We start from the raw sequence: 140,508 nt of genomic DNA, 5'->3' as shown, positions 1-140,508 counted from the left end.
TCAAACCTAATCCCTTAGAGAAAGAGCCTAGGTGCGGATATTGAATATCAATCCCTTGAGTACCCAATATCTACACCTGCATTACGGGCTAGGATGTAAGACTACTAATGGGTCAAGCTCTATCCCTAGATACAATCACCACTAGGCATATGTTTCAGAACTAGTTTCAAAGGTTATTTTCCAATACCCATGGAACCTTAAATCATGCAAAGGGTGATCAATCCAAAGCAAGCATTAAGAATAGAAACAAACACAACAAAGAATAAAACAACATGTATATATATCATTAAAATCGTAAAGATTACAATAGAGTACGTTGGTTACATCTAACCCCACAAAATGGGTGAAACCACTCAACAAAGAGGGCAAATACAAAATAGAGATGGAAGAGGCAGTGAAGAACCGAAGGAAAGATCCGCACACGGACGATCCCAAGCCCTGGGAATCCCTTCCGCAGCTCCTGGAGGCGCCCAATGTGAGAATGGGGGAGAAGTCCCCGAAAATGCCTTCAAATACGAGCCAGGGAGATCAGATTAGGGTTCCGCACCCGGCGCACAATTCTTCACGCCCGGCGCAAGTTCTTCCAGAGAAGTCAAGCACTCTCTGTCTCAACACAAGCCCGGCGCAATGCCTTTTGTGCCCGACTTAATTCCTTTTGCGCCCGGCTCAATTCCTTTTGCGCCCGGCGCAATATAACTGGCAGAGATGAAATACTATGTTTTTGTCACGCCCAGCGCGGGTTATATTGAGCCCGGCGCAGAACCTCTTCTCTGCTCCTTAGCTTCTTAGGTTTCCAATCCTAAGAGTCTTCAACTTTCCACTCTTCCTCAATACCTGCACAAAAAATGAGGTGGATTAAGGTATTGTTAGATGAATTTGGGTTAGTTATATCTGCACACAAAATGAACCAAAAAGAGAACAATTATATTGCAATGGTTCAAAGGATGAGTGGAATTTGTTCAATAAGTCTCATCCAAAAAGAGGTAAAATTGAGACTTAACAACTCCCCCAAACTTAGAACCTTGCTTGTCCTCAAGCAAAAGGTCATTAATCTAGCAGATAACAAGCAGTGCAAGTGTGTCAAATTCTACATCCCAGTTCACTTGTATTTTCTTTTCGCAAGCATGAACCTAAGATGGATCTCCAGTCACAATTATTGCAAAAGAACATGACAAGGTGCAAACAAAGGTTTCAAAAGAGATCAAAGAGCTGAGAAGAGTAATGATTATCTATGTATACATCCTCACTAGGAAGGTGTTTCTCTCTATGCACACTAGTGTATCAGGGTGAGTGTTTCTCTCTAGTCTACTACTCACGCCACATGATTCAATTTTGCTCTTCGTTTCCAAATGAAACCAGTGGTAAAACAAATGCAGACACTTATCACAAGGTCTTTATTAGGGCAATTCTGGGTCAAGCAGGGTCAAGCAGTAGCAGTTTTATGGTTTTTCAAGGATTGAAGGTGCTATAGCTTAAGAGAGTAAATAAGATTTTACCATGATGTCCCTCTCCATACCCCATTACACATTTTTGGCACATGCCCTTTACCAGATCCAAGCCATTAGCCTTTTTGTTTTTGTTTTGTTTTTTTTTTGTTTTTTTTTTGTTTTTTTTTATTTTTTTATATTTTATTATTCTGTAATGGCTGACCACATACTTTCTTCTTCCCAAATTTCCTTATTCTTCAACTCTCCCAAACTTATTTGATGTCATCATTTTTGCTCTCTTAACCAAGACAAAGGTTATGGTTAATTTTTCTTGGTTTTGGACAAGTGGAAGGTATGGTGTTTAGGCTTAGGAAGGTATGGGTCAAGTGGAAAGTGGATATGGCTTTTTGGCTTAGATGGTTAACAAAATATGGAAATGTGAATGCCTTGATCATATAAGTGCATAACATAAGCAAACCACCAGGGAAACTCAAGCAAAGTCTATCATGAAACCTAAGCGTAGTTCACTCATCAGTGTTTAGGCTCAAACCTCACCCGGCTATGCATCTACAAACTATCAAACTCAGCTCAGTTCTATGATCAACATTGAAACCCGTATGCAACTAGTTATGAACTAAAGATCTAATGTGACTTGAAAATGTCTAAGGTACACACACCATAAACATCAAGCAAACTCTAATCTAGAATCGACCACAAGCAAAACAAGTATCAACAAGATTAAAAATCATGCTAAGGCAGACTATTCACAAAAGAACCAACAAAGTAATCACCAAAAAGACTATATATAAAAATAGTTAAATACTAAAAATAAAAGACAGAAAAATAAATTGCAATAGACAAAGGTAAACTAAGGTAGGCTTCATCTGCTTCCATCTATGGGGTCTGGTCATCATCATCTCCAAGAGCTGCTCCACCATCATCAACTCCATCAACCTCAGCAGCTCCACTCCCCCAAACTTAGGAGCATGGTCCCCAGGCCAACCAGTATACGCCTGAAAGTCCTGGTAACCAGAAGTGATTGCAGAGTGTACTCATGAAAGAACATGGTGAGCACAAAAATTATACACAGTGATGACCAAGCAAATATAGCAAAAGTGGAGAATATCCTTAGACCAAAATTAAGCACAACATGCATGCACACGAAAATGAACTATAACAATGCAACATAAAGCACACAAACATACAACATACAACAGAACATAAAGAAACATGATTGAAAACAGATAAATATGGGCTGTCAGGAATGTCCTACGTCGGGCACAACACAGATGCGCCGGGCTTCATATCAGTAAAATTCAACGAGGCTTCAAAATCTGATATCGCGCCGAGCGTGCGTTAAACGCGCCCGGCGTGGTGGTTCCAGAGACCAAAAATTGAGTACTAGGCCGGGCGCAAAAGAGTCACGCCCGGCGCGTAGTCACTTTAAAAGGTCAATTTGCCCAGGTTTTAAATTAGGATCAGGCCTTATTTCCACCTAGACACAGAATTGCCTCATTCCTCACATTCCAAACAAAATGTACCCTATATTTACCCATTCAAACATGATTCTAACAACTAACACATAACACAAACAACATATACCACAAAACATATAACACAAAACACAACACATAATACAAAACAACACTTATAACACAGAACAACATGCAACAAAAATCTAAAACACAGTTCAGATCTCTGGGTTGCCTCCCAGGAAGCGCTTGTTTACTGTCCCGAGCCTGACGATGACCAACTTGAAGTGCTCTGATTCCCCTTCTCCTCCTGTTGCTCTTGTTCCCCTTTGCCCTGTGTTCAACCTCATGATTGCTCAACAACGGCTCAGAAGGATTGGTCAATTTAGTTCACAGTACCTTGCATACAAGAGAAAGCAGAAGACTAGAGTACACAAGTTAGTTCCAACACTTCATTGCTAACAAAAAATAACAAAAACAATAAAGGATTAAATCACAAATAGCTATAAATACTAAATCGCCATTCTAATCCCCGGCAACAGCGCCAAAAACTTGTTGAGATTTCCGTTGAAACACTTTTGTTAATATTTGTAAATTCGTTTAATTCTATCAACGGTCTCAAACACGGCAAGTATACCGGCCGTTCAAGTAGTAAAAATATCGTATCCACAGGGATTAGAAGGTAATATAAGCATTTATTGACTATTTGTGACTAAAGAATAATTCCAATTTCATAGTTTGTGCAGTGAATTCAAAGTTGTGACTATTGGAATGAAAGCTGTAAATAAATATTGTTTTGTGAGTGGAAAAGGTAAGGAATGGTATTGTGGTATTATGAGGTTGTGGGGGTCAGATTTCACCAAACGTAACACTAATGTATCCTTAATCTCTTGTTGAATTCATTGCTTAGTCAACCCAAGAGTTTACTCAAACCTAATCCCTTAGAGAAAGAGCCTAGGTGCGGATATTGAATATCAATCCCTTGAGTACCCAATATCTACACCCGCATTACGGGCTAGGGTTTAAGACTACTAATGGGTCAAGCTCTATCCCTAGATACAATCACCACTAGGCATATGTTTCAGAACTAGTTTCAAAGGTTATTTTCCAATACCCATGGAACCTTAAATCATGCAAAGGGTGATCAATCCAAAGCAAGCATTAAGAATAGAAACAAACACAACAAAGAATAAAACAACATGTATATATATCATTAAAATCGTAAAGATTACAATAGAGTACGTTGGTTACATCTAACCCCACAAAATGGGTGAAACCACTCAACAAAGAGGGCAAATACAAAATAGAGATGGAAGAGGAAGTGAAGAACCGAAGGAAAGATCCGCACACGGGCGATCCCAAGCCCTGGGAATCCCTTCCGCAGCTCCTGGAGGCGCCCAATGTGAGAATGGGGGAGAAGTCCCCGAAAATGCCTTCAAATACGAGCCAGGGAGATCAGATTAGGGTTCCGCGCCCGGCGCACAATTCTTCACGCCCGGCGCAAGTTCTTCCAGAGAAGTCAAGCACTCTCTGTCTCAACACAAGCCCGGCGCAATTCCTTTTGCGCCCGACTTAATTCCTTTTGCGCCCGGCTCAATTCCTTTTGCGCCCGGCGCAATATAACTGGCAGAGATGAAATACTCTGTTTTTGTCACGCCCAGCGCGGGTTATATTGAGCCCGGCGCAGAACCTCTTCTCTGCTCCTTAGCTTCTTAGGTTTCCAATCCTAAGAGTCTTCAACTTTCCACTCTTCCTCAATACCTGCACAAAAAATGAGGTGGATTAAGGTATTGTTAGATGAATTTGGGTTAGTTATATCTGCACACAAAATGAACCAAAAAGAGAACAATTATATTGCAATGGTTCAAAGGATGAGTGGAATTTGTTCAATAAGTCTCATCCAAAAAGAGGTAAAATTGAGACTTAACAGCGAGCCAAACCCATCCCCGTCCCCGTACCCGTACCCGTCGGGTATGTGATTTTCATCCTCATCCCCGTCCCTGTCGGGTATCGGGTATACCCGTACCCGTACCCGTCAAAATTTTTATTTTTTATTTTTATTTTTAAATATAATATTTATAAATTATTTTTTTATTATATTATAATTATAAGTAGGTTATTTCTCTATCTCATATTATAATAAATAATCACACATAAAAAAATATTAAAATTTTTTAATATAATTAAATTGAAAGTGAGTATTAAATTAAAAATGGGAACGGGGACGGGTACGGGGCGGGTAAGTACATACCCGTACCCATACCCGTACCCGATTTAATATATCAGGTTTTACCCATACCCGTACCCGTACCCGGTCAAACCGGGTATTCCCCGTCAAAGTCGGGACGGGTTCGGATATTACCCGCGTGTACGGGTATATTTGCCATCCCTACTAGGGATGGCACGGCCCCTGGGTAAGTGATGCTACAGGAAGGGCGTGACCCTGGTTTGGTGTGGGAGGCAATTAACCTGTATCACTTGTGCCAGATGTGGCGAGGTCTTGGCATAGTGTTAATTGTAAGATTGGTGTGAATTATGGGTGTGGAAATGATATTGTTAATTGTAAGATTGATGTAAATTATGGATGTGGAAATGATATTGTTAATTGTAAGATTGGTGTGAATTGTGGATTTGGAAATGATATTGTTAATTGTAAGATTGACATGAATTATGGATATGGAAATGATGTTGTAAATTGTATAATTGGTGTGGATTTTGATGGATTGAGATATGTATGTGAAATGAGATATGTTAAATATGAATTAAGATGTGAAGATGATGAATGATTGATATATATATATATATATATATATATATATATATATATATATATTTTATTATTAAATAATGAATTATGATGAGATTATATTGTGATGTGTTTGTATGTACTTTGCATATAGATATTTTCTTTTCTCACCATATAAACTGTGGATATTTTAGGTGAAGAAGATCCGGCTACGAGTGACATGTAGAATGTCAACAATTAAATTATGGGAATGCTCTGATAGTGTGACATCGGGGCAGAGAATTTCTAGGACAGAATATTTATATGGATTTGGTATTGTAATAAATGATTTTAAAATTGTAAACTCTTAAATTTTACCTTTCAAGTTTTATTTTTCAGTCATTTTCTTATATTGAAGAAAGAACAGTTTTGAAGTTTTATGTGAACACTTTTACGAACCCTTTGAAAGTTTATTCTTCTTAATTAAATTATATTATATATGTGTTGGGGTAGTAAGGGTGTCACATAAAAGATTAAAATAAAATTTTAAAAATTATAGAATTAAAAATAATTCTAAATTTTAAGGAATCAAAATAAATTTACTCTAAATTTAAAAAATCAATATATATATATATATATATATATATATATATATATATGGATTAAATATGTTTTTAGTCCCTCAAATTTAGGATAAATTTGTTTTTGGTTCCTCAAATTTAAAATTATTATTTTTAGTCCCTGTAGTTTCAAAAAATATTATTTTAGTCTTTATATTCAAATTTTGTTAAGAAATTTATCAAATATTATTGCATAAAAATCTACCTATTAGTGTCCTATTAGTGAAAATATCGCATTAAATCCGGTTGATATTGCATAATTGTCTTAATTAATTACTTTCAAATATGTTATTGGTGACGTAAGGGACTAAAACAAGATTTTTGAAAATTACAGGACTAAAAATAACAATTTTAAATTTGAGAGACTAAAAACAAGTTTATCTTAAATTTGAGGGACTAAAAACATATTTAAAATATATATATATATATATATATATATATTATTTTTATTTTTTTTTAACTTTTGAGAATGAGATGGAAACTTGTCGAGAAAGTTGTTTGGGGAGAGAGATGAAAAACTTGTCGAGGAAGTTGTTGTTTTGTGCCAACTCCAAAGTAGATGTGACACGTGTGATTAAGAAATTATTTGGATTTTTTAAAAGAAAAAAGTTTTTTTTATAAAATAAAATTAACGTTCAAATATATAATTTGAAAAGTTTTTTTTTTACAAAAATTTGAAAATGTTAATTTATACATAACTTAACATTGGTTTTTTGAAAACTTTATTTTATGTTTTTCTTATTTATTTTTTCTAAAAGTGTTTTTTAGAAAATTTTATTTAAACATACTCTAAAGAAAGAATTAATATATATTTTAACATACACAATCCACTTGATAATTTTTTTAATATAATTAAAATTTATAATAAGTAAATTACAAATTTAAATATATATTTAGTCTTTGCAAAATAATTGTATTTTGATTTTTGTTTTTGTAATTTTTTATTTTTCTAAAATTTGAGATATTGGTTTTGATTCATATAAAATGTAGAAATTTTAGTTGAGTTTTACAAAATATTTTTCATTAGTTTGTTCATTAAAATATAAAGTCAATATTTTTAACTTCTAACAATAATTATGGTATACTAATAAGAAAAAAACACTTTATACTTTTCTCTAGAAATAAAATAAAATAAGTGATTAATTAGAAACTTATTTAAAAACTTTTTTATTTTAAGTTTAAACAATCGGATTCAACATCACACAATGTTTTTACTTATGAATATAACTTATATTTAAGATAAAAAATTATTTATTTTTTATAAAGATTTTAAAAGTATAACTTTTAAAATAATTATTATAAAAGTTTTTTTACACCTAATTATTATAAAAGTTAAAAACTCATAAACATACATGTTTCCATTTTTTTTTCTCAAAAGTCTTCATTCAATTATTATTATTAGTACATTGTTTTTTACATTTGTTTTATCAATCAAAATTTATTAAAAATTAGATATATTAAATAAGAAGTAAGAAGTAAATATTTATTTCTAACAAATATGATTGAACTACATAATTATTATGACTTGTCATATTATTTCGACTTTTATTTATCTATAAATACTAAAGCAGATTAGCAAAGGTGTTGGGCTTCTCACTTCTCTCACACCCTGCCCAGTTCCAGGTATCAGGTATGTTTTCGTTCCTTTTGGTGTCACTCACTCCATTTCTATTTCTTTTCTTTGCTTTGCTTTGCTTCGCCACTGATTTGGCAATTTGCGTGACAAAACATCACACGAACTTCGTTCTTCCCTCACATTATCTTCTATCTTTTTGTCTTGCTCCACCTTGATTCCTAATTTTCTTATTTTACAATTCTTTGAGAAATAAATAAGAATAAGAATATGATGATTCTTTTATCATGTTTTCTTTGCCAAGAAGAAATGACACAAAGACTAAGCTTTTCTTTGGTACTTTGAGTGCTCCAGTCATTCCATTCCCAAGGCAACCCTTTCCCTTTCAGTGCCACACGCAGGTGCATTCTCTACCTTTCTTTCATGCTTAATCTTGGGATGTGATCAATTTTCCCCCTTTCGCATTCAATTTTTGGGATAATTAGATTAATTGTAGTAGCTTTATTGTGTCTCATTTCCCGTGACAGATTAAATTGGGATGGAAGTCTCTGGCCAGAACCTTGTGAAATGTGATGAAGAGAAAGCATTGAAGTGCTTGCTTGATGCATTTGGGTCAGTGTTTTCTCTTGAAGACATAGCTTCTGCATATTGCAAGGCGAGCAGGAATGCGGACTTAGCTGGGGAGATTTTGTATGGAATGCAGGGGAGCTCCTCAGCAGCATCTGCAACCCTTGATCCATCTAATGCAGATGTTAGTGCTGAAGGGTCCTCTGGATCATCAAGCGGATATTGTTCCCTAGAGAATTCTTTACAAGAGAGGAAAACCTTGAGGTCCAAAGTTCGCCCCGTTTCTGCAGGTAGTGTTTCTGGCCTTATTGGCAAGGGGTATGCTAGACCTGCCCCATCTGCAAATGGGTCTGTTGGTGTGACCAAACCAGCCAAGTTGGATGCAAGGTCGCTGCCCATGACCGGAATCTGGCGTGAAAAGGGCAAGCCGGATGTATCGAGTTCCAAGCATGATTTGCTTCACCAGGACATGGAAGATTTCTTATTTAAAATGCTTGGGGATGGCTTTCAGCTTGACAGAAATATGATTCGGCAGGTTCTTGGTATGGAAATTTTCAATTTTTTTTCTTTTTTTAATGTTTTGAAACAAATTATCACTTTATTTTCTTGTCTGTTGAAATTTTCTTGATGTATTTTAGATTTACGACCTCCTTATTAATATTGTATTTATATTGCATTTTATGTTGTGTCATCTGTTCTTTTTATCATTTCATTATTGTAGAAAACTCGAATTGTTCCTAACAACTGTAGTGTTGTTAAATAGCCACTATAGCAGTGCTATTGCGTAGTTCCTTGGATTCGTGATTGTGACTGTCCACTACTACTTCTGCTGTGGTTGTGGCATGCGTCAAGGGGTTTAGTTCAGTTGGTTGATAAGAGTGGGTGAATTTCCTGTTGTCATCTCCAGCAAGTCTCTGGCTAATTGAACTTTTGAGTTAATATTATGTCCATTTTTATGCATTTATATTTTATTTGCATACAACCTAATTTTTTATGCAATATAATTCATATTTTATCATATATTTCAATTTTCAACTGCTATGTGACTTGCACTATTTTGTCTGCTATCCAGTGCATGGTATAGTGGATTATTGACTTTACACCACTTGAAAAAAGCCAATTATTGCTGTAAAAAAAGGCAAATTTTTTAATAGCACATTTCTTTATATTATTAGGCAGTTATTATGATGGGCTTGCATATATGTATATGTTTTAATAGTTTAGCATTGTCCGGTATTTAACTATGACATGTCTAGAAAATAAAATAGTTTATAGGTTGATCTGACACAAGTCTTGGATACTCTCTACCTGCACTTGGCTCAATTGATTTCACACTCAAATTTGAACTATATTATTATTACCATTATTTCTTTAGTTTGTATTAACAGCTGACTGATTTTATTGCAAACATGCAGATACTTGTGGGTATGATATGCAGAAGGTACAAAAACATTCTTCTTATGCTGCCACTGTTGATATTTATTTCTTTCTTTTCCCACTTTTTCAGGGTTCATGTCAGAATATACAAAAAAAATAAAAATCGTATCCATAATTTCATGTATGGTGTAGACAATGTAAAGCTGACAAGGATATCACTCATTTATTTATTTTTTCTGCTCTATCCAGTAAAACGACATGGAGATTATTAATAATCATGGTTTTTCTATTCAGACTACCCAGATTTTGTCTGTTCTAGTATCATTTATAATTTTCTTGGCATCACTGTTGTGCATTTAGAAATAACACTTGTTACCTCTGCCTAATAAATATTTATTGCAATCATCCAGAGCTTGCAGAAATTACTAGATCGATCAAATATTACTTCGGGCAAAAGAACAGCTGTTGTTGGTGATTCAGCTGGGAGGGTAAGTATGATTGCTGATATTATTTATGGTTGAATCTATGCTTGGATTACTTATGCTACTTTCATTATGATTAGTTGTAGATATTATTACAATTCATAAATTTTGAAATTCCTCCGCAAAATGTGCAAGCGTTTGGGATTAAATTCACCTCAGGACAAAGGAGGGTTACCTAATACGTACTTACCTCTTGTTGTCAAAGTTGTTTGCGACATGCCGGCCTTCCTCTTGAGTCTTGAATGAATTTTAATGATATACATGAATTATTTTTGTAGCCAAATTGTTTGAAAGGAGTGTCGAATGTTTTGTGAAAAAAATGTTTGTGCTCCTTTTTTTTCTGACAATTCTTTCATTGTGCTTTTGCTATGTGTATTATAAGGTTGTTTTATCCTTTCACTAGATTATTATCAAAGAATAGAAGTAGCTTTTGGCTTCCTGTTCTGCTTTTTGGGTGATGGTTTTGTATTCTCCTAGCTTGACTTTTACCTTTTCAGAAAATTATATCTGTCTACATTAAAATTTTGATGGTCATCTAGATTCTTGATTGCTGTTCAAGCTAACTGTACTTCAACAGTTTACAGATATGAAACCAAAATCCGAAGCACCTTTATCTGAAAGAAAGTCTCAGGATTTAAATTATCCCAGAGGGTATATATATTTTGTTTCTTCATTTTTGTTTGTTAATATCTACTGCTTTTTTCATCATCGTATTTACCTTTGAAGATCAGAGACTTCTACTTTATCTTTTGTTTCAGTTAAAGTTATGCTCTAATGGCATAATCAACTTTAGGATATTTTGGGTTGTAATTTAGATTTTCTTTGTAATACAGTGATGGAAACATAGCTTCAATTAGAGGTACCGAATTACATCCGCAACAGAAACAAAAACATGACCTTCAGAAAGAAGTATTGTCTAGTTTGTTTAATTATCAAGGGCATTCTGAGGAGGCTCCTAAAAGAATTGTGAAGGATTTGAGTAAGAAATCACAGCATGGGCATGTGGTTTTTGAACCTCCCAAAGAATCCCCAGAAGAATTCAAGATTGACATCGACTTGATGGACTTATCACGACTAGAAAATATAGATGGTATTTCATGTTATTTTGGAAAATTGGATTCCAATTTTTTTATTGTTTAAAGTTCATTTATTGAGCTTTGTGTCTATATGATGTTACTATAACTTGCGTGTGTTTCCTAAGCCAGAGGATTATTGCATTGTAATTAGTTTATTCGTATGCTTCTCTCACTGTAGTCCAAGTATTAGAATTTTAGAAGAATTGGTGATACATTTCTTGAAGAAAATCCATTGACCATTTTTTTTCTTATTCTTGTTAAATAATATATAGATAGATATCTTATTTTATCTTTATTTTGAAGTTGAGTTTTACTTCATATGAAGATTGAGTGCTGTGTATGGCAGATCCAGAAGACGAGGAAGATTATCAGAATGCGCGTAGAGCTGTGAAGGAGTACCGAGTGGCAATGAATGAATATTATCAAGCAGTATGTTTCATTGTTAGGCTTATATTTTGTGCCACATTTGATCACTAGATAGTTTCTAGGTAGAATAACTTGTTGCGGGGTCTCTGCCATGGACACTATAAAGACTTAATGGTCTCTTGTCACTTCAGGCAGTTGATGCATTTGCAAAGGGAGATCAGAACAAAGCAGAAAAACTTCTAGAACAGGTAAGGTTTTGATAGAATTGTGCTAGCAATAAGTTTCTTTATATATGATTAATGTAGACTTTTTTCATGACTTCTAAATATTTGTTTCATTGGTATATTTATTATTGTGTTGTGCGCAGTGCGGCTTCTTGCATTCAGATTTTGTCTTCTTCTGATACTGTATAATAAAGGATGCTCCTTTGAGTTTCTACGATTAGTTGCCATTTTTCAGAAGATACTATTTGAAATGAAAAAAAAATATTATATTTGGTTTATTTTAACAATATCGGCAGCTTCCAATTGTTTTATTTGTTAATGATAATGGAAGCCTTAACTAGACACGTTTAGTTATAATTTATTACCCAAGTTACTCAAATTTTATCATTCACTTTTGCATGCTTTGGTAATGGCAGGGCCATTTTTTCCACAAAAAAGCTCAGGATGCTGACGAAGAATCTAACAAAATGATTCTTGAAAGCAGGTTAATCTCCTCTGCTCTTCAATTTGCATCGCTTCATTTCCTTTTTTCTATTTTGTTAAGGAGGTCTGTATGGAAATTTTGTATGTTAGGTAATACAATATTTATCATGTTATATTTGTTGGCAGAACTGCAGAAGAAGAAATGGTGCTTGACTTGCGTGACCATGGTTCAAAGGAGGCTATACGTCTATTGAAATGTCATCTTTCTTCTTTTTCTGGCATTCCAAGTAAGTTAAGGCATTGTACTGCTGAAGAGTATAACTTATCATTGGTATGATTATTAATGTGTGTTATTCTGAAATCTGATGTATTTTATATGGTGATTTGTTATTGGATGATGATGTAAAAATTGTTTACATTGTCAGTACATGCATATACTTTATTTACTTTTCAAATTTTCATGCCTGTTTATATGGTAATTTCAATATTTCCTTCTTCCCATCAGCATTCGAGTACCTCAAGGTCATCGTTGATGTAAATGATAAAGATAACAGTAAAGGATCTCGCAGACGACAACAGGTATTAAAACTATTAGAGCAGGAATCTATAACATGGGTTGAAGGAGAATCTGCGGGTACAATATTGATCAACTTGGCAAACATAGAGCCTAAACGATTGAGTTTTGTCAAGTCATAGAATGCTCCAGTTAGTTAACCAAATGAACTGTCCAATGTGCAATTGATTGATTGTTGGCAAAACTGGCATTAGTCTCGTGATTTGTGGAGGTGTTTTGGTTTTTTTGTCATAGTTTTGATCAAATTTTTTTAATATTATTTTGAAATATGGGGACCTAAATCATTAAATAAGCTAGTTTCACAGTCCAATATTATTTTGTTTGAGTAGTTTTACCCGTAGTATGTTTCTCTCCTTTCTGGCCTCACTTTTATTTTTTATTTTTGCTTTAAATAATGTTGTAATTGTATTGTGATTGAAATGAGGTTGGATTAAATATTTTTAAGAAAAAAGTGGTGCAATTTATTGTTATTAATTTTCTTATTTCATCATTTAATGAGTTTCGTTATAAATTTAAACTCGATCAAATTTAATTCAATTTAATACAATATGAATTGGATACCTTATCAAATAAATAAATGCATCAAATATTTTGCAAGTTTGAAATCAATATATTTCATTTCATATTCAGATAATATCTCATCTTATTGTAATTTTTTTTTTATCTAGTTTTCATTAAAACTTATTTTTTTAGCATATATTGTTTACTAGAAACTCATGCATACTTTGAGCTCCGACACAAGATCGAAAGAATATATCCGAACCTTCCCAAAGTCGGCAAATTTACAGCAGTAGTTGATCACGGTGGATGAAATGATGATTTACCTGCAGAAATATTATTATGCTCAACTAATGACTCATTAAACACGAAAAAGACTTGTACTTTGTTTAGGTAATAAAAAATATTTTGGAGAAGAAAAATATAAAATAGAAGTCAAATAAGTAAATTTTAAGTTGTTTAGACTGAGAAAGAGGTAAGAAAAAAAGAAAATGTGCATGTTTAAAAGATTTGTTTATCCCTATTAATATTTTTACACAATTCAAATTAAAAATAATAAATTCATCATTTTCGTTTAATTTAATCGGTTCTTTACAATTTTTACACCTTTTATTCTACAAAACTCATCACTTTTAAGGAGAATTCTTTTTTGACATAGTTTCAACCAATTTTATTCTCTCTTAGTTCACTTCTTTCCTTATTCAAACAGTCAGAAAATAAATTTCTATACCTTTGTTTTTTTCCACTTACTTTTCTCTTCAAAATCTTAAACAATGTAGTAAAGTGAATATATAACTTAGAATGCTGATAGCGTGATATCATATTGTTTGGTGGAAATATCGTAATAGATTTAATTGTAATGGATATCACTATCATCGCAGGGATAAAACTCTAATAATGTATTGTTGGGAGTTGAATTTGTTCTCATGTTAGAAATTACGGTAAATTTTATTTTCCTTTAAATATTTTTAAAGGTAAAATAAATAAAAAAAGACATATAATAGTGTGAGTGGTTATTTAGGATTAGTTAATGTAATTTTCAAAAATATTTTTTTAAAAAAATAAAGAGTATAATCATCCACAATTATAGAGACGAAAAATAGTTATAGAAATAAATATTTTCTTTATTTATTAGTACAAGTATATTAGTATAGATATTGTCAAAATAAAATTTTAATTTTAATTAAAAAAACAACTTAAACAATACGCATGGTAGTATATGTAAGTTTTATCTTCCCCTTGATTATCATTGGGTTGTTGGCAAGTTTTTAAGACGTGTGTTTAATAAATTAGTTTATAAATCGTCCGAAACTTATAAGTTATGAGTTGAAAATTTAAAAATTTTAATTAATTAAATTGAAATTATTTAGTATGACTAATTATTAAACTAGTTGATTAATAAAAAAAATGATATATTTATTTATTTGATAATGAGAATAACACAATAACATATTGATAAATTAATTATTAAATTAAAATGGATAAAAATAATTTTAAATAAATTAATAAAAATAAATATTCAAAACTTTATAAATTACTTTAATTAACTTATGAAATAAGTTGTAAATTTTTTATCGAACAAACTTATTTTGATTAAACTATAAATAAATTGGTTAAAAAAAATCTATAAACTTAACCATATCTTACCAATCATACTATTAATATAATTAAACAATCAAATTACTAACCTCTACTTCAGAAAAAATACGTATGGCCTAGATAATTTATCGATAGATAATTAATGTTATAATTTGTAATAATCTAGTATATTTTTTGTTTACTGCTTTTATTTATTGAGTATTTCGATTTGAATTTTAACATTTATTTTGACCTATTATTATTACCATTCCATTGTTTTTTTTATACTTAAATTCTTGTAAATATTGTAATTTTTCACATGATTATTTTGTTATATATTTTATTATTAATTTGAATATAAATTTTAACGTTTATTTTACATGTTATTATCCACTTTCCACTTTTTTTTAATTTAAATTCTTATATATAAGGTATATGGAGTTTATTTAACCCTACTTAATTAATTCTTATATAGTAATTTATTATTTATTTCTTAAAAATAATAAAACTCATTTATGTTTCCTCTTCATTCATTCTCTCTCCTCTTCATTACTTATTCATTTTTCTCTCCTATCAACTCATTATTTCTCACTCTTTCACTCACACTTAGGTTCCATTTGGTTCATTTCATCCAAATTTTTAGACTTTCTTTCCTTAGGCAATAAACATTAATTTTTCAATTTTTTTTTCAAACATTCAATATGTTTCTAGTATATAATTTTAAGAGTGACTAAACACTACATTACCATCTAAAAGAAACAATCTTCATGGAAAAAAAATGAGAAAAACTAACATACACCATTCAAGTAAACATGAGTTTCGTGTTGATGATCAATGAACAATAAGAAATTAATTTCTCTTACTTATTAAATCATTCTCTAATACTTTTATCCATAATTTTAAAAATCGGACCGGTCATCGAATCGGTTAAGGTATTGGGTCAGTGGGTCAAAGGTTGAACCGGTGGATCACTGGTTGAACCGCATGACTCGATTTTTATTTATTTTTATTAAAAAATATTCATATTAAATATATTTATACTTATAAATTTTAATAAATTCATATCTTATTTTAAATTTAAATTTTTCTATCTTATTTAAAATTATTTTTATTTTTATTTTGTAAAAAAATACATAAAAAAATTACATGTTAAACGGTATATTAATACAAATTAAAAATATAAATAATATGTACATATATAATATGCTTGCAATTAATATCACAAAATAATATATATAATATTTACATAGATATTGAATTATTAAATATATAATTTAAAATTAATAATATACTATAAAAGTTATTTGAGTTGTATATATTGCAAACAAATATATTAGAACAAGTAATCATTGTTATATTTAATAAGACTCCTTACTTTTTCATTAAGAGATTCAATTTTCATTATTATTTTTGTGATTTATGGTCCCTTAAAAAAATTAAAAAAAAAAAAAGTGGTTGAACCGGTTTGACCCACCGGTTCACCGGTTGAACCGAAAAATTGACCGGTTCAATCCGGTTTGAAACGGGTCGACTGCATAACCGATCCAACTTCAGATTCGAACCGGCTGGACCACCGGTTCCCGGTCCAACCGGTCCGACCGGCCGGGTCGGTCCGGGTTTTAAAACACCGCTTTTATCTTCTAATTTTTTAATGATTATGATGGGTAATTATTGTTGGATTATTGTCTAGAATTTGGACTACCCCAAAATTTTCTATCAAATTTAATTTAAAGAGAATAATGGTGACATAAGTGCAATGATTGCAAAAGAAGTGGTTCTAGTTGAAAAAAAATTACAAATTTAAGATTTTTATCATAGTTAGAGGTGGACGATGGTGATAGATTAATTGTCTTATGGAAGAAGAACAATCACTCCGAAAAATGAGAGAAGAGAGAGAAATGAATGGAGGAAGAGAGAGAATGAGTGAATAATTTGAGATAAATGAGTTATCTTATTTAAAAATAATAAATTACTATAATATCTTTAAAGTAAGCTTATTAAAGAAAAAAGATTGATTGTTTTTTTGGTCCAAAAGTTTTAGTATAGGTTGCTACCATCTAAAATTAAGATGAGAGTATGTTAGCAATTTTCACACACACACACATATATATATATACACACACATATATGAATTAGTGAAACAAAATTGTAGACTTGATCTATATATTAAGAACTTTAAATTTAATAATTAGATCATTAAAATTTAATGTAAAACATGAATTATTAAACAAAATAAGTTTAGGTAAATTTACTCCTAAAGTAAATAGATTTCTCCACACACACAAATATATATATATATATATATATATATATATATATATATATATTATAATAATGATAATGTATTCTTTCTTATTGTGTTAAAAATTAAGGGGACATTTGGCATAATTTTTTTCCCCAGAATCTAACTTTGAGAATGATAGTTTCTTGTTTATAAATAATATTCTTAAGAAACATTATTTTTTCGGGAAAAGATTTTGCATAAATTTTTCATGAAAATTTTCCTATCAGAAGGTGAAAAACTAACTTTTTCAAGGTAATTAAAAATAAATTTTAATGTGGTGAAAACATCATATTATCTTTATTTACTTATTTAATTTAGTAAAAATCTTTGATTACCGGTTAATATTTATAAACATTATTATAAATATTTATGATCAATTAAATAAAATTTTCATAAATCTTAAGAATCATGATTCTCAAACATGAAAAAATGTATCGTATACCAAATACCCTTAAGTGTAACTATCTACTATTACATTTTGTAAATAAATAAATAAGAAAAGTTACATATATTGGTAAAAATGTCTAACATATAGCTCTTTTATTTCATGTATAATTTTTTTTTAAATTTCTGTCATTGTGGAGTTGACCTTAAAAAAGATAATGGATGGTCCAAGTTCATATTATACTATTTTAAAAAATGAAAGGTTAAAGTTTTAATATGAAAAATATCTATTAAATTGTTGTTTAGTTATTTAAATGGATCCTGATATTTTTTAGAGTGTTGAAAACAAGAAAATTGTTTAATTTTTAAAAATATGAAATTTCATAAACAACAATTATGGTATATACTTATAAAAAATGAGAAAATATATTTAATGCTACGAATTTATTTATAGTATTGTCTCCATTGGCTAAATTTTTTGGATCCATCATTGATAGTATATAAATTTTAGATTTAAACCTTATTATCGTCATTATAATTTTAATTGATAAAAAAAATTACACAATAAAATCAATTTTCATGTCACATATTTAGAAAAATGATAAAAGTAATTTTATAAAAATTAGAATCCATTACAAATTTATTATTTAAATCATTAGTCCATTCATTTTTTTTCTAATTATATAAAGACCATTATATTTATACTAGAGAGGTTGAAACACTTCGTGTCTCTAATAGTTAAGTTACACACAAATTAAAAATATACAAAAAATTTTTTTTTTATATCCAAGAAGTATAATGATCTACTAAAAAATAAATATAAAAAAATGATTTAAAATATATCCATTTTATAATAGGTATAAATACACATAAATTAATTTTAAATTTTTGTCTTAATTGTTATTCAATCTAATTTAAATTAATAAAATAATAAATTATTATTTAATATATTTTTATAAGATAAATATAAATTTACAGTTACTTTTTTCTTTCACAATCCGTTTTAACTTTTGTTACAACGAAAATCAACAAAATAAAGGATAAAATGTCTAAAAAGATATTATATTGTTTATTTTGTTGGTTTTGGTTGTAAAAGAAGTTAATGTGTTAAGATCATGTACGTATTAATTAGTGTTGGAAAATCAATTCTCATATTTTTGAATAAAAAAACATATTTGATAGTGATTTTTTGGGATGAATTTAAATAAATAGACGAATAAGATTTGAAGAATATTCCAGATTTTAGCGGATTTTGAAACAATATTTGCGGCGTTGAAACTTAACGTGGAAGAAAGCGTTTGGCTTTACGAGATGAGCCCCGCTGGGAAGAAAACCATCAAGAAGAAACGCGTTTTGTCGTTCCCAATCACACCAATTTTCTTTCTATAAATTCCCCAAATCCCCTTTCCCAATTTCCACAAAAACCTAAACCTCCCTCTCCAACTCTCAATACCAAAACCTAAACCTCTCTCTCTTCATGGCCGCTGAAACAGAAACACAACCCCAACCCCAACAAATGGTACGCTCGCTCCCTCTTCCATATTCCTCTATTTATTTAGGGTTTTGCATACTATTCGATTCAATTTCGAGGACGAGAGTTTTTAATATGCGTGCGTTGTTTATTTAGGGTTTTTAATTAGATTGAGTTTCCATGATGAGAGTATTCTATTCTACTATGCCTGTGTTGTTAATCTAGGATTTGAATTTGGTATCACTTTCAGGAAGAGCAAGAACTCAAGTACCTTGAATTCGTGCAATTCGCGACCATTCAGGCTCTCATGCGCTGCGCCATCCTCTACTCATACGCCAAGGAGCGCGCCGGTCCTCTCAAGCCCGGCGTCGACACCGTGGAAGAGGCTGTGAAGACCGTCGTGGCTCCGGTCTACGACCGCTTCCACCTCGTCCCCGTCGAGATCCTCAAATACGCCGATCGCAAGGTCGCCGAGTTGGACCGCCACGTTCCCTCCAACGTCAAGAAGGTCTCCTCCCAGGCCCGCTCCGTCGTCTCCGACGTCCGCCGTGACGGCGTCTCCGGCTTCGCCAAGACCGTTTACTCTAAGTACGAGCCCACGGCGGAGCAATGCGCCGTGTCTGCGTGGCGGAGGCTTAACCAGCTTCCGATCTTCCCTCACGTGACCAACGCCGTTTTGCCTAAGGCCGCTTACTGCACTGAGAAGTATAATGAGGTCGTTGTTTCCTCCGCCGAGAAAGGATATAGGGTTTCCAATTATCTCCCTTTGGTGCCTACTGAGAAGATCGCCAAAGTCTTCAGTCAAAACTGATCTCGTTTTGTGGGTTTTTTTTTTCCAGTTTCACTTTAGTTTACTTACAGCAGTGATATTGTTACTGTTGGTCTCCTTGTTGGATACTTGATGATATGAATGTTCTGTTCGGTAATGTTACTATACCATAATACAATATATTTGTGAGTCAATCAATTACTAAGTCTCAAAATGTGATTAGTGCTGCCAAATTTAATTTCTGTATGTAATTAAATTAAAAATAGGTCCTTTCACCATGTTTTTTCTGATGTTAGAATCTGGCTTGTATCCTGATCAACATTTGAAGTCTGATCACTTTAGACAGTGACGAAAATTAAGTACATCATTGGGGCTAATATGAAAAAGTGTCGAGTGAAATATCAGTTGGAGTGAGATCAGTTTTCCTCCCTTTCGATTTATCTACTCTTTCAGAAATCAAGCAATAGTTCTGTGATTCTTATATCGGCTGTGCAAATGAAGTTAGAAATATCTGTTGCAAGTCATAGTAAATTTCAGTTGCAAATTAGGTTAGAAAATTTATGGCGAGTTTTGGGGTATATCACTTCCTGAAGTGGTTCAACTGTGAGCCGCTGGTTTTTGACTGAATATTTGAAACCATTAATGTTTTTATTTTATTTTATTTTATTTTATATTTTTAAGTCATTATAAATTTTAAAAGCAAAATAGTATAATGCACTTTTGTCACACCTCTGCCACCTTGCATCTCCCGCTGTATTGCGTCTGTGACCTTCATCTGTCATAAGTTCCTTTGCTTGGCGAAACACAGCACTGGTGGTTGATGCTTTCCACTGGCGATTCAACAATTGATTGGTATCGGTATGAATTGGTACAAGTACAGACTTGTACAGCAAATAAGAATGTACGAGGACTTGAAGTTGAATTACTTATTTTATTAGCACTTTAGCACTTGCTTTATATGAAAGCATTGTGGTTGATTAGAGGTGATGAAAGAGGAAGATGCGGGTTCGGTAATGGGAAAAAAAAAGGCACAGGATTGGTTATCGTAATTTATGGGGACCATTCGGTTTTTAAATCAATACATCTAATGATCAGTATATATTTGTCCAGTATAAATCATATGAAGCACTTTGTCCACGTTAGCCATCAAAATTTAAAACTCACAAGTGGATTTCAACATCACATCAGTAATTCTTCCACCAGCATAAAGCTTCATTTTGTGCATAATTACAATTTTAAATGCTTAATGCTTGAATGATTTTTTGTTACCACTAACTCTCACTTATGTTGTGTACGTTGGGTATCAAATTCCTACTGACTGAATTTTTAAAACTGTTTATATGCAGAGTGTTTTATGCAGATCTTATAGGCAGGCTTTGCTTACTTTTAAGGTCTTTTTGGCTAGAGACATCTTTTCTTAAGGACCCATGATGGATCACCGATTATGAAGGGAGAAGAGAGATGGCTATACATTTCTCCTTCACAAAAATGGAAAATGGCCATAGGCACACTCATTTATTTAATTTTAGTCCAGAGTAACGTCACTTTGATTTGATCCCTGTTCACTTGTACAAATATGCTTGTTTAAGGTCAAATTCGCATTGGCACATAACTTGCCATGTGGGCAAGACAGTCGAGTTAACTAAATAAACATAGTACTCCTAAATGTATAAATCGTCTTTCCCACTAGTCGCCCAGTCCCTTTGATAAGTGATCTTAGTAGGACCAAAGTGACAACGCTTGCCATGTTCAAGAACTTAATTGAGGGGTTTCGTATATATGGCTCAATGCCAAGAAAAAATGAACCTGTCCCTTGATTCACTTCTATCAACATCGTCGGGAAATTAAGTTTCAAAACTTATGCATTCTTCATGTTAATGATTTTCTTAGTTTCTTCATTTTCATCGACGCCATCTTTTTCCATGCGATCCAAAAGCTCGTCCACTTCTCTACCACCTCGCATATAAGTCTTGATTAGGGTGTGATACATTTGTCTGTTTGGTGGGACAACAGCATTTCTTAATAAGCTAACAAAAACTTCTGCATCTTCGATACTGCCGTTATCACCAATCCAACGCAATAGCTCTGCAATCAACTTCGCGTTAGGCTTCCATCCTTTACCTTCCACGTACAAAGAGAGGGCCGTTTTAAAGCACCTCAATGCTTTCTCCATCTCACCCTTGTTCATGTATCCACCTGCCACTACAGACCAACAATTTGGGGTGGTGACCTTTTCATTCTTCTGTAATTCCTCAAGCATGCCTTCAGCTTTCTCGTGCAAACCTTTTTGTGAGTAACAAATGATCACGATACTTGGGATTCCAAAATCATAACAATTTCCAGAGGATTCCCATTCCTTCAGTACATTCTCAGCTTCATCAAGCTCCCCAAGTTTTACCAGAGATTCCAACATGGTCGTAAAATCCCTGTTTATGCACCTCTTGCAAGCACTTTTCTCCAAATCCCATATTCTCATGACCTCATTCTTCAGTCCAAGACGGGCATAAAGAGAGATAAGATGATTGTAACCCTGGCCATCCTTGTTATCAAGCTTCTCCTCAGCTTTCTTCAGGGCACAAACAGCCTCACTTGCAAGTTCTCCTTTTATATAAAAATTGGCCACGATAGAGTAAGTGTTCCAGTCCATTACAATGTCTGGTCGAGTCTCCATCTCTTTCAACACACTCTCCATTCTACCAAACTCAGACCTCACACCATAAGAATTTATACAGATCCTGTAGCTGAAGTTGTCCGGCAAGACCTGGTTTTCTTTCATCTCAGCCAGCACATCAGGAACCTTCTCATGCTGTCCAATATTTGTATACAAACACATAATGTCATTGTAAGTCAGAGGCGAAGAAGCAAACCCTAACTCCTTCATCCTCTGCAAATGGGAGAGAGCCTTCTCAGTTTGGCGCTGCCGAACATAGCAATTCAAAAGAGCACCGTAGGTCTTTTCGGTTTTATGTTGATCCTTCAAGCCATTAAAGTAGCTTTCTGCAGAAGGAAATCCATGAACCTTGCCAATAAGATCCAAATGAACCGCGTGTTCAGTCGGAGAAAATATGCACACACCCTTCTCGCACATCCATTCAGACACCTGCACCAAATAACAAGCCATTTAAAACCAAGCAAAGTAAAAGTGTTGAACTGAACTGAATTTATCAAATAAAAATGAACTGTGTTATCAGTTTGGGGAAATATTTTCTCAAATTTAAAACTGAAGTATTTCGAATTGAACCGAACTATTTGAACTGAACTGAAATTTCGTTTAGCACCCCTAAAGCAGAGTTTGATATTTGCAAATGAGGGTTGAAGAATAAGGAATAATAATTTAGAATTGAGCATTTGAGTGACCTGAAGGGCTTGGGAGAACCTACTGCGCTTGCGAAGGTCTCGAATGATGCGTTGAAGTTCGGCGACTCGAAGTTTGTTCCCTTTGTAGACCCAATCGTCGAGCTCCGACACGACGCTGGCTGTGGGGCTTCCGAGGGGGCTGATTTTGGAATAGAGGTTTGGTTTCTTGCTCCTGCTCGTGTAGTATGACCTGCTACTGCTCGCAACCGCAATTCTGCGGAGGAGGATCATCTCTGTTAGGGTTAGGGTTAGGGTTAGATTTCTCTTTTCCTAACGTTGGAAATAATTGAAGACGACAAACAGGGTTACGGGCCTCAAGCTTTATCATGGGCTTCTACTTTGGGCCAACAGTTCTGTTAAGCTGGCCACATACACAATGGCACGTATAAAATATAAGTTAATCACTTATATACTGTCGGTGTAAAATTTTTTTACACTATTAATAGTATTTTTTCATCTGCTTATTTAATTAAATTAAAATAAAAATATTATTAATAGTTCTGATTGACTTCCCGTATAAAAAATTTTATATTGATAATATATAAGTAATTAACTCATAAAATATTACACAAAAAATGATTGAAAAACTAGTTGTTACTTGTTAGGGGTAAAAAGTACAAAAACAGATCCTCTTTCATTTGCTAAAACTAAAATTTGCCAGAAGTAGCTATGTTATTCAAAAGATAATAGAGTGCCAAAGGAAGAAAAAATATTAACATATTTGCCGAATTAGTACAAAAAAGGACAACCATATGTTTTGTCTTAAATTTATAGTAGTTAGTTTCTCTGCTATTACAGAGAAAATTGGAAAAGGATCTTGTTTTACTTTTTGACAGAACAATTATCTGGAAGTTAATATGGTACTTATGAGAAATATGAATATTAACTCTGTTCTATCTTACCCTATCTTAAAAGAAAAAAAAGGAGTTACTGAATTACAAAATTTGTCCTTCATTTTGTTTCATCCAGAAGGTCATAATGGAGCCACATTTTCCCCCCTACAAAACTTCTACTATACAAAGTGGCGTATATAATTTCAAAAGGCACAGGAAACAGAAGATAATCAATTCCTTAATTTTTACGCCAAATCCATATTCAAACATATATTCCATAATTTTAAAGTCCTCACTTTCTCACATCACAGGGATATAATTTCAGATTTCAGAACAGACAACAAAAGTAAGTGTAGGCCATGCACTACCACCTCAAAAGCAACGCTGATTAGAAGAGTATCCATGACCATTCGTTACCTCATTATGTTAACCTTCCAAAACATGAAAATATTAAAATCAAAGAGAAATTTAACATCTATTTTACATACATATAAGGTACATAAAATCAAGAAATGAATTAAATTACCTATCTCTTTTGGATATATATATATATATATATATATATATATATATATATATATATTATATATATATATAATTAGGATATATCACTCCCTTTTATTGAGTCCGTCCATATTAAAAATAGTGATATTTTTTAATATAACTCTGTTCAAGGTAGGGATTAAATCATGTTTCTTAATTAAGGAACACAAATATTGAATTATTTGTGCTAGTAATTTTGGTGTTCCTTTTTGATTTTACCAAGTAGTACATTCACTTAATTTCAACGTATGAATCAGTTGTTGAATACAAATTTATTTGTGTCAGTTCTGCTTTAAAGCACCTGGCAGATCAATATGATCCAGAAAGGAACTGAAAGGACGAGGACAAATAGAAACCTTTGGAGGAAGCTGTTTGATCAGGACTTGTAATGTCAGGAATATATAACATTTGAAAGATAGGCACCAATGACTACATAATCCAACAATCTGCTTCAATGTATAAAGAAATTAACAAAGGATGTTATATGTTTGGCGAAGAAATGAGAAAACTAGAAAAGAACTATCACTAGTCATACCTATCAATGTCATAAAGAATAATGACGCTCAATGGTGACTTACATGCATCTTCAAATTCCGTTAGAAATTATTACAAGCGTATTAAAATTTTAAAACATACCAATTTTCCTTACAAAAGCCATCTCTTATAGTTAAATTTATTATAATTCCTCAACATTTCTAGTAAATTCATGTTGTTTAATTTTTATGACATGTATGTAAGACAGTACAACCAAAAAATGTTCTGACAGAATGAATGCATCCAACTAGTCATAAAGTATGAGTTGTGACCTAAGAAATAAAACTGTAGTGAGCTCATAATGGAGGCACATATCTCTCTCTAAGAATTTCCTGACAGTAGCATGGAAAAAGGCCCCAAGAAAAAGAAGGTTATGCAATTCCCCAATTTTCACGCCAGCCCCATATTCAAACATATTCCCTCCCACTCTCACTTTCTCCCATTGCACAACATATGGATCTAAACTTCAGATTTTAGAAACATAACCGAAGACAAACAGGCAGAAAAAGCAGGTGTAGGCCCTTCAACACCAGCTCAAAAGCAACACTGATTAGAAGAGTATCCATCATTTCCCTCCTCTTTCTCTCTCTTTGTTACCTCTTTATATTAACCTTAACATTTTCATTCTTGTCTCCCTCTTGAGTCTTCATGGCTCCACCACTTTGTCTTTTGACCAAAACCCCTTTTCTCTGAGAAATTCTATCCAAATATTGCTGCTGTTCACACTTCAGTCTTTGCCTCTCAATTAGCTTGACAATGGTAGGTCTCCTACATTAGTGGTAAATTTGGATTCCACATGCAACATGCCCATGTGTGCATGTCTCATGCACGTATTTGAGCCTTGTTTGTTCTCTTGCACCTACATGTCTTTAAATGTTCTTCAAACATTCACCCTCTTAAGGATTTAACTTCAAACTTACTAATTACTATACCTTTCTTTCTATTTTTCTATAGCTAGCATGTTTCCTCAAAATAGTGTCTATATATATTTATTTGCCAACCTTTGCAAACTGTCCCCTATAGCAGCTACTCCCACTCAGACATAAAGAAAAATAGAAATAATTGGCTTTTTGTGCAATTGGAAGACTCATTGTTCTTGAAATGTTGAGAAAAAGCAAGAGAGTAAGCTTCAGTCCTGATGTCAATGAGAAACCAACCATGTTTCTCAAACATGGTGTATTAGGAAACAGGAAGAGGGTCATTGGAAATTGGAGTTTTTCAAGATTCCCCAAAGATCCTTTATTGTCACCTGTAAGATTCCTACTACGGCTTGGAGCAAAGGTAGCAAGTTCCATTAGAGTTGTTTCTATGGGAAGGAGATCCTCCAGGAAGGTTTCTTCATCCACTTTGGTAAGGTCACGTTCATTCTCAGATCCTAATGATTCATCATATCGTGCTAAGGCTGTAGAAGATTGCATTGAGTTCTTACATTCCTCTTCCTCTAGGGAGAGACCCTGTTGAGTCTCTATGCAAATCTTGGTTGAGAAAGTCTTTTCAAGTTTGCAGCATGCAAGAGATGTATCATGTATGTATATTAAAAAAGGATGTGACTTCTTGATTTCAATTGTCATGTTCATCAGTACAAAAATAGAGGTCAGTCCTTTTGTCTCTTTGGCAATATAATGGAGTTTGAGTAGAGACATTAGTATAAAACATTGGTTCAAATCAGTTTGAATTCCAGACTCTAGTCTTTTCTGTTTAATGAAAGTTTGGAACATATTAATGTTATTAGTTCTCATTTGGTTCCAATCGTCTCTTTCTCTTTTTTTTTTGTCCATACACAAATAAATTTTACTTTCTTGTTTCTTACAAAAATTAAAAAAGGACGAGCTTCTCCATATAACATTCGAATTATGCAACATTTAATTTCTTTTATGGCACTGCGGATCAACTTGATTATATATTATTTTCTGTAAAAAGGACCAATTCAAGACAGATGTAATTGACTGTTAAACTTCAAATTATTTGTACTAAAATATTTTTAGTACATGTTTTGAACATTTATATTCAGAAAAATGATAATAATTATTTAATAAAAGTCAAACCATGCATCTAAATGAAATAATTGTTGAGAATGAATTGCGATTATAAATTATACCACTGACAATTTAGAATGGGTTGTGGGCTTGAGATGAATTTAAACACTCAGGATATAGATTGATATTTATTGTAATTCTCTATTTATGCCCACCACGTTATTTACATTATCTTTTTATATAATAAAAAAATATTATTTCTCTCTTTTATTCTCTCATTTGTAAAAAAAATGCATAAATAATTTTAATACAATCTCTTTATCAATTACGCTAGACCCCAACCCCAAGCATGTAGTTCAGCAGTAGGGGTTGATCCACGCTTAAGCAAAGTCAGGGACAGGAGTTTCCACTTTCATCAGTTCTCCCACACTCAGAAAGCAACTGTCAACCTGACTCAACCAAAGGCTGAAAAATCAGTGACTATCGCTAACTATCAACTTTCAACAATCCTTTGGCCAGAGCACTAGAAATTCACCCCAAATTTTGCAAGGAATCCATCTAATTAGTAATAACTATGCATCACAATTTAGAAGTCGTACTGATCATTGTAGTTAAATATGAACTTGGATAACCAAATTACAAATTACGACTTGTTAAATATCAACCGATGGATAAATTTAAAATGTAACAATACCCCAAGAGCATGCAAAGTTTGATTGCTCCCTTCGACAGATATGGATCAGGTCAGGTGCAATGGTTAACCCGTGAAAAAGACCATAAAAGAAATGACCCAACAATTGTTTCCCACTGCCACCATATTCACCTTGTCTTTTGTTGAAATATACTGATATGAAGCCACAGTCAAACACCATCAACTGATCAACATCATCCAGCGAAACAGTTTTACATGTTTGGATGGTTATCTATAAAATAATTTGTATTCATTTCAAATATTGTGACAACAAAAGACTCGCCAGGCAGCAATGATGGTACAAAAGAAAAGAAAGTGTTAAAGTTCGCACGTACGCTAATAATTATCAAAACACAAATCATATCATAAGAAAAAACAAAAGTTCCAAATGACATTATGAATAAACAACGATCAAGAATCCAATGAGAGGTTTTCAAGTTCTCGGAATCCTTGACTGGCAGCCTTTTTTAACTCCAGAGCTCTCTTGTAAGGTGGGGCAATAGGGGGCTGCACGGGATCCAAACTCTGATATGTTCCCCCAGCAACTTTAGGTAGTGGATATGAGCGATCAGAATCATACCCACTGAGGTCACCACAAGCAAGAAATGGGATATACACCTTATTAGGGCCTTCCAACCAACCACTACAACAATCTGCAAACCCATACGCATTAATTACTCGAGACCAAAGCCATGAGAAATAAGTACACGTGATGATACAATGAAATCAGCAAAAATATTTATCAGGGACCAGGGCTACGATGATTAAGCATACAGTATTCATGAGTAACTTTATGAAGCTGAATTCTCTAATTTCTAGTCTATAATTGCATATAAGTTTTACTATAAGGACAAACATATACCTGTATCATCTACTCCTGAGGGACTTCCAACCTTCTCAAGAAGGCGATGAAGATCTTTCGGATTGAATCCTTCAGGAGGGGAATAGTTTTCACAAACTGCAAAGGCCTCTGGAAGGGTGAAACACTTAGAATTAGCACAAATACCATAATCCACCTTTCTATGATTTTAAACTACATCCTTGGCAATGGCATAGTTAGAGAGATCAAAACTAGCTTAGACACCTATAATTGAAAGGTGTTTCAACAAGTGGTATATTTGAAGTTCAAACTTCATATACATTTGTGAGAGGATAGATAAGCTTCTCTCAAGTCTAACTAATGTCAAGAGTGCCAACTCCTAATTAATGTCATGACTGCAAATTCCTAAGCAATGATAAATCCCCTTACATAATCATAACAAAACTATAAAGTGCTGAAACGTATGCATATCCAAAAATAGAAAGAAAGTAGTGGGAAAAATAAATCCTTACCTATGCTGGAATTTCGGCTGCTTTTTGGTTTTGCAAACGTCACCACAGGGAAAAATAATTTTAGCTGCAAACAAAAAGGTGGTGACATGGTGTGTAATGATGATTCTAGGATCACAGAAAAAAGAAAATCGCAAAAACTAAGTAATAAGAGAAGACCAGGGCGCTTCCAGAGACAATTATTTTCCTTTACTACTTGCCAATTATTACATTATGAGAATTTGGCAGAAAGTAGAACTGCACAACAATTTCACAACTACAACTAAAATTTTAGATTCGGTCATGAGTAGATTCTAAATCCCAACCGGATAAAAAGCTTACTCATAGTGATGGAATCGGTTCATAAAATTTATCTTTACTTGAGTGTACTTCTTTTGTTTATCAATAAAGTAACTTAATGGTGTTCCTTTTCATTCAAAGTACAAAAATTTTGTAAAAACTTAGCATCCAATTGGCTCATCATTTCCCTTTAGAATTTTGGTGTAACTCATTGTAGAGAGTTTTGTCATTCCTTTTGCACAAAAAAGTTTACACATTTTATGATGAGCTAACTACCAAAGTCGGAAATCTCTGTGGTAAGGATTACTTCCATAGCTTTCACAGGTTTGCAATGTTCCTTCATTCTTAATCATTCCGAGCGAAGATAGTATTGTCACTTTTCTATATATTTTACGAAAGCTAACTGAAAATTGGACGACTGCAAGACATGAATGCAAAACATACACTAATGTCGAATTATGCACATGCTCAAAGTCTTCACTTTCTAAAAAATCTTATTCACAAGGGGGAAGTTCAAATACCTGACAATATAGAAGGCTTGTGTCCTTTCCTCTAAATATCTTTGCAATAAACTTCCCTCCTTCCTTAAGTACATGAGTGACAATTGTCAACCCCTGCAAGGAAACTAGTTAGCATTCGGCAAAAACCCAAGATAGCCAAACAAAACCATGACACTCATTGCAAATCAAGGAGTAACCCATTTGATATAAGTAAGGTTGTCAATCTCGAGAGTTTATGTAATCTCGTTGAAATCCTATAAATTTAAATCATAAACTCTTAAGAGTTTACTTAATATAAAAAAATATATTATAATATTATAAATAACATAATAACTCAACATTTAAACTCCATATTAAAGTAAAATAACAAATTACAATATTAAAGTAGCAATGTTTACTAGCAAATCATGCAAAATTTTATACATGACCCAAATTCTTAAAATAACAAATAAAAAACTAAGACTAATTTTTGCTTTTAGCAATAGAGGGGACGAAATTGCTCAAGATTGAACAAGATTGCTCAAATTACTTCGAGTTGCACAGGTGGGACTGACCAATCTCATAAACTTGTTAATTATTACAAGTTATCGCTCGAGATTGACAACCATTGATATAAGATGAGGGACAATCACTAAAATTACTGCAGTAGTTTGTGTTTAATAGAAACAAGAGTAGATTGATCAAAAATAAGAAGCAGAAACCAATATACTCTTACATCGAAAGAGGGTAAAAAGGATTCACAAAAATTAATAAACTCTTGCATCAAAGGAGTGATCCCTGATTTTATTCCCTTCAAATTTCTTTTTTACATCCCCAATTTTGAATAATGATAGATAACAAGCGGAAACAACAAGAAGAAAAGGACGGAAATTAAGTACTTACTGCAAGTATGAGTTGGGATTGTACAAACTCATCCATGTCATGAAGCCCAGTAACTGCAAAATACGAAACATGCTTTCTTAAACTACATACAAAATAAGAAGTTTTTCTATGTATTACATCGTATATAGCTTTTCATAAAAATAGCTTTTTGTGTGAAATTGTGCTTCTCTAAACATAAATATTGAGTATGAAGGGATAATTAAGTTAAACTGAGCATTTTCTTTACCATCAGGAGCACCATCACACACAACCAGGTCAGCCTTGCAACCATCAAAATGTCTAATGACCTGAATAAATTAAGACAGAAAAGAGGGATTCATAAACTTAATCACAACAGTCATTCAAGACAATTTAATTTACGGGAAAAAGCAACCTCCAATAAACAAGTTCTATATAATCCATTCAAGTTTCAACAAATCATAGACTCTAGCAGAAAAGGATTATGAACATCAAGAAACGTACTTGGCCATGTCGAATCCATACATACAAATTAAATTTATTTCGTAATACTGTGCTTAACTGTCCATATTATCACACTATGTCTTCTCATTATTTCCACCATTCTCTCTCCCTAAAACATGTTACATGTACCAAAAGCAACTAGCTAAAAAAAATTTGAAAGAAGTAGCATATCAAAAGAAAGCCACACAGTTGAAATTCAAAAGATCGGGAAACAAACATACTAAATGAAACTCATAATTCATACACACGTTTCAATAGGGAACCAAAACTAAATTGCTAATTAACATTATCTTTCCAATACCTTGCTTTCATTATTCACATAAAATTTAGAAGTAGAAAGTTTAAAAAGGAAAAGATACAATCTCTTGATGAAATTTGAGGAGTGAAGTTTAGATAAGCAAGAGATTCACATATATTTTATATTTCTACCGAGACATGCAGCTTATTCAACTCGTCTTCCAAATAAAATAAAGACATCTATGAAAAAAAAAAAATTAAAGTAATATTGCTTGTGTACCACTTCAGCTGTCCGAGCATTAGTTATATCACCCTGCACCTGGATGACACCTTCAATTGGAGCCATTGGTTGCAAATCAATAGCTACAATAAGAGGAAGATTTTCATCCCTGCATATCATGATGCAGCAAGAAATTGAAGACACTTTTTTATAAAATAAGAAAATTTTAAGATGAAAAGAAAAATAATAACAAGGAGTTTGGAGGATAGAGAATCTTCCTCAACGTAAAAAGGAAAACACAAACAGCAAAGAAGAAAAAAAAGCAATCAATGAAGGAGAGCTATGCAATCCATCAATGCATCAACGTATCTGTAAGGGAAACTCCCTTAAAAAGACCATAGATTTTAGATCAAAAAGAAGCCAAATGTTTAATCTATTCATCTATTCATATAATAAGAGAATATTCATTTTTTGTGTACACATTTTTTTTTACTATCTTATCTATATAACTACTTCCAAACCACTCTTTCTCTCTTACTATTCTTTTTTATTATTTAGTTTCGGTTCTCTATTTCCATAAATTGCAGTCAACAATTAACCACCCACTCTATTATTTCTCTTTTTTATTTTATTTTCTAAAAAATATAGAGAAGCATGAAATGCTTCTTTTTTCCTAATTATATTATTATAACAACAATAATAATACAGTTATCAATTGTACATGTTACATAATTACATAATGACTAACAAATAAAGTAAACATAAGTTTGATAGAGCTTAATTTCAATCCTAAATCTTGGCAAGAACTTACGTACGCAAACGGGCGAACCTCAACATCAAGGAAATCCTTAACAAAGTATAGAATTTTCAAGGAAAGCCAACTTACTTAGCATCAGGTGCAAGCTTGGCTGGGAGATACAATTTACGACTCAAAACCTGCATATAAAAATCAATTATTATGCACGTATGACAAACAAGGCCAGTGAATGCATGATCTTGACTTTTCTTTTTCCCTCCTGTGAATGCATGGTAATAACTTATATATCCTGCTTCACTATTCTAGCATCAACAACTCTCGTCCATGTGCGAGATGGAACTCGGTTCTCATACTTCACAAAACTATTTTTTTCAGCAAAACAGCAAATCATGAATTGTTTCTCAAGTTTGAGAAGCTAAAGCATACTAACTATAGAGTAAAATATGGAAAACGCTGTTAAATGTCTGTTTGTTGAGAGTTCCTATGCCATGGCATTGATAATTTCATCACTGGTACCTGACTCCAGCTACCTGGGGCAGCACATAAATCTACAACACGCTTCACTCCTGCAAAAATTAAAAATTAATCTCGAAGCTGAGAGTAAGGGTTATTTGCTGACGCTATTTCTATTTAAATATTCAAGACAGAGGGCAACCTATGACCCATCTCTGCTATGAAAATTCAACAAAGCCAAACAGTCAAAAACAGGCTTTGATGGGCAAGGCAGGCACCCACCTTCAAAAATGTTGAATTCTTCATCTATCTGAAGGAGTTTAAAGGCACTTCGAGCACGCCAACCTTCCTCTTTAGCTTTCCGGTAATAGATATCCTGAAAACCAATTTCGCTAAAGCATCAATGCAACACCCTAAAAAAAAAAAATAACACTGTATGACAAATCAACCACACCCTCTTATCCCTCGAAGCTTTCCCCATGCTTTATTGCTCACTTGCCCTGCCACAAGTTTCTGAACCAAACCCCTGACACAAGGAATTAACAAAACAAAATGAGAACAAATACCAGAAAATAAAAACAAAAACAAAATTTAAAAACAAAAAAAAAAAGTTTTTTTCTCTCCATTTGTTAGCCCTTTCCTCAAACATCTGGTACGCATATACACAAACCCTCCTTTGACACTTGCATAATAGCTTAAAAGCCCCTAAATTTGTTAACCCAAAGATTAAATTACAACTTCCATAACCTATCAAAACTCCACCGAGCCATAGAATTTCACAATCCCAATATTGAAAAGAAAACCATGCACCTTTTGAGTTGAGAACTTGAACAACCGAACGATCACCAGTGTTACCACACACTATCTATCTACCTAGGTTATGTTATATATACTAAATAGTACATACCCGTAACCGAATTGGATAAATTTGTGACAGTAACCGGGTCAACCCGTTTTCACAACCTATGAAGGCTCAGAATCTGAATCAAATAGCAATTCGCGCGCAGCAACAACTCATCAACAACCCTAACCCCCAATTGTTGAACCCCTTACTATCGATCCTCGCAAACTCACGAGATGCGTTCTTTGAACTCTACAACCAAATGCTCTCCCACCCTTTCTCCCACAACCATTACACCTTCACCCACGCCCTCAAAACCTGCTCCTCCCACCATACGCGCTCCAAAGCGCTCGAAATCCACGCGCACCTCGTCAAATCGGGCCACTACTTGGACCTCTTCATCCAGAACTCGCTCCTCCACTTCTACCTCGCCCACCACGACGTCGTTGCCGCCACGCGCCTCTTCCGATCCATCCCCTCCCCCGACGTCGTTTCATGGACCTCGCTCGTCTCGGGCCTCGCCAAGTCCGGCCTCCAGGCCCAAGCCCTTAACGCCTTTCGTTCAAAGCCCAATAACATCAAGCCCAACGCAGCCACCCTCGTCGCCACGTTGAGCGCGTGTTCATCTCTCGTGGCTCTGAGACTCGGCAAGTCCGTCCACGCTCACGGCGTGAAGCTAATCGTCGATTGGAATGTTGTCTTCCACAATGCCGTATTGGACTTGTACGCGAAGTGTGGCTCTTTGAAGAATGCAAAGAACTTGTTCGATAAAATGTCTGTGAGAGACGTGGTTTCTTGGACCACGTTATTGATGGGTTACGCTCGTGGTGGTTATTGCGAAGAGGCTTTCGCTGTGTTTAAACGAATGGTGCTTAGTGAGGAAGCTGAGCCTAATGAGGCAACCGTTGTAACTGTGTTAACTGCGTGTGCCTCTATTGGTGCCTTGAGTTTGGGGCAATGGGTGCATTCGTACATCGACTCAAGACACGACCTTGTGGTTGATGGCAACATTGGGAACGCTTTGCTTAACATGTATGTGAAGTGTGGAGACATGCAAATGGGGTTTAAGGTTTTTGATGTGATAGGGCACAAGAATGTTATCTCGTGGGGCACTGTTATTTGTGGCCTTGCCATGAACGGTTATGAGAAACAAACGTTGGAGCTGTTTTCCCGCATGTTGGTTGAAGGGGTTGAGCCTGATGATGTTACGTTTATTGGGGTGTTGTCTGCATGCAGCCATGCGGGTTTGGTGAATGAAGGGGTTATGTTTTTCAGGGCAATGAGGGATTTTTATGGCATTGTGCCGCAGATGAGGCATTATGGTTGCATGGTGGATATGTATGGACGTGCTGGTTTATTTGAAGAAGCTGAGGCTTTCCTTAGAAGCATGCCTGTTGAAGCTGAAGGGCCCATTTGGGGGTCTCTTCTTCAGGCATGCAAGGTTTATGGTAATGAAAGGATGTCCGAATGGATTAGGGTACACCTCAAGGGCAAAAATGTTGGCGTCGGTACTCTTGCTTTGTTATCTAATATGTATGCATATTCTGAAAGATGGGATGATGCTAATAAGGTTCGGAAGAGTATGAGAGGCACCGGATTAAAGAAATTAGCAGGGTGTAGTTGGGTTGAGCTTGAGTCCAATAATAGATTGGATTCAAATTTGTATGTTGCCTAATGGAGCTAAGGAAGGATTATTGAAGCTTTGGAATTGAATGTAGATAATGTATCAAACACTGATATGATATATAACCTCCTAAAGTTGAAAATGACTGGTCCCGGCATTTCTATGTTCATACATGGAATCAATGTGATTTATTCCATTCTTGTACAAACCCAAAGTCTTTCTTTGTGTATGGGTTGGTGTAAGCATGACAATCCAATGACAAAAGTGTAATGTACATTCAATATATGGACTTCAGAACAACGATGTTCAGCAAGTTTTCTCTTTTTTGGTACTTTCTGGAACTTGTATAATGTAAATGATTATTATTCTAAATTTGTATACTCCTTTCATGTGGTTAATATAAGTATACATTTTGATATATGTTGCATCTCTCTTTTACAAAAACCAGGGAGCGCAAATTTTTTGTTCCATGGCACTTAATTAATTGTGGCACAAAATTAACCAGATCATTGTGATCTCATCGAATTCGATAAGGATGTGAATGATGCCTGCAATGCTGGTGTTAGGTTAGAAAAGAAGAAATGTCTATCTGGGTTGTCATGGTGTGATTATGAAAGTAGGCCAGGTCGAAAGTAGACCTTTTGTAGACTCTTTCTGTGAGCAAGCTATATATGCTGCGAGGCACTTCTTTCCTTCCATGCTTTATATATTTCTCATTTCTTGTTAAAACTCCTGCACCACTATTGTTCTTTATATATTTCTGTTTGGAGCAAGTATCTGTAATATATTAGGGAAGAAAAGGTGAATATATTTTTACTTTTTAGAATGATGAGCCTCAAGTTTAGAGCCTTACTAAATTTTTCAATAAATTTACTCTTGTAAGATCTTTCTTGTAATTGCATTGCTAAAGGAAGAGATGGTCAAGGTATTGCTGGATTAGAAATATGGGCCGGTTTCTGAAGTAGAATCAGTAAGGAAAAATTCGTGACATCTGAAAACTGTCATGTATTAATCACTGAATGCCTCCATTTAGGTATCTGAACTCTGAAGATTTGTGGAAACTGAAACATCTTAAAGTTCGTATTGATGAGCCTTCGTCCTGATTTTTTTCCTGGGAAACTGTCACTTACTTTAAAGCAGCTTTTGGCCACATCCCAGTGCAATTATAAGGTAAAATTAATTCCAGATAATTTGCAGCCTCGTAGAAGAGAAAACTCAGTGAAATGTTAGAATTTAGATAGTAATAATGAAAAAAAAAAAAAAAAAAAGATAGAAAACAAATGTTATCCATTGATTTGAAATCTGTGATGCTGCATTTATAATACTTCATTATTTAAAAAATGTAATACTCTTTCTGGTCTTTTTATAAGACTCATATCAAAGCTATTGTTTTCTTTATTTTCTTATGATTTTGTAATATTCCTCGCTGCTCATAAAAGAAAGAGTGTCGCAGGTTTATCCTAATTTTCCTCTAATTTCCAGCATTAGACCCTTTTTTATTCTCCCTTTGAGGTATTTCCTTTCAGAATTCTTTGAAAAAAGGAAATAAATATGCAGATTGGCTATTTTTGGAGCCAATGGTATCGGAAGTATATCTCAGTTATTCTATGTATCCTAGGTAGTTATCCTTTATTTTCCAAGTTGATGCCCCCAGGAACTTCATACTCTAAGGGAGTTAGTTTGTTGCTTTTTTCTCCCGTAGGTTGTAATTTCCATCTGATAAAAGAAATCAAAATTGTTATATGATATTTTTATAAGAATCAATTTAAAAGGAGGTTGAGCAGGGTGGGGCGTCACTATTGTAAACTTTTTAGTGCCAACTCCAAGTTTGATACTTATAAATAAAAAAGAATCTAAAATATCTCTTGCACTAATTTTTTTAATAAGAATTATTCTTAGATAAAGTCATTTCTCTTCATTTAATAAATATATATTAGAGTAATAATAACATTATAATTAGTTTTAAAATATATATATATTTAATATTATTAATTAAATTAATTAGTTTTAATTTCATAGAATCATGACTAGAAGAAGTATGATTTTACTCCTATAAAAGTCAACTCGATAGGAGAGAATTAAGGAGTGTATTAGATTAGGATTTTAAATGACTTTTTTAGTTAAAAAAAATCCTGCTGATTTTAAAAGATTTTGCAGGATTTTCATGACTTTTAAGATTTTGCAGGATTCTACAAGACTTAAAATCAGGATTTTAATAGATTTTGTAAGATTTTTAAATTAAGATTTTAATGGATTTTGTGAGATTTTGTAGAATTTTCGTGGATTTTTGACATATGATAAGATTTCAAATTTTTTCATACATTCAAATTTAAAAAGAGTCAAAGACAAAAATAATAAAAATATCTACATAAATATTAATAATAATAATAATTCTCCATAATATCTTATTTCTTAAATAACATTCACCCACATATCTATAGTTATATTGGTCCTCCAAGCATTAGTGTTTTCTCGCTCTTGCTCCTGGGTTTGAATAATAGGCTCAAAAGTATGATCTTTATTAACCGGTAATATTGAAGATGAAGGTTCGTCCACCGCTTCAATTGAAAATTCATCATAACGACATTCTTTATGTAGAAAGTTATGTAGTGCTCTACATGCTAACACAAGTTCTACTTGTGTCTTAAATAAAAATGGAGGTGCTGACTTAAAAATTGTGAACATTTAAAAATATCAAATATTCTCTCGATCACATTCCTTAAAGACGCATGACGTAGATTGAACAATTATTTCTCATTTTCAAGGTTATTACCCTAACCTGTAAAATCTTGTAGATGATGTCTTAGTTATGTATTATATGATAATTTTTTAACGATATTTATAAATATAAATTATTCTAACAAATATTTTAACAATATTTCATTTTTTTTTAAAATAAGTTAATGGAGGCATAAACCCTAAACCCTAAAAAATTAGATACTGCAATATCTTATGTATTTTTTCTTTTTTTAAAATATAAAAAAAATTATAATTTCATAATATAAAAATAAAATAAAAAATTTCATAGTAAATAAAATAAAATAATTGTTAAGTCATAAAAAGAGGAGGGATAAGAGTAACAAACTCAAGGAAAGGAGAGAGATCACAGTTTTTATGTTGAGAGGGTTCTTCTCCCAACTAAAATTCATTCTCATCTCATTCTACTCACAAAAATCCTAACTCAAATTCATCTTTTATATATATATATTACTTCTTGTTCGTGAATGATCTAAAACTCTAAATTAGTATTTAATATTCCGAGACAAATTAACCTAGCTGGAGGCAGAACGCATTCAGTTTCCTTTGATATTTTATTCATTTGGAAGATACCACTTTTATGCCTCTTGAGATGGGACATGGGAGTTTGTTTGTGACACATGACATGATGAAGATAAGATTGCAAGGCTTATGCCGCTGTCCGAATCTTTGTTATTTAGTGAGGAACCCCTTCAACAGAGGAGGATAAGTCTTGAGTATGTACCGATATATATTAATTGTCAACTACATTTTTTATTATCTCATGAATACATCTAAGGTATGTTGGTTTCAGGAGCAGTTGAAAAGAATAAAAAATTTTACACATTCTATCAAACACTTCTTTAATGTTTTTAATTTATCTAATATATTTTTTATTATAATGAAACTTTTAGTTTTTTTTTTTTTTGTTAATTTTCATAATCTAACTCATATATATTTGGCAACCAACTTTTAAACGCGATGATTTAATCCTTTTTCATCAAACGAGTCAATTTTTATTGTTCCTTTTTCACATGCTAAGCTAAATTGATGATTTATTAATATTTTTTTATAATAATTTGTCATGGTTACTATATTATGTAAAATTACTATTAGTAAGAAAAATTGGATCACTATAACATATAAAATTAAAGGAAAGAATGAGTCATACATGTATAAAAAGTGAATATAAAAGTGAAATAAAAATGAGTCATACATGTATAAAAAGTGAATATAAAATCAAAATAAACATATCAATATAAACAAGTTATATACATGTATACAATAATTCCAAAATAATCATATATCCTAGTATTGGTCAAGTACAATTATACAAGTTACATTAGGTAGCACCAACACTAATAAAAGATCACACCACCTGCCATCAATCATTCCTCAAACCTAGTCTTGATATGCTTTTATTCAAAGTATGATCATCACAGTTCAAACTAACATGAAAATAGAATGGCAAACTAGAGTTCAAAAAATATGTAAGTATAGAAAATAATACTGTAACATACAACATCACACCAAAAACATATATGAAAGCTAAACACTTTATATCTAACGTGGTAAAATCCACGCTTGATCTCATATCAGGCAGAGAGTTTCTTCCTACCTCATGCCAGTGTCACCTTAGTGGCATTCGACATCATCCAGATAGGGAGTCTTTGCTTGATCACACTTGACACCACCCAACTTTCCGACACCATTTAACAACTGAATAACTTCACAACTTATCATTGTACATCATTACAACATAAATATCATTTAACTTACTTTTAAATACACAACAACATAACATCATATCAGCTTACATTTTTAAAACTTAATCATCTTTCAACATACATATCAACTTTCAACTTAACAACAATAATAAACATAACATTCTATACATAACAACTTTCAACTTTAACAACTATCAGCTTCCATCTTACAACATATACATCATCACATTTTACATCAACATACAACCCCTTACATTGTCAACATATTATTCCATCACACATCTCCAACAACTTAGCATTATAAATTTCTTATAATGTACACGTCAACCAACTTACATTATTCAACTTATAGCACTTCATAACATATGCAACATATTCATGAACCATCTTTTGCCTTAAAAACACAATTAACATCATACATCATCCATCATACAGTTCATATATCCTTATTCAATTATAAGACAACTTAAAACATCATACAACATATTAAAATTAATTTTCATACAACGACAACCTTCACATAAAATACCACACAGAGAGTTATATTACTCATATCAATTTCATCTTTATTTCATATAAAAGACAAAAAGATTATCAACAACTATCATGAAGACTTCAAGTTCTAAATCCATCATCTACTACATTGAAAATCATAAAAATCGCAACAGTTTGTCTAAATGCTGACAACTTAACCTTTGTTTATTAAAAAGGTCATAATTGAAATTCTATACCTCCTTTTTAGATGATTCCAAAGTCATTAGAAAGTTAACATCTAGGGTTACAAATGTTATGAAGACAAAAAGTCTAATTCAGAAATCGCCAAATTGCTCAGCTGTTTCAAAATTATTTAGCAGATTCTTTCCAAAGACACTCTTGATTTTCATCTCCAATTTTGCTCAACCATTTCAAAATAGCTCAGTTTTTTCCTTCCAAAGACACCCCTAATTATGATTTTCAATTCTGCTCAACTATTTCAAAATTGTTCAATCATTTCATGATAAATACCATTTCTATTTTTTACGATTTTGGGGTTTTCAATCCTCTCTAATCCATCTCAAGCTCATCTACAAGCTCTAAACTTAAATTTAAACCATCAAGATGATTCTAAACAACGTATTCAACATGCAAACCAATTCAAATGCAATATGCATGCCCTCAACAAAGAGAGATCAACAATTTTAGATTTTGGGTTCACCTTTCTTGGAAACATCAACTTCATAACTTCAACATGCAACAACAAGAATAAAACAAGCTTCCTCTACCACTTGTAGATGAATCACCAAGAGGAGACAGAATTTGGAAAGAAAAGGTTCTTTGTGCGGCTTTGACCAAAGATCTTCAGCTCTACAAGCTTGGATCCTCTAGCTAATTAGTATGCTTAGCTTTAAGGAAGAAGAAGACGAAGAGAGATTTTCAAGAGGAGAGGAGGAAATTTTTTTTTGACTTTTCTCTAAATACTTCTAAAAAGAAGTTTCATGTCTCCCTCAAGAGAAATCTCACACCAACACCCTTCCCCAAAGCCTAACCATACAACTAACCCAACACTCTACTAAATCACCTAAATAAGCACCTTAAACATGAATGTTATAGTAAGGATCATAGTCATTACACTTTATGATTACTAGACAAAAAAAAATTGCTTAAATATAATATATTTAGTTACTAAGCATCTAATTTTTGAAAATATTATTATGAAAAATAACTGAGATTGATTTTTTCTTGAATAAAATTATTTTAAAGAATTTTTTAAAACTTCTTATACAAATTCTCTTTTTTAAGACTTAAACAAATGTTTATTGGTCTAGTGCAATAAGTTCTGCTCTTTAAGTAGGTTATATGATCAAAGAAATCAAATTATTATTAACTTATTTAAAAATCTTAACTATGAGTAATATAGTCGATATTACTCAAAAGTTGAAGTGAATTGGAATTTATATTAAAATTTATCACAAACATTAGGAGTGTTTAAAAAAATTGAACCAAATTAAAGTGTGTGAATTGAACCTTATAGGCTATAAAAATCGAACTAAACTATCATTAGGAGCATTAGATTGGTTTCGTATGAATTATTTTAGGGTTAAATTTAATTGTCACATATATACATAATTTGATTACGTTAAACTTTTAAGCGTTCATCCATATTGATATTTTAACTACTCAGAATCAGATAAACATAATTCATGAAAAAGTCATTATCAAATTATTGTGCATTCTTTAAACACCTTTTACTTATAACTGAACTACTAAGATAATAGATGAGAATGAAACATATAGTGTCGATTTTTCAAGAATTAAATTATATGTGCATTCATCACCTCAAAAAAAAAATAGAGTGGTTAATTATTCATAATTTATTTTCTTTCTTTCAAGCCTTTTTTCGTTATATATAATGATATATATTCCTCAAATTATTTTTTTTTATTATGCAATCCGTGCAAAATATTCATTGTCTAGCACTTATACAATAGCTACAAAAGTCGTGAACATATTTTCTTAGTAAGATAATATTGGAGGAGCTTATAAGCCAGTAACCTAATTACAATAACTAATTTATAATCTAATTTAATCAAAATAGGTTATTTAGTACACAAACTTATCTTAATAACACTTATTTTCATAAGTTGTTTATAAGCTACTAACTTTTTTTGTTTTTTCATGTTTATCTTATTAATTTATTGAAATAGGTTTCTACCTGAAATAACTATTATTTAATTTTATGTCATTTTATATTTATTAATTAACTTATAATTATATAAAAATAGTTTTAATGTTTTTAGGCTTATAATTTTTTAAGTTTTGCAACTGATCTTCTCATATATCTTAAAATTTCAGTTAACTTATCTGTTTTAAGCTATTTTATAATTTTGTTATACCAAATTTATCCACCATCCATATAAATGATAAAGAAACACAATATGCTACTGACGCCTAAACGCAAAGCGACAATGAAGCAAAGGTGAGAGAACATGCAATGCAATGCAATACATATTAATTTTTTTTTACATGTGCAATAATTAGTCGTGACGTTCATAAATTTTTCAAAAAAAGTTACATTATACTCTCTGGAGATATATAAGAGTATTATACTTTCCTCCACTCTTATATTAAAATATAAAATTTAATTCATTTAATTTAATGTTGTTAATATAAATTACATTTCCATCTCCTAAAAGATATAAGTATTATACTATTCATTCTACATATGTTAAAATATAAAATAAATTATACTTTTATTTCTTAAATTATCACTCTCTTATTATATTAATTTAACATTGTTAAAAAAATTACCATTATAAGATTTTAAAAAATATTTTTAATTTAATTATTCATAAAAAATATAATTTTAATTAAAATATATTTCAAAATATTTATAATTTTTTTCCATTCATTCACTGAATTAAAAAAAATTGTAAAATATTTAATTAAATTTAAATTATTATATTAAAATAATAAATAAAATAAAAACTAAAAATTATATTATATTATACTTATATATATGTCAATATATATAATATAAATTAATATATATATATATATATATTAAATTTACAATAATTATATTTTATTCAATAATAAAATTTTAATATAAATATATTTATTTTAAAATTATATATTTAATATACATATTTTAGCATTACATTAATTAAATATAATAAATAATACTTTATCATAAAATAATAATTTATTTATATAGTATTTGAATATTTTATCACTGACATCAATTAAATAATATATTAATTTCACATATATATAATTAATATTATATAATGAAAATATTATTTTGTTTAATTTTTTATAAAAATATTACATTAACTATGTTGAATAAGTAATATCCTAACACTTAGATTTTATTATACTTATTTATTTATATATTATTTTTATTTTGATACATAACTTTAAAAACATTTTTATTTATATCCTAACACTTTAATAATATATTATTTTTATTTATAATGAAAATATTTTTTTAAGATATATATAGTTAATTTTAATAAAATAATAATTAAATATGTAAACTAAGAAGTTAAAGTGTAGCATGTTTAATTTTTTTTAAGGGAAAAAAATGTTTATAAGAAGGGAACGTGGTATAATATTCACATCTCTCAGGGGATGTTAGTGTTAAGGTATTTTGATAATAATTTTTTTTGTAATGAAATTTTAATAAACAATTTAAAAAATGAATAAAATATTATATATTAGAATTTGTTCAAAGAAAAAATTATAACTTTTAATATAACAGTGAAAGATAGTGTAATATTTATATTTCTTAAAGGAGAAAAGTATAATTTACTAAAAATTATTATCACGACTTTGCATTAAATACGCATATATTTTGTTTTGTTATTACTTGCCAACCAATTTTGGTTTGGAAAATATACTAGTATTGGAAATATACTAGTATGATAAATTATAATATAATATTTTTTTATTAATTTTTCGTGATATCATTTATTATATTTATTAATAATAAAAAATAAACACAATACTTACTATACGTATATTATTATTATTTTATTAGTACTTATCACAGAGAAAAAAATAAATGTCAATGGAATGTATAAAATGAAGTGTTAAAATCATTTCTCTAAAGAGGAGAGGTGTATATGAATTTTAAATAAAATTATTATAAGATTATAGTTTAAAGAGTCTTGATTTAGAATTTACATTAAACTTCAAATCTTGAATAAACTTTAGCCGACGGTGCAATTTTATTATAATTTTATTTAAAAATCATCTTTTAAAGACTTTAACGTAGTCTTATATAGGGTGAGGATGAGTTATTAAACCCATAAGCAAAGATTAATTTAGGAAAAGTTTAATTAAATATTCTTTGATTACAAAATTACGAAAATATTTTTTTTGAAAAATAATATAAAGGTTATACACACCATTCTCATGAGTTCAAATAATCTATTGATATAACTTAAGTATAATATATTAAGCACAGAAGTGTAGCCTGTGATGATCCATTGGATCTAGCAAGTTTGAAAAGCTTGCAATCATGCTTCTACAGTTCTACTATACAAGAGAGAGAGTAAATAATCTCAACTTCTTCTCACTCAGAAAACAACAAGACATAGAAGAAAGCAACAAAAGAGAAAAATAGAAATTCTGTTCAAACATTTGTGTGCCTCCATCTCTTGCCTTCTCAATCTAGCGCTAGTACTTGCCATCATCTGATAAGAATTTGGGTATGCATACAAATTTTGTGAGTTGCCAAACACTCTAGCATAAACCATCTCCCCAAACATGCCAGTCACAGGGTGATAGTGGTGTGATCCTGGAGTCATGGTGGCACCAAGATTGAGCATTTGTGAAGTTGCATCATCCTCATCTTCATGGGATGGTTGAGATGTGAAGTAGTGACCCTGATAAGGGTTACGATATGGAATGTGTTGTTGATCACTTTGTGATGATGTATCAAATAGAGTTTGTGCACATGAAGCAGGTGGTCTTGGTGGTATGAAAACATCACAAGGTGTTTTTCCTTCTGATGTGGCTTGGCCACGGCCATAGAGTGGAACCATTGTGCTGTGAGATATATCAGCTTTGCAAACAGGGCACTGTGGGTGCTCATCAGGTGCTAGAGAATCACTTTGGACATGGAGCCACTTGTAGATGCATGGCCAGCAGTAGAGGTGGCCACATAGGGTCACTACTGGTTCATGTGCAAAGTCGAGGCAGATGTTGCAATCGAAGCAACCATTTGAGTTTTCTGCATTTGGGATGGTTTTCAAATCCTGGGATATGTAGGGCTGGAATGCCATCAAAATCAAGGAAGCCCTTGTCACAATTTTGGTCAATGGTGCTTCTTTAACCCTGGAAACATGGAGAGAAACCAGATTAATACACAGAAAAACTGGGAAATTAACTTGATCAAGTCAAGCATAATTGAAACTAACAATTGGACATTATTAAAGTGATGTCCAGCAAAGAAAATGTCAATAGAGAAGACTATCAATATCGGAATAACATGTAATTTAAGGTGATTATAAATTTTGGGTGAACTCAGATAAGAAATCAAGGTCTAATCCATCGAGATATTGAGATCTATTTTAGGTATCAATTTCTCCTAAAAGGTATTTTTTCATACAAACGGATTCGGAGATCAAACTTCAGGATACATCCTTAAAAAGACTATAAGTGGTTATTAATGAATCCATTTACTCAAGCAAGGACCGGTGATCAAAGCAAATATAACCCTTTGTTCACAAGCAAAATTTGCTCATAAAGTACTACCATTAATGTAAAACTGATCAAATTTCCAATTTCTTAGTCTTTCTCAACCTAAACATAATAATGCTTAAGCAGCAAGTCAAGCAACTCAAACGCGTCATTCTGAGATCAGAAGATATCATGCATATTTTCCACCAATTTCAAGTGACCGAACTTTAACGGTTCCTGTGGTCCAAGGTAAGCAAACAGCATATCAAATCTATCCAATTCTGATTTATGGCTTACATCTCCTTGAAGATAAGAAACCAAAGATTTGGGACACTATGACTTGTATGTTCATTTGATATAATATGCACAAGAGTAAGTTCAAACTCGGTTATCGTAAAAAAAAATTATTAATAATAATAATTAAATTAAATTAAATTCCAGGAACTTATAAAACACCCCAGCCAAGGCTCTCTGAAATCCACTCGCTACAAGATGCCTAGGTCATGTAACCGTATGCAATCACCAACCACTATATAACAAAGATAAACTAAACAATCACAATACACAAAACCAACACGGATGCCAGAGAAGAAGTTAGTAACTTAACTTATCCTTTTAGGAGATCAATCAAGGTAAGCGGTGAAAAATCCAAAAGGGTAAATAGCATCATAGCATCAGATGAAGATGCAAATACTAGTTCCAGGATCAAAATCTAAAAACCAGGATTCACTAAACACACAAAGGCTAAGTGTTGCCCACAAACAGGAAGCCCCCAGATGATTTTCTGCTTATTTCCTACCCGGAATGGTAACAAATATAAGTAAACAAAAATTGGCACCAGACACTCATAAAGCAAGTCAACAAATCTCAACAACGATTGAGTTTAAGATTAATGTTCAAAAGTCAGCAAAAACACGAGATCTACACAATACAAATTAAATCAAACTATAGCATCCACGGATGTGGAGGTTCTCTTGTAATCCAAGAGAGCTAAGAAGAAAATCACATACCCAGATGAAAAAAGGGAACAGCTTTGGCTCCGTGAGAAGTTTGAAGGGGAGGAAGACAGAGTATATATAGAGTAACGTTAAAAATACGTAAATTACTCCAATCAAAAAGTAAAGCAGTTGCAGATAATTTTGTTTTCTTCAAAAGTACTTTAGTGGGAACTTGAAGAAGCACAGAATCGCATATACCGTTGTTATAAAGAATCAAATATATAGTATTATTATTATTATTACGGAGTATAAAGTGCAGGAATAACGTTAATTAAAATTTATTATAAAATTATCAAAACGTGTAAAACGCCACCTCAAAACGCTGTGATTTAGGGGTGAACAGCTAAATTAAAGAAACAAAATAATAAATGTAATAAATATTGTAGTAAAATGGGAGAATAAGACAATAAAAGATGACCCGGAAATGAGATGGTAGATAAGGTTGAGAGAACCAACTTTGGTTCTAACAAGTGACTATATTTTTTAATTAAATAATTAAAATTTAAATCTTTAACTTTAGGTATAAAGTAGATTATATTAAGAGAGATATAATTATTTTATATACATTCACCATTTTTGATAAAAAATTAAAGAAGTTATCAATATTTTGTATATTATAGATGTTAGAAAAATTTGAGCTTAAAATTATTATTTTTTATATAATATGATGGAATGGTTAACTCGAAAATTTTTAATCAAATAATACTATTTTAAAAAAAATGTTCTCAAATAGTATCTGTGTAAATTTATTTATCTAATTAGCATTATTTAATATTCACATTCAGAACGTCGTTCTGAAATCAAAACGGGTCGTTCTAGATTAAAAAATAACACATGGCTAATGGATCTTAACAGGCCGTTTCAAATTAAATATTAGCACACAAAAAGTGGAACCAGAACGGGTCGTTCTAAATCCGGAACGGACTGTTCTGGCTTACAGATTCAGACCATTTTTTGTTCGATTTTTATCAAATACCAAAACTTAGAGACTACTACCAAGTGATTAAATTTATTGAATATTAACATTATAAATATAACTAAATAAATTTATTAAAATTCATTACAACAATAAAAATCAATGGTGGCGGAAACTGAATTCATGACCAATATTTGAATATGTCTTCCTAGTGTGACCAGGAGTGTGACAATAGGAACAATTTTTTACACAATTATGTTGTTCTCTAATGTCCATCTATGTTCTAATCCTGCTGGACTTTGGCTGACCCTTGAAAGTTTTGTTGAGTTCTGGATTTGGCAATAAAGTTGGAAGAAACGCAACATCCGAGAGAAGTTTGACCTGCTGGGAGATTTACAGTAAGGCTAAATGAAATGTAGTATGATTGCGGCAAGTTTCAGAAAGTTCATATCCCTTGCTCGCATGACCCGTTGGGAAATTTATAGTAAGGCTAAATGAAATGTGGTATGATTACGACAAGTTTCAAAAAGTTCATATCCCTTGCTCGCATGACCCGCTGGGAGATTTACAGTAAGGCTAAATGTAATGTGATGTGATTGCGGCAAGTTCCAGAAAGTTCATATCCCTTGTTCACATGGTCACACCCTTAGTCACACTAGGAAGACATATCCAAATATTGGTCATGAATTCAGTTTCCGCCACCATTGATCTTTATTGTTGTATTGAATTTTAATAAATTTATTTAGTTATATTTATAATGTTAATATTCAATAAATTTAATTATTTGATGTTAGTTTCTGAGTTTTGGTATTTGATAAGTGAAAATCGAACCAAAAAAAATTTATTTATAGGCCAGAACGGCGCGTTCTGGTTCCACTTTTTATGTGCTAATTTTGAATTCGGAACGGTCTATTTTGATCCATTCATCATGTGTTATTTTTTAATTTGAAACGGCCCGTTCTGCTTTTAGAACGGCCCGTTCTGAACGTGAACAGTAAATGGTGCTAGTTGAATAAATAAATTTGCATAGTTACTATTTGGATAAAAACTTTTTAAAATAGCATTATTTGAATAAAAAAACTCGGTTAACTCATCATAGAGACAAATTTAAAACAAATTTTAAAGTGATATTTTTTAAAAATTAATAATAATATATTTTGGTAAAAAAAATAAAAATATTTTAGAGAAGTATTTTGAAAAAGTACTTATAGTTATATATTTTTTTAAGATAGATCATTTAGAGTGAATTCTTAAAAATATAAAAAATAATTTTTGAATTATGGATCTTGAAAAAATATGTAAGTATTAATGTAAAATAATTACTTTTTAAGCGAGTCAAAAGTAAAGGTCTTATTAACTGTTTGGACCAACCTAAAGTATGAATATTTTTTTGGATGCTCAATTTGTTTTTTATCACATGATGCATGATGCTACAAAGTAAAAATACCAGTGAGTGTTACGTAAGATAATCATTTTTTTTATATAACATGTGACTCGCTAAAGAAAAACAATGTAACCATATGTAATTTTATTAATGATATATTAAATTATTTTAAAATTATATGTATCAATTAACTTAACCCTTAATATTATACAATAATAATATTTATGTTTAATGTTTAAAATTACCAATCTATTTAATTCATATAACTAATATTGTTAATTAATTTGATTTCTAACATTACAAAATTGCTCAATTCTTGAATTTGATAAGTATCGCTAACTTACCCCAAAATTTCATAGCTTTCATTTGAAATCTAGTAGGCTGGATATCATTGAATCATTGATGCATAATAAAACTAGAGATTAAAATAATTGATATATGTTAAAATGGATAAAGTTAACACATATTTTAATTAATATAAAAACTATAAAAAAATGAGAATCAAACCTAATTATTTTGACCTTAATACTAAACCGATCTTAGTAGCTAATATGACTAATAATAATTAATTTTGTGGATCAAAACTTATATATATATATATATATATATATATATATATATAATTTCATGACAGTTTTGGGTGATGTTCTTGTAATTTATTCAAATGAATAATGTTCCTGTGTTAGCATATGCACTTCACTTGTTCTTGTTGTGGCGGGTCTGGTCTTGGGTCTAGGTATTCTTCCGAGTAATCCGAAGTGAAGGGGGGTGCTTGCAAAGACACTCCAACGCTCAAGTAAGTGTTCGGCGTAATAAATGTGATAGTTAAAAGTTGGTTACGTACCTCGTTGAGGGTCTATTTATAGTATTTCTTATTGGGTGGTAATTAGGGACTGGACCCCGGGAAATTAGGGGACTAATTCGGCACATTATGTAAATTAATCCTTCTTTAATTGTCCTGGCATGAATCCGTAGTTTGGCCGAGCACACCGACACATTTGGCAGGTGATCGATGTGATCGGCGAGCGAAATTTGGTCGGTCAGGTCAGATGCTCAGATATTCAACCAGGTCGACTAACATTGGTATAAATAAAAAATATAATTTCATAGAAAAGAATGACTAAATTACGATTTCATAAGCTATTTTGATTATTTACTTATAATTCTAGACACTTGTAAAAATGGTCAAAGTTGGATAGTCAGTAGGATATTATTTTTGGAAAATATTTTTTCAAAAAATCTTTAAAATAAAAGTAAGTATTTCTTAAAAAAATATTTAAAAAAAAAGTAGAATGTACTGGGAAAAATATTAGCTTGTTGATTGATTGTCTTATATTTGCAATTAGAATTTTGGTCATTGGTTTCTACCATGGTTTTGTCTTTTTCCCATACTTGTTTGGCCTCATTTCAAACGTTTTTCTTGATACGATTCTACTCGGAATTACCTCTCAAATATCAATTGCTTTTTGTTTGGTGAGTCTGTGTTGGAGTTACTTTTTCTCATCTTTAATTCCTTCTATTTCCTTTACATTTACTTTTTCTGGATCACAGTCACACTGGTCTCCCATCGACAATAGTTAGGTAACTATTATGAAGATCAATTATAAGATGACAAACTTTTTTTCTTAAATGACTAAATACTTAACACCGAGATTAATGGATAGCATACCTAGTATTAGTCTCTCATAGATTATCAGATTTTTCAGACACACATATTGAAGTTCATGTGCTTGCGCATTAACTTTCCTACTCAAATAGTCAATAATAAAATCTCATTATTTCATGAATCATCAAGATAATAATTATAAATGTCAAAATTCATGAATCTATTAATAACAATAATAGGTATAATGTGATTTATAGAATCATAATAAAAAATATGAGATTTATATCTATAACAGACAATTAGATCCGAGAGAATTTTGTTTTTAGATTCACTGAATGTTTTTTTCTTGGATGGTAGTTGAAGTTTTTTTTTTTTGTGATTTTACTGAATATAGGAATATTTTCTATTTTTTTTTACTTTTAAGTTCACTTTTATAATTTTTTAATTCATATAATTTAAAAAGTATTTTCTATCATTTTTTTTTCATTTCTATTAAATTAATCATTGATTTTTTCCCTCCTTTTCTCTTACATCTTCCATTATTGAGAAATGTAATTATTGTGGACCATTTGTTTAAGTAATTTATAGTGTACTATTTTTATGAAGTATTAGATTCTTTTTATATTCACAATAATAATAATACAATGTACCCTTTTGTGCTCTTCATCACACGAACAATCAACAACACCACATTTACTAGATCTTCACAACAAAACTCATCTCATCGTGCTCCAAAATATTGTTGATGTCAAACTTCACAAATTCACCCAAAGCCCAAACCATCATAAATGGTGAACTCTCCCTCGCCTTCACCACCAAAACCATCAACCCTACCTTCCAAGTTGCAAAATTCTACGACCAAAAAAAAAGTCTATTTCCCCACATTGTCATAATCTCATCATGTGTCGCATACTCGCATCAATATAACGTCATGTCATGTCACATTAACAATAATGCATGTTGTTGGTACAATAATAGAAGGACAAAATTTTTTTAAGAAAAATTATAATATGAAAAATGGTTAAATAATATTCATGGTCTAAGAAAACAAAGTGAAAAAATTGTAGCTCAAATAATTATTTCAACATTAAATATAATGTATAATTTAATTTAAAATAAATATAAAATTAAAATAACATATAAAAAAATCATTTTAATAATCATGTCTTTTTTCATTTTTTTATTTACTTTTTTCTTTTTCAATGATACATGATCTCACACACATCGCATATGTATCCTAATTAACTTAAACTAATATTATTTAAAGAGTTAATCACTTATACACGGTTAGTGTAAAAAATTTTTACATTAATTTTAATTATACTATATTATATAAACACATTTACTTTTAAATCCCAAGCGTATGGTTCAGCGGTACGGGTTGATCCGCTTAAGCAAGGTCAGAGGTTCAAATCCTGCTTTGTGTATGCAGCCGCGTTAAATTTTGGGGCCAGCTATCGACCCTGGATACTCCAGGGACGAACAAAAAAAAAACATATTTATTTTTAACAATGACATAACACAGTTAAAAGATATAATTTATTTATCGTGTAAATTTTTTTTACACTAATAATAATTAATTCTTATTTAAATTAAGCTTTTTTCCCCAATACTTTACATAGTATCCCATTTTTTAAGACTTTTATTAGAATTTGTTGGCGGTACCATTAATTGCTAACGACTCATTTGATCATTTCTAGATTATTAAGATGGATCCGTATGATCCAAAGTGGATTGATGTTTAATGAAATATTAAAGATTTAGATATGAGAAACAATTTAGGGATAATCATTACAAGCCAAAAAGGACCAAGACTGCAAAAATCCCATGATCTTTTATAAAAAGTTCAGACGCGCATAAATGGCAAAAGAATTCTGTCGCACATTTTTCTTATTTGGATTTTTTTTTCTAAAGGTTTAAAGTTGCCAGAAATTACATGTTTGTTGGCAATTTTTGTTTTTTGAGACCGTTAAAAAATGCCATAAATAATTTATCACTCATTACTAATTTCTCTGTTTTTATTTTTATTTGCTATATATCTGACTTATTTTTTATTCCTAATGGAGCATTATTTTATTTATTAAACCACACGTCGTAATCATTTCAATACCCTTCTTTTTTAAGATCATTTCAAGATCTTTTTGCTTTGTCATTTTTGTGATGCTAAATATCTTTTCAATGTTCATAATCTTGGAAGTGGTAAAGGGGCGTGAAATGTATAATCACGGATATTTATTTTGTTTAAATATATTTTCAACCATTACAGGACAAGCGAGTTTTTTTTTTTAATTTTCTTTCATATTTTTAAAATCTAATCACTAATTTTGATAAAAACAATAGAATTTAAATCATACCTCCTATAATACATTTTTCCTTATTATTCCAAGATCTAAAATGTTTATTTTTAATCTCTAAATTCATTTTTAAAAAAAAGATAAATAACACTCATATTAAAAATTTAAAAGAAAAAAATAGACGTAACCCAAGTCACAAACACTATCACTTAATTTTCTGTTGAACATATAAGTTGCTGACTAATGTCATAAGATTGTATCAAAAACAATTATTTTGATTTTTGAGAGATGAAAACTGATAAAAAAAAATGTGAAAAATCGACAAAATTTTATTTCAAAAGTTAAAATCAAAATCATTCATTTTAAAGAGAATAAAAATATATATAAACTCCATTATTATAATAATAATAATAATAATAATAATAATAATAATTATTATTATTATTATTATTATTATTATTAGAGTAACATTACATCTTCCGAAATTTTAACCGAAAACTCTTCCAAATAATTTTCTGAATTATTTGTTATTGACGTTTATAATTTTTTAATTATAAAATAATATTTTAATGAAAAAAAATATTTTTTAATTAATCGGACTATCATTCGAAATACATATTCAGACAATCTATTATTTTTTTATTATTTTAGCTTAAGTATATTTTTTCTTCATCTAATATATCACTTTTTAATTTTAGTTTTTATAAAATTATTTTTTAAAAATAATTTTTGTAAAAAAAATATTTTAGCCCCTATTATTTTATTGAAGTCCTAGTATTATACCAAATTTTTCATTTTTTTGTAATACGTGAATAATTTATTTTTAGTCCTATCAATTTTTTTTTTTCGCAAAACTAACAGAATGTCATAAAGCTAAAGTAATAATAAAAATCTAACAGAACAACAAGAACCAAAATGGTAAAAAAAGAAAATTACAATAACCTTTAAAATAAAATTACAAAGACCCAAACCAAAATAATGATATATTATAGTGGCAAACATACGTAAACCTTTAATAACTTTGAATCTCATAATTAAAAAATTCAATTTTAATTTATTTACTAATTAAAAAATATCGTAATAATTTATTCACAAAATATTTAATTTCTTTTCTCCTTTAAAAAATCAAACCAAACATAATTTATAATGTAATTCAGAATACTTTTTCTTATAAATATTTATTTTTTAAATCATCGTGTATATTCTCAACATTTTATTTTTAACCTTTAAAATTATGTAATTGATTGTATTTAACATTGTGATAATATCATTATTTGTCACTATAATAAAAAAAAATTATTATATCACATCATCGACATAATATCATATCTTTAATGATCTATAAACATATGTCATGAATTGTTTAAAAAATTTGTTAAAACTGATGTTAATATATATATATATATATATATATATATATATATATATATATATATATATATATATAATAATTAGAGTTTGTTCCATTTGTTAAAATTATGATATTGGATTTATTAAAATTTATGGTATTGGACATAATAAAAATAATTATTTTATATTTGATTTACAAGAGTCATGATCATGGGGACATGATAAAAACTAGAAAGATGAAACAAATTTTCTACTTTCTTGTTCTTTGAAACTATTTGACAACTTTTTATCCAAAATACGAAAATGCTCACTATTATATTGTTGTATCAATCTCATTTCCACCTTTATCTATCTACAACTAGTACCACCACTATCTCCCACCCTAATGTTTCTCGTTCATCACTATTATATTTCTATTTTTATATTATTATATTATAACCGTTATTATCATCCTCATTAATATAATAATAATTCATTATGATAATATTAAAAATTATATTGTAATAAATTTAATATTATTTTATTTGCATTACTCATTATTCCTTTATTCTCTCGGCAAAAAATTATTGTGTAATTTAAGTATTTGTCTTTTTTTTTTTTAATTCTGTACATTAAACGTACTCCTAATCTTACGGAAGAAAAAGTGAAATAATTTTTTTTTGGAGGGGGGTGAGAGGAAATTGTCTCACACATGCTCTTTAAGTCTCTCTCAACCTAAACATAAAAAATCTAGAACAACAAATCGAGCAACTCAAATGCATCATTCTAGACAGCTTTCGTGCATCTTTTCTACCAAATGTGTAAAAAAGGTTTTCCATATATCCAAGTGACAGAACTTTTACGGTTCCTACGGTCCAGGGTAGGCAAACAACATATCATATCTATCTAACATGATTTATGTATTATATATTCCAAGAAGACAAGAAACGGAGAAAAAATGCATATAAACATACAATTTGGGACAATGACTTGTCAATTAACATTCCAGGAACTCTTCGAAACACTCCAGCTAAGGCTCTCTGGAATCCACTCAGTGTTTATAAGATGCCATGGTCATGTGATCTTCAGCATAACTTCTAAAGAACTTTCGATTGGCTCGGAGTGCCTTTGACATAACCAAGAAAATGAAAAGCAGCGAGGAAATGACTTGTTTTTGTACAAAAACTAGCTGTTGTTGATATGGTTTAGAGTTGGAACGAAAACTAGACGTTGATATGAAAATTTTATTTTTATTTATTTATCATTTTCAAATTTCTAGACAAGATTAATTGTATTATCAATTACAAATTTATATCTCATAATTTAGTTAATTTACACATAACAACTAATATAAATATACATATTTATTATTAAACAAATAAAGAGTATAAAAAGAAACATTAACATCATTCTATTATGGAAAATTTATAAAATTATTTGGTTTGTATAATACAAACTTAAGCAACTATCATAAAAGGAAAGGAGATGTTACAAGTAATGGAACTTCTATCAACTATAAATGGTAAATAAAAATCCACTCGAATCAACGTGATACAATACATTGTCAAATAAATTCTCTAATTGCATTAAATGGTACAATGGTACAATTGAACTTGAAGAATGAGTACAGCACACCATAGCTCTCATGCGCTGCAATGAAACTTACATAATAATCCATATATTCACCTCCTGACCTCTCCCCCTACCACCAAAAATAAAAAATAAAAATAAAACCAACTGAAGGAGCCCCAAAATTGGAGCTGGAATTGATGTTTAATAAGACGGGGCTCACTAAAATTACGTCAAAGAAACTTAAGCTAACACAACTGTTCAGTAAATAAAAAACAAGTTCTCGGCATTGAAAAACTGCAATTATATATACAATGCCAGTAATATTATTAGTCGCTAGCAACAAGCAGCCTTGAATAAAGTAGTTACGGCAAATACAAAAGGGACTACATCAACCTCAGACGCTAAGGGAAGCATCGGTGATTAATATATCAAAACTACTCGCTTGTGACTTTCCAACACTTGAAAGGTTCCTGTAATTTCAGACTTGAAAAATACTAGCAAATCAAATTCATGGATTTAGATAGCATGCGTGTTCCAAATGCTCGAGAGCATTAATGTTTTATCAGGCTCCCTTCTTCTTTTGGTCTTTTGCAGATTTGATATCCTTTGTCAGCATTCTTGGAGCAATGGCCATAGCCATTAGCTCTTGGAAGAGCAACTTACAAGCATAAGGAATGTAAACCTACATGGACAATCAAAAGCGAATGAATTCAGCAAAAGGGAAACCTTTGACGTTTGACTATATTACCAGAAAAGATAAATGATCATTCACCTGAACAATGTCAGTTTTGTTCTTGCACCCCCTGCACTCAAAAGAATTCTTCTTGAGATTTGCAATAGCTATCAACCCACAACGCTCACACACATGGACCCTGTATGCATCACTTTGATCAAACAATCTTTCCTTTAGGAAGTGAGCAGCTCCATGAGCTATCATGCAATCTCGTTCCATCTCTCCAAATCGGAGACCTCCATCTCGTGACCGTCCCTCGGCAGGTTGCCTTGTGAGAATCTGCACAGGACCCCGTCCACGAGAATGGATCTTGTCATCAACCATATGCTTCAGTCTTTGGTAATATGTAGGGCCAAGGAAAATCATGGCACTGAGTCGTCTCCCAGTATGACCATTGTACATAGTCTCAAAACCACGCATTTGGTAGCCACATTTGTGTAGAGCTTTGCTGATATTATCCACCTGGATTATAGTCGAAAAAGATGGGAGTTTAAAAAGTTTGGACAATATATATACTCTTAATCAAATGTATCTTGAGATAAACCTAAAAACAATAAATTTACAGACACTTCCCTTGGTCTCAAGTAAACTACAGGATTAAGTTAGTTAAAAAGTGAATGGCAAATTGCCTGGTCGTGGGCAGATTTCTTCAGGCATAATAACGGCTTACTCAGAATACATCCTAAAAACACACATTCTAATCGGTTATCCTTATGTAACAGGATGGGTAAGAATAAGATCCAATTGAAGCAACAGGAACAAGCTTTACTTATGTCACTTCCAATATCTGCATGAATTTGTTGTCACACTTGCACACGAAAAAAAAAAAAAAAAAAAAAAACGGATTGAAAAACACTACTTACAGTAACATCTGTAAATGGAGTTGCATCTCCTTCTTTACCCATGTGGGCCGCCACCTTCCCCATGATACATTCAATAAGCTGACCAATTGTCATTCGAGAAGGAATAGCATGGGGATTGACAATAATATCAGGGGTAATGCCTTCCACAGTCCAGGGCATGTCTTCTTGTGTATAAGTCATACCAACTGTCCCCTTCTGACCATGTCTACTACTGAACTTGTCACCAATCTGGGGTATTCGAACAGATCTCACTCTTACTTTCACAAATCTCAATCCATCAGCATTTGTTGTCAGCAGAACCTACAAAATAGGCAATATTTTATTAAGTTCTTACTTCAAAATTCACTTATACACATTTTCTTTTGACAAGCAATCCTGTAATAATTAAACTCTAAACTTCTCATTCCTTATGCGTTCCTAACTTAGCCTTAAACTAAAAATCAAACACATTAAAGTAAATAAATATGATAAACTTACTTGATCAACAATTCCAGTTTCACTATGACGTAAGCTTATGCTGTGATCACGCCTTGAGTAACGTGAATTTTGCCCTTGTGCCTCTTCCTGAGATATAGGGGTGGTCTTCCCAATAATAACATCCTCACCAGACACTCTCGTGCCCTATTTCATAATAATAAATCATTTCAGTTTATGTAAAATTTGTTGAGGACAGGCAACAAGGCATAAATTGAAATGCTTACTGGTGGTGCAAGACCATCATCATCCAGCTTATCATAAGAACCATGTCTCATTCCCTACAAAACGAAACTGGGAATAAAACACAAAAAAACAAAAACCATTTTTTTTGAAACAGAAAATGCTAAGAAAGAATAGTCATTTGCCACCAGAGACAATTCTCACCATGGTGTTAGTTCTATCTGGACGACCAAAATCTTCTTTGACTAGGGTTCCCATCTTCTTCTCTTCATCTCTGTAAAGATAAAATGCAGCATATAATAAAATCACATAAATGACAATCTAAAAGAGTAATTGTCCAATTATGGGCAACACACACCTATATGAACGGAAAAACAGAGACCGGAAGAATCCACGATCTATTGACGATTGATTCATGATGACAGAATCTTCTTGATTATAACCAGAATAACAGGCAATGGCCACAATGGCATTCTAATACACAAGTAGTAAATATATTAGAATGTTTTAATCATCAACACAATGATAATATGATATAAACAAAGAAAACAATAATTTACAATTCCAGCTGGGAGTTGACGGAAATGAAGATGCTCCATGGCTCTTGTAGTAACCAGTGGCTTTTGTGGATAATATAAAACATAGGCCAAGGTATCCTAAGTAATAGAGAAAAACCATCAGGTAAAATACAGTATAAAGTATAATACACAAACAGAAGAACAGCCACACGTTATTCACAAAGCAATCAAACAGTACCATTCGAAACTGGTAGTTGGTAACATATATTCCCATTGCTTGCTTTCCCATAGCAGACTGATATGTATTACGTGGGGACTGATTACACAAGAAGATGCTGAGTGAGATTGATAATGTGTGTAAATTAGAATGACTACTCAAAAAACACCATATTTACCTGATTGTGATCAGGAAATGGTATGATGGAAGCACATACACCCAAAATCAGTGATGGGTGGATTTCACAATGAGTGTATGTATCCGAATAAGCATCTTCTGGATTGAGTCTAGCTTGTACAAGATCCTATAAGATTTATTCACAAATCATTTTTTTGTTTTGTTATCGCCTCTTAATTTTGCATTAAGGAACTTATAGAAAGGTCAACATTTTTCAAATCTAAGATTATAGTACAACTAACATTAATCGTCATGGAAATCATTGTAGTCTCTTCTTCTTCAGTGTCAATATATTCTACAAAGCCCTTGGACACCAGATCATGCCATCCACCCTCTTCAGGGGATTCCTGAAGAAATTTAATAATGAGTTAAGCAAATACTAAAACAACACCAACTCCTAAAGTATGCTGCAGTTACTAAGGGCTCACTCTCTGTTGCAAAACATGAATATCCTTCTTCTTTATGAGAAGCCTTTGCTTATCCACGATGAATAAAGGGCGACTGCAGCGACCATAATCTGTATATATGCGTAATTCTTTAAGACGGATATCTCTGACAACCCCAACTTCAGTATTAACATCAACCTGCACCAGATAAGAGCCATAAGCACCACACCACAATTAAAACGTATCATTGCAACATATATATATATATATATATATATATATGCAATGTTAATGAACCAAAGGCCAAAAGAAAATAAAAAAAAGGGGCTATTCAAGTGGCTCAACAAAGGTTATCAATAAAGCAAATATTTGAAAATTTTGCCCACATTATGGCCCCCACTAAAAAAAATCATGTATATTCTTATGGACACTTGTGGGAATAAGCGGCCACATCTAGCATTATCATAATAAAACTGTTGGGGCCAGAAGAAAAAAATGGGAAATAATGCTTGTGGTTCAGAGATCATCATATGAACTTCCATTATCATTTATCGTCTGTCTAATGGTTCATCTATGCAAGAATTATTGACAACTTCACATACCTCAACCAAAAAAGCTATATACATAATACATTACAACACATATCATTCCTGTTGCAATAAGGGATGCAAAGATACAAGGTAATCATTGCAACATCAGCTTTCAATGATTATGTGTAAGATTACAATATCATGATATCCTATTATTTTTGTTTGTACAGTTTCGATCAAACAAAAAAAAACTGTCAAACAAAATTAAAAGTGAAATGATAGTTACCCTGCGTCTCAGCTTTCTCAATGTTCTCACCAACATATCAGGGTCACGATGGATGCCCATCCAGCAACCATTTACAAAAATTTTTGTGGCTTGGGGGATCACAGCAGGAGAAATTTCCTATATTGAAGGAAAATAAACAAGTTTAAGCAAAATAAATCATACATACAGAGAACAAATTAACTTCATGCAGGAAAGCCATTAACCTCAAAATTTTCTGTGCCCCATTCTTCCAAAAACTCCAAAATAGGATATGCTGCTGAACCAACTGTTATGTAGACCATCAATGCCAGATTCTTGACAAGTCCACATGCCTATATAATAGCCCAATCAGCCTCATAAATACCAGGGGGGCAATTTTTTCATAACTAATATTATACAACAATAGGAGTGTGCTATGAATGCAAAATACACACTTGTCCTTCAGGTGTTTCAGCTGGACACATCATTCCCCATTGTGAATTATGCAACTGCCTTGGTTTGGCCAACTTCCCTGGAATAAAAAGGGAAAGGAAGAAATTAAAATTTAGACAAACAAACAATATTGTAATAGTGCATAATCTGTGAGTGAATCTAAAGAAATAACTACAAACACGTTCCCATATTGCATAAATGATATATATTTATGCAAGCAATGCACAAGTGGGGAAGGGAAGATTGAAGGCTGGATCATTCTTGGATAGCTAAGAAATTTTACCTTCACGTCCAATTGGGGAATTCAGTCTTCGCAAGTGAGATAAAGTGGATGCAAAAGTCAAACGATTTAGCACCTGAAGTAAAAGATAAAAAAGATTAGTCTCATTTCTTTTATAGAATATATGCAGCAGAACTTTTACTTGAATCATAATGCTATAATTTGCATTCAAACCTGTGAAACTCCAGCTCTAGTCCCAGCAGCATTTGCTTGCCCCCAATTACCAGTAGCAAGTGAGTATTTAAGCCCACTTGTGATGGTTTTTGCTTTGATAGCAAATTGCAGATTAACATCTTTCCCATTATCAACACACTGCACCATTCATGGAGTATAAAGGTTTAGACAATGCAAAATGAATACAACAATAGATGTACATTGAAGTCAGAACAAACCTTCTGTACATAAGCCCTGACATCTCTTGTCAGCTTTCTGAATAGCTGCATCACAAATTACAGTAGTCAGGAATAATCAGAAAGTTACAACATAAAAAATTGGATTAAGCAATTTCAATTGTTAGGGAAACAAACCATTCTAAAAAGGCCCCCAAGTAAAGGACCAGCAAGGTCGAGCCTTTTGTTGCCATAATGATCCCTATCATCTTCAGCCCTCCGCCCAAGAGCACACAATAGTAACCGATGAATGATATATCTGTGGGGCAATGATAGTACAATAAAGACTCACTAAGTCATTAAAATGAAAACACAAGATCTTAACAAAGGATTAACTTACCCAAAATAGTAAGCTTTCTTGGTCTCGCAATATTCTCCAACACCAACATGAGGGAGCATCTCCTTTTGAAGGATCTCCTTAGCATACCTGCAGAGTGCAGATTATGATACAAGTGTAAACCCTTGGTATAAATGGTGCACATAAATCATCCTCAGGTTCTTTAGACATCCAACAACAACTCACTTAATTCTTTTTTCTTTGGTTACACCTACAGTTGCTCCTCTTTTCCCAATGTAGTCAAGTGCAACCTGCATTTCAGATATATTTATTAGAAAATAAAACAAAATTTCCTAATACCAAGTCCATGGAGTTTAAAAAGAAATTTATCAGATGATACCATACTTCACTAAAAAAATAAGTTTTAAATCAGGGCTAATTAAAAAGAAAAAACCATTCCACTGCAAAAGCAGATAACATCATATGTAAAAGGGGGGAGAAAGAAAAATCGTTATGCAATATATATAAAAGGAAATAATTAAACTGGAATATGCAGACAGAAGACTTCACAAAACTAGCTACAAAAATAAGCAGTACAGGAAAAACAGACTATTTCAAGTCAAAGACTGAAATGAGCTGGTACAGTACAATGATCTCACCAGAAATTATTCTAAGTTCCAGAATAGATAAGTAAGCATCACCATGGCTACAAGCAAATACTATATAAAATCAGCATAACCCACCTGTTGATTCTGAATTACAAACGCTTCTTCCAGGGACGGACGAAGTAACTCCATCATTTGAGTATCTGAGAAATCATAGCATATATGCTCAAGTATGTCTTTGTCAGCAACAAACCCCAATGCTCGAAACACAATAATGATGGGAATTTCAGTTCGAATGTATGGAAGAGTGGCGCGTATATATTGTCCCGAAGAACCCTGAAGGAGTGAAAACCCATAAAATCATCAGACACTGCATAAAACACATAACAGCGAGAAAGCTACATTGCAGAATTAGCATTACCCCTTTGGAACTAGTCCGAGAGAGCATGCGCACAAACATAGTACTGGGCGGCCTGTTCTGGGACTCCGCCATGGACCGAACTTCAGCCACGTAAGCATACTTGTTGGGCTGCCTCTTCTTGAAGACGTAGACATGGTTGGTGCTCATCTTCTCCTGAGCAATCAGAACCTTCTCACTCCCATTAATAATGAAATACCCACCTTGATCATATGGACACTCTCCAAGCTCAGTCAAATCCTTCTCCGAATTCTGGTACAACGTGCAATAACTAGATCGAAGCATGATAGGAACCTTCCAATAACAACAACAAAAACAAAAAAGAGTAATACCCCCAATCAGTCATTGAGCATTGAATAACGAAGTTAAAGCTAGCATTCAGAACTAAGAGATACACCTTTCCAATAAAAACTTTGGTGAAATCCTGAGTCTCGGTGACCTCTTCACCGTCGTGCCCCTTCTTGATGACCCTCTTGGAGACATCAACGTACAATGGAGCTGAATAGGTGAGGTTTCTTAACCTAGCAGCCTTGGGAAACAGAGTGGCGGTTTCTCCGTCAGACTCCGTCATCATTGGCTTACTCAAGTAAATCTGGCCGAAGCTGATTTTGTAAATAGTCTGCGAAAAAGAGCAATTGAATTAATTAATAAAATAACTGATGGTTAACCTAACAATGCAGAAGTTGAATTGTGAAGGTACCTCGGCGACATCGGATTGGTGACCGGGATTGTGCTGCGACTCGGGTCGAATTTCAATGTCCGCAGATTCATCGACGATTTCCTGCATAGTGTTTTGGATGAACTCGTCGAAGGAATCGAGTTGCTGGCGAACGAGGCCTTTCTCTTCGAAGTATGCGGAGATAACGGCCCAAGCGTCCTCCTGTGTGATTTCGTCCTCGTCGTCTTCTTCCTCCATCATTTGCTGATCGTACTCCTGTTCCTCTTCCAAATCCATGCTTCTTCTCTCTTGGATTAACGTTACCGTTAGTTACTTAGTTTTTAAATTACGGTCTTGAAATTCTGTTGCAGTGGGATTAGTATAAGAGAAGAGAGGGAGTGAAACCCTAGCAGAGCGAGGGTGTGAAACAAAATAGCTTTGGTAAGAGGGCAGAGCAGGGTATTTATAGGGGAGAGGAATGGGAAATGGACTTGACTTTTCCATGAGCCGGTGAGAACCCGGAAATTCTTCTCTGTCCAACCAGAGTATATAAAATGTCAAAATTAAATAAGTAAATACTACTTTAATCAGGATATTTTTTTTATTATCATTTTATGCAACTAAAATTTATAATAAACAAATAATTTTAATATAACATATTCTAATTAAAATTTATGATAAATATTTTTATTATTAAAATTATATTCTAATTTTATGATAAATAATTTATAATGTAATACAATATTAATTGTAACGTAATGATAATTATTTTAAAACAATATATTGAAATTTAATCGACCTCTATGTATTGTAATTATTTTAGCTTTGGTCTTTGAATAATTTGTAAAAGTATAAAAAAAAATGCATATTTATTAATCATATTTTTTTATTGGTAGTCATATGTTTGTAATGTTGCATTGGGATGACCATATAATCTAAATGAGAAAAATTTAAATGTTTGTCATATCTTAATGATACTAATGTGATCGTGCACTTAATGCATATTCTTATTAAATTCTATAAAAAAAAAAAAATGAAACCAAAAGAAAGTACTGTTTGCACTTAATACATCTAGATTGTCACTTAAAAAAATAATTTATATTTAAAATCATACTTTTAAAAAAAGTTATACAAGAGTATCATAAAAAATAAAAATAATTAAATCACTATTAATATATTTTTTATAATAAATATTTATTTTTTTAATCAAATAAAAATTAAGGTTATGTATACAAAGAGAATAAAAATATATAAATTAGGGTTGGACACATGTCCAAACGATTTAATGACTATTACTTTTAATTAAACTAAGGAAAAAGGTCAATTTGATTAAGATCACTAATCTGATTCGGATTTTAAAACTTCAAATTTGATAACATCGATATTAGAATGTAAAACTCAAACAAATTAATTTATATTAATTATTATTTTTATATTGTGTAATTTTATAATTTTAACATTTGAGTTTTGTTAAATTAAAACACAATTTTAATCTTTCAATATATAAGTTTTAATGATAATAAATTTATATGTTTTTCAAAAGAAATTTTTTCCCCAATCATATTATAACACGAATAATGATAAGATGATTAGTTATTTTTTACTTTAAACTTCTTTGATGAATTATTTCGTCTATAAAACAAAAGAATTTATTATATATATCATTTATATACTTGATAATCAAATCATTTTTGTCTATATTATTCCTTAATAGATTAAATTTGGTACCTCCATAAGGAACAAAATTAAAGACAAATGAAATAAGTTTGTGAAAGATGCTTAAGGATTTACAATGGTCATTTTTATAAAACACTTATATAAAAAAATTTGGAAATTAAAAAAGAATAGAGACTTACATACAACCATATTATTTGTAAAATTCAATATATTTTTTTTGTAAAAACAAATTGTACTTAATTAGTCGTATCACATATTAATAATAAGACCAAACAACATAATGACTTTTTAACTTAAATTTTGTGTTATTACTTTAAGTTTGAAAATACTTTTTTGTAAAACAACACTTGATTGTTGAAGTTTAGAGAGATTTTGTGTTCATAAAGAATACTTGGGTAATTATTTAAAGAGATAAGTGAATAATACTTAGATTGAGTTAGACGTGACTTGTGAATAAATATTTGTATCTTTGCAAAAGATAATGGAACTTGATAAAGTTGATAAAAAACTGAACATAATTTTGGTGATTGAGATGAATCACTATAAGAACATTGTATGTTTTTTTTTATTTAACTCTTCTTCTACACTCATAAGGAGTCGATACTACTTCATTATTTAAAAAAAATGTTGAACTTTTTTATTGACACTATTTAACCTTCCCTTTTAATATCTTTCTTTACTTCATAGTTTGGTATCAGAATTCAGTATTTGATGGGATTGAGCATCTAATTGTGGCAAAGGAAAAGATCCTAAGATGAGAAACAATGAAAGTAAGTACTTGCCTGAAGGAGTTTTCCTTACAAAGCCATCAATCTTTAATGGAGAAGGTTACACATATTGGAAGGACATGATAGAGATGTCCATCAAGTTCACCTAATATCATCTTTGAAAGATCATCACTAGAGGTGATGTTGTAGTAACCAAGGTAAAAAGTGAGTACACGTGAGATGACTATAACACCTTACAACTTGATACCAAAGTAAGATACATCTTGGTTTATTCCTTGTCAAGAATAAAGTACAACAAATTTTGTAGCTACAAAATTGTCAAAAAATGTGGAAAGTCATTAAGATAACTCATGAGGGAATTAAAATATTAGGCTCGAGTTGCTACTCTTCAAAAATACTATGAATTATTTTCTATAAAGGAGAATGAAATCATTGATAAAATATTTGAAAGATTTCAAATTACTTTTAATGGGATAAAATCTCTTGGAATTGAGTTTTCTATAATTCAATATTTTCAAAGATCTTGTATAATCTTCCAAAAATCTAAGAAGCTAAGGTTACCGTTATATAAGAAGTTCATTATCTTAAAATTCGTACTCTGTATGAATTCTTAGGAGTCTTGAGAGTTTATGAAGTCCATTTGATAACAGGATAATCTAAAAGCAAATGATTTTATTGCTCTAAAGATCGGTAAAACCAGCGAGAAGAAGGATAAGGGCAAAGCTTTGAAAGTTAAATCTGAACATTGCAACTCCAGACGTCTCCCTGTATGAGCATTGTACATAGTCTGATAATTACCACGCATTTGGTACTAGGGACGGAGCCAGGATTTCAATACTGGGGACCGAGAATAAATAATATATAATTTATAATAAATGAAAATTAAAGTATCAAAAGCATATAAAAAAAATATAAAAAAAAATTAAAATTGTTGGGGGGGCCGTGGCACCCGTAGGTCCCCCCTTGGCTCCGTCCTTGTTTGGTACCCACAATTGTGTAACGTATCGCTAATATTATCCTCCTGGATTACAGTCGTAAAAGACAATATATTCTTAATCAAATGTGTCTTGAGAATTTTAAGGAATGAATTGATTGAAGCCTTTGGTCGTAAGTAAACTACAACAGCTTACTCACATCACATACCACAAGGTGCAGCACAAATTATCAAATAGTTATTCTTATGTAACTGGATTGGTAACAAAATGATCCGATAGGAGCTAGCAACTGAAAGGAGCTTATATTACTTACGGATACTTCAGCCACATATATAGGCATACTTGTTGGACTGCCTCTTTTTGAAGACATGGTTGGTGCTCATCTTCTCCTGAGTAATCAGGACCTTCTCATTCCCATTAATAATGAAATACCCACCTTGATCGTATGGACACTCTCCAAGCTCTCACTCAATTTCTCTTCCAAATCCATGCTTCTTCTCTCTCTCTCCGATTACCGTTAGTTAGTTATCTTTCAGTGCGTGCTTTGGGAGTAAGAGAAAGCAAATTAGTTAGTTAGTTGGTTATGTTTGAGTTGAGCTTTTGGAATTCTGTTGCAGTGCGTGCGTTGGAAGAGAAACCAAAAATGGCGCGCTTTGTCCTTTGGTTCAAAATATACACGGCTGTTTACTCCTGTACCTATGTCGTCACGATGACGTGGTATTATTTCATCCTATTTTTTATTTTTAAAATTAATGAAAGACCATAATATAAAATCAAAATTATATTAACTTATATTTTTAAAAAGTTCTTAATTTTTAAACTTCTCTTTTTAAATTAAATTTCTCTTTTAAGAATAACTATCGTGATGTTATCGAATTCGCAGGTTAACACATTCTTAATTAAAGATAAATAGGTGTAGAAAGCTATTGTTATTCTTAATTAAATATAAAGGAAAGTTAGTACTTTTAGGTCAATAAAAAGTAAAAACCTCTATGCAATTTTTTAATTTTTTTTCTTCTAATTAACAGAAAAAAGACATTCAATGTCTCTGTTAAAAGATGATTTTTTTTACCGTAATTCAAGAATAAAATAGGTGTAAAAAAAGTTAAAGAATAAAATAAAATTAAAAAATAGATGTATGAACTAAAAAGAGATACTAATGTGAGAAAATGTGATTTTGAGAGGGTGAGAGAAGAGAAAAGATATATTATTAGTCGTACAAAATAAATAATGAGCAAAAAGTTATGTATAAAATAAAATCAAAAGTTATTACTAAAAATATTTTTATTTATAAAAAGGTATAAACTAAAGAAGATTAATTTGATTTTTTTAAAAAAGATAGATATGTCACTCTTATAAAATAATAAAAAAATACTTAGATAATTTTTATTTAATAATAAACTAATGATAAGGTTTTAAAAAAAATGTGTCACGTTAATAAGTTATTGACTTAATTATTTGTTTAAGAAGTTTAATATTTATATTCATTAACCAATAATTTAATTCTTAATTTAAACATGAAACCATAACTACATAAATTAATTTACTCATAAAAGGACAAATATGATAAGAAATAATAACAACGATTTTAAATTGTGAAATAATATTTATATATTATTTTTGAACTTAACCCAACCAGCTTATATTTCTACAACAAGGTTCAACAATACAAAAATATTGATATTTATTGTCTTTGAACCTTGTTGTACCATTCTAAAAGTTGAATTCAACTTTTTTACTTATTTTTAATATTATAATATTTCAATTCACTTATAATCTTCACTAACTTTATACTTTTAATGACCGAATTTTTTATATATATATATTTTTAAAAATTGATGAAAAATTTAACTCAATTTTATTTGATTATGCTCCAAATTTGAAAAGAATCATACTTGTTTAATGTTTAAATATAACTACTTATGTTGTGTAAGAATAAATAGAACTTCATAGATTTAATTTTTATTTTTAAATGATAAATCCTATGAGTGGCAGCAGTGTTTTTATTAGTCTACAGTAAGTAGAAGGATGGCGCATATGGGCCACAAGTTGATGGGCTGAGTCCAAACACAGTGTAGTCTAGGACCGAAGCTCGGAATTAGAAGGAAGAGAGAGGCAGGATTTTATAATTATTTGAAGAAGTGAAAAGGTAGTGTAGTGGTGTTGTCTTGGTGATAAATAGAGCATGATCAGGCACGAAACAGGAGCCACAACCTCAACCTGCTACCTGCTACCTGCTACCTGCTACCTGTTGCCGTGTCTGTCTCTGTTAAGGGAAAATGGGCACTTCAGGGGTTGTCATGTTCACCACACACTTCTTCTCACCTCTTTCTCAATCTCAACTTCGGACTTCGTCACGCGTTCCTCCCCGCATTCGCTGCTCAGCTTCTTCTACTTCTGAGCTTACCCCAGGTGAATGAGTTATCAACTTCTTTGTGTTGTCATTCGCAAGGTTTTATTCTTGTGACTGGATAATTCGTGGCTTCAGCTCTGATTTTCGTTTTTCTTTGTGTGATTGGCTGTTGCTCACGTTTATACTACATGTTAGGAACATGCCTGTGTTTGTTTTTGTTTCCTCAACTTTTTATCTGTGGCTAAATTTGTTTTGTGTAGTTAAGATGAAAAAGGCTATTCGCTTTGTAGTTATTCTGCCCGCATTTCTTCAACTTGTGTTTGTTAAAACTCAATGGTTCATGCCAACTTCAGAGGGTGAATGAGGGCCCCCGGGGGCTGTTTTTAAAGAAATAGAATAAACCATCTCTTTGGTCTCCCCAGTATTACCCTCTTTCCTAAGTAGTCTCTACCCTAAAGTAATAAAGTTATTTGATTAATCCTTCAATTATTGAATATCAACTGCTTTGGTTCCTAAGTTACTTAATTTTAGTAAAGTTCAGAGATCAATTTGAAGGATCTTTTAATACCTGGGATGGGAGATTGTTTAGCAAGTTTTCTAATACTTGAGAGATTGTTTATATATATTTATATCCTTGAGGGACCAGTTATGAAAGAAGGTAATATTTCAAGGATGAAATTGATGGTTTATTCTAAAGAAATATGTGGAATGGTTATGTTCTTAATTTGAAGTTTCTAAACTAGGATAGTGACTCATACTGCTTGCCGGTGGTGGTTTGAGGCACTAAAGCTTGTTTTGCGCAGAAATTTCAGGATTTTGCTAGTATACAATTGATTTGATGTGCAGTAGTTTAGTACCATAATATTTCACCAGGTTACTGGATGAATTCCGTCTTCATTTACCATAGTATAGTCAATAGTGTTACTGGTAATGATCCACCTGTAGATAACCAGTTGAAAATATACTTCGGAAGATCCGACTCAAGAAATTGTTGTGCACATTTACAAGTTTGATTTCATTGATTTGGCCTTGATTCTAGAATTAGCTGTCAAAATCTCTATGGTATTAAGCGTGACTCTAAAGTATCCACAGAAAACCTTGTAGATATTTATTCCAACTTGGATTAAAGTTGATTTTCTGGTGAACTCAAGCAGATAAACTTCCAGTTAGTACTTCTGTAACTGGTGGCGCATATGATTTTGCTAAAGCAACAACATCACTGACAAATGAGTTAATCTCTTCACCAAAGAGAGTGACTCTTTTAAGGCATGGTCTTAGCACTTGGAATTCAGAAAGTAGGATTCAGGTTTGCATTCTACTTTTATGTTATTAGCTTTGCTATGGATTTGCAGGAATGGTGGCTGTGGTTTGCAAATGTGTGGATAATTTATCGTCTCCTTTCATGTTCTCATCTTAAAATGCCTTGTTAATCATTTAAACTGTACTGAGAGCTGTTAAAAATTTTGAGTAGCCTTGTCTTTTAGGACTGAAGTTTTTGTTTTCTGTTTCTATGTTTCACATTTGACATCATTCACTACATATGCCCTCCACTGTTATTAAGTTGATCATGTGTGTTCAGGGAAGCTCAGATTTGTCTATATTAACTGAAGTTGGGGAAGAGCAAGCAGAAAGGTGCAAGAAAGCCTTGGAAAATATTTACTTTGACCAGTGTTTTGCAAGTCCAATATCTCGTGCCAAGGTTAGGGGTTACTAAAATTTTAATTCTCAAGCTTGCTAATACCGATCCTCATTTTATTAAAATGGTTTGGGGTTGTTTGATGTAGCAAACTGCTGAAATTATATGGAAAGGGAGGGAAACGCCATTGGTTTATCTTGATTCGCTTAAAGAGATATCTCTATATCACCTTGAAGGCATGAAAAATGGTGAGTCTGCCTCTGCTCAACTAGAAAATTCCAAACAAGTATCTCTTAATATGTTTAGGGATTTTCTTATATATTAATATTATATGAATATCAATAATACTTTTTTTCCCCCAAAAATTCTTTTTGTTTTACCAATGTCCTACTATAATTACTTTTTTTTTTCTTTGTTGTATTTTGAGATATTCATATTTTTTCCTCAATTCATTCTTCCATGAATTGCTTTAAAAAAAGTTAATTAAAATTCAAGATCTAATTAATTGATTAATTGAAAATTACTCTTCAATTTAATGAATTTGTGACTTCCAATCATAATCGTATTCCAATTTAAATCAAGATGGATACACCTCTACTTTGTCACTTATACACTTTCTTACTTTAGAAGAGCCAAATCCATATTTTACATTGTATTTGTCATATTAATAATTTAATATTGAGATTTTTCAATTGTTTATTATCTTATTATTATTATTTACAGTTAACTTTTTTTTTCTTTATTGGAAAAATAGCTTCACTTGTTAAAGTTAATGCTACAAAATGTTGTTAATATGTTTTCATTTTATATCACTGTTAAATCTGTATCATTCCCGCCATTCTTTATAAAAAACTAAATCAGTATGTTCCTAATTTGGAGGCAGTGGATGCTAGGAAAATATATCCCAAAGAGTATACAATCTGGAGGGAAGATCCAGCCAGTTTTCACATGAATGGTAGATATCCTGTACGAGATCTCTGGATAGCTGCCAGAGATTGCTGGAAGGAAATGTTGTTGTCTCCTGTAAGATTTCTTTGTCGTTAACACCTAGTTTTGCATGTAATGATTTGAAAATGAAGTTTATGATTTATCTTATTCTTCAGGGAGAAAGCTTTCTGGTCGTGACTCACAAATCTATATTGAGGGCTTTAACTTGCACTGCTTTAGGTTTGGGCCCAGAGAGGTAAGAATTTCTGGTTATACAATAAAGTGTTTTAAGTTTTTAAACTGATTTTGGGTCCACTTAGGGGTAAATGTACTTATGTTGTGATTTTCATTTTACTGGTTATTTTTCTAGTTAAAAGAAATGCCAAATTTTTAGGCTGGATAACTTCATATTCATATAGTGTTGATAGTTTTATTATGGTATTTCTGTTGATTGTAATAAATGTTGAATGTCAAAAGATAGTATGGATTTCAATAGCCCTCTTTCCATTTTGTTGATTATTGTTTGTCTCAGTTACTTGTCTAGATTACAGAAATAAATTATTGATTGAATGTTTAAAGCTTAAAATTTCAATATCTTGATATCAATAGCAATTGACATGTTGACATTGATCGTAATGTTCAGGTTTCGTTCCATTGATATCAACAATGGTGGGATATGTGTGTTCAACTTCAATGTCAGAGGAGAAGCGATGCTTGAAGCTTTAAATATGACGTCTCACATGTACAGTGATCATGTCTATCCTGGCTAGTGCAAACTAACATGGGGAAGACAACGATTATCATTTTAATCGTTCATTGAAATATACCACTGAATATTCGATGTGGATTTTTTCGTTTTAAACTTTTAATTATATGAACTTCAGAATCCGTGGCAAGTGGGTGGATCCAACCATGAAGCAGGTTCGTCAATGCCTTTTTTGTAGCAGGGGGGTTTAACATATCCGATTGAAATGGCAACCCCCTGCCCCCTTGATATAAAATATAGATGGAGAAATTAAAGTATAATTTGTGCAAATGAATGATGTTAATTCCAACACCAGGTGTACTGAGATTATTCAATCTCCTCATTTTTTAATAAATATTGTTTGACGTCGTGCAAAATCTAGCAAACTCATCATTCTTATTTCGATAAATATTGTTCAATGTTATTCATTAATTTATTTCACATGAAGATTTATGTTTCTATCTTGTCTAGGGATCAAAATAAGTTAAGTTTGGAAGGAGGAATGTTTGTATTGCAGTGCAATAATGAAGATTTATTGATAAGGTTGAAATTTCTAATTACTATTAATTTTCGATTGCTGACGTTAGCGTTGCCGTGCGGGTAAGGTAAGTATAGCACAACTGTCTTAATGTGGGGAATGTTATCTGTTGCACAGGAACATATGATGTTTGGCATGGAGTTCGCGGTTATTGGTGTTCAATGACTTCAATGAATGAAACTTTTCCGTTAAATTATAGCATGTGGGGGCCAACTTCATGTAATGTTTGTTTCTGTCTTTATTTACATGTGGCCATTACAAGCATGAGACAAGAGCATGTATATGCTTTTGTTCAATCACTCAATCATACCAATAATCACATTTCACAGCGGTGTCCGGAGGAGCTTCACCTTGTTCTGTCCAGGCTTTGCAAGATGGATAACTACTTAGGTTTATTTAATGAATAAATAAATAATGTATGTTTTCCATGTCTAAACAGATCTTTTATAATTTTTTTTTTGCCTGATTAAGTACACAAACATGATTAGTTGTGGTAGGCCCTCAAGAAAGAAAGAAATTCCTTAAGAACAAAAAACAAGGTTCTTAATTAGAAAATGACGAATATTATTGTATTCCATCTCCACTAAGGAATTTAATTAAAGGTGTGGGGATGCCTTTTTAGTCTGATTAAACCAAACTTGAAATGATCAATAGTACATAAAGCAAAGTGAAAGTGATAACATATAATAGATAGAAAAATTCTACATTTTCCGAAATCGCAGTCCAAATATGTTCCGAATACTTAAAAAATGAATTTAAATTATAAAATATTAAATTAAATAATTATTTTATAATAAATTTATTAAAAAATATACATATTTTAAACATTCGGAACGTGTTTGTATTTTTTTGGGAGGATGTAGTACTTCTCTAATAGATAAGGTAAAGTTTTTGATGGACACAACAGAAAGGTATTCGGGCTAAAACAACAATAAACAATCGGAAGCAGATGGAGGCCACGTGCCGCACGTGCTGCTGTACAGCAAATTTTACCATCAATTATTTAATCTGAATTATAATAGTCCCAAGCAGAGATTCTCCCTCGTTTGTACATTCTTCATAAAAAAATTCAAAATCAACGCATGCATTCCCCAACGTCACACTCACTCAGATCAGAGCCGTCGTTTATTCATCATCACAAACGGACCCTAACACCTGCCCGTTCGTGTCCCACCAACACCCACGCGCGTCCTTTCACGATAATTAATGATATAAGTTATCTAGTTTGGATACAAAAATACAAGAAAATAAGGAAATAAATTGTTTTATTTTTTTATTATATTAATTTCGATTATTTTGTGTGCTTTTCTAAAAATATTTTATCCACTTTGCGTAGTTGTACACACCATAAATACTAATTACAATTTCTCTGAGTAGTTGTACACGCCATAAATACTAATTACAATTTCTCTGAATTGAAACGCTACTGGTGGGTCCCACGCCAAATTCCCCACTCAAAACCACCGTAATTGGAGCGTGCGTTCCACTGTGTCCCCAAGCGCGTGGAAACCAAAGAGCCCCAAAGTGAAATTAAAAGTTTCAGTTCTTTTTCGTATACGCTTGCATCTCCTCTTCCTCACTCGCTTCAGAGTTCAGACGAGTGAACCAAAACACTTGGGCTTCGCAGTTCGCTCCAACGCTCTTTCTTCCTTCCGCCGTACCAAACACAGCGAGAGAAACTCAAAACCAAAGCAGAACGAGAACATGCAGAGAAAATGAAAAAGAAGCAAAAAACCGCAGCTAACTTAAATAATGTCTTCACTAACGGTTTAGTTAGCAACTAACCGTAACTCCGTCGTTTCCGTTACTATGTATTTAAGACAGCGTACCGCCGCCGCGCGAGGCGGCGTCGGGAACCAGCAGCCGCCGCCGCCGCTGCCGACCTCCGTCTACAACATTATCCCTGTGCACGACCCCTTCACGGACCACCCGTCGCTCCGATACCCGGAGGTGCGCGCGGCGGCGGCGGCGCTCCACGCCGTCGGCGACCTGCCGAAGCACCAGTTCATGCGGTGGGAGCCGGAGATGGATCTTCTGGACTGGCTCCGGCTACTGTTCGGTTTCCAAAACGACAACGCGCGGAACCAGAGGGAGCACCTGGTGCTCCACCTGGCGAACTCGCAGATGCGCCTCGACCCGCCGCCGACGCTGGCTGACGCGCTCGACGCCGGCGTGCTGCGGCGGTTCCGGCGAAAGCTCCTCCACAACTACTCTGCGTGGTGCTCGTTCCTCGGCCTGAAGTCGAACGTGCTGCTCTCGCGGCGGCGCGACCCGACGGATCTCCGCCGCGAGTTGCTGTACGTGGCCCTGTACCTTCTGGTTTGGGGAGAGGCCGGTAACCTTCGTTTCACTCCCGAGTGTCTCTGTTATATCTATCATTTCATGGCGAAGGAGCTTAATTATGTTATAGACGAGCACATTGATCCTGATACTGGTCGTCCTTATATGCCTACGGTTTCCGGTGAATTAGGGTTTTTGAAGTCTGTGATTATGCCTATTTATAACACTATTAAGGTTGAGGTTGATAGTAGCAGAAATGGAAAGGCTCCGCACTCTGCGTGGAGGAATTATGATGACATTAATGAGTACTTTTGGAGTAGGAGGTGTTTGAAGAGGCTGGGGTGGCCTTTGAGTTTTGAGTGTAACTTTTTTGGGACTACTCCGAAGGAGAAGCGGGTGGGGAAGACGGGGTTTGTGGAGCAGAGGTCGTTTTGGAATGTTTACAAGAGTTTTGATAGGCTTTGGGTGATGCTGATTTTGTTCTTGCAGGCTGCGGTTATTGTTTCTTGGGAGGGTACCACTTATCCATGGCAGGCGTTGGAGAGGAGGGATGTGCAGGTCAAGATGTTGACTCTGTTTATCACTTGGAGTGTTTTGAGGTTGCTTCAATCTGTGCTTGATGCCGGGACTCAGTATAGTTTGGTTACTAGAGAGACCACGTGGCTTGGAGTGAGGATGGCGCTCAAGAGCATGGTTGCCATAACGTGGACTGTTTTGTTTTCGGTCTTTTATGGATTGATTTGGCTTGAGAAGGGTTCTAGTACAATCTGGTCTGATGATGCCAATCAGAGGATTTATACATTTCTTAAAACTGCCCTTGTCTTTCTTATCCCGGAGTTGTTATCATTGGTACTGTTTGTGGTGCCATGGTTGCGAAATATCATTGAGGGATCGGACTGGAGCATAGTGTACTTGTTGACGTGGTGGTTTCATACCCGGATTTTTGTGGGCCGCGGTGTGAGACAAGCGCTTATAGATAATATAAAGTATACTGTTTTCTGGGTATTGGTATTAGCTTCAAAATTCTCATTCAGTTATTTTGTTCAGATCAAGCCTCTAGTTGCTCCTACAAAGGCTCTTTTGAATCTCAGGGGTATTCATTATAAATGGCATGAGTTTTTCAGCAACACCAACAGGATAGCAGTTGCCTTGCTATGGTTTCCTGTTGTGCTGGTATACTTCATGGATTTGCAAATATGGTATTCAATTTTCTCTGCCTTTTATGGTGCGACAATTGGTCTGTTCTCGCATTTGGGTGAAATTCGGAATGTGGCACAACTCAGACTTAGATTTCAGTTCTTTGCCAGTGCAATGCAGTTCAATCTGATGCCAGAGGAGAAGCAGCTAAGTCAGCAAGCAACACTGCTAAAGAAGCTTCGTGAAGCCATCCACCGGTTGAAACTGCGTTATGGACTTGGCCAGCCCTTCAAAAAGCTTGAATCAAACCAAGTGGATGCTACCAGGTTTGCCTTAATATGGAATGAGATTATCATAACTTTTAGGGAGGAAGATATCATCAGCGATCGAGAACTCGAGCTCTTAAAACTGCCGCCGAATTGCTGGAATATTAGGGTCATTCGATGGCCGTGTACCCTTCTCTGTAATGAGCTACTGCTTGCTCTCAGTCAGGCAAAAGAGCTGGAAAATGAGTCTGACCGGTCACTTTGGTTGAAAATATGCAAGAATGAGTATGGCCGATGTGCTGTCATTGAAGCTTATGATAGTATTAAATATTTGTTTCCCAGGGTCATTAAACCTGAAAAAGAAGAACATTCCATTGTTACTAACATATTCAGGGTAATAGATGTCTACATTCAGATGGGGAAGTTAACCGAAGTGTACAACATGTCTGTGCTACCAAAGATACACGGTAAGGTCAGTGAATTTGTTCAGCTTTTGATACAACCAGAGAGAGACAGGAATAAGGCTGTAAATTTGTTGCAAGCTTTGTATGAACTGTTTGTTCGAGAATTCTCAAAGGCAAAGAAGACCACCCTTGAGTTAAGGGAGGAACGTCTGGCACCACAAAGTTTAACAAGTGATGAAGGACTGCTCTTTGAGAATGCTATAGAGTTTCCTGATGCTAGAGATGCAGTCTTTACTGAGCAGCTCAGACGATTGCATACAATTCTTACTTCAAGAGATTCAATGCACAATGTCCCATTGAATCTCGAGGCACGACGACGGATTGCTTTCTTTACCAATTCTTTGTTCATGAACATGCCTCGTGCTCCCTATGTTGAAAAGATGATGGCTTTCAGTGTTTTGACCCCATATTATGATGAGGAAGTTATGTATAGCAAAGAGGCTCTCCGGAAGGAGAATGAGGATGGTATTACTACTTTGTTTTATCTGCAGAAGATTTATGAAGATGAATGGAAAAATTTTATGGAAAGGATGCGTAGAGAAGGGTTGAAAGATGAGGATGATATCTGGACTACAGAAAAGGTCCGGGACCTCCGCCTGTGGGTATCTCATAGAGGTCAAACACTGTCTCGCACAGTTAGGGGGATGATGTATTATTATAGGGCTCTTAAGATGCTTGCGTTCCTTGATTTAGCCAATGAGATGGATGTAAAACAGGGATCAGAACATATTGTTTCACATGGTTCAACAAATCAAAACAGCAGCTTGAATGGCCTACCCTCAGATAGGCATGTAAATCTCAGACCGGCAGATAGCAGTGTGTCCATGTTATTCAAGGGACATGAATATGGGAGTGCACTAATGAAGTTCTCATATGTGGTGGCATGCCAGATGTATGGGCGCCACAAGGCAGACAAGAATCCCCGTGCTGATGAGATATTGTATTTGATGCAAAACAACGAGGCCCTTCGAGTGGCATATGTTGATGAGGTTTCTTTAGGGAGTGAGGGAACTGAATATTACTCTGTTCTTGTGAAGTATGATCAGCAGTTGCAGACTGAGGTTGAGATTTATCGGATCCGGTTGCCTGGTCCTTTAAAACTTGGAGAAGGGAAACCGGAAAATCAGAATCATGCCATAATCTTTACACGGGGTGATGCAGTTCAGACCATTGATATGAATCAAGACAATTATTTTGAGGAGGCTATTAAAATGCGGAATCTGTTGGAGGAGTTCAATATCCACTATGGTGTTAAGAGGCCAACAATTTTGGGGGTTCGAGAAAATATCTTCACAGGATCTGTTTCCTCACTTGCATGGTTCATGTCAGCTCAAGAGACAAGTTTTGTGACATTGGGTCAGCGTGTTCTGGCAAACCCTTTGAAAGTACGAATGCATTATGGTCATCCGGATGTGTTCGACAGATTCTGGTTCTTGGGCCGGGGTGGAGTCAGCAAGGCCTCTAGAGTGATCAATATCAGCGAAGATATTTTTGCAGGTTTCAATTGTACCCTGCGAGGTGGCAATGTGACACATCATGAATATATACAGGTAGGCAAAGGAAGGGATGTTGGTTTGAATCAGATATCCATGTTTGAGGCCAAGGTTTCTAGTGGCAATGGTGAGCAGGTCCTGAGCAGAGATGTGTACAGGCTAGGCCATCGATTAGACTTTTTTCGCATGCTTTCAGTGTTCTACACAACCATAGGATTTTACTTTAACTCCATGGTTATTGTACTGATGGTTTATGCTTTCCTTTGGGGCCGCCTTTATATGGCTCTCAGTGGCATTGAAGATGAGGCCATCAATAATGCTTCCAACAACAAAGCCCTTGGTGCAGTCCTAAATCAGCAGTTTGCAATCCAGGTTGGTATTTTCACTGCACTCCCAATGGTTGTCGAAAACACCCTTGAGCTTGGGTTCCTTCCAGCTGTTTGGGACTTCTTGACAATGCAGTTGCAGCTTGCATCGCTATTCTACACATTTTCTTTGGGAACTCGTACACATTTCTTTGGTAGGACTATACTTCATGGTGGTGCTAAGTACCGAGCCACTGGTCGTGGTTTTGTGGTGGCACACAAGAGTTTTGCTGAGAACTATCGACTTTATGCTCGAAGCCATTTTGTGAAGGGCATTGAACTTGGGGTTATTTTAATTGTGTATGCTTCTCACAGTCCCTTGGCTAAGAATACTTTTGTGTACATAGCTATGACAATTTCAAGTTGGTTTCTTGTAGTTTCATGGATAATGTCTCCTTTTGTCTTCAATCCCTCTGGGTTTGATTGGTTGAAGACTGTGTATGATTTTGAAGATTTTATGAATTGGATATGGTATCCAGGTGGGCCCTTCAAAAAGGCAGAATATAGCTGGGAAACATGGTGGAATGAGGAGCAAGACCATTTAAAAACAACGGGCATATGGGGAAAGCTGCTGGAAATCATTTTAGACCTTCGATTCTTCTTTTTTCAGTATGGCATTGTTTATCAGCTGAGTATTGCTGGTGGAAATACTAGTATAGCTGTTTACTTGCTGTCTTGGATAGTCATGGTTGTGATTGTTGGCCTTTATATCATCATAGCATATGCCCAGGATAAATATGCTACGAAGGAGCACATATATTATCGATTAGTTCAGCTTCTTGTGATTGTAGTCACAGTTCTTGTAGTTGTCCTCTTACTGCAGTTTGCTCATTTAAAATTTATTGATCTTCTATCAAGCTTGTTGGCATTTGTTCCAACAGGCTGGGGAATGATTTTAATAGCTCAGGTGCTTAGGCCTTTTCTGCAGACAACTAAAGTGTGGGAGACTGTAGTTTCCTTGGCTCGGCTATATGATTTGCTGTTTGGGGTTATTGTTATGGCTCCAGTGGCAATACTCTCATGGTTACCCGGATTTCAATCAATGCAAACTAGGATTCTCTTTAATGAAGCTTTCAGTAGGGGTCTCCAGATATCTCGAATAGTTAGTGGCAAGAAGTCTGTTTAAGATGTGATGTGATTGGAGGTAACTTTTACATCACGTTCTTTATAAGTCCATTAACTGAATATGAAGACATTGTTATATTTCTCGTTGTTAAGTGATTAATTACATTGAAGCAGAATTTTACAATGTAAACTACAATTTACCATGGTGTATACATTAGGAAGTTGTTCCTTGAAATAATTTGCTATTGAGTTAACCCATGCACTCTGGAATGGTAGTCCAATTTAAAATTACTATTTGAATTGTAAATGTATAACTGTGCTTATTTACAATTACACTGATAAGATAAATGCATGTGCAGGTCTTACCTAAAACAATAGGGTTACACCTAGCTGCTGAGAGTTGCGTTTCTCTATTTTCCCAGGTAGTCGTAGCTACTTAGAGAAGCGTTTCTGTATTTTCCCAGGTAGTAGTATCAACATGATAGTGGACCAGTACAAGTTACCACCTACAAGCTTCTAACACGTGGTTGAGGACCGCTAGTTTCAAGTCAAAGCTCGTTGTATTGCGATGACTAATGGATGCCTACAGATAAATCCATGTATGTACATATCAAGCAAACACTGATTTATTAACTCTATTTCCATACAATTTAGTTAAGCAGCAAAATATTGTTTGATGAATCATGTGTTTGTTGTTTTAATAAAGTCAATGTTTTATTGAGGGCGTGAAGGCCATCCAAATTTTCCCTTTGCTAATTGATATACAGTATTTTATTTTTTTAACTTTCTAGCAAGCTGCTAATAGTTGTGGAAGTTGATAAAATATGCACATGCCTTTCACATTCCATTTGTCTGTACCGAATAATATCAATGTTAATTAATATGTAATCTTGGATATATTAGTATGTCTATCATTCTTTTAGCATAGATTCTGACACTTGTGCAATTTCTTCCGTTGTTCATACTTTGATGGTAGGATAAGAATGGCATGAGAAATCAATTGAGTCTGGGCACTATGATCCTACTTGGATAAACCTTTACTATAAACCCTTTTAAGAGGAGAAATTAAATAAGTTTCTCCAAAAATTAAAATTAAGTTGTGCTTAAATTAATTTGGAGAAATTATCTCATAATTAGCCTTTTCAAAATATGTTTTTAACTTATGTACAAATTAATTTTAACTATGGAGAAGTTAATTTAATTTTTTCTTATTTTATTCTCTTGGAAGTGTTTATAGAAAAATTTGTTCTAAAGGCCCTATATCTTTTAACTGAGTATGGAAGCTGTTGAACTAAAAATTATTCTGTTATAATAATTAGACCTGATTCATATTCTGTGACAAATAAGATGAGCTGGAATATGTGGATAACTACTGTGAACTATGCTTTGAACTTTTTTACATGGTAAATCTCAGGTACGGTGAATCTCTGCCTCAGTAACTTCACTACACAGAATATTTTAAGGGTTTATAGGGTCTTCAAATATGATGTGTCATGCTGTTTTTTGGACAATGCATGTGTGTATCCTTTGATAACAATTACTAGATCTTTCCTAATAATCAACAAAGAAAATATTGAATTTTCAAAAATTAATGCAACTATTTTTACATTTAATATTTCTTTTATGAAGTGTTAGGAAGAGTGTGAAGAATAACTTGAAAGTGAATATAGCCTTATTAATCATATATTTTTGTTCTTAATAGAATTTTTTAATTCAAATTCAAATTTTGGTATTTATTTTCAGGTTATGCAATGTGAAAACGTAAAGGTTTAGCCTTCTTTCAGTGACACCGGGGGCTTATTTATAACTAACATTCCCGTTGACACAATTTATCAAGGATGGAGTCTGATTGTGATTTTACATCAGTACATCATCATGCATCCAATTGCTGTCTTGTTATTTTCCTTCCACGCAGGTTGTGAATCTCTAGTTTATTATCGGAGGATTAATGTTTTAGCCGTGTCTGTCTTTGACTATTGACTTTCTGTACATCCTGTTCATATATGTAGTGCAACCTGCTCTTAACCAAACACGACATTGCTACTGAATCCAACGGTTCTGTCGGCTGCTGCCAAGGATCCTGCACTGCAACCATGGATAGTATTATATAAATCTTGCCTTATTGCTGATTTTGAACTTGAATTTGAATAATTAGTCATTATGGAACCCGAAACATTTGCTTTCACCAATAAAAGAATCACTTCAAAAAGTTCCTTTAATCAGCTCGTATTTAGAAGGGGAAAGTTAATTTTGAAGAATTTAATTATAATTATCAAGTGTATAATTTATTTTATGTGGATAGCGGAGAATAAACTCCTATATATAAAATAAGAACAATTATGTTGTAAGAATATTTTTACAAGTTTTTAATCGACGAGGAATTTTAAGGATATTTTTAGTTTTATATTTAATTTATTTTTTATTTATCATAATTAAATAAAAGTTATATTTTAATATTTTAAAATAAATTATCAATAAATTTTTTTATACTATAATATAAATTATTTATAATAAATTTAAAATATAATCTATATATTTTAAAATATCTATTCAAATTATATATATAAATATAATTTATATGTTCAAAATTTCAAATATAATATTTATTTATATACATAATTTGTAAATTTTAGTTATCTATAGTAAAAAATTTAATCTAACTAAAATGCCAGTTATCTTTGAAGTCTCTAAAAATAAAAGGAAAAATTACACTGGTCTTCCTTGAATTTTTTTTATTTTTAAAATTGACACTTTCCCTCTAGTTTTTAATTGAATATTAATCGTCTTTATTTATTTATCTAAGTGGTATATATAACTTTTTATATAAGATAATAATATTTGTATATTACTAAGAGAAAATAAATTATTAATGTAAGTATTAATAATTGAATGAGACTTAATCTTTCTTAATTTTAATTTTTAAATTATATTTTAAATATAATGCATATTATAATTTTAAAAAATATACTAACTTTAAAGAATAATTTTAATAAACACATTGAAAAATTATTTTTAAAATTGAAAAACAATGAAAATTTTCATAAAAAGATAACATAATATTGTATGTAATTCAAACACTAAGAATAAACATGTATATGATTGATAAAATATAAATTAACTTTTTTTTTCATTTTAAATAATGACGTTATTTTAAGGGAGACAAGTGATTTTTTAAAAAAATTAGAGAGAAAATGTTTGTTATTTAAATAGACCTTAAGAGAGATGAGTGCAATTTTTTTTCAAAAAAATATTTGTTAAGCTAATTTAATGATGCATTTATTTTCTTCTCAAGAGATTCACCAAATTTTCTGATTTTCGACTTAGATTTACATGAGAGGTTTTCGTTGATTATTTTAATTTTTGGTAGAAGTTTGCCTTTCATTTTAAAAAGTATTGTTTTTTTATACTGAAATGGGTCTTCTCTTTTTGATGACAGATATTTAGTATTCACTAAAACAAAGCTCTTGCACAATTAACTCAAGACATTCATACCTAAGTGATTTTTAAAAATACACGTTATTTAACAAATTATTTTGGAAACACTATTATTGGCCATTATTAAAAAAATTACAAATGTGAGTAAAATTCATTAAATAAGAAATGATACCAAATCTTATACATTTTAATAAACTAATAATACACAAACATGTTTATAATATATAATTAAAATTTATAATAAAATTGTATAATAAATAAATATTATATTTGAATATATAAATTATATTTTTAATTTATGATAAATAATTTGTATCGTAAAAATTTATTTTTATTTATTGATAATTTATTTTAAAATAATACTATTTAACTCAAATAATTATAAATAAAAATCAAATTAAATAAGTTTAAAAAATCCCTTCAAATACTCTCATAAAAAAAGTTCTTAAAAACAGTTTCATACAAAATATAAATTCGTATTTAATATATAGAAATTAACTTTAATCAATAATATAAAGAATGTTTTTCAAAAAATGTGAACGGGTACTTATAATAAAATATGTGAAAGACTTATTTAACTCAAGATTTATAGGATAGAGAATAATTATAACTATTAATTAAAAAATTAATAGTAGATATATTAACTTATAGCTAAATTAAATTCTAACTTAGTGCGGATTGTGGAAGCTTCAATGCATCATAATTTAGCTTTAGCTATGCACTATGCTATTTTTCCTCCTATTCATCAATAGAACTGAACTTGGAATTAACCAAGCTATTAAGGAATTTGTATTGTCGCACAAAATGTGATGTTGGGAGAAAAATAACTTTAGGTCAAAACTTACTCAAAACAAAAGTAACAAGTCTTCAGCCGCTAAGAATGTGTCTTTATCTCAATTTCCAAAAGAAATAGATGATCTATAGGTGTCTGAAAGGGGGTTGCACAAGGTTTCTTGATATGGGCAAATCCTCCTCCACTGCTATATCCTGTGAAGTGTATACTTTCTATTGCAATTTATGCCTTCCAAAAGCTCTAATAAAATGTCGTGGGTATAAAAATCATTTTACAAAATGCAGCCAACGAGGCCATCATAAATCATCATTGCCAATAACAGGTACTTTCTCATAGGAAGAAACTTCTCTGAACCTCTTCGGAAGAATGCACCGACCGCCAAATCTCTGCTGAAAGTATACAAGGAGAGCAAATAAAATGCCACAAATAGGGATTATGATGTCCCAGGCTGTGGAATAAAAATCCATTCTATGGTTTGCGTATATATATGATAAATCAAGGTACCATGAAGAACTGTGAGCTCTATAGAGATCATATGCATGGGGCAGTATACGAACAATGGTTGTCCCAACATAAAAGGAAGGTGTAAGAGCTTCCCCTTCCGAGTTAAATATTATGTTAAGCAGAATCTGTGGGAGCAGAAAACCATCCAGGAGCAAACCAGCATAAGATTTAAAATCTTCCCAGAGGGATGGAGGCTGGTAAAAACGTCCATGAGGAAGCTTATACCTGTGGTGTGAAAGCCGGAATGGTCTATATCTTTTTTGGTGAGAAGTTTTCCATATGTGCACCAACCAAGCAGTCAACCCGCCACCAATGTACAATGGTAGAGTCATATAAAGAACCTTTTTCTCAGAATCCCACAGACCAGGATGGCTTCCCTCACCCTGTCTAGAAGACCAGGTCAATTGTACAAGACGCAACTCTAGAAGAAAGGCTACCATTGTCACCATCCTCACAACTACCTCATTCACTTGAAGCCACCCTCCACTCCCAAGAAAAGCATTCTGCACGCTGTGGTTTGTTGTGAATAAAGCTTCAAAGTTCAACACCAGGGTAATCATGTGACCTAGAGTAATAACAAGAAGCATAACGACAGAAATGCAAGGAAGCACATCCGGGAACTTTTTCACATGAAGGAGTTGCAATCCTACAAACACACAAGCCAGTGTGTTTGATACCAATACCATAATTATCTCAAAATCCATTCTCCAAATGGAAGCATCTGCTTGAGTTGTGTAAATGGAATACGAAGACAACTGTAGGGGATCAAAATAATAAGGGTCTGACTTTTGTCGTGTGCTTTCTATAGTTCCTTGAAGAGATTCACCTCCTTTTGCATTCAATGGAGGAAACTGGATATTGACCATGATTTCACAGTCCAGGGACTCATTCTTCATCAGTATTATGTCTGTTGATCTCAAATGCTTGCATCCTATCATACACAGAACTCCAGTTTTCCGGTTGTAAATTCCTTCAGCATTAATTTTGACTTCGGTTGAAGAGACCCCTCTACCAAACTTGAAATCAGGTGGGGGATTAAATCTCATCGTATAGCTGATATTCAGCAAAATGTTGTAGTCATCTAATTGAATACCATGTGGTTTCGGCTTTCCCGTTGTCAACACAGTTGGAACCCCATATGACTGTCCACCATAAACTTGATCACCAACAGATAGAGGCGAAGAGTAACCTTGAGCCACTTGCCCTTTGCTGTCTGTCATTAACATGCGAAATCCCATATCAGAAGAATATCCATCTGGATATGTATCCCCCTTCCCTCTAGCATTCACCTTTTCTGCACAGGACTTTCTCACCATATTAGTTTCATCATACTTGTAATGGAAACCATGGATGCTTCTTGATACCCTTGACAAACCCTCAAATCCAACTTTACTGAAGTAACCAGGTTCACCAACCACTTTGTCGCTCCAAATCTGGCCCAAAACCGTACTCCTGTTCCGCAAAGATAAAATGGCAGGAAACCTTAAACTGAGCCTAATCTTGCAATCTCCAACATAAGGATTGAACCAAGATTCCGTGGAGTTCAAAATTTGGCACGCAACCGCACATAGCTGGTTCTCCTCCTCATTCCACACCCCCTCAGAAACCAACGTCGTATTGGGATAAAATGGAAACACAGCATCCCGGTAGCCAGAATCAGGAAAACCCAACAGCATCTGAACCTTCTGCCTCTCCGCGCATCGGATGCCATGAAAAAGCATAAAAGCAGGCAACCCTCCACCATTAGCACCAAGAGGATTACAACTAGCATTACCGCAGTGATTCCCATATTTCAATTCAAACCTATCCGTGTGTCCAAGAAAAGCAGTGCATGCACCTTGGCTTAAGTTTCTAAGGGACAAACCCTCCACATACGATCCACCTCCACAGCCATTCCCTCTTTCATCCCCAACCACGGTAAACTTGTAATTCGAGCTCTGAGACAAAGCCAATATCGAAATACGTTCAAAGTATTGCAAACTACTCTTATCATCAAAACTTTCTAGTGATCCACTAATCAAACAATCCAAAAGGATCAAAGCTCTAGGGTAACTAAGCTTAAGAACAACATTAGCATTTCGCATGTTAGCATGAGATCCGGTTCCGAGCATACAAAGGTTACCAGAAGATTGCGACCAAAATCCCCTCAGAGAAACGCGCATCCACTGCGAAACCCCCCAATGCGACACTCTCCGCCCCGGATAAACTCGCCGGAGAAACCTTGCCGGCGCCGGCTTCGCTCCTCTCCGTTGCTGAAGAAGCATTTGCCCGCGCAACTCGAACACGCCGTCGCTCGCGCTTCGGCGAACCGAGGTCACGCGGAACGACGCGTGATTCGAGGTGGAGGATCGGTTGAAGAGTCGATCACCGCCGGCGAAGTAGCCGGATTGGAAGCGGAGCTCGTCGGAGACACCGGGGACGGTCCCACCGTCGGAACGAGCCGCCGATGCAGGGACATGGTGGTTGCAGAGGCGAACGTAGGTCGATTCGAAGGTGGAATCTGAAGGTTTGGGAGATGCAGGGGAATAGAAAAGGAAGATGAAAAGGATTAAGATGACAAGAGGATTCGATAACGAAGCTTTCATTATTGATGAATCTGCGTCACATTTGGATGATGAATTCCACTTTTAGGGTTTTAGAATTTTCGAATTGGGATTTACATCGGAAGAATAGAAAGGACATAAACAGAGCACTTCAGATTCAGAAGTTCCTGTTTTTCACACATTATTTTTTTAAGGTTAAAATCATATTTTTGTAACTTATAATTTTTTTTGTTTCAATTTAGTTCTTTATTAATTTTTTGTTTTAATTTGGTCCCAAACTAATTAATTGGTTTCAATTTAGTCCTAAATTAATTAATTAGTTTTAATGTGGGACTTTCCGTCCAAATTGCTTTAACGACGTTAACTTTTGGCCACGTGAACGCTACGTAGATGCATATGTGGCATTCACGTGGATGAGAATTTTTTTGAAAACACCTAGACCCAGAACGGCCCGTTCTGAAACCGGAACGGGCCGTTCTGGTTGCAAAATTAAAACACCATCAGTGAAACAGAACGGGCCGTTCTGAAATCAGAACGTCCCGTTCTGGATTCAGAACGGTCCGTTCCAGAACTGTGAATAAAATATTCTTTACTTAATTGTGTTTTTGATATTATAATTATGCAATTTTGATCTCTAAGGTTTTAATTGAGTAATTTCAATCCTTAAAAGATTATAATTGTGTAATTTTAATCTCACAATTTTTAATTGAACAATTTTAATCTCTCAAATATTATAATTGTGGAATTTTAGTATTTCTCATTAAAAATTTAATAATTTTAAAATTTTAATATATATATATATATATAATGTTTTAAAACTATATAATTGTTTGTTTATTTAAATTAACGTATATTATTTTTTTTAATGTATTAAATGATATATATTTACAATTACTAAATAAATAAAATTTATATATTATTAGTATTTTAATATTACTGATAAATTAATATCAATAATATTTTTACCTTTTTATAAATAAACTAATAATTTGATAAATATAACTTAATATATATTAATATACTTTTACAAAAATATAAATATATAAGATCAGATATATATTTCTAATTAATATACTTATATTTTTGTAAAAGTATATTAATATATAACAAGTTATATTTATCAAATTATTAGTTTATCTATAAATATATTAATAATATTATTGATATAATATCGAAAATTATAATATACGTTAATTTGAATAGATAAATAATTATTTAATTTTAAAACATTATATATATATATATATTAAAATTATTAATTTTTAATGGGAGAAATAAAAATCATACTATTATGATATTTGAGGGACTAAAATTGTTCAATTAAAAATTGAAGGACCAAAATTGCGCAATTACAATTCTTTAAAGACTAAAATTATGCAATTAAAATCTTGGAGATCACAAAACTGCACAATTGTAATACTTGAGGGATAAAAAATGCAATTAAACCAATATTCTTAATTAATTTTATTAAAAAATATAATAATTAATAAGATAAAAGGAATATCACTTTATAATGTTTTGCAACTTATTTAAGATTAAAGGAATAAAATGATAAAAATTAATAAGATAAACATAATAAAATAAAATATTAAAAAAATATTAATATATTTATTTTATTGGATATAATAACATAATTAAAATATAATTAATAATATATATTTTATAAAATTATTAATATTTTATATATAAATAAAATAAAATAAATCCGGAACGGCCCGTTCTGAAACTGGAACGGGCTGTTCTGGTGCATTTTGAGTATGTTAATTTTGCACTTGGGTCCAGGTGTTTTCAAAAAAATTCTCGTCCACGTGGATGCCACGTATGCATCTACGTGGCGTCCACGTGGCCAAAAGTTAACACTAGCTAGAAAAAAAACATTCCTGTTCACTTAAAAAAGCCAAAGTTTGATTTTCAATATTTAAAAATATTGAATAATTTTTCCTCTTATTATACCTAAGTAGAAAAGTTTTATCGGATAGGAAATTCTGGATGTTACTTACACTTACTAAATAATGCAAATAATTGTAACTAGCATTGTCACTATCATTCCAACTATGAACTTTTTTATGCATATTAGTTAAAAATAGAGTTTTTTCCTCTATTTACAAAAAAATATAATAAATGTATAGTCATTGGATGAAAAAGAAAATCAAATAAATATTCCATTTTTAATATTATATCTCATTCTTTACTATCAAAAAATGTATATAAATCAAATAACTAGGATTCGTAACTGATAATAATAAAGAGCGGGTCGGTATTTAAAATGATAATAAAATCCAAAATATTAAATAAATTCTTTTTTTTAATTTTAAAAATCACCTCATTGGGGGTAATGTATTTATAAGTCCAATTACTTACTTCACTTAGTAACTATTCTTTTTCTTTTTCCTATATTCTATCTTTTATCTCTATCCATTTTTTCATTTTGTTTTGATTTACATTCGATATAAACAACAAGAAATAAAGGATTAGGTATGAATATAACAAAAGAGCGGGGGGATAAAAGATAAAAAAAAAGAGTTTTTAAAATCTATATACAAGTCATCCACACCCCTCTACCCCTCTTTTTTTTTTATTTCATTAATTGAATTTCGTTTGTTGATTCGAGCTAAGTTCCATAAAAACACCTGCCTTTTTTGAAATATCCTGAACAGTTCCTGTAGGTTGAGCGCCTTGTTCAAGGAAATATAGAATAACAGGAATATTTAAATAAGTTTGATTCTTTATTGGATCATAATAACCCACTTTCCGAAGATCTCGCCCCTCTCTTCGGGATCGAACATCGATTGCAACGATTCGATAAACGGCTCATTGGGATAGATATAGATGAATAATGCACCCCCCCTAGAAACGTATAAGAAGTTTTATCCTCGTACGGCTCGAGGAAATTTTAAATTATATGTATGTAAATAATTATGATGTCAAATAAATCAAAAAAATCATCAAGTCAATTAGTTAAAGCAATTTGGATGGAAAGTCCCACATTGAAACCAATTAATTAATTTAGGACTAAATTGAAACTAATTAATTAATTTGGACCAAATTGAGACCAAAAATTAATTAGGGACTAAATTGAAACAAAAAAAGATTATAAGGGACCAAAATAGGGTTTTAACCTTTTCTAAACTTAACTATTTTATTAAATTTATTTAAATTTAATAAATAAAGTACTAAAATGAACATTTTAAAAAATAAAAAATTAAAATAAATATAACAAATAAGATAAAAAACCAAAAGTATAATTTAACTTTCAAATTTATGTAATAATCTTTTAGATGGACTTTTGTTTTGAATTTATGTAGTAATTTTTTAGACGAATTTTTGCTGACAATAGTTTTGAAATGTCATCGACACTTGTTGAATAGTATTGAAAATGTTTTTCTTTTCTACTATTTTTTGTTTTAAAAAATATATTTTTATAATTTTAAAATAATATTCAACCAATAAAAAAACACATAAATTAGTCCTTAATTAGGAAAAAAAGTATAGCTCAAGCAAAGATTATTAGTTGTTTGCTTCTTAATCTTTTTATTCTTTGTTTCAATTATTTTTTATAATTATATTATTCGTATAAATTATCTATTAATATGAGTTGGACAACATTACTTATTAAAAAAAATTCGATGCAAACGATTTTCCAAATTTTCTTTTGTAACGTCTTTGGACACACATGAAATACGCTAGGTATTTTCTTTTTTTGAGAAGATGATACATTAATTTGATTAGAAATAATGGAGGTTTTGTTTATTTGTAAATGGCTGCAACTTAATTTGCGTTCAGCCCTTTCATTTTCAATTTCAACAGAAATATTGATACATTGTCGAAACCAAGGTTTTATATAAATGTTTCTTTCTTTCATTATATGTTAGAAAGAAACATTTTTCATTCCTCCGAAAGCCACAGAAATAATAGTCTCCAACCCCTTCTATAGCAAGGCATAGCACATTTATAAGCATTATAAAAAAGACGAAAGGACACATCAAGCAAATTACTCCAATCATTGTTTCTCTTATTCCACATTTTCACATATTCAAGCCATATATGACACATACACTGATACACATAGTCACATGCCACAAGGTATTTATTTTCATTGCATCTTCAACACCTCTTTTATTTTGGAAAGGGTGTGGTTTGCAAGAGGATATCGGTATTTGATATTATACAAATAAGTAAAAACAAATTAATATTACACATAAGGTTGGAATATTTTCCTCTACAAGGTAGAACAGTTACTTTTGCATCTCAGCAAACTGACTGCAATCAATTCCCTTGTCAGAAAATGCCTCTACAAGCTTGGGAAAGAGCTTAGCAAGCATGATTTTAAATCCAGCAGAAGTTCCCTTTTGGTTTTCATGCTCAGTTTTTCCACCACCAAAAGCACATCCAATAGGAGCTCCTTCAAGATATGCCTTACAAGCCATAAGTATATGTTTGGACCGTTGTCTAAAGTGCTCTTCCACCAATGCCTCAAAATGCTGCAATAAGAGTCATTTTTAGCCACTTTTCCATCTATATAAGTATATTCCAAGATTCAGATGGCACCTAAAGGCAAACCAAAGTAGAGATTTTACCTTTGGAGGCTTTCTTAACAGATACAAAATGGATTTGCAGGTGACAAGGAAAGCATTCTCATTGTAACTCACAGAGTTTTTCTCCCCTTCAGCTCTGCCTTTTTGTTGATCATATCCAGCCTCGTTGAAATAAGGCTTCTCATTAAGGACAAGGGCCTGCAGAGAAAGAAGGACTTGAAGAATTGTGGAAGCTCCAGGGTTCCACACTTCGGTGGCTGTGCCGCTCCAAGTGTTTAGGAGACTCAGACAGACTTTCCCTGACTCATACAAATTAGGATTTAATCGTAGTCCACCAGAATTGTAATGCACCATCTGCATGAGATTACAAAGTTCATAAGAGTTACCATGCACATAGGTGAATTTTTTTTGAAAAGGCTCAGCAAAACTACATTCAAAAGCTTACAGGGGGTTCACTGGGATACTCAGGAGGGAAACGTATATCAAAGAAAAAAAGTCCATCGTGATAAGGTGTCCCAGATGCACCAACAATGGCTGTTCGCATGAGATCCATTCTTTCTTCAAAAACGCGGACATAAATAGTTTCTGTTTGTGCAAATAAAGATTGAACGTGAATTTTGAAGAAAAGTGCGAGGAAATTTGCAGTATACTAACCAGATTTCCCTTTTTGTCAAGTAACTACTACTCATTTTCAGATCAGTTGCAGGTTAAATCTTAATGGCCAACAAAGCTTACATAGTTGCTTATACTTTCAATTAAACCTATGGATTCCAAGTTCTGAAAGATGGAATTTTGACAATTTTTTGTTCATCATTACAGCAACCACCAATTTAATTCGCATTTTGCAGTAATCTACCCAATCTAAGGGTCCTGGTCTTCCTAAAATTGAAACTTGTCTCTAAAGGAATTAAAAGCACTATCAATCCCATCCATATATATTGACAGGGATCTATGACTTCTGTGATCCAATTATAACTTTGTAGCCTGAGTTTAACCATTGTATAACAATATAAAAATATGGCTCAAAATAAATAAGACAATGTGTGCACCAGGAAGATTTTTCTCCAGGATGTTCCATTCTTGCTGTACCTTCTTCACCCAATCCTTTTTAACCTGCAAAGGAACCAAAATAGGAGAAAAATTAGCTCCAATGATGCAAAAATGTCACTGTAAGTGATTATGTGCCAATGCCTAACCTGAGACAATGACAACCCTTTCCCCTCGTCAAAAAAGTGGTGGTCTGAGCAATTATCAATCACATCAAACTGTTTCAACTGATCTGAACTGTTGTTGTCTAAAGAAACTGGAAAATCATTCCTCTCACGAGTCTTGATAACTTCACAATATGGAGTTATGTCCTCAGAAGACTGTACCGTGCTCACAGGACGTGATTCAGGGTCATTGCCGCAGGTGTCCATATCTTTCTTACCAAGAAAATTAGATTCGTTTCCCTCTTCAAACGTAGGAACTGAGGAGAATTTTCTGGAAAGTGATGTTACACCAAGTGTTTGGAATATGCTGGCCTTAATGCTGGAGAAAAGTTCAAAGGCAGCTTGAGGAAGGGAAGAGGAACTACTCGCCCCTGGATGCTTTTCACAATTATCTCTATTGCCATTACAATCTAACAAGTCCTGATCATCAAAGTGATATTCAGCTTATGATTAGACAATCAATGGTAAACTCAAAAATTATATTTTCATTGAAAAACACTATTTTATAATGACTATCGATCCATAATTTTGAAGAGTTTAAAAGTTTTATTTTGTTATCTCTTGCTATTAACTACCCGACTTTTCAGTTTTCACAATAATTTCCAAAAAGAGATCTCTGTATCTCAATGTCCCATAAATAATCCACATAAATATTAGATTATTATACAAGTATATACATTATACACATATGGATGTACATAGATGCAGGACATTAAGACAAGTTATTGCCCTCACCTTTCCCTTCTGTTCAGAAGTTAGACTTCTATGTTCAACCATCTCTTGAGTCAACTCCTCGACATTTGTTTCATAAGGAACAGGGGTTACAGTTGAAACTTCATGTTTATCAATTCGAAAAATTTTGTAAGGTGCAACCTGTTAGGGCACAAATAAATTTGTAATGACTTCCTGTAGATGAAGGCGCTACAAATACAATGTAGTGTATAAATTACAATAGAACATAAGAGTTGTTCTTAAGTGACTAATATTGCAGCAGTTGAACATAAGAAAGAATTGTTCTTAAGTGACTAATATCATTGCAGTTACAATTTATCACGAGAAAGAATTGTCGAGTAACTAATATTGTTGCAGTCTAAGTTCAGTAGATTATCAAATAAGTATGATCTGGTCCAAGTTTAGTGATCATAACTCGTAGATATTTGCCAATTATTACTACATCTAGATTTTGACAATGAAAGGAAAGCATTTTCTTTTGTATCCCAAAAGAATGGAAAAAGATAATCCTAGACCAACCTTAACTACGCAAAACAGCTGTTGCTACAAACAAACTCTGCTTTTAGCTGAGAAAGATCTTATACCTCACAGCACAGGCACGCAACAAGACGGTTTCAGGTACAAGCAGGATTGCAGGAGAGGAGGGGATCACTAAACTATTAGGATCTATCCTTATCTATTATACTGTTTATCTAGATAATTCAGATATGGGAAGAACTGACCTCATGAGTTCTACATCTCAATATATAGGCATTAGCAAAATTAACTACAATATTGAGTACACAAAAATTTATGTCATACCTTGGTTGTTAAACCAGTAGCCCATTTCACCTCAACATCACCATCTTTGAAACCAGTAACATTGCCAATACAGGAGAGGTAACTGTTGTCTACAGAATTATTCTGATAACATGTTTGGTCCCGGTTTATCGGAGGAGCCTCCTCATTCAAATCAGTCATGGACTTTGCATTATTTTTATCAGCTTGGTAATCAAGCTGTTTTTGAGCCGCCTTGAACACAATATCACCAAAACAACAGGAATAATCTGGGTGCTCAACAAGCTCGTAGGCACTCACAGTTTCCATCACTGTTTCTCCAGCCAAATTATCTGTCTCAGATGTGGGAACAGTTTTCCACTGTACCTTTACAGTATGCTCTTTAGCATCCATGGAAAGAACAACTCCCCATCTTTGATTGCCAGGTTTAAGAGGATCATCAGAAGCACCTTTTTCCAGCACAAACTGCTGGGGCCAAAATTCATGAGTGTTTATGACGTTCACTGGGATTAAGTTGTGTGGATCTAACCCCAAATCATGTTCACCATTTTGCCAAACAACATCAACTTTGGTCTTTATCTTCTCAATTACAAATAATTCCCCTATGATAGAGTTAAAGCTTCTTCTCTTGTACCCTCTAGCCATACTTTGCTCATTATAAAGATCACAGGTAGATGCATCTTGAATCATGTGTTCCTTTTGGTCCACAACTGGGAGCATGCACCAGTCACCAAGTTGCCAGTTTGTATGTGAAAAACAGGACAACAGGGTCAAGTTTCTGGAATCTTGCCAGCATGGAGGAACATTTGCATTCAAATTGGAACCCCAGCGAATAGAGGCCAGCCAATTAACATACACCAAACCAGCTTCCAAAGCACAAACAGTTCCTTCATCATGATTGTTTTTCGAGGTGCCACACAGCCATCTAGCTGGTTTGGAAGCATTGGAGGTCTTAACCTTCACTCTCTGCCCTGGATAGAATGGATACTGTGAATCCTCAAGAAAATTATGAGTCAGTGGTAAAAGCTTATCTTTTTCCAAGGTAATGACCTCAGATTTAGTTCCATCATCAAACAATATAGTCACTCTGTCTACTACCCCCTGAACCCGACCAATCCATGGCCCCTTAATTACGTAATCACCTTCTGAAATGGAGCGAATCTTCATAAGTTTCTTGGAGTTCACATTTCTTAATTTCTTTCCTTGAACATTTTCCAAGTCTACTAACACTTCAACACTTGTGACCCTCCCCATTTGCCCGGATGGGTCTGAGGAGACGCAGATCACATCCCCATGGACAAATGCCCTCTCAAATGAGAGAAAATCATCAATCCTCCCAATGCTTTCTTCTAAACTTGATAGTATGCTCCGAGCTTGTCCACCAAATGGAAAATCAATATCCTCTTGATCCTCACTGCTGCTGCTGTCACTTGAAGTCTCCCAATCCAAATCAGTAATGTGAGCATCCATTAATTAGATGCCTGTCATAATGTGTTCATGGAAACATCAATAAAATATTTACAAGAAAATAACTAACTTCAAAACAAGAAGGAAAGGATGGAGAGCGTGTTTGGATTCATATCATTATGGCTGAATGTGGTTCACTGGTAGCAATAATTAGGGCATGTTTGGATGTGTCCAAGATCCACATCCAAGCAAGAATCATATCAATTTTGATAGAAAACAACTAATAATTGCTTCCAAATCCACGTCTAGTGACATTAGATGTGTTACCAAACACACACTTTGCTTTTGCATCAATTTTGATGTGATCTCTATCTGAACGTAAATCATAGATGTGAGTTGTTAGTCAATCAACTGGAATTCTCATCAGACTGAGAAATAGATGGAATCAGAATTAATCAGCAATCAGTAATACGTTGAGAAGAAAGCATACTACATAACAATTAAGATGTAGATTTTAAACTCTCGATTTTACTTTTTCTTTGAATGAGCTTTGATCACTTTAGACAAAATTTTAAAATATCCATGAAAGAACATTAACAATAAATAGGGATTTAAGAGGATCCTTACCTTCTCAAGCAAATAGAAACATTAAAATCCAGGGGATATTCTGATCCACAACAGATGTGTCGATATTGATTTCAAAGAATATTTGTGTACAATGGAAAACGTGTCTGATTGATACTGATGTTTGTCAACAGGTAGTAAGTTAAAATATTGTCTTGATCTTGACCACTGAAACTGGAAAGTTGACGGCAAAGGTGATTTGCCTGATAGGATAACAGAAGTCGATCAAAGACTCCAAAATGCCAAAGGAGATTTGCCCAGTTTGAACTGGAATTTCCACAGAAAGAACCTCTTGAGAGAGCTTTCCAAAATGAAAACTAGTATCAATAAGCTACAACTATCAGAGACCTTTTTTGTTATTTTCTGGAAGAAAAACCATGAAAGTAGGAGGCAGCTCACCAAGATAATCAAAAGATGCCAAAGAAGATTTGCCCAGGTGAAAGTGACGATTTCCTAGTGGAATAACCTCAGAATGAAGATGACAAGAAATTATCACATATATTACTACTACTACTATCAGGAATCCAACCAAAGGAAATCAAGTAACTTTTGCCAAAGGAGAGTTGCCCAACACAGTTGAACCTTCGAACATAAATAAATTCTAGATAATTAATAAATTTGCCTCTTCCAAGATTGGAACATAGGAAGCTATACTGCCAAAGGAGATTTGCCCCCACGATGATGCTAAACACAACTGGTCTGGAATGCTTTTCAACAGAAAAAACCAATCACCACATACTTTCTGCTCCTTGATTTACAAGGGGCAGTTATCAGATGATCCTTCTGAAAGAACTATGTCGAATTTGAAACTCACTTGCCATTGCCAGAAGTCAAAAGAGCATCTGTTACATGATCATTTCTTTTCAACCTGTAACAAGTAGACTAGTGACTACTTTCTTCAACCACTTTCACTATGAAAAGAAAATGGAAAAAACCACATAATGAGATAGCAATTAGAATAGTTAAGATGACAATATTTTGAAATATATCATCCTAATTCACGAGGCAAATAATAAAAATAATAATGATGCTTTTGAAGAATCAATATCCTTTATTGCACATGAAAGAAATGAAATCTAAAATATCCCTGTATTTAAAAAATTGCTTCTGACATACACTCAATTGGTAAGGTGGCCATTGCACGCAACACATAGATTTTCTGCAAATCAAAAGATTCAAGTCCTATTGGCACTGTTTGGTCTTTGGAAGAGACGTAGAGAGAATAAAGGGTTTCAAACTTATCCACAGAAAAGAATGGTAATTATCATCCATGGTCCCCCAAACAATTTATAATTTCTGGTAATCAAGTAAACCACAACTTTATTGTTTTCATTTGATGGAAAAACAATGAGTCATTCCTTCAGAATAGGAAAGGAGTTTTAACTGACTAAATCATGTTCCATGAAAAACAACAATATTGTATCCAACACAATCAAATACCAAAAATCTAAAAAGTTGAGTTTGCATAGGCAATACCATTTGCACAACGGAGAAGATTGGACCGGTATGAGCTATAAAACTTACAGAAGACCCAAGCAAGAAACCCAATGAATTGAAACTCCAAAATGAACATAACAAGTTGAAAGAGGATCACATCAAAAAGTTGATTTCAGTTTCAAAAAGAAAAGGTGGTTGATGTTCAGATAGGGCTAGTTCCACGCCCAGTCCCTCCATCATCCACTCCACCAAAGAATTTTGAAACCATTTCAGGAACACACACTTTCTCTTGTGAAATGCTAAGTCTTCAGAGATTGTGGGAACTAGTTTAGTTTAGACTTTGTGGTACTTGCTAACTTTTTCTTTTAACCAGTTAATTGAACCACAGCCAAAAGAATATACCAAACAGGGTCAGACATAGATACTATTGTTGTACAAATCTTTCTAGTTCAAGAATAAAACAATAATGTATTAAAATTTTGACGGACTCGGAAATTGGAATGAATTGAATTTAACTGGATCAATTTATTTTATTTTTATCTATAGTTTACCAAAAAATTATAAAAAATCATCATTTTTTCTTTACATTCGTACCAAACAAAGATTTCATTTTTGGGTAAGGTAGATTTCATTTTATCCTAGTTCTTCATTTTGATTTTTATTCTTATTCTATATTATTGTTAATATGAAGGAGTAATAATGAAAGCAGAAAAAAAAATGGCTGGAAAGCAAAGGAACGAAACTTTTGTTCCTTCTGTCCCTCGTCGTCTTTTTCTCAATAATGAAGCCCATTTGCTAAACTGGGAAAGGATTTGGTGCCACTACGTCGCACTGAAATATGCTTTAATGAATGTTACATGGCGTTGATAGGTTCACTTCATCCCACCAACTCGAACAAACGGATTTCATTAGAGTTGAAAAAAATCCAGTTCAATCTAGCTAAAACAAACTATTATAAATTTTAGTTAGATAAAATAAATATTTTTAATATTCCTTATACTAGTTAAAATAATATATAAAATATTAGGACTTGAATATTTAAATTTAAGAAAATATACTTTAAAGGACAAAGTATATTAATTATTAATTAAAATTAATATTTGAATTTATAATTAATCTTAATATATATATATATATATATTAAATTTTAAATAATTATTTTTAATTAATAATTATGAATTTATTTTATTAATTAAAATGTATTTTCTCATTTTAAAGAAGTTAATTCTAAATATTAAATTAAAAAAAATTCAACTCTTTTATTTATTTTAAATATACTTTACGGGGAAAGGTATTTTTTCTTTAAATTTTTTAATATTTTACCACTTTTTCTGGATTATGTTTATACATATTAATTATTTTTTATGAACCAAATACTTTTAAATATCCTACTTGATTACTTAACTAAATTAGAATCAGGTTTGATGAGGTCACCTTCAAAGTAAAATGATGGACATAAAGCTTAAAATTAACTTAACCTAAATTGATTATTATTTATATATTTTCTCTCTCTCACACACTTTATATATATATATATATATATATATATATATATATATAAAAGAAATTTGTTTACTTTAAAAAGTAAATCTACCTAAACTTATTTTGTTTAATAATTTATATATTATGATTTAATTATTAAATTAAATATTCTTAATATATAGATCAATTTTATAAAATTTTAAAAAAATTAAAAATTATTTAATATTTTATTTATTTTATTTAAAACAACGGATAATCATAAAAATATTTTATACATTAATTTAAATTAATAAAATAAAATATTAAATAATTTTAAAATTTTTAAAAATTTACATATTTAATCTAAGAGATTTTAATTCAATAGTTAAATTATTAAAATTTGATATAAGTCATGAATTATTGAGTAAAATAAATCTAAATAGACTTATATATATATATATATAATGATTTTGAACAACTCTTGTACTTAATTCTAAATAATATAAAAGTATTAGGATTAAACTAATAGTTAAAATAAAATAAAATAAAATAAAAATAGAAAGACCTAAATTCGATTTTATCTGTATTAATCTTTCTTAGATTAAAAAAATATATATATCTAAACAATAAACATATATATGCATACATTCTCTTATACGAAGCATGGAACACTTTTATTAACATGCCACTTCTTCAGTAATGTTAAATCATTTCCCGCATCAAATGCTACCTTAGTTTGACCAAAAAAAAGATGCCAGCTTAGTTTAAAATATGCATTTAAGATGAAGAGTGTATGTAATGTAGTTCTAATAGTGCCATTGATCAACCTCTTCATATGCTACAGTGGTGCGGTCAATCACAGGATTAAGCAAGGTTATCTCAACTTTTTTCCAATCGGATATCTATGTTACCTTTCCATGGCCAAAACACAGATATTTTAGGTTCTTCAAAATTGAGTGGGATTGTTTTGCACAGAATAAGCGCGTACGTAGCATTAGCATAATCTAAAGATAAGGGCGCCCAATCAGTTTGGTTCTTTATATCTGAACTGAACCAAAAGACATTAGAAGCATCTCCTTCTCTTATTGTAAAAGTGTTGAAAGAATATGACTTGGCCTAACCGCACTAAGACACTATCTAGATACAAAAGGTAAAATAGACCTTTAACTGAAAATGCCCATTTCCTAATGACTTTTCTCACTTCCTATTACCATATGATATGATATGGAGTTTTGGACCTTATTCTTTTCTTTTTTCATTGGGTCGATTTCATATGGACGGTTCTTTTTGCACTTTGTGGTGCATGTGCCCTTGATTTGATTCCAAATTCCTATGACCCTTGATGATTGCTTGGGGGCAGGTATAGAGCCATAAACAGTAGTTTCTCATTAGGAATGTGTTTAAAAAGTACCACCGGTGCAAATGTTTTGGACTTCCTAAGAGGTTCCTTGTAAACCATTTTGTTATCACAACTTCACCATTTTGTAAGATGTTTTGGAATTCATGACCCTTATTGCTCAAGTTGCCACATGCCAAGGTGTTAAGCACGGTCTTCTAAAGTGGAATATTCAAAAGGAATCTCCACAAATTCTTACAAGCTGAATTCTTATAGTGCACTTGCAAAGGCTCTGATGTTGATATTAGTATTTGCAGGATACTAGTTAGTAGAAGGTAAAAATTAGAGAGATATATTAGATTTTATGTGGTTTAATTATACCATTATTAATTTGGTTATCATGATGTTTCTTAGTTGAGATAACATGGGAAACTAGGCAAATGTTGAGAGAATAATTACCTCTAACAAATTTTGGGCTTTTATTTAGTGTTTTGTGATTGTCATTCTCAGCTGAAAGGTTCTCTATAAGTACTTTTGGGGCCTAATTATTCGGTTTTAGTTATTAGACCGATACATTAACTTAATTTGTCAAACTGGACTTAAATTTTCCAGAATCCAAAACACAACACATGAAACCAAAGCTTGAACTTCTGACTCAATCTAATCCTGCACCTATTTCTTTTTTCTTTTTTCTTTTTTCCAATAAGAAGAGCACCGTAGGAAATGCTTATTTTGTCCATGCTATATATATCCATGAAGTATCATCCTCATGAGAAGATAGAATGCTATTGCTACTTAATCAAACCACATGTCACAAGTTTACTTCAGACGCCTAAACTTCATTAGGAAACAACACCAATGCTTTTGTCACTAGAGGTTTTAAGCATATGTAAGAGAGTTTCTGAATTTTAGTTTTTCTATATGGTATATCATTAATTAAGCTCGTGTAATTAAGATGGGGGCATCAAACATCACCAATAGCAACTTTCATGTGTTACACAATTTTTTGTAAATGCTCGTACGGATCTGCAGTATCAGTATGTAATTGCTCTTCTATTATTTTTTCTAGTCACTGTCTCTGAAATAAAATTGTTTGCCTAGTGGATTCCTTGCATTTAAACAACAAGCTAGGCCAATCTACAGCAACTGATAGTGCTTATTATTAATAGAGAATATTTTTTACTACATTAGACCTGTTCAGATACTTATTCATTTTTTTTTTGGTGGCATGCAATATAGTTTGCAGAATATGATACCAATTTTCAAGGAATCCAGTGAAAGCTCCACACTGGTAGACTTTACACCACTGATTGAACCATCTATGCACCATTACAGTTAAATATTTGTAAAATGGGTGTGTACGTGTCAGCTTTGTCTTTTGTGTTTGTGATGACAATCGAGAGATATTAACCGATGAAGGTGGATGTGGAACTATCCTAGCTACTTCCCAATATTGAACCACTAAAGTGGGTTTTTTCACATTAGTGCTTTTTCATAAAGGTTTTTAAATCACAACAACATTAATGCTTGTGGGGAAAACATCACCTAAAAAGTGTAGATCAAAATAATGCATTCATGCTCATCCAGAATATGTTTTAACTTTCAACACCACACAACACAGTCACCCCAAATTTAAAGTTTCTTTTTTAAATATCAAGTTGTCAAAGTAAATCTAAATCCCCATTTTGATGTCATCCCTCCATGCTAATTAACTTTCTACTCTTGCTGCTAAATAACACAATTAAAGATCAGACTTGAAGGATTTTGAGAACTTTTTCAACACCAAAAGGTCGATCATGGCCCACAAACCTGTTTCATATCTAGAACGGTAAATAAATGGTTGAGAACAAAAGCCACTGTCAAGATCAACTGCTGCAAAAGTGCCAAGTTTGGCTGTTTATTGTCTATAACTATAACGAGAAATTGTAATTTAGAGGATACTTTAAGAAGATATATAACTAAATTTGATTGAGAGAAGAGGGAGGAATAGAGGCTTTTCTACATAGTAGAAATCATAGCTGCAGAATATAGATAATTCAATTAGTTTGTTACTTTATCCTAGGAGGAAATGACATGCATGTCAAAATCAAAAGTCTATTATCCCCCTTCTCCCCAACACTAAAAGTACTAATATTTTGAAGCTTCTTGGAATCTATTTATTAATTCTTCTTGTTAAGCTGTCAGAGGGCATAGAAATATTTTAAAGTTAGATTTAGTGGATCTTTGTCTGAAGCAATGTGATTTGGTGACAACCTTTGCATTACTGAAGCGCAAAAAGCAATTAGAATTTGGGGGTAACCTTTGCATTTAAAGAGGGGGAATGGAAAACTTAGTTTAAGAGTTGATGAGCATATGTGAATATAACTTTTTCCTCTTAAACTTAAACGTTAAACCTAGGAGATAGAGATAGTGCTTCCACACTCTGACTAGCAATTCAGGAAGAAAAAGGATATTGAAAGGTAGATTTAAGTATAATTGGTCCTCCACTATTAATAAAATAATCATTTCAAATGAATGATAGAACCACTAGCTTCATAGTGCATAAACGCACGAAGTAGGTTTCGTATACAACGTGGACTTCTACACGACCATTTGTTGAGGGAATAGTTTTAAAATAAAATAAAATAAAAAAGAAAATTTCGTTCCTATTTCCCGACGTTTGGGGGGGAAAAAGAGTAAGAATTTAATTGGAAAATAAAAACTGATAATTTAATTCAAATACACACACAAAAAAAATAAAAGTCATTAATACAATTCATTGATCACTTTTGATGATTTGTTTCTATGAATCTTTATTTTCTATAAAATCAAATGTGACTAAATATCAATTAATTCTTGAAATTCTTGTAAGACTTATTTTTTTTTTTCATCTCCTTCATTAAAATATGTATGTTTCACAATTTTTTTTTTCTTCTATTTGCTTATCACATTACTCTTTTTTTTCTAAAAAAGTTAAGGTAAACCCAATCCACCTTTAGATGAGAATATGATACAAGTTTTACAATTGTGATTTTCAACTGTACAAGCATAAGTATAACCAAGAAATTTTTCTTCTTTTTTTTACAATTTTTAACGATGCATATTTCGTGAAATTCCAAAATTGAGACTAGATAACATAATTATTTCTATTTTTTCATTGTTCTAAAGGAAAATCAAATATAACTCACAATAAATTCTTAAAATTCCTATCAAACTTATTACTATTATTATTATTATTATTTATTTTTATAATTTTCATCAAAATATATATGTTTCACAATCTTTTATATATATATATATATATATATATATATATATATATATATATATAGGAGGGTTCAAACGAGACCGGTGTAACTTTTACTAAGTGTTACACCGCTTAATAACTTTATATTAAATGTAAATTTTGAAAATCCAACCGTTATATTGAAAGTTCATATCTCTTAGATCATATATGTCAAATTTTGTTTAAATTGAACAACAACTTGAAGGTAATCAAAGTGTTCATATTTTAGTATATTTTGAAATGTATATATTACGTCAATTTTATTTTATGAGAATGAAGTATCAAATCATCTTAGATTAATATAAAATTTGATATATATGATTTAAGAGATATGAACTTTCAATCTAATGGTTGGATCTTCAAAATTTACATTTAATATAAAGTTATTGAGCGGTGTAATACTTGGTAAAAGTTACACCGGTGTCGTTTGAACCCTCCTCATATATATATATATATATAATTTTATTATCTTCTTCCATCACTCATTTTTATAATTATTTTTTCTTAAATAATTAAGATATGCATTTTTTTATTTAAAATTTTAGTTAATTAAAAGTTGAATTTTTACAAAATTATAATTGTGATAACCGTGTTAAGTAATATTTTTATAACTAATTAATATTTTTTCTGACACCATAACTAATTAGTATTGAATAACGGATAATTAAAAATTATATTTATTTAGTATATATATTATTGATTATATTAATTTTAAATTAATAGACTGAATTAATTAAAATATTAATTATAGAAAAATTATAAATAGAATATAAATATTATTAATTATAAACATAAAAGAAAATAATATGTACATTGATTATATTACTTTATATCAATGTTTGTCACAGTTAGCTTCGAATAATTTGAAATTTTATTAAATCATATATATATATATATATATATATATATATATATATATATATATATATATATATATATTAATAATTGTATTTATGTGTAATTAAGAGATTGGATTTAATTAAAATATCAGTTTTAGAAAATAATTAATTATATGTAATTATTATTATTTATAAATAAAATAAATATTTATTTGTATTTATAAATTATAAGTTATGAAACAAAAATATTGTTCATATTATTATGATATTTATTGGTACATTATACAATTTATTTATTTATTTATTTTATGATAAAATAGTTAATTGTAAGTTTTCATTTTAAATTTAAAAAGAAAATTTAAATGTTTCATTATAACTAAAGTCATTTATCATATAATTAAGTTTGCGAAATGAGTTTGATTTTAGAAAAATGATTAAAAGTGAGTTTGATAGTTAATACATCTTTTATTATAATTTTTTTCTTCTCTAAATTTTCTTTTTCACTTTTATTTTACATGTTAATTTAAAAAAGATCATCAAATTTCACACACAAAATATATAATAGAGTTTGAATTAAATAATTTTAATGAATGTGTACATAAATCTTATATTATAGGAATTATGTGATTTTTATCTTTTTGACTAAATTACCTACAAATTGATCTAAAAAGATAATAACACAATTGCAAAGTAAAAAATAATATGTATTCTATGACTATTAAATTTCAAGAAATTATTTCAGCATTATATGTTCATTGTTTATTTTTTATTTATAGTTTCACTTATTATTTTTATATCTTTAATTTTAATTATTATTCAATGCATCTTGTAGTTGAGTTTAATTTTAAAATCCATGCAATAAAAATTTAAAACAAAAACATAACACATTTATTCCTTAATGACACAGTGAACTCAAAAAAACTAAATTACAATAAAATCAATTGTTTTACCCATCTTCTTCTCCTAATTTTTGACAAACATATGTATGTATCTTATATATAATTATTATACATTTTTTATTTCAATTTTTAACATTTATTAAATATAATAATTTAATATAATTTTAAACTCTTTAAAATATGATATATATATATATATATATATATATATATATATATATATATTTTTATTGTGCAACGCACGGATTAACATCTAATTTGTAATTAAAAAGGGAAATGGACTCAATCTCCACATCAAGACTCTATTAAGAGTGTATAGTTATGTTTCTTAATGGAAATTAATTATTAGTAAAATTAATAAATTAATACTCTATATTAATAATATGATTACGAAAATTATTTATTTTTGTAATAATTACTCTTGAAACATTTTAGAACATGTGCTTTCTAATTGTTTGACAATATAAAAATTATTTATCTTGACAATATATCAAAATTAAAATCCTTTTCATCTATTGGAATGATTGGTAAAGATAAATTATGTTGACTAAATTAATTGAAATTTAAATTGTTGATGTTTGCAGTGATTTATATATAGAAAAAGTTTAAATTATATTGGTGTAACTTTTATAATTATTACACTATTTAATAACTTTAAATTATATGAAAATTTTTCAAAATACATCATTAGGTTGAAACTTTGTAATACCTTAAACTCATATGTTTAATTTTATTAAAATTGAACAACAATGAAAATGTAATCAAATTATTCATATTTTAGTATATTTTTAAAAACATATATTACGTCAACTTTAATCTATATGAATAAAGTATCTATTAATTTTTTATTAATATAAAATTTTATATATGATATAAGTAAAATGAAATACCAATTTAACGATAAGTTTTTAAAAAATCATTATCTAATTAAAAGTTATTGAATATTATAATAATTATAAAAACTAATTTGAACTCTCATATATATATATATATATATATATATATATATATATATATATATATTAATTCAATTATACTTTTAAAATTTTTTTTTTCTTTTTGAGGAGGTTCATTTCATACACCACAACCCAAAAAAAAATCTCTCGATTAATTATCCCAAGCCACCATCTTTCTTTTTATTTGTATACTCATCTCTCATTTCTTTCAATTCATCTTCTTTTATCTCTATTTATAAATATTGAGTTTCAATAGATTTTATTGAAAAAAACTTAATAACATAACTTAAATTATTCATTACATATCTAAAAATAAAATATATTCATAAATATATATTTATTATAAATTTTAATCATATGAAAATAAATTTTTTTAATGTACAAAATAAAATACTAATATATACATCATCTACTCCTATGTTATAAATATGGATCATTTTCCTTGAACATTTTTAAAATTTGTTATAACTTCAAGTTGATTGCATTATTGTTTGCTTTAATTCCTGTGTAACCCATGTGTGTGACCTAGGACCTACACGAAAACATTTTATACCATGTGTGACCTAGGACCTTGCAACCCATGTGTGTGACCTAGGACCTACAGGAAAACATTTTAAAGAGTTATTATTGAAAGATATTTCAAGAGTTATACTTAAATGATAGTATTTTTAGGATCTTGAATGAAATATATTTTCATTATCATTGAGTCACATATATTATCTTAATATTATATATTGATAATGATAAAAAAAAAGTTTGTCAATATAATAAAGATATGAGATATGATAGAAAAAGAAAAGAAACATATATAAGTTGTAGTATAGTATTTACATTTGTACAAATAAATATTTTATACCAAAAAACTCTCATACTATATACACACTATAAAGTGCTATATATTTCATATATTATATTATATAGTACGTAGTAATTAAGATGAGTGCAGTAGTGTAGCTGTTGCATAAAAAAATCATTATCATATATAATCGTAATTTAAGCCGAGTGGGAGTTGCGGAAGTGCTTTACAGTATGCCAAAGTCATTGTATATAGTTAGGGAAGATTGATACTGTCCACATAAAGCCACTTTGTTTCTTTAAAAAGAGATATTCTTCATTCTTAGATCTCTTCGACCTTGACCCTTACATTAATGCAACCATCCACACAAGACACAGAAAGGTTACCGTGATTTGGAACAGGAGAAAATTTTGATAAACGCCATAATTAGTTATATATTTTGTTATAAAATTCTTACTGCATCAACATTTAGAGCATAAATCCATAAAATTATTAGATGGTAAAGGATTGAAATAGTATGTACTAGGCTTTCGTTGAAATTTTGTTGTTGCTTTTATAATTTTTCCCACCTCAATAAAATTTGTTCAGAGCATTCATAAGTTTACTAAATTAAATCCATAGCTAAGTTTTGGACGACATTCAAATGTCTTGTAACTAAAAACATGTTCAGGTGTCTGTTAATTGACACACATATTATCTCCACTTCTTGCATGGATGCCTATATATAGGGCAAATAAAGCCGTGCATGATTGTGTGAGTTGTGAGAGAGCTAGCTAATTGCTAGGGAATCTTTGATGATATGAAAACCTTATGACAATATGTATAATATAGGGTTTGTGGGGTCTAGCCATGCAATGAGAAAGTGGTGGGGAAAGGGCGCAAAGGAAACAGGTTTCATATATCATATATAGCTAATCAATTAAGTTCAAGGTCAACCATTGTGATAAATATGTTTGCCCACTCCCTTTTGCACTGTTCTATGATTCTATCCAAATAATCAAGCACAAGAGGGAATGAGCACATGTGTCAGCATGTGAAATTGTGGAAATCTAAACCTCAATCATCCTCTCTATCTAATGCATCACTTTTCACGCATATATATATATATATATATATATATATATATATATATATATATATATATATATATATATCTCTTTAATTTGGAATAGGAGCCTGTGAGGCCATCAAGGAACAAAATCAAAATGTTCCCATACCATAACCACAAATTCATAATTAACAGCCGCAATAAAGACCCTTTATTGTAGAATCATACACAGCTGATCACCATTTTTTTTTATTTAGTCGAAATAATTAAAGACTAATTTGTGTTCGGATATGTAACTTTCACCACAGAAGTACTTGATCTTTAATTTCCTGTGTGTTGTTTCTTCTCTCGTCCGAAACATTCACCATTGACAGCTGCAGCGATATAATAATCATAATTTACAACATAAGGAAACGTCTAAATTATATCATCGACCTTAAAATTGGCACGGAATTTGAAGCTAGCTAGGAAATGATGCAAATGCAATTCTCAATCTTTTTTGTTCTTTAATTTTTATAGAGGAGAATTGCCACAAAGCTAAGATTTGTTTTTGTATACGAAGCAGTAATTATACATCAAATCACCAATGCTTTACTACGACCAAATCGGATATTTTAGCGTCCAAATTAAACAACTTAGATCTGATTTGATATTGCAAAATGTAATTAGCATGTTCCAAATGCACAAAACCATTTATTATCTATGATCATGATCATAGCAGAACTGGAAGCAAACTTCCTTGAAAAGATCACTCCATTCGTAAGTTCAATTCAATGGGTTTCATGAACCAAATTAACTATATATATTTTTTCCTTGAAATAAATATGAACATCACGCTGGTCTTATATCACTTAAAAGAAATATCATTTTTAATTATTTAACATTCGATTATTACTCTTTCTTTCTCTAAAACAAAAATTAAAATATTATCGATTTATGCTAACAATATGATATACGACACTAACAAATAATTTGTTTGTAAAGAATATTGATATATAATCTTAATACACCTAATATTAGTCTATATACATCATGTTAGTGAAAACCTCCAAAATTTATACTGATAATTTATTTTCGTTAATTTGGCAAAGATTATACTAATATAGACATTTCTAACCTTTGACAATTTTTATCTGATATAATAATACTATTTTTTTTAGCGTTTTATGATTGTATATTTTTAGCAAAATCAAATGATAAGCTAACTAAAAATTGAAAGTTACAAGTTAAAAACTAAAAAAATTAACTTATTTAATTAGAAGTGTTAGGTAAATTTAATTGATAATCTAGCTGAAAAAGTAAAATGAGACAAATGGTATACTTATATGATTTTTTCATATATCAATTTAGATTTTCCAGACAAAAATATTTCTTAGGTAATTATAGTTTTAATTTTTAACAAACTTTGAATTCCTATCATTTTTTTCTTCTAAATATATATATTTTATGAAAAAATAAAATAAATAATGTATAATTAAAATAAATATTATAATGTGAAAATACAAATATATATATATATATTTAAAAATAGAATAGTAATTAAAATAGTTTTCCTCTATTTATTTATTTGTATTAATACTTTTGAATTGTTATAATTAATATATTAAGAAACTTTTATTTGCTCTTCTTTTCTCTTCATTTATCAACCCTTCAATCCCTAATAAATATAGATATAAATTTATTTGACTTATACCTAAATATAATTTTAGTGTTGATTTTAAATGAGATTTAATAATATATATTATGTATTACTATAATCTAGATCTATATTTTTTAACAATATATCAATATATATTGTTAAATAAAAGTAATTTTCAGTAATAAGTATTGTATTATTATAATTACTACAACAAAATAGACTTTTAGTGACATTTAATATGACTTTTAGTGGCAATAAAAATTGCTACAAAATCTTTTACCGGCATTTTTACATTAGCCATTGTATGCAATGTCGCTAAAACATTTAGCGGAAATTATTCAAAATGCTGGTAAAAACCCTTAATGGTCGAAAAAAGTGTATATCTTTTTGTGACATTTTTTACTTTCTAGTCGATGTGAGACTTGTAAGATGAGTACAAATAAATAATTACTTTATCTCTAGTTGATGTGGGACTTGTAAGATGAGAGTTGTCTTTCTACTTATATATATTCTTTTTAATTACCTTATTTTTAGTTGATGTGGGACTTTAAGATGAAGGTTGTCTTCTAATTATATATATATATATATATATATATATATATATATATATATATATATATAAAATTTTCTGATCAATAGTCGACCCTCTTAAGTTTAAGGATTATTGAGTTTGATAATAGTGAGTTATCTCATACTAATTTATAATAATAAGTTATAGGTCTAACTCAATCCTACATAACAAACTTGCTGTAAGGTGAGAGTATATTATTCATTTATATACTCTTTAATTATCTTATTTCTAGTCGATGTGGGACTAAAGTTTTTCTTAATAAATAATTGTCGCTAATAGTAAATTTTGGTGTGATATAAATATTTTTTTAGTAACCATTATATATTAGTCACTAATACTTTTATTAAATAACAAAACAAAGGCAATTAATTTATTGCCAGTAAATAATTATCGGTAAAAATGAATTTTGTTGTAATGAATATGTATGTCACTACATGAGATTTCTTTTTTGTATTGTGTCACTAAAGAAATGAATTTCTAATGCAAGAATATTTTTAGGAACTTTTCTTTTTACTAAAGAGTTTTTAATTTTATATTTAATTTGATTTTTATTTATTATAATAATTAATAATTAAGTTTTAATATTTTTAATAAATTATTAATAAATAAAAAATAATATTATGTTAAAATATGAATTATTTATTATAAATCTAAAATATAATTTATATATTTAAAATACTTACTTATTCAGGTTTTGAATATATATTCATATATTTTACATAATTTATTTTAAATTTTAATTATATATAATAAATATTTAACTGTGAATCGGATATATTAAAATAATAATATATATACTAAAAATTAATATACGGTTGAAAAATATACACTAAAACTAATTTTCAAAAAGTACAAAAAAGAAAGGATATAAAAAAAGGGAGGAAAAGTGCAAAAAAGAATGGGCCGGGAAGATAATGGTAGTCAAGGATCAAGGACCCAATTAGTAAGTCAGACTATAGAGATTGAGATGCCAATCCTCGCGTTCCCACCTTGAATCTTTAACATCAACTTTGTAAGTCCTTTACTTATTTGTAATTAGAGTAATAATTCGTGTAAAAAAGTATTCGATTTATAATTTATAAGTTTTATATTATTTTAATTTTAAAAATACATGTTATATATATATATACATATATATAATCTATAAATGTCTTATATTATTTTAATTTATATTACTAATCTGTTTTTAGAAAATATTAAATTTATAAATATATAAATTTAATAAAGTATATTAATAATGAAAATATTTTAAATTACATTTTCTTATTTTTTTATAAATGTTTTTATAGTAAAGAAAATTTGAAGGAAAAAAAACTCTTCGATGGTTACTAATTAATTTTTGTCAATAAACCTGAATGACCATCTTTAGTAAAATTCTTCTCTCTCAACTAAATTTTTTTTTTCATACATAAAATTTAAATTCAAGATTTTTTTTAAAGAAAATTAAGTTTAGTACCACTCGAATCAACGAAGATTTATTGATTGCTTATTTATGTTTTAATAGATAATATGAATAATCTTAATTTTTAATTATTGTAGTTAAAGATAAGTAAAAAAATATGTAAATACCAATTTTATCCTTCAAAATTTAAGGAATGATACATTATTCACGTGTAGTCCAAAATGGGAAAAAAAAACAAAAAAATACTAAACTCGTTTAGATTGTGAATGAGGTAAAAAAAATGCACTAGACAAAGGTGAAGTCTCTGATAGTCAAATTTGATAAGTGATCCATCCGTGCTGCATGTTTAGGGTTTAGGATGACCGTAGATATAATATTAAAATATTGAACGGTTGAGATTTTAATGTAATGATTAAGATTTAAGAATTGCAGAGTAGTCCTTGTAATTTTGATATTTGTCGGTGTTTTATAGGTTTATGAAGGGTTTTGCTGTTGTTTAGGATTTTCCATCATCAGTTGATTTGCGATCCGGTTAGTGTGGTGTTTTGGTTGTAGCAGTTCTGATTAGCAGGTGCGATAGGTGGCGACGTCATTTTGTGGAGAGCATCTTTGAAGTGGGTGTCCGGCGGCCCGTCCGTTGTTGTTGGTGGTAGTCCGCAACCGGTGCGAAGATTTTTTAGGTTTAACAGGTGAGCAATCGATTTTGTTTATTTTTGAAACCTAAAGTGTCTCGTACAGAAGGAAGCCATTTTGGAGGTTAACGTTTTTTGTTTAATTTGCATTTTATTTTATATGTATGTGCAATGTTGTTGATACATCTGTTGCTGGTGTGTACAGTTAATAGAGAGATTAACTGTTGCGGAAGTCTTTTGAGGTTGATAGATTGATTTATTGTTATTAAACGGGAAAGTAGAATGGAGTTTGAAAATTCAAGTATAGAGGTAAGTGACATTTGTGTCATGTTTAGGGTTGTGTCCTTTAATATTGCGTTGTGTCATGTGTGTCATAACTGTGATGATGAAGGTTGATATTGTAACAGCCCAGCAACCCGCATGTGGATATTGTCCGCTTTGGCCGCAGCCCTCACGGTTTTGCTTCTGGCAATGGCACGCATGCCACCCCAAAACGCGTCCACACAAGGAAGGTATCCACACCCATATATATGGCATGCTTCGTTCTCCTTCCTAACCGATGTGGGACTTCACAATCCACCCCCCTCAAGGGAGTCCAGCGCCCTCGCTGGCACACCGGCCCGGGTCCCGGCTCTGATACCAAATGTAACAGCCCAGCAACCCGCATGTGGATATTGTCCGCTTTGGCCGCAGCCCTCACGGTTTTGCTTCTGGCAATGGCACGCATGCCACCCCAAAACGCGTCCACACAAGGAAGGTATCCACACCCATATATATGGCATGCTTCGTTCTCCTTCCTAACCGATGTGGGACTTCACAGATATTGTTTTTAAGTTTGTGATGGTCTTAAAAGGTTTAATTGAGGATTAAAATTTTTTAGGTGGCAGTAGATAATTGTGAAAGCATAAATGAAGGAGTAGATAATTTTGAAGGCATGAATGAAGGAGTATTTAATTTTGAAGGAATAAATGAAGGAGAAGATAATATAAACGACAATGAGGAAGATGAGAATTTGGATATTGATTTACAGCAAGTTTGTGAAGAAGAAGTGGAAAATGTTGTTAATGCAGGAAGATTTGAGGTTTTTGATAGTGAAAACGGGGTGATAATTTCTACTTTGGATGATATTTTTAATTTAGATTTGCATTTAAGTCCCCATGAGCTTAGGAATGTTCAATTTGTAAGTGTTGAGATGGCTTACTTATTTTATTACTGGTTTGCAAGAGTTAATGGATTTGCCGAAAGAAAGAGCAAGATTTTGAGAAATATTAAGGGGGAAAAATTACAACAAACATTTGTTTGTTTCAAGGAAGGATTTAGAGATAACCATCGTTTGAACATACAGAATCGAAAGCGAAAGCAAACACCGGTGACAAGGTGTGGATGTGAAGCAAAACTAAGAGTGCATATTGATAGCACATGTGGACTATGGTACATTACATATTTTGTGGATGACCACAACCATAGTTTTTTGGAAGATAAGTATTGTAGAATGTTAGCATCTCATAGAGATATGAGTGAGTTAGATATAATGCAGTTGAATAAAATGAGAAAAATTGGCATAAGTAGTCCTCAAATTTATGGGTCACTTGCAGATCAGCCTGGAGGGTATCAGAGACTTTCTTTTTGTAAAAAGAACATATACAATCAAATTGGAAGGCAAAGAAGGTTGCAAGGTTTGGATTCAAAAAGTGCCTTGGATTTTTTGAATGGTTTAAAACGCAATGATCCTTTAATGTATGTTGCTCACACTGTTGATGAGGAAAACAGATTGCAACATTTGTTCTGGTGTGATGGCATGATGCAGATGGAGTATGAAGTTTTTGGTGATGTGTTAGCATTTGATGCAACATATGGGAAAAATAAGTATTTATGTCCTGTAGTTGTATTTTCTGGTGTTAATCATCACAATCATACGATAGTATTTGGGAGTGCTATTGTTTCAAATGAAAGTGAAGAAACATATATTTGGGTACTTGGGCAATTTTTAGAAGCCATGAAAGGAAAGTCACCAATATCTATTATCACTGATGGTGATGTTGCAATGAAAAATGCGATAAGAAAGGTATTTCCTAATTCACACCATAGATTTTGTGCATGGCACTTATTAAGAAATGCGACAACTAACATTAAGAAGCCAGCATTTACAAAGGATTTAAGAAAATGCATGTTGGGTGAGTATGAAATTGGTGAATTTCGAAAGAAGTGGTCTGAAATGTTGAACAAGTTTGAGTTGCATGATCATCCTTGGGTTATAGAGTTATTTGAAAAGAGGAAGATGTGGTGTACAACTTATATTAGAGGGACTTTCTTTGCTGGTTTTAGGGCAACTTCTCGGTGTGAAGGATTACATTCTGAGTTGAAAAAATATATTCATCCGAAGATTAATCTGACAGAGTTTGTTCAACAATTTAATCGTCTTGTGAGTTATATGCGTTATAGGGAAGTTGAAGCTGACTTTGCATCGATTCATGGTGATCCTGTTCCAGAAACAGATTTTCATAACCTTGAGGTATCGGGGGCAAAGTGTTATACGAAAGAAATATTCAAATTATTTCGTGATCAACTTCATAGTTCATGTTTGATGAGGGTGATTGGTTGCAAGCAGACATTTGGTTGTTGTATATACATAGTCAGAAAATATGAAATGATTGACAAACAATGGCATGTGTCATATCAATCAACACCATGTGATTTGAAGTGTTCGTGCTTAAGAATGGAATCAGTTGGCATTCCATGTGATCATATACTTGCAGTGTTGGTTCATCTGAATTTATCAGAGTTACCAAAATGTTTGGTGTTAAAAAGGTGGACTAAGGTGGCCAAGGATGAAGTGAAGGGCAATGTTAGTACACATAGGTAGGACTCTGAGAAAGATGCTAGATACTTGTCATTAATGGAGTATTTTAAAGAGCTTAGTACTTTGGCATGTGAAACATATGATGATTATGTTGATAAGAGGAATAAAGTTGTAAATGAATTAGTTGAAATAAGAGGTAAAAAAGGTCATGAATCTGAAGAAGGCAATGCATTAGGTGATGAATTAAGTGTAGCTATAAGAAATCCTGCCATTGCTAGAAGTAAAGGAAGGTCTGTTTTTGAAGGTTCATGGCGCAAAGGTAGGAAATAAAAAAAGAGTATTAAGTGTAGTTTGTGTAAACAAATAGGTCATAACATGAGAACATGTCGAAGACAACAAAATTTGGATGATATGGAACAAAGCACACGTTGAATGAGTTTTGAATTTGAAGAAAGTTATGTAGGTTACCAAAATGAAGAGGTAACGAATATAAATTATATTAAAATTATGTATTTGTTGGTTAAACAGAGTTACATGTGATGTGTGTAATGTTGTCATTGTAGGAAGATGATGGAATTGAAGATTTGTTTGACAAATGCGATGAATTTGATAATGGGGTTGGTGAGATGTCTGTTTCACAGTCAGAATCAATATATAGTTATGAAGTGTCGTTATCTCCAGCATTCACTGATGCAGGTAATGTTTATGAATTAGTAACTCAAGTGTGTTATTGTAGGTGTATGAGAAGTAGTAAGTTTATTTTTATTGTATTACTATGATGTTATATTATTTTACTTATGTATGTGTAATATTGGAAGTAATCGATTGCTGATAATTGTTATTAAATTTTATTTGCAGGTTTTTTATACAATTGATGACGGATGCAGTAGAATGGAAATGCATGAATTGACATAGTTTGGATTGAAAATTTAGATGAATGTGACTTTTGTTGGTTATTTATGGAGGAATTTTATTTTATATTGTTTTTAATTGAAGTTGGAAAATATTATGCAGTAATGAAATTATGTTACATGAATTGATGTAGTTTGGATGGAAAAGTAAAGATGAAATACAATTTTGTTGTTTAGGGTTTCCTGCAATAGTATTTTGTAATATGATTAGTTGAATTGATAAAAGAAATAATTAATTAATATTTTCATGATTTGTAATTAAGAAAATATGAACATACAATATGGATGAAAATATTTTATGTTGATAGAATAAAATAAATTTTTAGTAGTTAGATTTTGTTTATAATTTAAGTATAATAGAAAAAAGAAACGGCTGGTTGTTTTATACACTAACACAGGAATTGAGTTGTATTGTTCATACAGTTAATGAGAAACTAATTTGAATTGATTATTAATAATAAATTAGTAATTTTTATAATTTGTTGAATTAATTTAGGGTTTCGTTTAGGGTTTGTTAAGTGTTTAATTGGAATAGGTAATAATTGGTAGTTAATGACCTTAAATGTTATACGATGAGCATTTTATGTAAGTGTCATATTTTGAGTTGTTTTGGATTAAAGGAGTATAATAAAAGTAAAAAAATAAATACTCATTAATGGGTTTAAAATGTTTAGGCTAAAATGAATGTCTGAAACTGAAAAAAATATGATTGAAATTCCTATAACATGTGGTTTTATTGAATGATGTATTTAATTATGATTGTATGATTTTCTGATGAATAAGTAATAAAATCAAACGTACGAGGTATTTTGAAATTGCATGTCCTAATGCAGTGTTGTCCATATGAATGAATATGTGACTTTGTTGAGCCGAGCCACAATTCGTTACATATACATAACAACCATTGATGACATAAGTGGTGAACACAAAAATATAACATGAGTAACGATCAATATCCGGAAGATGACAGTCTCAGATGGCAAAAAAAAGTACATAATGATATAAGTTACAGAAATATTTAAGTTTTGATGATTGTTAATTGTGATACACATCCAAAGAAAAAAGAAGTTTGAAATGATAAAGAAGCAGTTTATAAGAAAACAATAGTTATAAAACAAGCATGAAGTCATGCTTTGTTAACAGTGAGGACGAGTTTGTTTAAGTCAATAAGTTTTTCAATCTTAAGTCGTAAGCCTTTCTGGTATCCTTGACGTTTAACAAGCTGACCCCATTCCTTCCCCAGGTAGAACTCCTTTTTGTTGCGGTGTGTTGATGTTCTTTTCATGTCAATTTGTACCATTTCTCTGTCTTCATCAATTAAGACACAAATATTGTATTTGTCTATGGTCCAAACATCAAAGTATTTAACCGGAAAATACAGCAAAGAATAGTGAAAGAAAATTTTGTACATTAATCTGTATACTAATTATTGTAATAAAAGAAGTTATTAAGTACAAGAAAAATTGTGATGTAATTCCATACCAAAGGTTGTTTTCCAGTTGATGCAGCTTTTGTGATAGTGTGAAACCAAGCAACCCGATGTCTTGCCATATGTTGTGTTGGAAAAGGCAATTGTAGTTGTTCTTCTTGTGGTTGTGGTGAATCAGGGTCCGTTAGATCTACAATTTCCATTTTAGGCTCCAGAAGACTAACATTAACGTTGCTAACAAAAATAAAAGTGCCAAAAGATTAAAAAAAACAAAAAAAAATGATAAATTAAAGTTATTGAAAATAAAGGGTTGCAATTATATGTACCTTTTTGAAGTGTGGGCAATTTCGTTATTAATTTGAGGATATAATATTTCCTCTTCAGCAGCAGTAAAGATACGCAAGTTAAAGTTGTTTGACCCCTTGTACCAGAACTCAGCAATATGTTTAGTTTTGATACCATAAAAATCTATCATTTCTTTGACCCCTTTATTAAACATACATACTGTTTTACATAAATTTTTGAGATAAACCTTGAACATATTCCCTTTTGGGTCAGTAATGATGCACTCGCCTGGTTCTATTTTACAAATCCAGTACTTGTAAAAGTGTGCATTAATATAGATCCGACCCTACAGAAAATGAAAGAAGGATATATATATATATAAATTATGAATACGATGGAATTATGTTAATTAAATTTAATTAACATACAATATAACCAACTTAGGTAAATTCTATCAGAGCCGGGACCCGGGCAGGTGTGCCAGCGAGGGCGCTGGGCTCCCCGAGGGGGGGTGGATTGTGAAGTCCCACATCGGCTAGTAAGGTGAACGAAGCATGCCATATATATGGGTGTGGATACCTTACTCTTGAGGACGCGTTTAGGGATGCCATGAGGGCATTGCCTAGAACAAAACCCTGAGGCCTTAGGGCAAAGGGGACAATATCTGGCCATGTGGGGTCGCTGTGTTACTCTGATGGGGTTGGCAGGACTTGCCTTGGAGGACGCGTTTTGGGGTGGTGTTGGCCATTCCCGAGAACAAAGCCGTGAGGCCGTGGGCCAAAGCGGACAATATCCTCATGCGGGTTGCTTGGGCTGTTACATTCCAAAATTTTATTCAAATGAAAAGAGTTATTTATTATGTGAATAAGTATTTTATTCCCGTATTTTACTATTCATGTATATGTATTTTACTATTTACATATACGTATTTTACTATTTATGTATACGTATTTATGAATAGTATTTTACTATTCATATGAATAGTAATTTTGAAAAAAACGTAAACCGTAAAAACTCAAATTATTTGGATGAATAGTATTTTACTATTCATGAATAGTAATTATATTATTATTTTAATGAATAGTGCATAGTGCATAGTAACTTCAAAATTTCTATAAATAGGGACCTAAGGATTTTGAAAATTCATAACTAGAGAGAAGAAAAGTTTAGAGAGAAGGAATTCTAGAGAGATAGAAAGAGAAAATAAGAGAGAAGGTTCTGCCTAGGTTGTGAAAAGAGGAGGAAAATAGAGAAGGTTCTGCTCTAGTTCCGGTTCCGGTTTAAGGAGAAAGAGAGGAGATTCTGCCCAAATTCCTATTTATCCAGGTAAGGGGGGAGTGGGAAACCTTGCTTGGGGGTGTAGAAATAATTGTTAAATAGTCTGTTTGTTGGATTGGCTCCCGATCCCTTGTCTGTTGTTTGATTATTTGAATATATATTATTACTGTGTTTTGTTTGTACTACTTGATTTTCTTGTTGCGGTAATTAATAATTATAATTAATGGATAACTTCACTTTTACTATTCTAAAATATTCATTGAATGGAAGACTAAGCCTCCTATTAACTTATAAATTAAGACTTATTATCTAAATGGAAGGCCGAGCCTCCTTATTTTCATTAAGCTTCCTATTTTACTTAAGGATATAATTATACCAGGAAATATAAATTATATGATCCCTAAAGACCTTTGAACTATTGGACCCTTGACTTAATGACCTTGGACTATTGAACTGTTGGACTGTTGGACAATGGACTATTGGACTATTGAACCTTTGGACTATGGGACTATTGAATTATTGGACCTTTGGACTATTGGATTAATAAAATATAATATAAGTATGAATTATGCTTATGATATGGTATATTATAGGAAATTCTGTAACATGTTAAATGTTAAGTTTATGATTGTATGACATGCATCATATGCATATATACTCCAGGTGTGCCGCTGAGGCCGCATACCCACGACTAACAAGGTGTACCTTTGGGTCACCCATGATATGCTAACAAGGTGTGCCTTTGGGTCACCAATGATGTAACCAGGTGTTCCTTTGGGTCACCCACGATATGCTAACTAGGTGTGCCTTAGGGTCACCAATGATGATATGTGAACTTCCGTATGGCGCCACATGCATATATTTATGAGTTGAGTCTATGACATCATTGCATGATAAATAATTATATATGATAATGATTATATGTGTGTGTGCTATTTAACTTTTATTTCTTCATCTACAACTGAGTGAGATGTTTCTCACTCCCTTGTTATTTTTTTTGTATATGTTTAAATTTATGTTGCAGGTAATCATCATCATGAGGATGTTGGTGATGAGGCCTAAAGGCTTCTTGGGGCATGCTCTGATAGGATGTGACATCGGGTTTAGCTAGGATTTCTCTGATGTCTTTCTTGTTCTAAAAACATTTTCTTTTCTTGTGTAATTTAATAAATTATAAGTTGATTCCTAACTAGGAGGCACTGCCACCTTTACTGGGATTAATTTATAATCTTTGTTTTATAATAACTTCTTAAGTTTGATATTTATGTGTATGAATTTATGAATGTGCATCTTCTACCTTATGATACTTATTGTTTTATATCATTCTATGAAAATCTTTTATAAATATAGTTTATGTTTATTAATGATTTTGGGGTAGAGGGTGTCACAAATTCTGTGAAGGACGACTTATACAAGTGGTGTATGGATGCATGACTTTTATTGATCACTACATGTATGTAAACGTTTTAATACAGCCTATGGCAGAACATGAAACTTTGAGAATTTTGTATTGAAGTTTTAAAATAAAATAAAAAAATTGAACGAAAAAAGTTAATGACCCTTGTTGATGTTTAGGGTTTCATGTGGAAGGGGCGGTTGTGAATGTCAATAGCAGTTGCGTTGTTACATTCGAAGATTTGTTATTTGGGTCATTTTAAAATTAATTACTTTAATACAAAATTCAGAAACTTTTATCTTCTGTGATAGGGTGTATGATAGGTAATACGATTAGATGCATGTAATGGTGATTATTGATGCAACACGTATGCAGGACTTGTAAAAGTTGTGTATGAGAGACATGACCAAAATCTTCACCTTATTTGGGGTGACGTCGCATCGGAAGTGTGTTGGTGGTTTTCCGGATCTGGGTTGTTTAAGAACTCCATTTTTCTACATTGAAGGAGGAAGAAAGACAAGTAAAATGACGGGTTTAGGGTTTACGGTTGATGTTATTGTGTTTTTTCATATATAAACCGTAAAGTGTAAAGGTAAAAAGAGATAATGACAAAATAATGTATGGAATGCATCGAGATCGTCATAAATCAATGTGGGTTATACATGCAATGGAAAACATTGATTTTATTTTTATGATACACATGATGAAGAACAGTGTAAAGGACGAATTAGAATGATTAATCGGTAAAATGTTAATCGGTAAAAAAAGTGCATTTTTTACAACAACGACAATGAATAGGAAGAAGTTACCGGAAGATGGACAATGAAGTTGTTCAGATGAGTGTGCGAAGAAGATGAGTCTGGGAAGAAGATGAGTCTGCGAAGGAGATTACTCTGGGAAGAAGATGAAAGTTGTTTTTTGTGTTGTAGTTGGTTCGGCGACCCAGGTGAAAGGATGTCACTTTATCTGTGTTTACTGTTTATGAGGCCCCTTTGAACCGTTGGATTTCGTGAAAAACTGGAAAATAAAAAGTCAGTCATTGTTGCCCCGTTTCACTTTCCGCAGTCGTTTTGGTTTGAAATGTCAACAGTTGCCGGGGAATAAAGATTGGTTTTTGTCTTTTTGAATATTAAAACGACCCCACTGTACCTTCCGGTATCAGTAATAAGTATTTCTCGTAATGGAAAAAGCATATGGGGTGGTTTAATTTGTTTAATTATATTATTATTATTATACATTAAATTGAACATTAAGAATTTGTGGCCGTCTAATCCGGAAGTTGAGAATTTTAAAAATTAATATAAATTTATGATTCTTTAATAAAAAAGTAACGTTTTGAATTTATTGTTTTATTTTTGAAATGGATTTCGTTTTAAAGTAGTTTTGGATAGTATCTGTTACCAAATTTATTTAATTATTTTAAATTTCCATGTTCATAGCAATAAAATGGAGTGATTAGTAGAAATTTATTCAGCCTTGTGTATTCAACTTGTTTGTTACTGAAAAATATATATTAAATAATATTTAATTCATAAAATGTAGTTAGTAAGTACATTGATGCTATAATGTTGTGTTTTTCGTGGTTCATTGATGGACTTAGGCAGCAATAGTCGAAAATGATTTGTGGAATGTTTATTTGTGGAAAAAAAATGCATATTACTGTAATTTAAAAATATAAATTTTTTAATATGAAACGAAAATATTTATAATTTATGCAAATATTGGGTTGCGATTAAGGTTGGTGTTGTCGTATGTTGTTGGCACGTGGAAAGTATAATCCCAAAATTGGGGTTTATTGCTGAAATTATACGGTGAAAATTAAAGTAAAAAATAAAACCATGCATCGGACTAATAATATAAAAAACGATATAAAAAAATTCTTCAAATTTATAAAATGTAAATAAAATAAATTCAATTTAATAATAAACAAACCTTTGTTATTGTGGAGGTGTATTCTTGTTTGGTGTGACCTGCAAAGACAACCAAATATATATTTCGCCACCATACAAGCAAACTAAATATTTTCATGCAAGTATTAATTAAACACATAAAAATATATAAATGGATGAGAATATTAAAGTAGCAGTATCAAAAAAATAAATTACAAAATAGTAAATGTTTAGTTCTAAATTCGAAGTAGCAGTAGCAACCGTAAACCCGCGCATGTTCAGAATCAAGCTTTGTCAACATTCAAAACTAAATAATTGGGGTCATTCATTTTTTCAATTTTCAACATTTGGTCTTCGTTGTATCCTTGTCGCTTAATCAGTTGACCCCATTCTTTGCCCACGTAAAACTCCTTTTTGTTACGCTTTGTACACTTTCTTTTAATGTCAGACTTCACCATATTTCCTTGCTCATCAATCAACACACAAATTTTGTAGTTGTTCACGTTCCAGACATCAACATATTTGACTAGAAAATACTGCAATGAGTAAAAGTTGTTCGTGATAAATGTTAATATTCATTTATAAATATAAAAACTAAAAATAGAATTCATTTTATTGCTGACCAATGGCTGTCGTCTGGTTGAAGCGGCCTTTGTCAGCGTTGGAAACCAACTTATTGGATGTTTTTCAAGTTGGGTTGCAGGATGTGTTTCAAGTTGGGTTGGTGGAATGGTTTCATCATTGTCAACTAAATGTTGATTTTGAATTCCAGGTTGCATAATTTGCACAGTATCCATGCTGAGAAAATAAAAACTGTAATTTACTAGTACAAATATTAATAAAATAATAATACATTGGGTTTATGTGTATGTAAACTTTACCCGATATCTGTTGAAGTGTTGTTGGTTTGTTTTTTCAACTGAGGATAACATATTTCCTCCTCAGCAAAATTATAAATACGCATATGAAAATTGTTAGTGTCATTGTAGTAGAAGTCAACCATGTGTTTGGATGTCAGACCATAGAAATTTACAATTTGTTTTACCCCATAAAACATGCCAACAATTTGTCCTAAATTTTTCAAATTAAGTTTAAAGGTGTTCCCGTTTGGGTCTCTTATCATGCAGTCGCCTAGTTCTATCTTACCATTCCAATGTCTGTAAAACTGAGCATTTAAAAATATCCTATCCTAAGAATAACAAAAGAATTCAACGAACGATCAGTATGAATATTAATACTTTGTAATAGTATTAAACGATTTATATGGAATTTGAAACAAAAAATATAAAATAACTTAACCCTATTCGGTGATAACTCAGATCTGAACTGTTTGACTATGTTATCCATTTCAGAATTCATAAGAGGGTCCATTTTCTGCATTTTAAGGTTTTTATTTAATATACACGAACATGCAACAAAGACAATACATGGGATGAAAAATAGAGTTTTAGAATCAATGATTTTGTTTATGATAACAGTAATAATAATCATAAAAAACTAAAGGTTTGTTAATTTTTTCGTGAAATTTGTTATACTATAAAACTGGAAGTTAGTCAAAGGTAAAACAACATACATTTAACTGTCCTGAATATGTATGTGTTAAGAAAGAAATGTCAATAAAATAAAGTAAAAATATAAAATTTTCGAATGAAATACAATCATACTAGTAGATCCTGTTTAGGGTTGCAAAATGGAAAGGCGGTGAATTTCGGTGAATCCCTTCAATGGATATTAGGATTTTCGCAGATGGAAGACGAAGAAGATGAAATACTTGCTTTTACGAATCGTCTGTATCCCACTTGTGAAAAGAAAATATGATTTTCTGAAACGTGTAATTAATAACTCTCCATCGTGCGTTTGGCAGTTGGAATTATAAATGCTTACGTGTATCTATGGAAAGCAAATGAAGGGTCACATGGCTTTATTTATGTATATATTTTATTTTATTATAATTAGTTGTTTTTTTTAATTCATTGTTTTTAATAATTTATGTTTATCAAATTTCTTATGTCTTTAAATTTTTTTTTATATTTTTTAAATTTCATCTTAATGTACCATGTATTATAATTAAATATTTTAATATTAATATTTTGTTAATATGTTTAAAGTTTTTTTCAGTCTTAATTATTGAATTTATAATATTAATTACTTATTCAATTACATAATTTATTAATTTCGTTTTTATTATTTATTAATTTTTGTATTAATTTAATAATTTTATAAATTGATTATAAATTTTCTTTTTTAGTTTTTAATAGTCATTGTTTGGTTTAACGTTCCCATGTGTGTTAATGTTGGTTAGCGGTTTATTTAAAAACAAATTTCTTCATAAACTATTAATTAATAAATTTCATTATATAATTTATTTAATAAATGTTTTCTTCAAATTCCATATACCAATGAAATAATATAATATATATATATATATATTAACACTAAATAAAATTATAATATATATATTATATAATATTATGTATACAATACAAATACCAATTGATTACATGTTTAATACCTAATGGTAAACATTAAAATAGAAAGCCTAGACTAAATAAAGCAAAAAATTACATTAACTTTAGGTTGAAAGAAGTGTCTCTTCACAGACTATCATTTGGTGTTCAAATGGGAGTACATGGTCAAAAGTCGTATATTTTAATGTCTCGTCCATTGCATTCCATGTGGCGAAAAGTCCGCTTTCATTGTTGACAAATACAAGGGAATTCTCTGAAGAACAGGCGGGTAACATATATCTTGAAATGTGATTACTGACCTGCATACATGTCAACTTAGACCAAGATGTTGTGACACCATATTCCTTCATTTCCCATATGTCCACCGTGTAGTCCCAGTTTTCATCATGCATGACTGTACACAAAGCCAAACTGTCTCTTATAATTCTCAAACAACAGACACTATAGTCCTGTAATTCAACTTCATCCGGAATACTTAGTTCATAAAATTTAGCCTCAAATATATTATAAGCCAAAATAACATCAGCATTTGTTTCATAGTTGAAAGTAATCCAGTGAAGAGAATCTGCAAAATACAATCCCATAGATCCCTGATGAACACAAACAGAAGGGCGTGTAATGGTGGAAAGGGAGTCATCTTTGATATCCCTCCATGAATCATCATTGACAGAATATAGCAAAGCGCGATGGGATGTATCATGTTTACTAAGATAAATTTGAAGGACAACATAATTGTCTTCAGATCGGTCATAACTAAATCCATAGAAGTTCAGACCGAATACATCCCCGCATATAGATATTGTAGTAGCTGACCATGGACAAAATGAACGAGTAAATCCGGTAGACGGATTCCATATCAACATCGAAGTAGGCACCGAAATTAGTACCATTCCCCTACATGTACCAACGATTTTACTGTACCGAATGGAGTTGGCCAATGGGGAGCGAAGAATGCAACTGGCATCTGGAGCAACAAGAGGCTTCGTTACGTCTACTGCTAGTATTTCATTTACGAAACATGAAAACAACATTATTTTTTTCGCGATTCTATTTTGGTCTACTGCTAGGTCATAGTGCTTTTTCGCCAAGACAGATTGAGCAAACAAACCAAACCAAAGCTTACACACCGCTTTGGCTCTGCAAAATGATTTCACCGGTCCTCGCAAAAATATCTCCGTTATTATCTCCAATGGAAGTGCCATTGTAACTGTGATGTTCAGTGTACAGAATCAGAGGAGTGTATTGGTCGACAAGTCAAACAATCATGACTAACAAATGACGATGGTCATATTTATACCAAAAACCAGTTTTACGAAGAGTCATATGAATACTAGAAGTTGCATCCCTTCTGTTTCCAAACACTGCACTCCCATCGTCCGACGTCCGGTGGAGTACAACTGTTTATTTAATGTATGCACCCGTTTATATACATTTTTTTTTGTTTTATATTTTAAGTGGATTTAAGTGGATGAGGTTGCACGATTTTGAGTATTTAATAAATATATAACTAATAAATATATAATTGTCTATTCCAATAAATACATATTAATATATAAACAACATGTATACAACGGGTGAATTATATTTTATTTAATTAATTATCTAGTGAAGTACTGAATGAGAATCACATAAAATTGAGACTTTTAAGACAAAATATACAGAAAATTTTAAGTAATACTTAACATTGAATAAAAATTATAATAATTTTATTTAATAACATGTTTATTATTTTCTGTTTTAAACTAATTTGGAAAAATGTTACGGAGATTTGTGTCCGAACACGTACAATTGTTCATAATGAACCTGGGTCGTAAGTGAGGTTTAAGGTGCATACGTGTATGAGTTTATGATGTGATTATTACTTTTTACTTGTGAAATCATGATTGCTTCTGGAATGATTCATTGCAGACTTGCAGTGATACAAACAAATTTGATATCATCTGTGTGTGCTTGGTAAATGTAAAAACCGCTTTTGTGTCTTTTCGGGTTATTATGATTAATTATTTTATAAGTAATTAATACCTATTTCGGTAAAGGGTTTTAGTGTAAATTAGCAACCCTTCATATTTGGTGTTATATGTAAACCCTTTCAACTTAAAAGCACGACTGCTATTTTTGTTCACCAAACACAGGCTTTTCACATTCCGTCTTCCACAACCCAACACCATATATTTCCAGTTCACTTGATCGTTGTCTCATCCAGGTATGTCGGTTTTCAGTTTGATTTTAAATTTTATTTCAACTACACAATCCAACAACATAAATAATTGTTAGTAAAAAAATTTATTGGTTCAGATTTTCAAAATGGCATGTTCATCGACATCGGTAAACAATGGCAACTTCTAATACTGGTTTCAAACTTCCGGTTCAAAATTAACTCCAGGAATGGTAATTTAATTTAATTTTTAATGTTAAGTAGTAGTCTTTATAAAGTGTTTTTGTTTGTAATGCAACTGTTTATATTTGAATATACAGGATTCAATGAAAATATGCAAGTACTTTAACAAATTTTGGGGTCATCATATGCTGACCGATTTATGTTATGCCATGGATCCGAATGGGAATGTCAGCACACTTGAAATTTGTAAAAGAAAACATAAGCATTGGTTTAGAAGTGGCTGCACTCATATGACAAATTTCTATGAAATGAAGACAGTTCATATTATTTTCATGCACTTTATATGAAATAATTATTTCCATGTATGTATATTCAATGAAAAATATGTTGAAATAGATTATCCAATTGCAAACGCATTGATGGACCGAAGTAGTATTGATTTTTCAAGCAACTTTTGGCAAACATTCAAAACCAACCTAAATAAGGAACAGGTACTCATTTTACAATCGTCCATAAATAAAATGTGTGTAGTTTCTTGTATGAATATGTAATTTGAATTTTTTTTTTATTTTGTTATATTCATTTATACCAGGATATATTGCCACTTGGAGGAACTTTTAATTTGTATTGGCAACATAAGATGAATCTTGGCGTTGCGGTAATTATTGATCCTGCAGGAAATGAATTTTGTTTTCAATTAGAATACGACTCAAGTGGAGTTAATTTCCAATTGAGAGGTGCTTTGCAACTGGTATAAAGTTATCATCTTAAACAGAATCATCTGCTTTGGATTCATTATGTGGAGCATAATAAGTTCTTAATAAGGGTTTTTTCTGCAAGCAAATTTGAAATTAATTATGATATTAGAAAAGACGAAGAAAATTTACAACAGTTTATGATTGACAAAAGTTGGATCAAAATAATTACTGGGGATGATTTATTTGAATTTGAACCCCTGGTAAGTATTCTTAGTAATTAAGTACTCAAAATTACTTTAAATAATCAATTTTTTGATCACTAATTATAAAATGTTGTTGTTGTAGACTATTCCATATGATGTTGTTAGAGATTTTATCCCAGATGAACAACAAAAAATAGTCATACAAGATGAAGAAGGTAATCAATATTTATGTCAACTTAAGGGAAGTTGTCATAAAAGGTACATTGCTGCAGGATGGTATGAGTTCGTCTGTTCAAATAACTTTTTGGTGGACGATGTCCTTCAATTTTATTTTACTCGTGATCCGAAGATCCTATATGTACAAAAAGGGTAATGATGTTTGTCTTTATTGCAATAGATTGTGTATTACATGACTTTCTTTATCAGTTATAATTTGTAATCATTGATGCTACAATTATATTGTTAGTTTATAATGAAGCTGAGTACATTAAATTAACACAAATTATACACAATATATGTTTATATTTAACGACTCAATTTAAACAGGCACACTCCCATCAAATATGAATCAATTTGTGGATGTTACAACAAAAGTAAATGTAATTATATGTAACATGTCTATTAATGACAAATAATTGCACCGCATAACTCAAACAGTCAGTGTTGACTGCATAAATAAATAAAGACAAGGTTCGGTGAGTTCAGTGGAAGTTGAACAATTATGATGAATATAACACATTCGTCATTTTAAAAAAGGAACAAGTTAAATACATACACCATATCATAAAACATTCTCATAAAAGGAAATAACCACCCCATCCAAAAACATCAAAAAAAGAAACAAAAACATTTATCATGTCCTTAACATAGAAACAAAATATGCAGTGACTACGGCGGAGTAGGATACATATTTGAAACAATCATTGTTCTTCTTTTTCCTTGGCACCACGAAAATTTGCCATCTGTTCATTTAACATACAAACCTCCATCTCCAGCTCCAAATTTTGATTCATTGTTTTTTCAAGTTGTTCCTCCAGGATTTGAACATTATAGTAGTTGTAGTCACGAATCATTTTACCCGTTGCTGCTAGTAGTCGACGAATCAATGAAGCCGACACATCCTCTTGAGCATCGTAGTCATTTGGTGCAAATTTTCCCAATGAAACCAGGTTGCCAACATCACCCGTAACCAATGTTCCATAGTACCTACGATACTCAACTCCTTCAACAATTTGTTTTCGCTCCAATGTGAACATTGGGTCAGGATAACCACGAACGACACATATGTGAGACAACAATATTGCCATGCTTTGATGAACAAGAAACACCTCAGAATTAGTGTCCTCTACAATATCATGTGGCTTACTACCTAATAACAACAACAAAAAAACAAAAAGTAATTATATATTTGTAATAAAAAAATTATTCATAAATTAATGGAAAAATTAACCTTCTCCGCTACTCGTTGATTGTTTTGGATATTTTCTGTGACCTTTGTTTTTATTTTTTTTTTCTTCAGTGCCTTCTTTGTTGCAGTACATTATCCAAGCAGACCATGCTTCTTCATACGTGGCATATTATTTATGCTTGTTACCCTTGTAGCCACTAACCTGTGCTTCACATTCTTCCCAACAGTAATAAATTCCTGGCTTCCGTCCCTCAAACACGACATAAACCTTTGCCTGAGAGCTGAGTGTACTCATTTTTTTTTGGGTTGAAAGAGGAGGTAGGGATGAACTCAACCTCACAATACACATTACTATTTATAATCAAATTACGACATTAATAAATAATAATGAAAACATTTTTAAATTTATTAATATTCTACAAGACGTGTATAAAAAAGCATAAACCCATATGATTTGATATTTTGTTTTGGCATGTTATTTGGTGAATGAAAAACTAAAACAAAGGTGTACACACTAGACAACTAAATTAAAAGTAATCAACTATTTGAAAACCATTGCCATCATTCAACTTTTCCACTCAGACATCCATTTAAAATTTAAATGAATGACTTCCAATCCACCAGTATGCGGTCAGTAGGTTAGGTTCTGCGGATGAAGTTGGCACATAATGATGAGAATAAAAATGATTTGATGTCCTCGGGTTGCTATCCACGTTCAAAAAAACATATCTATTGTATACATGGTAAGTTAATTATATTCACAACCAAAATGGTGCAACTTAGGTTTGAAACAATGTCACCTATTTTGTTGTCAAATTCTTGTAGAAAGAAAAAATTATGATATACAATTATTATAACAATTTTTTTTATTTAACGAGTGTAATTCGTCAAAAAAAATGTGTGCATCAAAAAAGATAGTACTTCAATATATCTGTTTTATAATATGTATACAATGTATACAATATGTATACATTAAAATAAATAAAAGAAGATTTTTAATTATATTTAAGGACTTTAATCGTCAACTAAAAATTTGACACAAAATTTGTGGTTACCAAAATATATCCTGTTTATAAGATGTATACATCAAAATAATGTTATTTATTATATGTATTAAAATACTGAAAAATATAGAATAACAATACGTTTGAAATTATTAATGAATAAATTAAACAAAAATTTGTTATACTGTAAACGGTTGTACAACAAATGAAATTTGATATTTATTAAAGTATTTTAATTTACTTAAGAAGACGTGGTGTTGTGCATTAGGATTACTTGTGTTGTGTATCACATGTTGCCTACCCTTTGTGGTACTTCGCGCGTTGTGTTCTTTTATTGCTGCATGAGGTGACTACTCACCACCGTCTGACTTGTGACCAGGGACATGCCGCATCACATCAGTTATGACCAGCCTTTGACCAACCATTCCCTTAATGCCGCGTGGACACGGTGTTTTTTTCAAATTTCCAGTTTCTCTATTTATACAATATACATCATGCCTCTCATTCTTGCCCCAAGTGTTCCTCCTTTGCTTTGCGTAAATTTTTTGTTCTCTACTACATTTCCTTGCTGTAAGTGTTATTTTTCTATTAATTTTTGTTTTTATATATCATATTTATATGACAATAATATAAATTATTCATACTTGATATATATTTTGTCAAAATATTTGTATTGTTCATTTGCAGGTTACAAATAAATTTCATGTATTTACTACTAATTTTGACACGTAAGTCTAATATAATAATTGAATATTTCAGTTTATCCTTAAATTGATGTTCTAATCAAATGTCATGTATATGAAGTATTTATTAAAATAGAATACTATATTTATTATAACCCATATTGTAATAAATTTGGTACTTAATAAATACTATGTAACATAAAAAATTTATAAATAAAGTTTAAACATTTTAATATAAAAAATCTATGTTTTCATATATGTAAGTTCTATTGTAAGTTAATATAAATAATATATCTAAGCAGTATTTTAAATATTTTATAATAAACACATTTAAGAAAAAATTCAAATTATTGAACACAACGTACAAAAAATCCTCAACGTACTGAAATTATATTATTTTTCACATATTATAAGTTAAATGATTTGAATTAATTTAAATAAATGTACGTAGCGTCTTTCACTAAATTATTAAATACTATAAATATCATAAATATATATATACTGAATGTACTATTAAATAATTGTAAATATAAACTGTACATCAATTTTATTTTATTTTTTTAAATTGAAATACATCTTAAATATTAAATAATTCACAAAATCATATAATAATATTACAATAATAATTGTTTTTATTTTATATTAGAAATGTCTCGTAGAGGACTCGATTACGTGCCAGACAGCGATGAGGAGCAAGACTTACTTCGCTCAGAGGAAGAAATCATACATGAACAATTACTATCTCAATGGAGAAGGATTAGGGCAGCTAAGGAAGTTGCTGACGCTACACAACAACAGCCATTGTCTCCATTATCACCACCACCGCAAGAACTTGGAGACAACAATGATGACCACACATTTAGGTCATTTAACATACCCATTGTTATTCCTGGACCTGCTGGTGTGGTGCAAGCTGAGATCAGGAACAGGCAATCTGATAATCTTTTATCAACGCAACAGTTGCATTCAGATATTGGCCGAGTTGCCAACATGATCTTCAACACTAACCCGTGGCGTTATGCTCTTCATTATGTCAAATCCAGAGGTTTTTTCCACTATTCATCTCTATCTCTTTAAATATTCCCACGCAATTAAAATAATGTGTTGTATGTGTTTATTAACAATAGGACTACCAGAAGTTACACCATTGATTAACATAGACCATAATTTAGAAAGAGTTCCAACTGTTGTTGCTTTTGTGGACTCCATGACCCCAACAGGCCAGGGCAATTATACAATTAATTTGAAGGTATCATTACTGAACTTGGTAAACTTCATAAAATTTATTTGTTTTAATAATAACATAATGTTTAATTTAGGACCCAACTGCAACCATTAGGGCAAGCCTACATTACAAAGCAAAGGAGTACCCACAATACGGCCAACACATTGTTGTTGGTTGTGTCTTAGTGTTGACCCAGGTAATATTTGTACTATAACAATATATCAAATTTTACTTAATTGTTCAATTTATTTACATTAAATTTTGTTCAGATTGTCGTCTTTGCCCCAGCCCGTTTTCGTGGTCCATACTTTTTAAATATAACCAAAAACAATGTGTAACGGGTGAGTATACACACTCAAATATAATTTAATAACATTTTTATATTGCATATAAACCAATTAATATTATTTACTAATTGTTTCTTCGATGTTTGTTTCAGGTAATTGAAAAGGATATATGACTTAATGATCATAATATTATTGTATTTTAAGTCTATGTTGTTTTCTAATATGGATGGCTGTTATTTAATGTTTTATTTTCATTGTTAAATTTTCATTTGCTGGATAATTATTAGTAAATATTGCTATAATTCTCGTATGGTGGATTACCAACTCATCAATAGTGCATGACAAGTTTCAATTTCATACATAATTTATAAAATTCAACTTTATTTTTCAAATTTGTTAAAAATAATCTATAATTTTTAATAAATAACTTTTATAAAATTTTCAATAACCAACGATTACAGGTGGTTAATTAGTATAAAGTTTTATATTTATTATCCATAATAATCAATTTTATAAAAAATTTTGATAAACTCTACGGTTAGTTGTCAAAAATCATAGTATGAGCTATAAAAATGTAAACGTCATTATAACCAATTTTTATTTGACAAAAAAATTGTATAAATATAGTATGACTATATATATTTTTTTAGTAAAACATGTATATAAAATTTAAATATCTACCTTTTGAATTTATTCTAAATTATAAGTAAATAACATAAAGTATATAACGTATAAAATAAAATTTGTGTGTACAAAAATTGGTTTATGGTTTGTGGTTCTCAGTTTACGGATAACATTTTATGCTTTATTGTCACTATACCCTTTAATGTTAACACAAAAATTAATATATATTTTAATATCATACATTTTTTTAGTTTTTATAAGTATTGTGTTATTTTGTTACTAAAACATTTATAGTGAATATTATAAATATATAACAAAAACTATAAAATAAAAACTCAAACTATAAACACCAAAAATAATAATATTCTGTTTATATGATTTATGGTATGTGGTTTTCAGATTAGGGTTTACCTTTTTATGGTATATTATGACCAAACCCTACAAATATTAACCCTAAACATATATAGTGTAACTTCTACTTAAATAACAATTCATATTCGATTTACATAATACATTTCATATTAACATTCCCCATGTCAAGTATGTAGTAAATACATTATTCTAACTTATCATTAAATGACCCTTCATTAAGGGTTTCCTTCATACTGTACTGTAACTTCTACGACTATGTCCTTAACTATATTTAATTACAAATTTACGCATATAATTAATGTAAACATGTAATTGTAATAGAAAAACATTATCAATTATAAAACTTTATTTAAATTAATATAAACCCCTAATCCTAATACAAAAACATTATCAATTGAAAAACTATATTTAATTTCATGTAAACCTCTAATTCTAATACATAAACATTATGAATTTAAAAAATATACTTCAATTTTTAAATGTAATTTAGGAGAATGAAATAAATATATAATTTTGCTTTAAAAAATCGTTATGACAAATATGTACTTACAACGACCCATTCTGAATGCAGAACGGCCCGTTCTGAATGTTGAACGGCCCGTTCTGGTTTAACTAGTGCTGCCTATGTTTTGAATCTGCAACGGCCCGGGGTAATGTTGGAACAGGCCGGTCAATTTTCAGAACCGCCCGTTCTCATCCATTCGTGATGTGTTTGTTTTCATCTGGAACGGCCCGCTGTCATCCATTATTCATGTCTTATTTTGACATCCGCAACGGCCCGTTCTTATCTCAAAACGGGCCGTTCCGAAATGCATTACCAGCACATGCACTACATCGTAACACGTGTTATTTTTTTTTGTTTTTTAAATAAATTCAATAATTTGACTCAAATAAACAGAAATTTGGCCTTTACATGGATGACCACCTTTCTCATATATTTCGTAGTATAACAGTTTATATTCTTTGCTCTTGTATTATGGATCTTACTATAACACTTTTTGGGTTTTAAGCTTATTACGCCTAGTTTTGGACTTCATGGGCCTTTGGCCTTTTGTTTCCTTCCGAGCTTAGTCAGCCCAATTGGTTTGGTGGCCCTACGGTACTCTTTGCTCGGGCTTTACATGGATGACCACATTTCTCATATATTTGGTACTATAAGAGTTTATATTCTTTGGTCTTGTATTATTGGCCTTAGTCAGGGACAGATGTACATGTATGATAGTGGGGGCAGTTGCCCCCACTGCAATTTTACTCATACATATTTTTTTATCTTAGAAAATTATATATTTTTAAAAAAATTATACTTTAATCAAATAAATATATATATTTAAATTATTATATGTAAAATTTATAACATGCATGTTTACTTTTTGTGCTTTCTATATATAATATACGTTGATTAAAAAAAATCAAAATAGTAAACATTGTAAGACTGTATACAATGGTTTCGGTAATTTTAAAAAAAAAATACTTTCAGTAATAATTTTGGAAATTTGGATCCAGTGTGGTAAGCTGTATTATTGTCTATTAATTTAGATGTATCTTAAGGTTAAAATTGTTGGTGCACCCATGGACCACTTGTCCTAATAGTTTATCACAGAAGTCACCTTGTTTTATATGTATCTTATGGTTAAAATTCAGGCTGCACTTATATACCACTTATATAAGTGCTTCATCACAGAAGTTACCTTAAACGCTAACGCTAAACCGTAAAGACTAAACCCTAAACCCAAAACACTGACATAGATGACAATTTATAAAAACTTTACTTCATACTATTCATATTAACATTCAATGTTTGAAGTATGTACTTAATACTTAAACCTAACTTCTATCACTAAAGCCTTTAATGTTAACAAAAACTTTAATATATATTATAAAACATATATAAATTTAATATCTAATTTGTAACAATTGTTTTTTTTTTCTCTTCACTAAAAAACCAATATTATACATTCATAAAAAATTAATTTTTTATTATTCAAATATGAAAACTCAAATACCAATATTGTAAACACTAAAAATTAATTATTTGTCTGTACCGTTAAATATTTATGGTTTCTCAAAATAATGACTTCTTCCTATGAATTCTTATATATATTGATTTTATAATATTCAAATTTTGTTATAATAAATAAATTAACCATTCTTTTAACAAATCACATAAATTTTGTATTTCTTTTTTCTTTAAATTTTTTGTTATATTAGTTTTTATTATAAAGTGTTATATAAATAACTATCATAATCAAAACTTCTGCATTTGTAGACTATAAACATTAAATTAATATGAAATTTCTTAAGTATCACACAAATTAATTTTCACTCTTCATATTATGTAAGTATCATAAATTTTAAATTATAACTAATTTTGTTATAATACTATTTATTTTTGTTCAGTACATCACATTTACATTTTTACCCACTACCTCGCTGCATCAATAATTAATTTTACATATGATATTTTTCAATATTCATTGAATAACTGATAAAGTTTAACAACTAAAGCCCAACCAAATGTTTCAAACTACTGCTCTACATAATGATGGATGGGGTTTGCGGGGTTTCATCAACCTTTTACTGTCCCGAGGAGGATCATTAAATTGCCAAGACACCTCTATCCGTCCCACTCATCAATTAATCCAAAACTTTTTCGATATTAATCTAAATATGACCATCCTAGCATCCAGCGAAGCGTCACAATATCACTATTGATGTCCCAAATCATTAAATTAATAAAAAAATTTACATAATTAATTAATTATTATGGTTTGCGGTACAAAAATAGCACACATTTCTTACAAAATATCACTACATGCAATTAATTCTTCAGTGACTACATGTCAAACATTAAATCAACTATTAATGAATTTCATTATTAACCCTAACTCTACAAAATTTATATAATAAAATAAAATCTCAATTACAAAACCTTAACACACTTTAATCCTTTACAATGGACACAAATAAACTACATTCTTCACCACTTGCTATGAATTCTCCTGATGCCAACCGCATGAACACACAACCAATTACTATGGAAATGCCAGGGCCATCAACAAACAAAAGTCCAACCATTACGTCGTCAACAAATGCTGAACCCTTTGAAACCACTTCAACTTCTTTTGGGTTAGTTTAACAATGCATTTATTGTAAATCACTTGTATTCATTCATGGAAGTTCCATGCTTGTTAAACAATGCTTTTTTTACAGGCCAATAGAAGTTATTGCTCTAACCAATAATCCTGACACAACTAACCAACATGAAAATCATTCCAAGGTAACATTTTTTTTCTACTATATCTCAAAAATCATTGACATTACGTACATACATATGCTGAATTCATTTAATGGTTCATTTTGTAGAATGCAATTGAACTACTACTTGCTCAGAAAACTATTTAGGCCATATACTCCGCAACAAAACTCATTTCTAACATGACTCAGGTTTCGCATCAAACATTTTATACTTATTTTTTTATTCAACAACCTCAATCATATATACTAACTTATTTATTTACAACCTTCATTTATAGGGTGTTAATGAGCGTCTCCAGGAAATGGAGAAACAACTAAATGAAATACATCACAAGCTTGCAAAGATTGAGACCCAAATTAATATTACAAGAGACATAACTATCACTGCAATTTCTCGGTCAATGAATGTTTAACAAAATTCTCCAACATTACCAACTACAAACCCAGATACTGGAGTAAACACCACACCTAAGAGAATATATTCTCGGAATTCATCTCCATTGACAAAGCAATCCCAACGCAAGTTCGTTAATCAGTCACACATTCTCAATTAAGTTGATACAAGACCAAGTAAGTGTAAGATGATTGGTAAAAGCATTTTGAACAATAACAATATAGTTGGATATTCATCTTCTAACAAGACGAATGCAATTGAAGTGAAAGTTGATCATCATCAGTCAACCCAACGACCCAACTACAATCAAAATACTAGTTTTTCCATTCCACTCAAACGGAAGGTCCTATACAGTTTACATTACATTTCATTTACAATACATTGAATTACTTCTCAATCAAATTAGTTTTTCCATTCAACTGACTACAATTTATTTTTTTTTAGCCAACAATTAATGAAGCCTCATTGGAGTCACCTTCGCAATCCAATGTCTACAAAAACTTGACATTTAACGACTCAGCTGCACAAACCAATGTTAAAATACCTAACATACCAACTAAGTTAACACAAAATGCAAAAAACCAGGTTCAACAACCAAACAACACGGATGTGGAACATATACCATCAAGCGATGATGAGTTAGATGGTATCGTTGGTGTAGGCCACATTTTGCCACGGGTAAACAGTTTTACATTTTTACTTTTTTTTTCATTCAACTCGTCTAACACACCTCTATTGTAGAAAATCCACTCAATCTTTAGGCCCACCCAAGACATGGCATTAACAAAAGATCAATTACGACTATGCACCTATATTTTTTACCCTGACTATAAACTCAGGTTACCATTTTCATAACTCCTTCATACTGTATTAAATATTTACAACTTCATTTTTTTGTTTTTTTTATACTTAATTTTGTAATTTTTTTTTGTAGTGAAGTACTCATAAAAATCAATTACACAGAGGTTACAAGACAACAATTACAATGTTTAAGTCCTGGAAATAAAATCAAACATCAGGTATACGTCACAATTATCTATTTCATAATGTTTATTCATGTACAACAATACTCATTACCCTTTCTGCTCTCTAACCTCATTAGGTTGTTACTTGGATGTCAATGAAGATCACTGATATGCAGGACAAGATTACTAACCAAACCATTTGGTCTCTTCCTCCAGAATTTGCGGTAAAATACTGTAATTTTACTTTAAATTTTTTTTATAATGTACAATTATAAAGTTCAAATAACATCCATTATCAACATTTTGATGATTAGTTATTGTTCTTTACTACACCTAATAACATGTATCAAAATTGTCATATTTGCAGAGAGCTATCATTGAAGGAGACACAATTGAAGACCTATTGGAAACATATGCCAAACACTGGATGAAACCATATAAAAAATTAAAATATGTATACTTCATTCCATATTTCTTTCACATCAAATGCTAAACTATTTATTTAACTACATTTGTTTTACACATTTAATACAATATATTCCTTTTGATAGATATATGTGCCAATTGAGGAATATAGCAGACACTGGTATTTAATGGTTCTTAGCTTAGAAGACAATGTAATATACCATTTGGATTCTTATCTAAAGGAGGAAAGATTTGGTCGTAGATGTGACAACATGATGCGAATTGTATGTCACAAATAACTTCAAATAAATCAACCATGCTAAATTCACTATCAATTTCATACATACTTTTTTTCTGTTTCAGTCCAATGTCATAATACAAATGATGGAATCAAGTTTTTATCCTAAAGATTTTGTTAAAGAATTAGTACATGGAGAAAGCTGGGATATTTTACAAGGAAGGGCAGTTCCAAATTGTGGCCATAGGTAATCAATACTAATTTACTTTACATTTCTTTTTCATAATGAATTTTACATTGACAATTTCTCTTTTCCAATGCATAACAGTAACAACTCTATTATTTGGGTTTTGCAATGGATGGATATGGAATATGCATTCCAACCAAACTTAATCAAAGTGGTGAGCAAATAATGCAATACCATTCATATTACATCTTATTTTACTTATGCATATTAATTTATGTCAAACAATGTCACATTTTCAGAGCCTTGATGAAGAAACCGTTCGAATGAAAATTGCGTTAGATTTGGTATCTGGTGATCATAATGAATGTAAACGCACCATCCAGATCAGAGCTGCAAAATTCTGTCAAAATATTGGACTATCATAAATTGAATACAAACAAACAGCTTCACCAATCAACCTACACCTTTACGATTAACATCATGTGCTGTGCTGGACATTTTTTGATGCTTATTCTGGATGCAAAAATTACTATCACTTGGCCCAATTACGTTTTGCTTGCTTTTTTTGAATATATATTTTGTAACACATCCAATATAATTGTACCTTTCTTCCGAACTTTCCAACACTCACCCAAACAATCACATTTTTATCATTTATTAAATGCAATGAATCCAATATAATTGTACTTTAAATGTAGTATTTAAACATGTTTTTTAATTATATTCTACATCCAAAAACACAAATCCATTTTTAATCACATGCTTTTTATTATTT

At 31.5% G+C, this 140,508-nt stretch overlaps 13 protein-coding genes, 3 long non-coding RNA genes and 1 other non-coding gene across 23 annotated transcripts; 10 read left to right on the top strand and 7 right to left on the bottom strand.

Moving 5' to 3' along the window:
- Positions 1-7,807: 7,807 nt before the first annotated feature.
- On the top strand, positions 7,808-13,234 carry LOC109803918 (putative nuclear RNA export factor SDE5). 3 transcript variants are annotated; one of them, XM_083066651.1, is made up of 12 exons: positions 7,808-7,874; positions 8,172-8,218; positions 8,345-8,926; positions 9,800-9,825; positions 10,172-10,249; positions 10,821-10,894; positions 11,077-11,333; positions 11,666-11,748; positions 11,877-11,933; positions 12,326-12,393; positions 12,519-12,619; positions 12,838-13,234. In XM_083066651.1, exons 3-12 carry the CDS (start codon positions 8,356-8,358, stop codon positions 13,026-13,028), a joined length of 1,506 nt encoding a protein of 501 aa, XP_082922777.1. In that variant the 5' UTR covers positions 7,808-7,874; positions 8,172-8,218; positions 8,345-8,355; the 3' UTR covers positions 13,029-13,234. The 3 variants fall into 3 exon arrangements, with proteins under 3 accessions (XP_082922777.1, XP_082922772.1, XP_082922774.1); XM_083066646.1 differs by having other exon boundaries at positions 7,811-7,874; positions 8,125-8,218; XM_083066648.1 differs by having other exon boundaries at positions 7,856-7,874; positions 8,122-8,218.
- A 5,706-nt stretch (positions 13,235-18,940) lies between these two features.
- On the top strand, positions 18,941-20,088 carry LOC109803487 (Rubber elongation factor protein (REF)). The gene is made up of 2 exons (XM_020365091.3): positions 18,941-19,169; positions 19,372-20,088. Exons 1-2 carry the CDS (start codon positions 19,128-19,130, stop codon positions 19,930-19,932), a joined length of 603 nt encoding a protein of 200 aa, XP_020220680.1. The 5' UTR covers positions 18,941-19,127; the 3' UTR covers positions 19,933-20,088.
- A 1,281-nt stretch (positions 20,089-21,369) lies between these two features.
- LOC109803486 (Tetratricopeptide repeat (TPR)-like superfamily protein) lies at positions 21,370-23,642 on the bottom strand. Its single transcript, XM_020365090.3, has 2 exons — positions 23,248-23,642; positions 21,370-22,990 (listed from the first exon to the last, which is right to left on the bottom strand). Exons 1-2 carry the CDS (start codon positions 23,476-23,478, stop codon positions 21,749-21,751), a joined length of 1,473 nt encoding a protein of 490 aa, XP_020220679.1. The 5' UTR covers positions 23,479-23,642; the 3' UTR covers positions 21,370-21,748.
- A 2,742-nt stretch (positions 23,643-26,384) lies between these two features.
- Positions 26,385-26,906, top strand: LOC145953059 (uncharacterized). Its single transcript, XR_014430608.1, has 2 exons — positions 26,385-26,507; positions 26,603-26,906. It is a non-coding gene; the product is annotated as an uncharacterized LOC145953059 (long non-coding RNA).
- Positions 26,907-27,978: 1,072 nt separating this feature from the next.
- On the bottom strand, positions 27,979-33,918 carry LOC109804293 (S-adenosyl-L-methionine-dependent methyltransferases superfamily protein). Of its 2 annotated transcripts, none has more exons than XM_020366103.3 (12): positions 33,851-33,918; positions 33,398-33,469; positions 33,226-33,319; positions 33,007-33,056; positions 32,620-32,669; positions 31,794-31,902; positions 31,041-31,101; positions 30,815-30,867; positions 29,954-30,046; positions 29,157-29,220; positions 28,687-28,794; positions 27,979-28,477 (listed from the first exon to the last, which is right to left on the bottom strand). In XM_020366103.3, the coding sequence occupies exons 2-12, from the start codon at positions 33,422-33,424 to the stop codon at positions 28,236-28,238; spliced, it is 951 nt and encodes a 316-aa protein (XP_020221692.1). In that variant the 5' UTR covers positions 33,425-33,469; positions 33,851-33,918; the 3' UTR covers positions 27,979-28,235. The 2 variants fall into 2 exon arrangements, with proteins under 2 accessions (XP_020221692.1, XP_020221691.1); XM_020366102.3 differs by lacking the exon at positions 33,851-33,918 and adding an exon at positions 33,754-33,820.
- LOC109804294 (pentatricopeptide repeat-containing protein At1g08070, chloroplastic) lies at positions 33,909-35,828 on the top strand. The gene has a single exon (XM_083066636.1). It carries the CDS (start codon positions 33,909-33,911, stop codon positions 35,457-35,459), a length of 1,551 nt encoding a protein of 516 aa, XP_082922762.1. The 3' UTR covers positions 35,460-35,828.
- An 8,940-nt stretch (positions 35,829-44,768) lies between these two features.
- Positions 44,769-47,225, bottom strand: LOC109803139 (E3 ubiquitin-protein ligase RMA1H1). Its single transcript, XM_020364590.3, has 2 exons — positions 47,047-47,225; positions 44,769-45,691 (listed from the first exon to the last, which is right to left on the bottom strand). Exon 2 carries the CDS (start codon positions 45,637-45,639, stop codon positions 44,932-44,934), a length of 708 nt encoding a protein of 235 aa, XP_020220179.1. The 5' UTR covers positions 45,640-45,691; positions 47,047-47,225; the 3' UTR covers positions 44,769-44,931.
- Positions 47,226-56,124: 8,899 nt separating this feature from the next.
- Positions 56,125-63,984, bottom strand: NRPB2 (DNA-directed RNA polymerase family protein). The gene is made up of 25 exons (XM_020364828.3): positions 63,583-63,984; positions 63,280-63,501; positions 62,886-63,176; positions 62,603-62,800; positions 62,106-62,170; positions 61,923-62,009; positions 61,721-61,841; positions 61,586-61,630; positions 61,368-61,505; positions 61,197-61,269; positions 60,916-60,992; positions 60,706-60,813; positions 60,503-60,619; positions 59,729-59,884; positions 59,543-59,647; positions 59,302-59,427; positions 59,145-59,222; positions 58,949-59,044; positions 58,747-58,862; positions 58,593-58,662; positions 58,433-58,486; positions 58,209-58,352; positions 57,732-58,031; positions 56,908-57,330; positions 56,125-56,817 (listed from the first exon to the last, which is right to left on the bottom strand). Exons 1-25 carry the CDS (start codon positions 63,835-63,837, stop codon positions 56,698-56,700), a joined length of 3,585 nt encoding a protein of 1,194 aa, XP_020220417.1. The 5' UTR covers positions 63,838-63,984; the 3' UTR covers positions 56,125-56,697.
- A 5,029-nt stretch (positions 63,985-69,013) lies between these two features.
- LOC109803990 (putative 2-carboxy-D-arabinitol-1-phosphatase) lies at positions 69,014-72,927 on the top strand. Of its 2 annotated transcripts, none has more exons than XM_029272299.2 (7): positions 69,014-69,292; positions 70,385-70,539; positions 70,813-70,932; positions 71,018-71,117; positions 71,753-71,892; positions 71,973-72,052; positions 72,440-72,927. In XM_029272299.2, exons 1-7 carry the CDS (start codon positions 69,160-69,162, stop codon positions 72,564-72,566), a joined length of 855 nt encoding a protein of 284 aa, XP_029128132.1. In that variant the 5' UTR covers positions 69,014-69,159; the 3' UTR covers positions 72,567-72,927. The 2 variants fall into 2 exon arrangements, with proteins under 2 accessions (XP_029128132.1, XP_020221301.1); XM_020365712.3 differs by having other exon boundaries at positions 69,017-69,292; positions 70,388-70,539.
- Positions 72,928-74,629: 1,702 nt separating this feature from the next.
- On the top strand, positions 74,630-82,368 carry LOC109804090 (callose synthase 11). Of its 3 annotated transcripts, XR_014430602.1 has the most exons (4): positions 74,630-80,228; positions 80,509-80,748; positions 81,893-82,064; positions 82,159-82,368. XR_014430602.1 is itself a non-coding variant. In XM_083066623.1 (2 exons), exon 1 carries the CDS (start codon positions 74,889-74,891, stop codon positions 80,208-80,210), a length of 5,322 nt encoding a protein of 1,773 aa, XP_082922749.1. In that variant the 5' UTR covers positions 74,630-74,888; the 3' UTR covers positions 80,211-80,228; positions 80,509-81,058. The 3 variants fall into 3 exon arrangements, 1 of the variants encoding a protein (XP_082922749.1); XR_014430600.1 differs by having other exon boundaries at positions 81,893-82,368; XM_083066623.1 differs by lacking the exons at positions 81,893-82,064; positions 82,159-82,368 and having other exon boundaries at positions 80,509-81,058.
- On the top strand, positions 77,860-77,940 carry LOC114916263 (small nucleolar RNA J33). The gene has a single exon (XR_003804653.1). It is a non-coding gene; the product is annotated as a small nucleolar RNA J33 (small nucleolar RNA).
- A 1,894-nt stretch (positions 82,369-84,262) lies between the features above and the next one.
- Positions 84,263-87,602, bottom strand: LOC109804081 (DUF2921 family protein, putative (DUF2921)). Its single transcript, XM_020365848.3, has one exon. The coding sequence runs from the start codon at positions 87,464-87,466 to the stop codon at positions 84,674-84,676; it is 2,793 nt and encodes a 930-aa protein (XP_020221437.1). The 5' UTR covers positions 87,467-87,602; the 3' UTR covers positions 84,263-84,673.
- A 3,813-nt stretch (positions 87,603-91,415) lies between these two features.
- On the bottom strand, positions 91,416-98,583 carry LOC109803264 (putative ubiquitin-conjugating enzyme E2 24). The gene is made up of 9 exons (XM_020364763.3): positions 98,187-98,583; positions 96,714-97,578; positions 94,704-96,160; positions 93,906-94,043; positions 93,156-93,590; positions 93,009-93,072; positions 92,405-92,544; positions 92,002-92,313; positions 91,416-91,905 (listed from the first exon to the last, which is right to left on the bottom strand). The coding sequence occupies exons 3-9, from the start codon at positions 96,147-96,149 to the stop codon at positions 91,660-91,662; spliced, it is 2,781 nt and encodes a 926-aa protein (XP_020220352.1). The 5' UTR covers positions 96,150-96,160; positions 96,714-97,578; positions 98,187-98,583; the 3' UTR covers positions 91,416-91,659.
- Positions 98,584-113,925: 15,342 nt separating this feature from the next.
- On the top strand, positions 113,926-115,854 carry LOC145956024 (protein FAR1-RELATED SEQUENCE 5-like). The gene has a single exon (XM_083071580.1). It carries the CDS (start codon positions 113,926-113,928, stop codon positions 115,852-115,854), a length of 1,929 nt encoding a protein of 642 aa, XP_082927706.1.
- A 3,894-nt stretch (positions 115,855-119,748) lies between these two features.
- LOC145953053 (uncharacterized) lies at positions 119,749-120,951 on the top strand. The gene is made up of 2 exons (XR_014430597.1): positions 119,749-120,393; positions 120,429-120,951. It is a non-coding gene; the product is annotated as an uncharacterized LOC145953053 (long non-coding RNA).
- A 4,600-nt stretch (positions 120,952-125,551) lies between these two features.
- Positions 125,552-126,649, bottom strand: LOC109803864 (F-box/kelch-repeat protein At3g23880). Its single transcript, XM_020365534.2, has one exon. It carries the CDS (start codon positions 126,647-126,649, stop codon positions 125,552-125,554), a length of 1,098 nt encoding a protein of 365 aa, XP_020221123.2.
- Positions 126,650-132,842: 6,193 nt separating this feature from the next.
- Positions 132,843-134,104, top strand: LOC145954478 (uncharacterized). Its single transcript, XR_014431677.1, has 3 exons — positions 132,843-133,030; positions 133,101-133,202; positions 133,276-134,104. It is a non-coding gene; the product is annotated as an uncharacterized LOC145954478 (long non-coding RNA).
- The last annotated feature ends 6,404 nt before the right edge of the window (positions 134,105-140,508 follow it).

This window comes from Cajanus cajan, chromosome 1, assembly GCF_000230855.2.
Source record: "Cajanus cajan strain Asha chromosome 1, NIPB_CcT2T_4, whole genome shotgun sequence".
NCBI lineage: Eukaryota > Viridiplantae > Streptophyta > Magnoliopsida > Fabales > Fabaceae > Cajanus > Cajanus cajan.
The sequence above is the reverse complement of the archived record's forward strand: the minus strand, read 5'-3'. Positions and strand labels throughout refer to the sequence as shown.

Bases quoted from the DNA above. Each gene is read 5' to 3' on its own strand.
- LOC109803918 (XM_083066651.1), top strand. From the start codon at position 8,356: ATGGAAGTCTCTGGCCAGAACCTTGTGAAATGTGATGAAGAGAAAGCA. The intron at 11,749-11,876 runs GTATGTTTCATT...TTGTCACTTCAG, and splicing joins TGAATGAATATTATCAAGCA to GCAGTTGATGCATTTGCAAA. The intron at 12,620-12,837 runs GTAAGTTAAGGC...TCTTCCCATCAG, and splicing joins TTCTTTTTCTGGCATTCCAA to CATTCGAGTACCTCAAGGTC.
- LOC109803864 (XM_020365534.2), bottom strand. From the start codon at position 126,649: ATGGCACTTCCATTGGAGATAATAACGGAGATATTTTTGCGAGGACCG.
- LOC109804294 (XM_083066636.1), top strand. From the start codon at position 33,909: ATGAAGGCTCAGAATCTGAATCAAATAGCAATTCGCGCGCAGCAACAA.
- LOC109803990 (XM_029272299.2), top strand. From the start codon at position 69,160: ATGGGCACTTCAGGGGTTGTCATGTTCACCACACACTTCTTCTCACCT. The intron at 71,893-71,972 runs GTAAGATTTCTT...CTTATTCTTCAG, and splicing joins AGGAAATGTTGTTGTCTCCT to GGAGAAAGCTTTCTGGTCGT. The intron at 72,053-72,439 runs GTAAGAATTTCT...CGTAATGTTCAG, and splicing joins TTAGGTTTGGGCCCAGAGAG to GTTTCGTTCCATTGATATCA.
- LOC109803486 (XM_020365090.3), bottom strand. From the start codon at position 23,478: ATGATCCTCCTCCGCAGAATTGCGGTTGCGAGCAGTAGCAGGTCATAC. The intron at 22,991-23,247 runs GTCACTCAAATG...TATTTGGTGCAG, and splicing joins GGTTCTCCCAAGCCCTTCAG to GTGTCTGAATGGATGTGCGA.
- LOC109803487 (XM_020365091.3), top strand. From the start codon at position 19,128: ATGGCCGCTGAAACAGAAACACAACCCCAACCCCAACAAATG. The intron at 19,170-19,371 runs GTACGCTCGCTC...TATCACTTTCAG, and splicing joins AACCCCAACCCCAACAAATG to GAAGAGCAAGAACTCAAGTA.
- LOC109804293 (XM_020366103.3), bottom strand. From the start codon at position 33,424: ATGGGGAAAGCTTCGAGGGATAAGAGG. The intron at 33,320-33,397 runs GTGTGGTTGATT...ATTGGTTTTCAG, and splicing joins AAGCTTCGAGGGATAAGAGG to GATATCTATTACCGGAAAGC. The intron at 29,221-29,953 runs GTATTTGAACTT...TTTTGTTTGCAG, and splicing joins CAAGCCTTCTATATTGTCAG to CTAAAATTATTTTTCCCTGT.
- LOC109804081 (XM_020365848.3), bottom strand. From the start codon at position 87,466: ATGAAAGCTTCGTTATCGAATCCTCTTGTCATCTTAATCCTTTTCATC.
- LOC109803139 (XM_020364590.3), bottom strand. From the start codon at position 45,639: ATGGCATTCCAGCCCTACATATCCCAGGATTTGAAAACCATCCCAAAT.
- LOC109804090 (XM_083066623.1), top strand. From the start codon at position 74,889: ATGTATTTAAGACAGCGTACCGCCGCCGCGCGAGGCGGCGTCGGGAAC.
- LOC145956024 (XM_083071580.1), top strand. From the start codon at position 113,926: ATGAATGAAGGAGTATTTAATTTTGAAGGAATAAATGAAGGAGAAGAT.
- NRPB2 (XM_020364828.3), bottom strand. From the start codon at position 63,837: ATGGATTTGGAAGAGGAACAGGAGTACGATCAGCAAATGATGGAGGAA. The intron at 62,171-62,602 runs GTGGGTTATGCT...TCTGAAATGCAG, and splicing joins TTGTAATTCAGAATCAACAG to GTTGCACTTGACTACATTGG. The intron at 61,631-61,720 runs GTTTGTTTCCCT...TTTGTGATGCAG, and splicing joins TTGGGGGCCTTTTTAGAATG to CTATTCAGAAAGCTGACAAG.
- LOC109803264 (XM_020364763.3), bottom strand. From the start codon at position 96,149: ATGGATGCTCACATTACTGATTTGGATTGGGAGACTTCAAGTGACAGC. The intron at 93,591-93,905 runs GTGAGGGCAATA...TTTGATGATCAG, and splicing joins CTTCTGAACAGAAGGGAAAG to GACTTGTTAGATTGTAATGG. The intron at 93,073-93,155 runs GTTAGGCATTGG...GTTCCTTTGCAG, and splicing joins AAGGGTTGTCATTGTCTCAG to GTTAAAAAGGATTGGGTGAA.